This window comes from Stegastes partitus, unplaced genomic scaffold, assembly GCF_000690725.1.
Source record: "Stegastes partitus isolate 25-593 unplaced genomic scaffold, Stegastes_partitus-1.0.2 Scaffold38, whole genome shotgun sequence".
NCBI classification, from domain to species: domain Eukaryota; kingdom Metazoa; phylum Chordata; class Actinopteri; family Pomacentridae; genus Stegastes; species Stegastes partitus.
In genome coordinates, this window is record NW_007577769.1 from 741,382 (window position 1) to 885,560 (window position 144,179).

The window sequence follows — 144,179 nt, forward strand, 5'->3', positions numbered from 1 at the left end:
GTTATCAGTCAGACTTAAACTGCTTCTGTGGCTCATCTACGGTCATATGTCTAGTTGTACTATTACTTCAATCTGCTGTGCTCCTGCGACCGATAAATTATCACCACACCACAGGAGTTCAGGAATACGGTAGTTCCAGTATGAAGCTACAGCCACGACAACCACTGCTGCACATGTACAACTGCTGAATTTAGTCAGTGTTACACCCGTTTATGTCACAGTCATTATTGTAACAACTACAGCACAGCTGTAGCTTACATGGTATCACAACACAGCTTCGGCTTTCTCTATTAGAATGTCAAAGGAAATTTGAGTGTTACTTTGAATACTTTGAAGTATTTTCAGGAAACTCAAAACTTATTGGGAGTTAATGTAAAAAAAAAAAAAAAGGTAAGAAAAAACAGTTCATTTCATACTGTTCATAATCCTGTGTGGCACCCAAAAAGTTGCAGTGAGGACTTAATGTCTGGAATACTTTTGCGTTCGCCCACAATAACATTTCCAGCAGAGAAAGCTAAGGGTGCACTCTGATGGTGGCCACTACTATTGGTGATCTGTAACATTATCCATTATACTGGAGAGTTAAATTTATTTCTGTTACTCTGCAAAAGTCTAAAATATAAAAATTCCCACAACAGCCTGGAGTTTCTTTCAGTTCTGCTTCTCACCAAACAAACAGCTGCACTACAACTCAACCATATAAATTTAGTGTGTTGAAGCATAGTCTGAAGAAAACAACCAAAAAAAAAAAAACACATTACTATCAGGTAATAATACTTACCTTGTTAACACTATTTTAATATGAATAATGATAATGATACTTTCTAATATTGATGGGCTGGACAGTATATAGAATCTTGTGTGCATCTAAGTACATTTTTAGTGGTGGTCTTAGAAATTCAGCGACTGCCCACATAGTATCCATCAGTCAATCCAGGGAAGCCAGAGGTTTGGTCTGTGACATGGAAGAATCCTTGCCAGGTTGCAAGTCTCGTTGACAGATTTGAATGTATTTTCTAGAAGGGGCTATTCAGAGGACGAGGACAGGGTAGATGTTTAGGGGAATGGGTGGGGTCATATGTGATCCTATAGCCCCTCTATGACAGGCATCACACTCCTCTCTCTCTCTCTCTCTCTCTCTCTCTCTCTCTCTCTCTCTCTCTCCCTCTCTCTGATGATCTTTTCCATATGGACCCAGGAATGGTCAGTTGATGTTTACATGAGCCGATCCCCTAAACGTGTCCCGAGACTCGTTCTCTGGCACTGCAGCTCAGGAGGAGAGCAGACGGACGGCGCTTGAGAAACCAGGACACCCCCTACTGAAGATCCATTAAGGCGGGCTGCACAGTGACACCAAGCGGAGCAGCGGCCTTCCAAAAACACCCCCAGCTTCACATGCACTTTAATACGTACACCTAAACACACACAAAGCACTGTTAAAAAATTACACCCATCATATTTTCATAATTGTTGGAGGCTCCTAAAGTCAAGGCTAAGTCAACACATTTTGCCTGGCAAAGTATGAAGGAGGACCTTTGTGTGAAATGTATATCAGAAGTGTTTCATCTGTGTTTGCTTCAGAAAATTGAAGAAAATATCAAGGTGTCACATTCAGATGGCATCCTTAGAGAATCTGAGCTTCTTTGTCAACCTTGGACTGAAGAAGGTGTCAAATAGTTTTAACGAGGTGGAAGTATAAAGTCTTCTAAGTTTCACTGCCAAACTAAATGCTGGCTGGTACCAGTCAGTGGAGTACATACAACTTCCTGCTCTGAAAAAATATCTGAAATGTTGAACAGTTAGGACTTTTTAGGACTTTGAAAGATGCTTTAAATCCTCCAGGAATTTCATTGTCAATTCATGTCACAGTGACATAGAAATCTGGGTATAAATGAGACTGTGATCATGTCTGTGGTGTTGCTCCATGAGTTTGCATTCCATTAGCAGGGCTTCAACATAGAAAGAAACGACTGACATGCAGCTATCGCACTCTTCTCCCGTGTCTTCCTGATAGCCTCACCTCTATTCAAAACACCATTTCTACCTCAGAGTATAAACCTCTCTGTGGATGTTTGGAGAAAGGGGCTCTCCCCATAGTCTACTTAAATAACCACTTCCAATGGAATGAAAACAGATCCATTATAGGACATAGGTATCTCCTCTCCTACTGGGGCACCTCTTTCGGTCTCTCCTGACTGAGTTCAGGGTCTAAGCTTAACGATGGGATGTGATGGCAGAAAGCTGCCCCTTCTCTGTTGACTCAGAGCTGGAAGTGAGTAAGCTGAACTCAAGCTGTGTTTCACCAGGGACCAGCCGCACCCCGCTAACGACATCCAGCCCTTGACATTCTTAAAACGTCTCTGGTTATTAAGGAAAACAAACAAGGACATCAGACTCACTCTCGCTCTGTGCAAACAAACACCATCCCCAGGCAATCCAGTGGATTCCTGGTGCAACTTAATTGTCGCAAATTGAAAATCAGATGAGTTTATATTGATTTGTAATTTTCAAAGGTTTGATGACTTATGGTACATGCTGAAAGGGAAAGTAGCTTATGTCTTAAAGAGCTACTACACTGGGAGGAGCAAATGAAACAATCCATGCGCACACATGTATTTACAGTCAAGTGTGATGTGTCCAAACTGCAAGGGGCTGCATGGTGGGATGTGGTTCTGATTCCATTGGAGGGAGCTCTTTCACCCCTTCCACCTGCCCCCACATCCCAAGTTCCTATTCCACTTCCTTCCCTCCCTCCCTCCTCCATTTTGCCACACATCATTGCCCCACTAAACGCTGACAATTGGTGACAAATGGACTGCACTGCACACTGGGCGTCAGTTGCCCCAGGAGACAGTGGAAGATTCGGGGTAACGAAGGAGAGCAAAGGAGGAAGGGAGCGGGGAGTCCCTGCAGCAGCAAGGCGCCTGGCACAGGTGGCTGAAAATCAATACAGATCCGGCCTCTGATTGTGCCTGACAGCACAAGAGCAGTGGAGTGTGGGAATCCGCTGAGTGCCACACACAGCAGAGGTTTTGCCCGATGAAGGGTAAGAGAGAGGAGGAAGAGCAGAGGGGAGAGGGAGGGGAGAAGACATGTTGTTCCACATTATCACAATGACATTTTAACAGGATGACAAGGACACACTCAGAACGCATGCACGCATAATAGAGAAGGACACTTTAACAGATGGCCACTCACTGTTCATATTTTCGCATGCCTCTGTAGCTCATGTAAGTAAACTACAGTCCTCAGGGAATTGTTCAGCAGTGTTCAGGCTTAACAATGCAGCTGCTGACAGTGGTATGTGGAGCTATAAGCAGACTAAATGTTGCAATTCAGGGCAAACAATAAGGAGTCATGCGTTCATAACAGGTTTGCCTTCTGTCATGCACAAACACACACTTGCTGAGCTTGCAGTCACACTAATTTCACCCAAGGCTGACAGCATGCAAAAGTGTGGCACTGTGGCCACTTTGACGCTGCTTGGCCTGAACATGTGACGAGCCATTTCTGCAGGCCCGGAGACGTGCAGCTCAGTGAAAAAAGGGATACAAAACAGACGAGTCAGCGAACTAGAAAAATGAGTATCAAATACTATAACCACAAGAAACTATGTAACCAGAGAAATCAAAGCATTTACAAGATTGCCATCATGTCATGTCTTGAAAGAAATACACTGGCAAGTAAAATAATTGGCAAATGTATTTTTAACACCACAAAGCATTTTGTTAACTTTAATGCACCTCATCTCCAAAAAGAGAAGAAGCGAGAGAGAAGAAAAAAGATGATTTGATGATTTAAATACACTTGTGGGTGGAATAATTGTATTTATTTTTTCCGCTGTGATAGCTTTATGTATTACATAACTTAGTGTAGAGAATAGAAAATTTCTATAAAGAGTAAAACGTTACTGACACAAGAAAAGGGGTAAGATTTTATAAAGGAGGAAATGCCCTTTGGGATTTCTGACCGGTATTCAGAGCAGTGCATACTGTAATTCTTGATTGTGGATTACTAAATTTGTCGATTTAATGAAGCCTACACCAAAAGGTTATTTATCAGATGAGTTGGAATCCATTCATATAGACCCTAGTTTACTGTCAATCTATTTGACAGAGAGGAACCTTAAGTTGGGTGAAGTGACATTCCCACCCTGCAACCCCTAGTGAAAGACTCCTCCCACATATGACAGTACAAATTAATCAAGATCCCAGACAAACCCTCACCCACCATGCAACAAAAGGGTTTTCCCCCAGCCCTCTACGGCCTCACCAGGCAATTAAACTACATGTTGGAGTGTATGTACGTATGTAGCTGTATTAACAACTACATCCCCTGTCATAAATTCTTGTTCATGAATTAAACATGAGCAAATATCTGTGTCAGACCAGCAGTGTATATTTATATGTGTGTGAGCTTTAAAAGAGTGTGTGTGCGCGCGTGTGTGCGTGTGTGTTTGTACATGCACGTGGAGGAAAATGTGTTTTGTGTGAAAAGGGGAGGGGGGGCCGCAGCGGGGGGCTGTGATCAGCTGTGTGCAGGTTGCCATCTTTGAGCAAGGGCTGGGTGGGGGTGTGAGGACATGTCGGCCCTGTGTGTGGGAACCCTGCACTCCTCACTTCTCATACATTGTTCTCCCGCTCCTACAAACCGTTAATGCCACAAAAGATGCTCAGCCTATTGTGGGCCGGGACAGCTGAAGGGGGGAGACCACTGAGGCGGAGGCAGGCGAGGGAAGAGAGATCCAGCCCGACCTGAGCCTGGTATAGAAACCTTGGTTACCGGCCCTACTTTCCTCTCCTCTTCTCTCCTGTCCTCTTTCCTCTCTGCTCCCCTGTCCTCTCCTCTTCTCTTCTTCCCTCTCCTCTCTTCACTCAGCTCTGCCACTTAGCCCCTCTCAAGAGGATTTGGCTGGGCCGGATTTAGGGGGCCGATGCTTATCATACAAAAGAATTAAACCAACTCAAGGTCCAAGCTTTCTCTTCTAGTCTGCTATGGCTAATCTGAGAATCTGTGAAGGAGGGCTTAGGTAATGTTATATTTTCATTAGACTTCTGATGGCAAACGGGCCACTAATGGTAAGAGCTCTGGGTGCTATTGTGATGCAAATCCTGATTATTTCTTTAATTAAAGCATCGGAGGGGGGCAAGAGGGGAGAAGGGGTGGAGCTGACACTGACAGAACTGCATGTCCTTACCCCTGCTAGACAAGGATTCTCACGTCCGGCCCAGACTGGAGATCTGGGACGCTGGGGGATTTGGCAGGTTTGTTGAAGGGATGGTTTGGTTAGGGGGATTTGGGCTTGGAATCTGTGACACAGATCATTCATGCTGCCTGAGAGCATATCGTTTTATCCGAGCTTTAGAGAAGTTACAAAATCTTTGTCTCAGTCACTACAAAGAAAGCTGGTTGAATGTGTCTCCACCTGAAGGATACATCTATAATTCAGAGTCATGTTAATATCATGGCAGCATTAATGTCTGATAAATTCTAGATCAATTAATTGCTGGTGCTATTGCAAAGTGAAAATTAAGGCAGTCAATGCTGGTTCCTCTCCCTTGAGATAAGGCAGAAAAACATTCACTGCTGGATAGATGAACGATCCACCCTCAGGATCTGTACTGTTTGTCTTCGCCACGGTTCTGGTATTCATGGGAAGATTCTACGGCTGTAGACCAGATGTGGTCCTGAGCGGCTGCGGTGCAAGGCAGGAATCACTGTAGGCACTGAAGACAAAGGGGGGGAGGGAGGGACAGAGAGAGAGAGAGAGAGAGAGAGAGAGAGTAGTAGGTCAAATGTGTGCAAGACACCTCCCAAAACACCTTCGATCCTCCTCCTGTAGCTGGTGAGAACTTTGTGGATGTGTGCACACGTGTGTCATGGTTGGTGGTGAGTGAGCACCGCTTCTCTTGACTGTTGGAGGTGGAGGGATACTGGGGGGGAGAGAGGAGGGCTGAGAGGAAGGGGTGTGTGTGTGGAAAACCCTGAGAATTTTTTTTCGCCTCTCTTGGCATAGCTGTGCTGCTCTCCAGGACCACGGAGTGTTGCCCCCCTGCAGCTTAAGCCTCTGTCTCTTTTTGTCCTCAACACAACAGCCTGTGGCATTCCATGGCAGCAAATCTGGCTGTGCTGTCACATGGGGGAGATTAGCCAAACTAAGACCTCAATAGAATGCTCACTTTACTCACCCATTCCAGCAGTGGCCACCCCCTCCCCACGCCCAAACACCCTCACACACCCAATTTAACCGTTCCTCGTCTAGACAGAGTGCAAAGCGATTATTATTGGCATTATTAAGACTTATAAGCAATTCTCTTTTTTGTCATTGTCAAATTCCCAGCGGTACATATGAGCTGCCAGGCAATGAACCCCATTTCCCACTGTGAAGGACACTTCCTCCGTGGTTGGGCCTGTGCAGCGGGCCACCCGGCCAAGCTGCAGCTTCTGGGGCTTGATGCAAAATATCTTCCAATGGATTTACATCTATTTCCTCTCGACTTTCTTCTGTAAATGTGGCTTTTCATGCCTTCTGGCTTCTCCGGTCCACCTTCCCTTCATAATGTAGTTATTCTGGGCTTGGTCACAGATATTTCACAGTTATTCTAGCCACACCGCCACTACCCACACACACACACACACACACACACCATCCTTATCTGGCTGGGGACACAAGGAGGAGGATCTTCCAGGAAACATGGCTCAAGCAAGTTGGAGGGGTCTGTGGCTGCCTGGAGGGACCTGGGTTGAACAGAACCCTCTCCTAGGGGGTTCTGCAAGAACAAAGCCATCTGAGTACATTCACAGACAAAGAGGGAAACACATATGGTTCATGTTTGTCGCATGTCAGACTTACACCATTTGCCCCTTTTATGCAAACCCTCCAGGCTCATTTGCATATGCATTCAGACCCAAATGGGAATTATTAGATTAAGATTTACCAGATATATTCCATGATTATGTTTTTTGTTTTTTGTTTTTTTNTACTTTAATTGTTGTTCGCAGTAATTCTGCTGCACTTGTTTTACACAAGCTGATCACTGCTGACGAGCAAACTTACAGGACTGGACAAAAAGTTTTTTAAAAAAATAATAATAATTGACTTTCCTACAGTTCTAAATTATTATTATTTTATTTGTATTAATATTAATATTAGTATTAGTATTACATATGCCTCATACTGTAAACATAAAAGTATTTTTGTAAATTTCTTTATAGTTTTATACGTGGAAATTGTGGGCCGTGTTAATTTCCACATTCACAGGTTGTTATACCTGGATGATAACATTTGTTCAACAACCTATGCTCCTGTGTCTAATCAGCCAAACCTCTCCACAATAACCATGAGAACAGACTCTCCTGTAAGGTCCAAGAATGCACTGTTGCATATCAATGACCCACATCAACAGAGAAAGACAGAGAGAGAGAGAGAGAGAGAGACAACAAAAAGAGAGGATAAAAGGGCCCCTTCCCAACTAAGGCACACACACACACACACACACACAAACACACTACAAACACACACAGGCAGGCAAGTCTGTGAAATATGACAGCCCCACGGTGAAGAAGGTGGGGGTGAGGGAAGCCATATTGTAACAATCTGATTCTGTGGTCATTAATCGTATCCTGCTGTTCTAGCCTCCCCGACCGTGTGCGCTGAGCGTATGTCAAACACATTTCCCCTCTCTCGGTGGGCGCACTCCCAGCCAGCCCTAATGCTGCACAAAGACACAAACCCTGAGAGCTCCTGAAGGCAGACAGGCCAGATAATCTCCCCCTCGGACTCCAGCGCCAAGTCCAGAGCCAGCCATAAAGACGTGGAGAGACACAGGCACACAGGGACTGTCCTTTGCCCTGGCTGCTGCTGTTGCGGATGCTGCCACACTACACTCACACCACATTTTATAACAAATAATATATATTATGAATGAAAAGGAAACATTTCGGCATTCCTCTTCATCTCTGGTCTCATGAGTAGAAGTTGTGAAAGGCAACTGCTTAAATGTCTCTGCTGCTTCCCCACATTGATTTCCATAAGTGGGTTCCAAATAATCCTAAAGATGGCTTTGCTCAAACTTCTGTCCTAGGTAGGCTTATATGATCAGCTCAAATGGGCATGTTAAAGTGACACTGAGCTGGAATCAAACACGAATGCAATCATTTGAGGTACATGTCTGTTATAAAGCTGATTACAGTTTCAGTATTCCAGAGCAATCCTAAATCCGTTCATTGATAAGCATAGACAAACTCTGGGCAGCCATGAGTTTTTGGCAACTATAAAGAGGACCCTCTCTCTCTTTCTCTTGCTTTTTGTCCATCTCTCCCCTCCATACTGCTTGTCTTGCCCCCCCCTGCTGTGAGGTGCCTCATTAGGGAAGTGATGATGTAACCCCTCTGTTTCATCAAGCACTGCCATTTGTCATTATGACTGACAAGTGCCGAGCTGGGCCAACTGACAGGAAGAAAGGTCTCCCTTTGGCCTGTTGGCTCTGCAACTAGTTTTATCTATTATCATAACTTTCTGTCATTTATCTGTTCGACAATGCCTCACGGCAAAACAAAACAAGAAACAAACACACACATGTGCACACACACACACACGATTGTTATTTCATGCCATCACTACCAATGCTGCTGAATATAAAAACTTTTTTTTTTTTTTTAATCTGTTATCATCACTCAATCACTGCATTCCCATATTGGAAGTTTGTCTACATATGTCTCAGACTGCAACTGAGCACTATTGCCAGAAACTGGAGAAGTCTCCTGACAAGTGGAGTCTCCAAGGCAATGGAAAATCAGTCTGAAACCCCATCAATCACAGCACAGGAGATTGGTTGAAAGAAGTGGTTTTTCACTAACAGTCTGCTCTGAGATCTTGACAAGATAATAGATTCTGAAGCTGTCAGAATAACTTGATTGAGGTGACGCATTGAATGTAAATCAAAGACTTTCTCCAGCACAGCTACTGTAAATGATATATTGCTATCGCTATAGTTGCTATTAGGAGAAAATCTATTTTTTATGGCTTTCATTTGGGCAGTGAAAATTGATACATCCTGGGCTTTTCCTAGATTTTACAACTACGCCTCAGTGACTTCGTACCAAATTGGTCCACTTCAAAAACTCAAGGCAAAGGCATCTGTCAGTGAAGATAACAAAGGAGAACAAACAGCACAAGCATGGCAAGAAATGTTTTGATCGTGACAGCAACAAGCAAAAACAGAATGAACACTCCCAGCATAAAGACACACTTAAAGCGATCAAATTAATTTGCCTGTGGTCAAGGGATGAATATAAGGAGCTGGAGATGCCTTGAAAGAACCCTTGACCTGTAGGTCTTAGTTTGGGTGGGTGCCCGCCAGTGGGGACAGGAGGAGGGTGATTGATTGGGTCTCTGTTGGAGGGCTCAGCTGGACATCCTGAAGAGATCTCTCCATCCATCAGATCGTCTCGAGCCGAGAGGAGCTGCTTCCAGATGGGTAGCATTGTTCCCTGGCCACCCTGGCAGACATCTGAAGAACCGTGCGAGACCCAAAATGTTACTGACAGCAGCCGCAGACAGCCCCACAACCTCGACATCTGTGCCTGTCTGTCAGCATGCTTTGGGTTCTTGTAGCGCACACTCAACCTAATCGATACCACACACCAGAGAAGAGTTGCAGAAACAATAGCTGTCATTACAATTGCGAGCCATAACTCGGCAATCATCCACAGCGTGAAGATAAGAGGTAGCAGCGATGGTGTGCTGGCAGTGATCACTGTGTCTAGTGGCTAGTGAGGCGTAACATAGAGACTTAATTGTGGTGCAAGGCCTAATTGCATGGTCAGGACAGGGGGTAATGAGTTAATCCCAAGCCAGTCATCCATGATGAGAAGAAGCAGGCCCTCAGCACAGTAATTACACTGCTGCTCATTAACCTCTCAGCTTCAGGACATGGCAGAGCGGGAGGTTTTAGATCTGGATGATCTTTTCTACAGTACGGAATAAAAGTTTTTGGACAGGTACACATTTTTTGTTCTTCAGGCTCTGCCCTTCAAAGCAATGCACAGAACTAAAATAATGGCTAATATAGTCAAGTGCAAAGTCTCAGGCTGAATTTGAGTATGATTATGTCAATAATGGAAAGAGCTGTGTGTGACATGTACAAGGGTTCAAAAGTAATTGGACATCTGGTTACTACATTTTTCTTGGGTTGCCGTGTGCCATTTCGGTGTTGCACAAAAAAATTCTCACTTGGTAAATTGAAAGCTTAGAGTTTGATAAAGGTGAAGTTGTTTGTCAAGAGTAAAACTTCAGAGAGTAAAGAGGCGACCATGCAAGTGAAGAAGATGACAATGAGGCTCACAAAAAAGCAAAAATCGGTCAGAGAAATCAAGGGTACTTGGTTAGGATAAGTTGATATTTGGTGCTTTATTAAATGGGAGGTGTACACAGGAGAACTAGAGTGGCACACAACCCGGCAGACTAAGGAGTCTTGTGGATGATTGGGAAATCATAGCTAGACTAAGCATGCATTCCACTTCCTGAGGGCCAGCTTATGCAAAGAGACTTTCAGCTGTTAAGATGATGTTAAGCATTCATTGACTGAAATAATGTTTTCTGCAAAATATTCAATAAGGTGATTTGGACATTATGTCTGAATCTTCAACACTGTCTGTTTTTAAATCTCATCTTAAAACCTATTTCTTGTCCTTTGCTTTTGAAACCAGGTAGGATGTCATTTTATTATATTTTTATTACTTTACTTTTAATTCTTAATGCGTTTACCACTGGGCATTTGTTTATCTCTTGTTTTTAATGTTCCTAACTGTTGTTTTCATTCAATCTTATTGCTGTTCTTTCTACTTTTATCTTGTTTTATCTAATTTATTATGTTAGTTGTGTTTCGGCTTGTGTGTTATGTGATCTTTTTATATTTGCTTCTTTGTACAGCACTTTGGTCTGTCTTGGAGTTTTAAGGTGCTTTATAAGTAAAATTCAATTGGATTGGATTGGCTGGATTATGTGGTGTGTAATGTTTTCTACACAATTATTTTCACATTATTATAAACCTAAAAACTAAAGTGAAGACTTAAAGGTAAAGTGTACTTACAATGTATGTTATCCATTATGTTATTTTGAAATACCAGAGCCACAGAAAGGTCACAGTAGTAAACATTTTTCTGGGCTACGTTTGTGTAGCCTGGTGGTGACCGTTGCCTCTCTTCTGGTTCAGTCCAGTTATAATACACTGTCACTTTAAGAAAACACTCTGCAGATACTACAGCAAGGTGAGACAACACACATCTTTAATATTTATCTGCTTGCTTTTGGGACAAGTACACAAATTTCTTCCTTTATTTGTTTTGGTTGTTTGTTTTTTGTATTTTATAGTCTGATAATAGTATAATAGCACTGTAATGGTACCTTGTGCTAGGGCGTGTTCACGATAGTATAAAGACAAAATTATGCAACCAAATAAAAATCTACTCAACGATTGTCGGACAACCCTTTGAGAAACTCATATCACGGCTGCACAGCGACATTGTCTCTGATCCAAATCATGTCCCGACCAATACAAATTGTTAAAATCAAACTAGACATGCAGGGTACCCCCATTTAACAGGGTCAGACTAAAGCACTCTTTTGTGCACCAGTCAGTCCTAAAATAAATATGGACCTTGATCCCAGATAGAATGCACTTTGAAATAACTTCATTGTTATCTTTTGTAAATGTGATGTTGGGTTAAATATAAGTTTCTGAATGTCTTGTTTGTCTTCTCTGTGACAGCGCAATTGAAGGTGCTGTGATGCAAGAAAACATTCAGAATTGTTTGACATTAAAGTATCATCATCGAAATCATTTTCATTAATGCATAAGGTGTTCATTATTGAAAAGCTCATCTCTGACAGTATACAGCTGCTGGTTGTGAGCACAGCTGCAGCTGCTTGGCCTGGCTGTGAAGGGTGAAGCTGTGGCTGGTTATGGTTATCAGTCAGACTTAAACTGCTTCTGTGGCTCATCTACGGTCATATGTCTAGTTGTACTATTACTTCAATCTGCTGTGCTCCTGCGACCGATAAATTATCACCACACCACAGGAGTTCAGGAATACGGTAGTTCCAGTATGAAGCTACAGCCACGACAACCACTGCTGCACATGTACAACTGCTGAATTTAGTCAGTGTTACACCCGTTTATGTCACAGTCATTATTGTAACAACTACAGCACAGCTGTAGCTTACATGGTATCACAACACAGCTTCGGCTTTCTCTATTAGAATGTCAAAGGAAATTTGAGTGTTACTTTGAATACTTTGAAGTATTTTCAGGAAACTCAAAACTTATTGGGAGTTAATGTAAAAAAAAAAAAAAAGGTAAGAAAAAACAGTTCATTTCATACTGTTCATAATCCTGTGTGGCACCCAAAAAGTTGCAGTGAGGACTTAATGTCTGGAATACTTTTGCGTTCGCCCACAATAACATTTCCAGCAGAGAAAGCTAAGGGTGCACTCTGATGGTGGCCACTACTATTGGTGATCTGTAACATTATCCATTATACTGGAGAGTTAAATTTATTTCTGTTACTCTGCAAAAGTCTAAAATATAAAAATTCCCACAACAGCCTGGAGTTTCTTTCAGTTCTGCTTCTCACCAAACAAACAGCTGCACTACAACTCAACCATATAAATTTAGTGTGTTGAAGCATAGTCTGAAGAAAACAACCAAAAAAAAAAAAACACATTACTATCAGGTAATAATACTTACCTTGTTAACACTATTTTAATATGAATAATGATAATGATACTTTCTAATATTGATGGGCTGGACAGTATATAGAATCTTGTGTGCATCTAAGTACATTTTTAGTGGTGGTCTTAGAAATTCAGCGACTGCCCACATAGTATCCATCAGTCAATCCAGGGAAGCCAGAGGTTTGGTCTGTGACATGGAAGAATCCTTGCCAGGTTGCAAGTCTCGTTGACAGATTTGAATGTATTTTCTAGAAGGGGCTATTCAGAGGACGAGGACAGGGTAGATGTTTAGGGGAATGGGTGGGGTCATATGTGATCCTATAGCCCCTCTATGACAGGCATCACACTCCTCTCTCTCTCTCTCTCTCTCTCTCTCTCTCTCTCTCTCTCTCTCTCCCTCTCTCTGATGATCTTTTCCATATGGACCCAGGAATGGTCAGTTGATGTTTACATGAGCCGATCCCCTAAACGTGTCCCGAGACTCGTTCTCTGGCACTGCAGCTCAGGAGGAGAGCAGACGGACGGCGCTTGAGAAACCAGGACACCCCCTACTGAAGATCCATTAAGGCGGGCTGCACAGTGACACCAAGCGGAGCAGCGGCCTTCCAAAAACACCCCCAGCTTCACATGCACTTTAATACGTACACCTAAACACACACAAAGCACTGTTAAAAAATTACACCCATCATATTTTCATAATTGTTGGAGGCTCCTAAAGTCAAGGCTAAGTCAACACATTTTGCCTGGCAAAGTATGAAGGAGGACCTTTGTGTGAAATGTATATCAGAAGTGTTTCATCTGTGTTTGCTTCAGAAAATTGAAGAAAATATCAAGGTGTCACATTCAGATGGCATCCTTAGAGAATCTGAGCTTCTTTGTCAACCTTGGACTGAAGAAGGTGTCAAATAGTTTTAACGAGGTGGAAGTATAAAGTCTTCTAAGTTTCACTGCCAAACTAAATGCTGGCTGGTACCAGTCAGTGGAGTACATACAACTTCCTGCTCTGAAAAAATATCTGAAATGTTGAACAGTTAGGACTTTTTAGGACTTTGAAAGATGCTTTAAATCCTCCAGGAATTTCATTGTCAATTCATGTCACAGTGACATAGAAATCTGGGTATAAATGAGACTGTGATCATGTCTGTGGTGTTGCTCCATGAGTTTGCATTCCATTAGCAGGGCTTCAACATAGAAAGAAACGACTGACATGCAGCTATCGCACTCTTCTCCCGTGTCTTCCTGATAGCCTCACCTCTATTCAAAACACCATTTCTACCTCAGAGTATAAACCTCTCTGTGGATGTTTGGAGAAAGGGGCTCTCCCCATAGTCTACTTAAATAACCACTTCCAATGGAATGAAAACAGATCCATTATAGGACATAGGTATCTCCTCTCCTACTGGGGCACCTCTTTCGGTCTCTCCTGACTGAGTTCAGGGTCTAAGCTTAACGATGGGATGTGATGGCAGAAAGCTGCCCCTTCTCTGTTGACTCAGAGCTGGAAGTGAGTAAGCTGAACTCAAGCTGTGTTTCACCAGGGACCAGCCGCACCCCGCTAACGACATCCAGCCCTTGACATTCTTAAAACGTCTCTGGTTATTAAGGAAAACAAACAAGGACATCAGACTCACTCTCGCTCTGTGCAAACAAACACCATCCCCAGGCAATCCAGTGGATTCCTGGTGCAACTTAATTGTCGCAAATTGAAAATCAGATGAGTTTATATTGATTTGTAATTTTCAAAGGTTTGATGACTTATGGTACATGCTGAAAGGGAAAGTAGCTTATGTCTTAAAGAGCTACTACACTGGGAGGAGCAAATGAAACAATCCATGCGCACACATGTATTTACAGTCAAGTGTGATGTGTCCAAACTGCAAGGGGCTGCATGGTGGGATGTGGTTCTGATTCCATTGGAGGGAGCTCTTTCACCCCTTCCACCTGCCCCCACATCCCAAGTTCCTATTCCACTTCCTTCCCTCCCTCCCTCCTCCATTTTGCCACACATCATTGCCCCACTAAACGCTGACAATTGGTGACAAATGGACTGCACTGCACACTGGGCGTCAGTTGCCCCAGGAGACAGTGGAAGATTCGGGGTAACGAAGGAGAGCAAAGGAGGAAGGGAGCGGGGAGTCCCTGCAGCAGCAAGGCGCCTGGCACAGGTGGCTGAAAATCAATACAGATCCGGCCTCTGATTGTGCCTGACAGCACAAGAGCAGTGGAGTGTGGGAATCCGCTGAGTGCCACACACAGCAGAGGTTTTGCCCGATGAAGGGTAAGAGAGAGGAGGAAGAGCAGAGGGGAGAGGGAGGGGAGAAGACATGTTGTTCCACATTATCACAATGACATTTTAACAGGATGACAAGGACACACTCAGAACGCATGCACGCATAATAGAGAAGGACACTTTAACAGATGGCCACTCACTGTTCATATTTTCGCATGCCTCTGTAGCTCATGTAAGTAAACTACAGTCCTCAGGGAATTGTTCAGCAGTGTTCAGGCTTAACAATGCAGCTGCTGACAGTGGTATGTGGAGCTATAAGCAGACTAAATGTTGCAATTCAGGGCAAACAATAAGGAGTCATGCGTTCATAACAGGTTTGCCTTCTGTCATGCACAAACACACACTTGCTGAGCTTGCAGTCACACTAATTTCACCCAAGGCTGACAGCATGCAAAAGTGTGGCACTGTGGCCACTTTGACGCTGCTTGGCCTGAACATGTGACGAGCCATTTCTGCAGGCCCGGAGACGTGCAGCTCAGTGAAAAAAGGGATACAAAACAGACGAGTCAGCGAACTAGAAAAATGAGTATCAAATACTATAACCACAAGAAACTATGTAACCAGAGAAATCAAAGCATTTACAAGATTGCCATCATGTCATGTCTTGAAAGAAATACACTGGCAAGTAAAATAATTGGCAAATGTATTTTTAACACCACAAAGCATTTTGTTAACTTTAATGCACCTCATCTCCAAAAAGAGAAGAAGCGAGAGAGAAGAAAAAAGATGATTTGATGATTTAAATACACTTGTGGGTGGAATAATTGTATTTATTTTTTCCGCTGTGATAGCTTTATGTATTACATAACTTAGTGTAGAGAATAGAAAATTTCTATAAAGAGTAAAACGTTACTGACACAAGAAAAGGGGTAAGATTTTATAAAGGAGGAAATGCCCTTTGGGATTTCTGACCGGTATTCAGAGCAGTGCATACTGTAATTCTTGATTGTGGATTACTAAATTTGTCGATTTAATGAAGCCTACACCAAAAGGTTATTTATCAGATGAGTTGGAATCCATTCATATAGACCCTAGTTTACTGTCAATCTATTTGACAGAGAGGAACCTTAAGTTGGGTGAAGTGACATTCCCACCCTGCAACCCCTAGTGAAAGACTCCTCCCACATATGACAGTACAAATTAATCAAGATCCCAGACAAACCCTCACCCACCATGCAACAAAAGGGTTTTCCCCCAGCCCTCTACGGCCTCACCAGGCAATTAAACTACATGTTGGAGTGTATGTACGTATGTAGCTGTATTAACAACTACATCCCCTGTCATAAATTCTTGTTCATGAATTAAACATGAGCAAATATCTGTGTCAGACCAGCAGTGTATATTTATATGTGTGTGAGCTTTAAAAGAGTGTGTGTGCGCGCGTGTGTGCGTGTGTGTTTGTACATGCACGTGGAGGAAAATGTGTTTTGTGTGAAAAGGGGAGGGGGGGCCGCAGCGGGGGGCTGTGATCAGCTGTGTGCAGGTTGCCATCTTTGAGCAAGGGCTGGGTGGGGGTGTGAGGACATGTCGGCCCTGTGTGTGGGAACCCTGCACTCCTCACTTCTCATACATTGTTCTCCCGCTCCTACAAACCGTTAATGCCACAAAAGATGCTCAGCCTATTGTGGGCCGGGACAGCTGAAGGGGGGAGACCACTGAGGCGGAGGCAGGCGAGGGAAGAGAGATCCAGCCCGACCTGAGCCTGGTATAGAAACCTTGGTTACCGGCCCTACTTTCCTCTCCTCTTCTCTCCTGTCCTCTTTCCTCTCTGCTCCCCTGTCCTCTCCTCTTCTCTTCTTCCCTCTCCTCTCTTCACTCAGCTCTGCCACTTAGCCCCTCTCAAGAGGATTTGGCTGGGCCGGATTTAGGGGGCCGATGCTTATCATACAAAAGAATTAAACCAACTCAAGGTCCAAGCTTTCTCTTCTAGTCTGCTATGGCTAATCTGAGAATCTGTGAAGGAGGGCTTAGGTAATGTTATATTTTCATTAGACTTCTGATGGCAAACGGGCCACTAATGGTAAGAGCTCTGGGTGCTATTGTGATGCAAATCCTGATTATTTCTTTAATTAAAGCATCGGAGGGGGGCAAGAGGGGAGAAGGGGTGGAGCTGACACTGACAGAACTGCATGTCCTTACCCCTGCTAGACAAGGATTCTCACGTCCGGCCCAGACTGGAGATCTGGGACGCTGGGGGATTTGGCAGGTTTGTTGAAGGGATGGTTTGGTTAGGGGGATTTGGGCTTGGAATCTGTGACACAGATCATTCATGCTGCCTGAGAGCATATCGTTTTATCCGAGCTTTAGAGAAGTTACAAAATCTTTGCTTCAGTCACTACAAAGAAAGCTGGTTGAATGTGTCTCCACCTGAAGGATGCATCTATAATCATTATCATGGCGGCATTAATGTCTGATAAATTCTAGATCAATTAATTGCTGGTGCTATTGCAAAGTGAAAATTAAGGCAGTCAATGCTGGTTCCTCTCCCTTGAGATAAGGCAGAAAAACATTCACTGCTGGATAGATGAACGATCCACCCTCAGGATCTGTACTGTTTGTCTTCGCCACGGTTCTGGTATTCATGGGAAGATTCTACGGCTGTAGACCAGATGTGGTCCTGAGCGGCTGCGGTGCAAGGCAGGAATCACTGTAGGCACTGAAGACAAAGGGGGGGAGGGAGGGACAGAGAGAGAGAGAGAGAGAGAGAGAGAGAGTAGTAGGTCAAATGTGTGCAAGACACCTCCCAAAACACCTTCGATCCTCCTCCTGTAGCTGGTGAGAACTTTGTGGATGTGTGCACACGTGTGTCATGGTTGGTGGTGAGTGAGCACCGCTTCTCCTGACTGTTGGAGGTGGAGGGATACTGGGGGGGAGAGAGGAGGGCTGAGAGGAAGGGGTGTGTGTGTGGAAAACCCTGAGAATTTTTTTTCGCCTCTCTTGGCATAGCTGTGCTGCTCTCCAGGACCACGGAGTGTTGCCCCCCTGCAGCTTAAGCCTCTGTCTCTTTTTGTCCTCAACACAACAGCCTGTGGCATTCCATGGCAGCAAATCTGGCTGTGCTGTCACATGGGGGAGATTAGCCAAACTAAGACCTCAATAGAATGCTCACTTTACTCACCCATTCCAGCAGTGGCCACCCCCTCCCCACGCCCAAACACCCTCACACACCCAATTTAACCGTTCCTCGTCTAGACAGAGTGCAAAGCGATTATTATTGGCATTATTAAGACTTATAAGCAATTCTCTTTTTTGTCATTGTCAAATTCCCAGCGGTACATATGAGCTGCCAGGCAATGAACCCCATTTCCCACTGTGAAGGACACTTCCTCCGTGGTTGGGCCTGTGCAGCGGGCCACCCGGCCAAGCTGCAGCTTCTGGGGCTTGATGCAAAATATCTTCCAATGGATTTACATCTATTTCCTCTCGACTTTCTTCTGTAAATGTGGCTTTTCATGCCTTCTGGCTTCTCCGGTCCACCTTCCCTTCATAATGTAGTTATTCTGGGCTTGGTCACAGATATTTCACAGTTATTCTAGCCACACCGCCACTACCCACACACACACACACACACACACACCATCCTTATCTGGCTGGGGACACAAGGAGGAGGATCTTCCAGGAAACATGGCTCAAGCAAGTTGGAGGGGTCTGTGGCTGCCTGGAGGGACCTGGGTTGAACAGAACCCTCTCCTAGGGGGTTCTGCAAGAACAAAGCCATCTGAGTACATTCACAGACAAAGAGGGAAACACATATGGTTCATGTTTGTCGCATGTCAGACTTACACCATTTGCCCCTTTTATGCAAACCCTCCAGGCTCATTTGCATATGCATTCAGACCCAAATGGGAATTATTAGATTAAGATTTACCAGATATATTCCATGATTATGTTTTTTGTTTTTTGTTTTTTTTGGGGAAAAAAACACTTTACATAAGATACATGTGAAAGCACCGAAAGAGGACACTTCACACATTATTATAGCAGACAGAATCTGATGATACGATTTTAGAGTTAGGAGCTTTGTTTCAGTTATTAATTTAGTGAATTAGCCTGCTCTTTGGGTTGGTTCTACAGAGATGGGAAGGTTGAGCTTTATGAGATCTGTGGAGCTGAGACCAGAGCACGAGTCTGATTTTGCAGCTGGAGACCAGGGGCCACAGTTGCAGCGGCACAGAAAATAATTAGGTTTATTTTCACGTAATGGTCTACTGCCCAAAGCAGCGCCATTGCTAAGCACAGGCAAAAAGCTATTTTATCGCTGCCACATAAAAGGATCTCTCTCACCGCCTCCCAAAATGGATGTCATTAATTGACCAGGTCTGGTTGGAAAGGGGTGAGGGTAGGGACATCGCAGACAGGGAGAGGGCTAATAGATTAGGGAAAGATATATGGGCAAGAGCTGCCCGTTCCAAACTGGCTAACCACTTAGGTCGTGCCTCAGTGGCACTGCCTCCCTCACCTGTTTTGCATCACGGGCAGTGCAAAAGTAATAATAAACCTGGTATTAAGCAGATATAGTACATCTGCTCTGAAGTCACATACTTTCGATGACATAGATTTACAGTAAGTGAACAAAAACATTTTTTAAAAAATGAGCTGCATAGAGACAACAAGAGAGGAGACTCCAAACTTGCACTATTTCCAATCTGATAACAGTTTCTTGCCAACACCATTACACTAAACTGGAAGACACATGAGTAGCTTAGCATGAGCATGTATTTTGCTGAAATAATGCATCACAAATAATAATTTATTGTTTACTTTCACCAACACATGCACATAGAATTCTCACAACATGACTATGTACAAGATTCTGCTTCTAAACACATCAGGCTGATTTTGTTTATCCACATAACTCAGTATGTTTCTTGCTTTACACGTAGCTGTCTGGCAGCTCCAGCCAGCTGTAGCCACCCCTGCACACTGCAGCCCTGCCAAGCCTTGCAAGGCCTGTTGCAGCAATGGGCCTGTTGGCTTTCACTGGACAGATTAGGTCATGGTTTTGCACTTGGGAGACATTGTGAGACGCAACAAGCATTTAAGCTACCAATGATCTAACACAACCAATGGAGGGAAGCACCAGTGACGTCCATGTATCACATCATTCCCTCAGTATCTCCAACCAAAGGAAAACACTGCTCTCTGAAGGACCTAGTTCACCTTACATCCCGGAGCCAGGGTTGAATGTAAATAAAAGTCATGTTTATCCATTTTCTTTGCAATAAAATGTTGTCAAGAAGTGAAGGATAATGTAAAATTGATAGGTCCAAGATGAAAGTAATGGGTTTGGATTGCTGCAGAGCTGGAGATCATGGGTGTGTAACCACTAGAGTTTTGGGTGCTCTGCCCATGAAAGTTAATGGGTTTTTGGGTGGGTTCCTTCATCTTTCACCTCCATGAAAAATAGGGTGCCAGAGTTAAGTTTACCTCTCTTTGTCAAGCTTTGGGTTCCTGTCAAACAGACAAACCCTAATCACCTCCTCTTGGCAGTTGACCCAGTTCTTATAGGCTGGCTTTGCAACATGGAAGACTTCGGCATATCCAGCACATCCATTATGGATTAATCCCAACTCATTACATCCGCAGGGTCATAGGATTACAAAAAAATATATATATATTTATAGAGCTGATTATTTATGGGGAGACTGGGGAATGTTTTTGTCAGAGATGACCTCTTGCAGCTCTTGTGACGCACACACAAAGTCAGCAGCCGGAGTGGAGAAAGTGCTTGGCAAAAGCAGCTAGCATGGGTACCTGAGATGTCAGGCTCCTGGCTCTGCTGATTGGGACTGTTATTGCCCCTTTTTTTCCATCTTTCCCACTTTCCATTCACAGCGGCAGTACTTTGCCAGTGGGGTCATCATCTCACACAACAGTTTCACAATGCTGTATTGTCTGTAATATGTTAATATTGGTGCTAAGAGCAAATGATTTTACACAAAGATTGACCAAAAGGTTTGTGATGTTACTCTAGCAACAAATACCTCCTGTTCTTCCAGATTCTGCCATCAGGTTGTACAGCTATCTGATGTGGTTGCATTTTGACTGATAGACCCAAAATTAGTGTTCACAAAGCACCCTACACTTCTGCTTGCTTGCTCTCTGCAGGGTTCACACCAGAACTTTAGCTCCAGAATAGAGGTTTGAATACTTCTTGTTACATGACTGGTGGCATGGATGTTTGCCTGGTCATCTATGGTAGATACAAATGCATGAGGTTATATTTCTTCATTTTGATTTGACAAACTTACTGATATATGTTGTTTACAAAAAATAGGTAATCTAAGAAGTGAATCTGGAATTTCCATGACAACTGCTGACCTTTGGAAGTTTAATTAAGTTTGTGTAGTTTACAGGAAAGCTTCTGGAATTACCTTTCAGTTCTGTTCTACTGAACTTCATGACCTTTTTAATTTAGAGCCACAAACATTTACTGCAACCTTCAGCAGCAAATGGGATTTTTTTTTAAACCCTTGCTCTTTTGGAAAGCATGCAGTCACAGTGGCAGCCTGGACATGGACACAAGGGAATAAACATGCTGAGACAGAAGTTGTGAATCCCCACTCCCAGAAGGACCCGGGAATGTGTGAAATCTGTACTCCCCATGGCAAAGGGAATGCACCCCTGGAAGCCGCATGACGCTCCCAACCAGTTCTGAGGAAAAGAGAAGCACAAGCCACAGGGGTTATGATAGAAAACTACTTAGAAATAAATTGTCATTCATTACGTTACTGCACAGTGGAAATGAAAAGTGGAAGGTGTATTTGGAAACAGGGACAGGCCCAGAACTTCCCCTTTAGAGGCTGGTGAGACATGAAAACATATCTGAATGATATCACTTATGTCAGACAGACATGAGAAAATAGAGAGAAGTGAAAGTACATAATGTCTGTGCTCAGCCCACAGTGATGATGTCAAAGCGTCTCGTGAAGTTTAGACATCTGATCATGTTGAGAGTGTTCCTGCTCTGTGAAACATGGCTTGGAAATGTCAACTGAGTTTGAGTATGATACAGTCAAATCACATGAATATCATTAGTATTTGACTTAAAAGAGAAAACAGCTGCTCATTCTATGTAAAAAGCCTAATTTTATTGCTTTTTAAATTTGGAGCTAGATATTGAATCTAAATCTTAAATTACATTCTGCTGTCAAGTATTTGTAGTAATTGTGTTCTAATATGTAACCTGGTGCACTTTCAAACCAGCTGTTACTTTTCATCTCTCATAAACATATTTGGTATTATGTGTGTAATAATAATTCTTTTGAAATATTTATGAGAACTTGTATGTGTAGTCTTTTTTTTAAGGTTCTTATTCATTTAAAGGGCATAAAAGAAACGGACCGAGAGCACGTGGAAAAGTGTTTCCCTTCGACTGTCTTTACTGAACATTATACATCACTCTGAGCCTTTTTTGGCTACCAAGAGTATCTGTAACCCTGGCACTACCTATACATTCTGCTGTCCCTGACTTATCCCATACTTTACCATTGTCACCTACTCAACATAACAAATTGCACAGAAAGTGTGTCAAAAGTTCCCAAGCAACAGCTCACATGCGATGGGAGAAACACAGCAGTTAAAGCCACAGTAAAATAATTTTTTTCAGCACTCTTTCCTGAATGCAGTGGAACGAAAGTCTCATACTGGGTATCAGTTTCCACTTTCCAGCTCCCTATAACCGAACAAATTGCTTTGAATCAGATTTACTTGCATGGTCTGTTCTTTGTTACACTGGTTCAGAGCGATTACAGGATCATGACTAGGCTTTGCCTCAAATGATGACAAACTACATGGATTCTCCTAGAAATGTGTTCTCTTTTAGCCAGCCTTAAGTTCCTATATTGTTATCCCGTTCTTATATGACAAGCCCTGCTGACTATTTTGGATCATAAAGGAAAGATTAGAAAGTTTGGATGTTTGTAATAATTAAAAGCATTAGTCCACTTTGGCTCTGAGGAGCTGACTTGAACTGGAAACAAAATTATAGCATTTACACTCAATATAAGAATATTTGGAACTTATTTTTCAGCCAAGCTACTAAGTTATTGAATGGGCACTCGCTGCTAGTAACTAAATGGTCGTAGGTCTTCCCAAAGAAAATGTCTTCATCTGGATTGTTTGGCAAATACATATTACAATCATTTTCAACAGACCAGCACACAATATATAGCATTGATAGTTATTCACACATTCACATGGTGATACATGCAGATGCATAAACAGACACGTATGTACACATACATTCTATTGGAAGGTGAGTGCATTTATGGCAAAAAAAAAAATAAACGCAACATAAAATTTGCAGCTTTATGAATGCATGTCCTCTAAGGAACTTTGAGACATTGGATCATTAGCTGCACTGCTAAATGACAAATCTACGGGCATCAAAACATGACATGATACAGTGAGCGCAAGACCTGTGCAAGAAACAAACCTTAATCTTGATCAAGTTATCATGATCAATCCTTGAAAAACAAAATCTGACAGGTTTTCTCTCTTAACACTATGCACAACAACGCAGTACAATGCAATACTATAAGTCACCTGAATTTCAATTTGACAGACATTCCCATGGTATCATCTGTCTCAGGTGCCTGCCAGGATGTTGCTGTCCCACACAGTCATTTCCTCCCAGGGCCAGGTGATTGACAAAGACACAACAGGCCACAAAGCCAAAACGAGTCGCTGCTCCACTGCCAAGCACTCTGGGTTACAGGGCCATTCCCATACGGAACAAAGGCGTTGAGCAACTGGAGATAGAGGGCCATATCAATTTCAGTTTTAATGAGCACCTTCTATACTCAAGCTTAATAAGCAGAGTCACCAGCTATCATCCATGTGTGTGTGTGTGCATGTGTATTCTTACAGGAACATGAAAAGACACATTTTATGATAGTGGTTGTTACTCCAAGAGCAGCTTGCACTCAGCCGACGGCAGATTTACACTTTGATAATGACAGCATAGTTCATATGGAAGTGAGTAAATCATGCCTTTCAGGTATCATATTCATCTCATCATGGCACAAAACATTATTGTGAATGACATGCATCGGAAGTGAGGGAACTTCATGACAATAAAAAAAAAATATTTTCAAATGAGCAGACGCAACAGACGACCCAACCCTGAGATTCTGGGCCGCCTTTTGCTGTAAACAGCCACGTGTTATCCAGCTTACAGCAATGAGACGTGACCGAGCCTCCCTCCCTCGTGCACATCTCCCGGTACTACTTGAAGATTAGATATCATTAAATGGGGGATGATAGCATCACATGCAGGCCACCAAACATCCCTCCGTGAACAATATCTCTCTAATTTGCTCCTCTCTCTCACTTCCCCAGAGTTCCACTGAGTGTACGTAAGCTTTTGTTTTGTCAAGCCGAGACAGCGAGAAAGATTTCTTGTCAAAACTCCTTCAGGCCTCTTTTAAGAAGAGTTTGATTTTCATGTTGACGACACTGATGACTTCTCTCATACAGTATGTAAGGGTCTGTGTTTTGTGTGTCTGCATGCCAAACATAAACCTGTGCATTTCCTCGCAGTAGCTGTTGAGCTCATCAGGTCTGGAGGAGGCGACTTCTCTGACAGGTGTCGTTAATGTTTGAGTAAGTGTATCTGTGCGCAGGGCTCACAGGCTCACAGTTGCCTATTATTAAAGAAAACATTCTGCCGTCACCATAGCGATGGCAGTAGTCTGAGATGGCTGCTGGGAGTTCTGACAGGTCTGTGTCAGAGCAGAATTTCCACTCCACTATTTAGGATCATTCTGCATCTCCGCCCCTGCTCTCATTTCTTTTGTCAAACCACTGAAGCTTTTGCTAATGCTTTAATTTCCTTCTTTCTTCCCGTCATTTTCATTCTTCACTTTTCTCTCCTCTGTCCATGTTTGTGCTGTTGTTGGCAGTCTCCAACACTCATACAATCTCTGACACACACCTCTGTTAGTTGTCAGAATAAGAGGCAGCAGGTAGAGCAGCCTCAGTTTTACATCTCCACTGCAGAAAACTATCATGGCTTCTGAAGATCTTCATATTTACCACGATACAGTCATATTAGTTAAACAAAACTGTCTTTTCTATCAGACTCTAAAGATTCAAGGAGTGAACACAAGTGGTTCAGAGAGTTCCACAACCCTAAAGAGTGCATACGTTGCATTCCCGTAACACAGTTAAGCTGGTAGGTTCAGCCCACTATTAACATTGTCACTCACTGTAATGACAAGGCAAATAATGGTGGCTGAAGTTACTTGTGTGAGTGTGACATAAGGTAACACATACGGGTTTATGTGTTTCACCCACTTAGCACAGTTTACTGGGCACAAGCTGTCAGCTTATGTGTTCTGCATGACTCAGATTTTCTGATTAGCGGCCTGTTTGCATAGATACAACGCAACAAGAAACAAATGTGGCTGAATGCTGGAATGAAAAGAGTGATGAAAGCACAGTTGTTTGTAAAAAAAAATCTTTGACTTAAGACATCAAAACTGACTTGAATTCACACATATCACACGGCTATGTTTCTGCACGTGTGTTAGGGACTGAAGGAATATCACATCATCGTTCATTTACAGTTTTTTTTCTTTGGTACATTTCTCGAATCATCCTTGGCATTTGCAAAAAAAGTAAGTGCATTTCTCAAAACAATTCGTACGAATAGCAAAACACCATGGGTTAGCTGCAAAAGGCAGTTACTTCCTCAAAAGCCTTAGTTCATGTCTCGAAGCTAAAAATCTGTGTCAATGAACATGTCAGTGCCATCAGAATGACAAGTCCTTGTGTCAATGTGTACGGATAAGACAGTCAAATTGCTTTAGTCATGTTGTCAGTAGAACAGTGTACTCTGGAGGGATGTTCTGATCTAAACTATGGCCAAAGTTTTGACGACATTTATTGTAAATTGTGAGTTACACCGTAGTGTACATGGGAGATTGATTACAAGAGACTGGACAAGACACTTTTACTGTAATTTTTTGACAGACCATGTCATTGCGATACAGAAAGGAAAAGACAACACCTCATAGCACAAAGGAAAAAATAACAAAAAAAACCCCAAAAAGTAGACATGTGAACATAGGACAATCTTCTTAGGGAAAACTGTACATGCAGTGCTGTAGGAATTACAGGGCAGTCTTGCTATATACTTTATACTTGATGGTTCATAAGATGCACCTTTGAGCTATTTCAGAAAACTGGTTGATCATTAGTTGATCTATGTAATGCTACACACATTTCCCTTCATTAGAGAAAGTTAACATTCATCTGGAAGCAACTTACCAATTCAGGACAGATTTAGAAAAAAAAGGAAATGTATAGAAATATGCTCGACATATTCTGACTACTTGTTCAACCATTTTGCATGTAAAGACTTATGTGATGAACTAATGCCTAAATGTTGTGGAGGGGTGAGACTATTCATCAGAGACCCATTAAAGCAATTGATAATGTAGGAAACAGCAGAGAATTGTGCATAATCATCTGCATGGATGTCTCTCAATCTGTCAAATACCTAATTACAACAAGCATTCATTTTTTAGTCTAATCAATTCCCATTCCACTTAAGCCACTCCATTATAAATCTTTTTAATAAGACAATTTAAAATGATCTTTTAGCCTGTCATCAAGTTGCTAATGGAATTATTGTTAATTAGCAACTGCTGATTTGATCTGCCCCTGGCAACGTTGGGCATTTTAAATGGGGCAAGTGACGGCAGCTAAAACAAGAAGCTCCATAAACAGATTGTTTCTAAAGAAAAAGGGAGTGGAGCGGTAACAGATTTGTTCATGTTAATGACGCTCGCCAGCCAGGATATCAAAACATTCACCAATATGCCACAACATCAAAGCTGCTGACAGGTGAAGTGAACGACGATGATTTTCTTTTTACAGTGCAGTGTTCTGCTGGTAAAGCTTGGGTTCTGGGATTCATATGGACGTTACCACTCACCTAAACATTGTTATATATAAAAACACCCCACACCCACCTGATCCAGTGGTTTTAAAGTTGGGGCTGATTAATATAGTCAGTCACCTGTATGCCCAAATAATAGGTCACGTTTACATTGTTAGCTCTCACATGCAATCAGATGTACAGTGGTTGAGCAGCACCAGTGAGCTGAGATGGGCAACCCAAAGTAGAAAGGAATGGATTTTGACGAGCTTTGTTTTAGCCGATACAAATTCATTCAATGGCTGGATCAACCCTATGATGACCTTAGGACTGGCTCAGGACATTGTTTGCGAATACTTGTGTCCATGTGTTCTGAAATGTACTGGCAAAATATGCACAGTTCAATTTATTGAATATGCTTCTGCTGCATACTTGGAGCACCTGTAATTGTATTTTAATACAGTTAATTTAATTATATTGTCTTTAATAGCTAATAAGTGGTCTAATATAATGCAGAAATGAAGCGTGTATGCCTGTTTTTAGCACATTGTTTGTTTAAGCTGCAGTTTTGAGTTGTCTTTCTTTCTTACTGTTATTTAACAGATTTTTTCTCTTTTCTTAAATTACAAATTGTCATTTAATAACGAGTAAAATCACCCAAAAAAGTATTGTTTTACATGTAAATGATTTATTTATAAAGCAAAAAAGGAAAATGGGCCATAAAATTCTAAATACCCTCCACATTGAGAGTCTGTATTTTTACAAATGGTGTTACTTTTTTTTTATTTGACTGTAAAATTGCACTACTTTTACATTATTTGAATTAGTAGAAAACAACATTATGTTACAAATATTTGTCATTTTTTGAAAGAAAAATTATTGATCATAAAGACTAAAAATGGTGCAGAATTTTGTAATAGTTATTCTACAGATTTGCTTAACATGTAAACTCACAGAGAAAAAAATCTAATTTACATGCTGACTGCAAAAAACAAACAAACAAAACAAAACAAAACCACGCTAAAACTATACATAATGTCCCCATCAAAAAACGGTTCTTACAAATAAAAATTACCCTTTTTTTTTCCCCCTCCTAACATCCATGCATTATCTATACATCATTTTGTTCTCCGTTTTGTCCTCGAGGGGACTGGAGCCTATTCAGCTGACTTAGGGTGAAGACAGGGTTCACCCTGGACAGGTCACCAGTCTATCACAGGGCCACACTGAGACAGATAACCAAGAACACTCACATTCACACCTACGGACAATTTAGAATCACCAATTAACCTCAACATGTCTTTGGACTGTGGGAGGGAGCTGGAGAACCTGGAGAGAACCCACACTGCACAGGGAGAACATGCAAACTCCACGACGAAAGATCCCAGGCTGAGATTTGAACCCAGGTCCTTCGAGTTGTGAGGCAACCATAAATGTATACAGTTTTTCTATATTTAAATCTCTGAAAGAACAACATCATTTTACAGATGTTTTCCAGTATTTTCACCCTTTTTACAGTTCTTAACCCTTTATGGGGCATTCCTTGAAATACTTGGAATATGAAAATTTCAACCCAAGGGTGTTATTGAAGGATATTTCAAGATATTTTTACATTTGTGACTTTAAAAAAAAAGAAAGAAATGTTCCAAATCAAGATTAGTAAAGTGAACATATATGGTAACGTGACCGTCTATGGTTTAAAAAAGGGGGGAATTTATAATAAATAAAAGAATAAGTAACAAACTGCAATTGCAACATTTATTTAGAAATATTTTCATTTGATTTAATGGTACTTATACAACCAGTAACAAAGTATTTATAAAGTGGTTGGCAAGTTCATTTAGTAACCTTTTTCTTGGGGTCGTGGAATTGACACTAATCTCAAAAAATAAATCAACGTGAAGTTCAATCCAAACCAGTAACAAAGCGTTTATGAAGTGCCTGGAACATTTGTTTAGTGACATTTTTCGTAAAGTAGTGACACTGGCATGAATATAAAAACTAAATCAAAGTGCGCATGGTTCTTCAACCTCAAGGAGAGGCACAGGGTGGACACATAGAATGTCCAAGGAAGTTACCAAATATGGTCACTTGAGCCACAAAGGGTTGAACAAAAGTGTTTTTAGTTTTTTAAGAATTTTTATTCCTTAAGATTTTTGCTGGGTTTTCCTTCTTGTAAAATATATTTCAAATATTACAGAGATAAATATTGTGTATATTTTATTGTTACCACTTAAATAAATATCATTCTTATTATTTAATGTAAGTTGGATGCTAGCTAGAGTTTGTTTTTTTCACATCATCCAAAGTTTGTTGTTGTTACAACAATGTCGATAAAAATGCTGTTGAACACGTCCCCATCCTTTTTTCAGTGTGCAGTGCAGTCCTCATTTTAATGTAAGACACAGTGAAAGAAAAGCTTGAGTTCAGTATGGATTATGTTGTTTGACACATACAGACATTGCTCCTCTCCATCAGACAGCATGATATTTTAACTGGGCTAATGCACATGGTGCATGCAGTGTAAATCACAAAACCATGAACAATACACACAATGCATGTCGATGAGCTGCTTATCTATCTTTGATTCTGAGATATTCTCAACATAATATCTGTCTTGTTAATCACATCTCAGCATCCATCCATTAGTTCTATGCTCTTTGCTTTTCCTTTGAGGGTCCCTGGGAACAACAGCCTATCCTAGCTGATATCAACTGCAAGGCAGGGTACATTCTGGACAGAACAACAATGACGTTGTCAAATAGAGACAAGATGGCTCTAAATTTGCTGTAGATGCCCACATTTGCATCTACAGCAAATTTAGTTACCAATCAACCCAGTGCTAATCCAACCAGGTGCATGGAGGACATGCAGACTCCAGAAAAGTGCAACTGGCCAGCAGTCTGTTGTTATGTCCCCGTGAGCTAGGGGATGAGGGGAGTAACAAGACTGATTTGATTAGATTTGTTCAGAAACCAAGGTTTCAGACTTGTAATCAGTTGTACACATTTTCCTCATCTTCCTCTTGTATAATCTGTCACACTTTCTCTTTAAATGTGTTCTGACAACCCTTTCTATTAACTAGTCAAGGTCCTGTAAGAGGGAGCCCCTGAGAGATTTGTCATAGTGCAGCTATGTGATTTATGAATAATTTTCCATCAATGTGAAATCATCACTAGTGTGCTTTTACAAGCAGGATAATACCATAAAACTTTGAAACCCCCACCCAAGTTCTTTCATCTCATTCTCTCCTGCCCCCCTTAATTTTTCTCTTAATTTCTCAGGCGGTGGGATAATAAAGTAGCTGGTAAGAATTGGAACGGCTGCAATCTGCTGACAGATTCATGGTGAGTTTAGGAAGAGGCGTTTCAAGTGACGCACAATGAAATTGTTACATATCGAGGCATGAATGGGGTTTGAAAATCTTGCTGGATTCAGTCTGTTAACGAACCACAACTGTTCAAAGATTCTTGGATGAGGAGCAGTGCATGGTGCTGTGCCAACATGTGACTGTAGGATAATGCATACGAACGTGCATGCACTTCATTTCTCTTAATTACTCACCTTTGCTCATTCACACAGCTCTGACACATCCATGCCAATCCATGCAAGTGTGCAAACACACACACACACACACACACACACACACAATGTGTGTAGAGTCATCAGATACAGAGCTGTTGACAGTTCTTTTGGACTGATACTCTCCAGCTACAGTGACAGGCCAAACAAGTCTGAGCAGTGTATATTCATGTGCTTTTTCATTACCCTTGGCCTAAGGCCTTCGACACAGTAGGCAGTGAGAGCAGGGTGGGGCTCATGTACTTATTACTGTGGCACCAGACCTGGCAAGGCAGCTCAATACTCACACTACTGGGCTGCAAACAGTAGTCCTTTAGATTTATAAGTACTTTAAGTCCATCTTACCAAGCAATTATTTGCGTAATTTATCGGACGGTGTGTGTTTTGAGGAGACTAAAGTGTGCTTTATGCTCCACAATAAAAAAAATGCCTAAATCTCAAATCCTCGAAAACCTTTGTGAAACTCAAGACAGCGTTGCTTAAGTCACCAGAGAAACATTTTACAGCAGCAAACGGTGTCATTCCCTCTTACTGACTACTATCATACATGACATCCCATAATGTGAATCATATCTCATACTCAAGTGGTTGTGTATCACCAAGACAACATCTACATAAGCCTGTCCTCTCAGTGAACTGTGCTCTGTACCCTGGCGAAGTGAAGGGGAACAACAGCCCTTATGGTTATAGGACAGGTAAATTGCACTGCGAAGACAAGGGGCTGTTTGTGTGAGACAGAAACATGACACGTTCTAACGCAGGAAGTGAGTTGTTTTTTTTTTTTTCTCTCTCTCTCACTGTAAAATAAAGAATTAAACCCTGAGAAGAAGGAGCATTATAGAAACAATACTGGCACCTTTGTGTCTGTGAAGGTGTTAGAACAAGGTAATGTATGACTGACAAGCAATATGTTCCCAAGCTGTGCATGTCCCATCATGTGTAAAAGTTCAGCGCAGTTTGAACAACAGAGGGATATTACCATTCAGCACAGAATGGTACAAGAAAATTGCCCTTGGAGCTTGCCCAGGCAGTAACCAAGCTGTAGAAGTGTAACAGTCTTCTTTGTTCAAGTCACTGCAGCGCAGACATGGAAGGAAATCTAAAGATCCCCTTTCTCCTATTTACAACTGCTTGGCGTATGTTGTTGTACTGGGCAACATTGGGCACAGTAAATATTCAGAAATCTTGACCTAACGTGCATGATATCTACTTTTCAGGATTCAGCTATTATATTTCATCACTTTGCCTCTTATCAACTTCCTCTTGTCCCCTGAGAGAAGTCTTTGTGTAACTGGACATGTAAACCAACACTCTCACTGCCCTGTAAATCCTCTGTCTTTAATGTCTGTCTAAACTCGATGCTAAAAAATGCTTTATGTCCAGTTTAACAAGACAGTGCTGAAGAAACATTAGAAGTATGGTGCCTTCTTAGAGAGCGAGAGGTTTGGCTCAATAGTTGATACCCTTATGTGACGTACAGTAACGGTAAAAGCCAAGATGGAGAAAACTGATGATTTTTGCTGTGTGGGAAAGCTGGTGTGGCATGCATGGATGGGGTCTTGAGATGAGAAATATATAACTATGATATAGATAACATATGTTCCCCTGCCTCTTCTCGAGACCAAGAGGATGATGAGGTGTTAGGATGTCAGATCTCTGAAAAGAAAGCTGGGTGATAGAGGAGAGGAAGGGGAACGGATTAAGAAGAAGAGGGGATAGGAGGTACGGGTGCTGAGAGAGATTCAAAGACAGTTCCCATACAACATGCCAAGTATTATGCTGGGGCATACAGTCTATGACCTCACTGCTGTGTGGAGAGGTAAAGCTGCTTGACAGCCTCACTGCATCAGCCCCTCAACGTTTGTGGTTTTGTTTGGGACGGATCAAAAATGCCGAAAAGAAGCACAGAACATGGGGGTGGGCTGGCAGCCCAAAAATGAGCCGGAGCCGGCCAAGTACTTGTGGTCGTCTAGTCGGGTCAACACTGGTCAAGGCAGAACATCGCCCCATCCATCCAGCAAACAAGGCTTACACTGGCTTGTGGCATGACTGCGTCACAAGAGAGAAACCCCTCTTTCTGACCCCTTTGGACTGAGCTGCCATGCTGCGGTGTTGGTGCAGAAGCTGGAGCCGGAACAAGGATCACAGCCAACTGGCTATTGAGGTAAAACCACTGCTCTAACCCTGCAGTAATGTGAAAAGTAAGGCTGCATGTGAGAGCAAAGGGAAGGACCTTTTTGGGATTAAGGAACAGTACCGTTCAAGGATAAACTGAATTGGTGATAGAATACATCCTGCTGAGAGACAAATCAAAAAAAAGAAAAACGATTATGGAAAAATGTCTTTTAAATGGGTTGGATATACAGTATGCTTCAATCTTAAATCCTATACCCAAAGTGAGGGTGGTAAGGTCAAAGTGGACATAGTTTAAGCCCCAGTCTCTGAGCTGTAACTGTTAATTTCATAACTGGTGAGTTTGTTGCCAAGTTTACAAGCATAACAGTAACATTTGATTTGTACAAGCCTAAGACAGCTTTTTTTTTTTTTTTTATAGTTTTGGTCCTTGAAAATGTTGTATACCATATTTTTGTAGTTGTTTTTAAAATATTATTTTTGTCCCATCATTGTATGTGATGTATAGAAAGCGAGACTTTCTGCTGTGCATGTGTGAATTGATTTGTAGGTTTGAGAACATTCATGGGACATGTGGCAGCATTGCCGTCATACTTACATTAAAAAGCCCTTTCTCTCTTTGTAAATTTTACTCCTCTCCCACAGAGCTGAACTTTGTCCAGCAGCTCTAACTAGCTCTAGCCAGAATGCTAAACAGTCCCAGGTGCTGTCAGAGCTACGCTAACACAGTAGGCCCACCTAGACTGCGAGGCCTTCAGTTTCACCTCAAACTGCAGGAAACTCTCACTCAAAGGTCCAAAGTATACCACTGAAGTGTGTCTATGTGTCTAAATCGGGCTAACCCTTGCGCAATCACATCCCATCATGCATTGTATCCTATCTACATTTCATTTGTACACTATGAATCTCAGTCACATTTCTAAGTTATATGGAATGAGATTGTTTTGTCTGGTTAAGTCTTCTGTAAGCTTTGAACAAGGGATTGCTCAATGCTTGCTGCCAACCATTAAAGCAGTAGACACAAGATTAATTAGACAAAGGGATGCCAAACCTGAAACCAGTTTAGATAAAGGTGTTGTCTTTTGTAAATCCTGATCTTGCTGATCCAGTAGAGTTAAGATCTTTGTCTGAACTTCACAATGCTTCCTGATTCTGTTTGAGGAGTGCTGTGTGTCTACTTGATAAAAATGACAAATGAGAACTAACTTGACTTTCCTTTGGAGTTGCAGGTGTGACTGGTACACATATTTTTTAGATCTAAACAGTTTAAAATGCGATATGTTGCTGAAAAGTAAGGCCGTGTAGCTGCTGACTTTGAGTCTTCATCAGCATTGTGCCTTAACTGTCCGTCAGGTGTTGGTATTTGGCAATGCAGGCAAATTTAGCGTCCACACCGCCCCGAGGCCATGGCCATTTGCCAGCAGTGTGTGAGGGTTATGTGGTAATGTGGTTGCATGGGCAGGTGAAGGGAGGAGTGCAGTGGCTACGTGTCCTCATGCTGGGTTTACAGAGGCCAGGCTGAGAGGACAAGGAAAATAGGAGGAGGAGAAGTAGAACAGGATGGTCTATGATAAATCTCCTATGCATTACACTAGACTCTACCACCATGCTCTGCATTTACCATAGATATACCATACGCTTCTGCAAAGCTGCACACCAAGAACAAGTAAAATAGCACGTAATCTCCTCCATATCACAACCATCACAGTCCTTCCTGTGATGCATCACGATCATAAACTCCCCTCTACCTCACCTACAACCTTCCTGAGCACCGCCTAACCCTTATCTCTCCTTCCTCCTCCTTCCTGTCTTCTTGTCGATTTAAAGGGTCCACCTTCCATGAAACCACTGGATGTAGACAGCAGACAAAATGCCTTGGTGACATCATTGTTTCCACATGCTACTATTACCACATTACCCAAAATTCTTTTCGACAGTGTCATTATCTCACCTGGCATCAGGTCCGCGATTTGTTTCCCGTGCTCCTTGCCGCTCCATCCCCTGTTAAGATACACAAGCATGTACATGCATACACTCACTGCTACCTCTACCCTGGAGACTGAGCCAACGTCTGCAGCAGGCAGCGCTGTGGGAACATGTCACTGCACATCCACTTCCTTGGAGGCCATTTTAGCTTGTTTAGCTTGTCTAAACCTGAGCAGAGGAGTCGGTACGAAGCTACTCTGCATGTGTTTTTCAAATATGGCAGTAATGTTTTTGATATCAGTTTACATCACCATGTGAAGAAATGCACAGGGAATGGTACACATCTCCTTCACACATCCAGCTTGAACACAAAAAGTATGTCACTATGCCAAGTGGATCCCACCCCGCAGCTGCAACTCTACAGCTTTTGGCCTGCCTTGGAGATACAGACACAAATCACCAGCACAAGCTCTTAAAGACAGACAGAAAAAAATAACACAGCAAAAAACTTTAGAATTGAATCACTGTAGGAGCTACATCTCTATTCCAACACAATGGGGTAATTCTCTTAATCTTTTTGCATCTTTCTCTCCCAACCAGAACTACAGCTCTTCATTTTACGTGGATAAGTCCACAGTTGTTTTTTTTTCTCTCCAACCTTTTGTTGCTACATTGCAGGGTCAGCCACAGGCTAACTGATGTCATCCGATTGAGAAGGCTGATTTGTGTCTCTATCAGTAGTCACCTTATTCAGCTACTGTTTGTTTTTCAACCCTCACAGAGACGAGATGCTTGTCAGCACTCATACATGACATCATGAGTGAGTGAGAGGCAACTCATTAGAGCTTGAGTTTTTGGAGAAGTACAACAGAAAGAGAAGCACACAGACAGAGCGAAAAAATCAGGGGAGATACGAAGCGCACAGTAGGCCATGAGTTATGAGGAAATGAAACATAAGCTCCCTTTTAAAGAAGATTCCTGTGGAGAGAAGCCCTACAGAGAGCAAGGTAGAGGTCTTTGGTTCCCTCTGTCATCTCTTTCACAGCAAGGATCCATCCCGAACCCTTTAACAAACAAAAGGATCTGTCTAATCATGCAAGCCATATTAAAAAGCTGTGGTTCAAACCATTTGAGGCAACACTTAAAGAAGTGTTTGTATGTGCAAGTACATAAAAACCTGTTTTTTTTATCAGGAAATAATTTACATAAATTCAGAGTTTACCAAGGATTTAGTGTTTGGTTAAATTTATAGCAGTAGTACAGACAAGGCATCTAAAATTATGACATTTAGCACAGCCATAGTATAACTTCCTTATCTTGACACGTCAATCTTACGTTATTGCTTTTTTTTTTTTTCAAATGCTGTCTGACTTGATTACTGAGTGATGAGTGAGTTACCTAAGGAGGAATTAGACAGAACATGAAAAACAAGTATTGTTTCCTGTCTGCCACAGGAGGATTAACAAATAAAGAACAATAAAGCACAAGTGTTCATGCACTGTTGGCAAACATTTATTATTATTAATTTCTCGGAAAGTGCTTGGCTGCATGTGCATGTGGGTGTCCTGTCTGGTGTTATGCAGTTACAGGTTAGAGGGGAGGGGAGGCGAGGGGAGGGGAGGCGAGGCGAGGGGAAGGGAGGAGGTGAAGTACTGCATAATGTTGCATTGCGAGTAAGCAGTGGGTGGTAGAGGTGGAAGTGCAGTGGAGATAATCCCCGGCTTTTGCCCTAAGCCCTGTGCACGCTGGGCAGATCAGGGGCTGAGGGAGGAGTGGTGCTACCCTGTGGCAGTCACCCAGTCCCAAGCCTTGCACCTGACCAGCCTGGCAGCCCTGCAGCCTGCAGGCCGGGAAACTCGGTCTTCAACTTCAATCAGAAGCTGCTGAACAGTTATTGCTAAGACTAGCTGAACAGACTTTGGGCCTGCCGTTGGTGTGAGTGTGTCCTAACCTGCCCCTGTCCACTAAGTGTGTTGTGAATTTTCCCTCTCATGCAGAGGGTCTATTTCTTGCTCAACTTTTGTTTTATCACCACATTTAAAGTTTTATATTTGCAAATGAGTGTCTTGAGGCGTGTAATTATAGCTATTGTTACTACTGAGTGAAAAAAAAGTGTCCCATGTATCAATAAGAAGGACAGAAGGGGCCAGTGGGTTAATGTGTTCAGTATGGCTATGAGTTTGGCCCTGGGGAGAGATGAAGCAAAGAGGTTAACCTCGGGGTCAAAAAGTCCGGTAACCCCAGAGCACTACTCCAGGCCGAGCCCCGATTCAGCTGGAGACCCTGAGGAGAGACCACTTCAACCCACACATCACCCTGCATGCAGTGGGGAGCACCAGCTGTTCAGAGGAGCTAAAGAGGGAGGAACGGAGGGAGAGGTAGAGGGAGAGCTCAGCTGACAGGATGTGTTGCAGTCCCTGGACACTATTTCACTCTCATCCATCCCACACGCTGTTTGTTATCAATCATACAAAGCACTTTTTTTATGTTCATTTAGACCTATCCCCCCCATAAAAGGAAAGTTTTATCATTCTTATGTAGTGTTATAAAACAGCCATAAATAACGTCTTTAAATGGCTTTAAATGAGACCAATTTCTGAATTAGTTCTGAATGTGAAACCGAAAAAACATTAGAATTGAGTCTGGCTCTTCCTCAGCCTGTCATAACCCATTGGTAACCCCACCACTACCGCTGTTATTACGGCCATCGCGCTAATCATGTGATATGCGAACCTTGGCTCCAGCTGTGAAGCCACAGCTTCACGCCCATGTCCACTGCCTCACTGAGTGACTCCAACATGCCCCGGTTGTAAACACATAAACAAGAGTTAAACGCATTGCTGTAATGGAGGGATTATTGAGATAGCTAAGATAACTTTTCCCAGTCTACACCACAAAGATACAGTCACTTCCCCCTCTCTGTTATACTGAGTAAGTCCATCTCTTGCTTTCCCTCTCTCAGGGGAGTACCTAGGTGCCATAAATGAATTCAGCGGTTGAAATATAAGAAGACTGTACTAAAACAGGAAAGATAGCTTGATATAACTAAGGGGCATTTAATGGTGTTATTCTCTGTATATGTCAAAAGTTCCACAGTGGAATCAAGCTGAATTTGGTCTCTTAGATCTTGTCTTTAAAAGGTAAGTAAAAGTTGCATAACTGTGGGTGATAAAAGGCTTCTTAAGTAGTAGGTATGCTACTTTCTCACAGCACAAATAGTAGAATATGGACGAAGCTCAGTTAGAGTGCCTGTGTAGACTAAGTGTGAATTCTTATTTGTACTATATCCCACGAGAAACTGGACCTGATCCCAACGGGTGCCAAATTACACCAGCCTGCAAAGATGACAATGTCATTCAAGCTGGTTCAGGTGGAGATGGGACAGTTTGCTAATAGCCATTCCCAGGAGGATTTGATGGGAGAATGCTTTTTTAATCTACCAGTGAGCACAATGAAACTTCACAGAACTCATATCACACAAGAAATTATGTTAAAACACACCTGGCAGAAGCATGCAAACAAAGCAAACCGTGCACAGAGGCTTCTGCATTTTCTCAAGCTGAGCTATATACTAAATGAACAGTCACTGTCGGCAGCATTCTGGCACAAGAGTCTTGTAAAAGAGGTTTTCAGAAGAGGTTGTGAGACACACAGGCCCACAATATTGCTCTCCCACATAAACCCATCCCCAGAAAGTGGGCATATGGAGTTAACTGTTGGAAAAATTTGCACATATCGGGCACCCACTCTTAGATTTAGATTTAGACTTTAATGTCCCCGTGGGGAAGTTCTTTTCCACAGCACTACTGCACTTGATTTACATGAACAGGACATTAACAGGACGCACATTCTACAAAAACACACATTCTACAAAACACTACTCACATATAAGTGTGGTTTTTGCTCTGTCCAGATCACCTTGGCCTTTTGCCTATTGTGTTGCAATAATGGATGGAATTAAGCTTTTGTCTCGTCGTCTGCATCTCAGTGTTCTGTATCTATATCCTGAGGGGATGGGGGTGAGGTATGTGTTCAGTGGGTGTCTTATGTCCTGTTTTATTATGTTTGCAATTCGTGTAATGGCCCTGTTGTTTAGTTCTGTGAAGTTTGGTGTGGGAAGACCAATTATTTTGGAGGCTATGGTGTTATACATACGAGTTTGCTTTTGATTCTAAAGCTCTACTCAGTGTCAGAGATTGATGTGTGTTCTTGCAGGCCCCAGAAAATCAAAACGTGCCTCAGCATATGAGCGTGTCACACAAACATCCATATTCAGAGGGTCTGGCCTTTTGGGTTTAAATAGGGGGAGGGAGCCCTTAACTTCGCCTGATCAGGTTGTATTATGATTTTTCCATGTTGCCACTGACAGATGCCACTGCTGCATTTTACTGCAGAACCCTCGCTGACTGGAAGAAGGCCAGTGCAATACTTTTCTCCATTAAAATATATATGTATATTTTTAAATGGGTGAACTCATGTTTGTTTTTGAGCACAGCTGAAGTAAACTCTGGGGGAGTATCTCAGCTCAGTTACTGTGTTGATTTAGCAAATGGACTTGCTGAGATGCGTCCAGACATTTTAAAATGATTTGTAGAATTCCTGCCCAGATGCTTTAAACGTGTCAATGTGATGATTCGTGATTTGATAGCTTTCAAAATTAGCATTATCATTTGGACGACGTTAAAATGTCAACATTGAAGACAAAACCAATATTTTTTTTTTTACCACGTAGATGCATTTTTCATTTTAAACTGTATTTTAATTTATTAACAGTAGTTTTTTGGGAGTAAATGCTTTTGTTTCATTATTCCTCACTAAAGGTTTTTTAATAGTTTTTTTTTTTAAAGTGGTGCACCTCTTTTGATGACTGTACAATGAGCCCATTGTTTTTTCTTGGAAGAATAAATTATTTGCAAATGTGATCATTTTTAAACACGTTTCATCTTGCTCAATACACAATACCCACAAAATGCATCTAACATAGTAAATCACAAAGAATTCTGAATAGTTTTGACCCTAGAGCTTTCGAAGAAGTAGGAAGCGTTTAAAGTTTCTGGTAAGGAAAGGAACATTCTGGGGATTCTGATAAGATCACACAACATCAACTTTTCTGGGCTACATTTCAAGCAGGATGAACAGGAAGACAAAGCGGCCTTTGAAATACAAACACAAGAGAAGGAAAACCCTGAGTCTGCAGTATTTTGATCATCCTCTGTGTCAAGATAAAAGGAGGCCTAAATCTGTCTTTTTCTGCATGCAGGGTGCAAGTTGAATTTGACATTTAGTAACGTTGGTATAATTACCAGCCTTTATTCATATGAATATAAAGTCTTATTAAAGTTTTACCACATAGACTTGTTGGGCTTATTATCATTGCCGTATATGATTTAACCAATTTCTTGCTTTTCAGCATATTATATAAACACCGGTGTAAGGTGTGCACGATGCTCCCTCATAGAAAGTAGGAAAGGAATGAATGGTGTTGATTTTTCCCTATCAGTTATGGCCTTGTCTGTGTGCAAATATGGCTGTCCAACTGTTATCCTGGCGTAGATGCATGTGAAATGGGGTGAAGCAGCTGCATCGTGTGTGTGTTGGTGCTGAGGGCTTCACTGGCTGTGTAAACAGGGGCCCACTACCCTCAGAGCTGATGGCTATCGAACAGCCCAGACGCAGGAATGACAGGTCTTATCTGGCACAGTGGTTTGCTATGTGAGATACATGTCTGTGGGTGTGTACAATACCTACAGCGGGTTTTAAGCAGATCTGCGCTCAGACTTTAAGCAGAAAGACACAAAAGAAACCACAGTGTCACTACATTAGCAACACACCTCCGCCATGTTGTTTCTCCTATCATTGTGATTGATGGCAGTGAGAGTTCTTCTTGTTCGTCACCCCTCTGCCAAATTTACACATCAGGAAACGAAATTCAAGTGCTGCATGTAAAAAGGAACTTTGTGTGTGTGTGTGTGGGTGTGTGTGTGTGTGTGTGTGTGTGTGTCATGAGGTCACTCCTTTCCCTGACCCAACGATTCCTGCACTGTGGAAGGCAGAAAGTGATCACCAGTGCAAAAAAATGAGACCCTGATTAATGCTGTGATCACAACTTACAGCTAAAAGGTGAATACAGTTGCTGAATCTGAGTTTTTTGGGGGAAATCAATAAATATTATGGTAGTGAAGTGGTTGTGGAGTGTTGTATGTGATTTTTTTTTTTTGGAATATGCACAATGAGTTTGTGCTATGGATGGTTGCAAAAAACACACAAGGTACCCAACAATAGCCAACACTGATGGTTTTATTTTTTTTTAATCTGCAGAAGTAAGAAAGAAAGAAAGAAAGAAAGAAAGAAAGAAAGAAAGAAAGAAAGAAAGAAAGAAAGAAAGAAAGAAAGAACATTTTGTACATTTTGCAAAGATAATGTGGAAAAGTTCTTTCTGGCAGCTTCACATTAAGACATCATTTATCTCTTGACAGGTTGACACCATCTGTCTAAATTCACCAGAAGCATAATGAGACATCTCTATCTGACAGTGTTTCCCTGTGTAAACTCCAGAATATCCCCAGACCTTCTAACGAAGTGCTGACCTGACCTCTGACTTGACCTCTCTTTCACGGAGAAAGAAATGAGCAACGCTGTCGGAGAAGACGCACCTCTAAAAATTTTAGTGTCTTCTATTTAAATCTAATCGTTCCCCTTTGCCAAGCAGGAAAGGTCAGGCCACTAAAAGCTGCTGTGGCGAATCTCCCTCTGCTGGAAAACCTTCAGATTTTCCCATGAAAAAAAGGGGGAAGGAAATAAAAATAATTTGTCATAATTTTCCCCTGTTGGACAGATTTGGCTCTGCCAGTTGGCGAAAGTTCAAACGTGGCGTTCAGCGGACTGGGAGTGACGTTCTCACCAAGCGGGGACAACCCAGAGTGTTTGAGGTGGTCTCTCAGCCTGAATTCTGAATCCAGGAGTGAAATGGCCTGTCTGAGTGATGTATGATGTCGGGTGGACAGAGTGCTGGCATCCAGGACTTCAGAACGTCTCGCATGCCCCTTTGTTTCACACAGGCAGGGGATGCATGCTCAGGAATTCGTTTACTCTGTCACACATCCATACTGCACTTTCACAAATAATGTGGTGTCAGATGTGTCTTTAGGAGGAAAAATACTCAACAACAAAGCTGCAAATTATTCGGAAATCCTTCAGTATCAGATGTGAATCACTGCACACTGTAAGTCAGTAAAAGCTCTCACTTAGATGCGTGACCTCCGACATACTAACAAAGTGACATAAATGTTCAAGATCACTGGTTTCACATTTGATCATGCACTGTGTAGTTCATCTGTCTATAAATATATATCTTTTCCTGTAATCACTTCTCTCGAGACCAGACATGGAGTAAAGGGAAATGCTGCTCTCAATCAAAATGTGCTTGCTCATAAGGTCAAGCTTCCGTCACCTTCACCAAAATTGAAAGTAAACCCACATTACTTTCTACATCACCGACTGTCTTCCTCTTGCTCTCAGTGCAGCCTCCTCTGATACACCATCATTTCTATCTTGGACATACCCTCCCCCCACGCCCCTTCTCTCCGCCCAACCCCATACCCAAAACTCTCCCACACCCACTTGCCCCCACCCCTCGCCTTGCCACTGCCTCTCTGCATTGATGCTGATAATTACCGCTGAATGGATCTGCAGATTCCCATGGATGTCAGTGGAGCCTTTGGCCTGTTCTGTTGCTTCCCTCCTCCTTCTCCTCCTCATCCTCTCCTGCTTCCCGAGTCTCCCCTTCTCCTTCTCAATGAGGATTAGGATAGGGCGAGAGAGGCGAGGGATGAAGAGGGTGAGACCTCAGACTGAGGTATGGTTTGCCATGCAACTGCCTCATCTATGTCATCTTGCCAATCAAGGCTGTCACCATGAATAAACCAGCAACTCTGCAGTGGGTTTTATGATTTTTAGGAAGTACGTAACTTTCTTGTCACCATCAATTTGCAGTTGATGTACTGATAAAGTTCTTACTTGGGAAAATACAGTCATAATAAAGTCAAGGTAAATCCCATGACACATTAGAAAGTGAAAACCTGTTGGAAAATAGGTTGCCTCCATAAAGAACAATTGTGGAAAATACAGAGAGAAGGCAAAGTAGCGGATTCCCACCAATTCTTCTGTGCAAGCAAAGCTGAGTGGATCGACGTCATGGTCACTGGGAGCCCACGCATCCTCAGCATGCCAGAGGTAACCGATACCCAGTCATCGTTCATCCAAGCTCAAAAACCCACTGAAGCTATGCTTTCTTCCAAGGAAGTCCAAGGAGGGGCCTACCCAGTACACCACAGTTAATCACATCACACCACAGGGAACAGCAAGAAAGAGAAAGCATGAAAACTGAAGAGAGGGGCACTTTAAAGTGGGCAGGAGACTTGGCATGATGGACAAGATAAAGACCGAAAGCTGAATGAGAAGAGCATAAGGAGAAAGTTATCTTGTGTTGACCGTTTAAACCATTATGTACCAGCACAAGCAGAAGCGTGCGTCACACATGACTTTAATGCAATATGTAACGTTCAACAAGAAGCATGGCCCTCCTCCAAGACCAAGTGGTAATTGTGTCATTTTTTCTTTGGATACAGCTCCAATTTGAGGAAATGGTTTGGAGCATGCTCAAAGGCATGCATGCTGCAGGAGTGTTTGGAACCAACAAGGTTTGGCTCTGAGCTGGATGTCAACCTCACTTCAAATTATCCTCATTAATGACAATTCCAAGGGGAAATGGTCATTTGTATGTGTGTGATACTCACTGCACAAGGCTTGTAATAGACCTGGATGCCCACCAGTGTGAAAAGTGGCATTTATTAGTCAGGGTCACAGGTTGTACTGAGCTGAGTTAGGCAGCCAGAGACTGATCTTCTGGCTCTGTTACTGTGGGAGAACTCAGGATGTTATAGTCCAATGAAATGTGGACCACCCCAATTACTGCCCAATTTTTAAACTGCAACAGAAAAGAGTGAAAAAGAAGTAAATCTGCAAAAACATATCACGTGTAGTTTGCCTTCTATTTCAGACTTCAAAACTTTCAAAATATACGAGTACATATGTTAATATACTGGGGGAAAAAAGCTATATCTATAAGTGTGAAAATAAGCCTGACTCAATGCAGATTAAACAGGCATGAATCCTCTGCACTGCATCAACATCTTCTTTAATTCAAGAAATTTAGTCATGACTTACGGGCTGCACATAAGCACACATCCCCCCTAAAAGGCTCCATATCCATCCCACAAACATACAGATGCTCTCTCCTTGAATTTTATCAAAACTTCTACCAAAACATGGCTGAGCTTCAAGTAATAGCCCATCAGCTGACACAGAGTCCATACTTGACATCAAAGGTTTGTGACTTGACTTCTTGCTGGAATGCTTTTCCTACTGCAGAGACTTACATTAATACTCCATGCAGACAAGAGGTGGAATGAAAAGGGAACCCATCATTATATCCAAGACAGTGTTCCACATCCCTCCTCTTCTTCCTGTCTCCCTGTATCACTTCCCAAGACTGTTTACCACAAATACAAGAGAAATGCTGCCTGAGCTCATTATGGACAGCCAAGCTGCAATATACTGCCAAGTCCAGCCCAACAGCATGGGCCTAGCTCTGTCGTCTTGGCAACCCAGCATCCAGGAACAAGGGGGGGAGGGGCTCGTCGTGTGATGGTGCTGGTGGTAACGTGTTGCATGGGGGGGGTTGCATGATGTCATCTTGTGGCATGGAGGGGGCCAATCAAACCCTGAGAAAATTATGTCACCTTTTGTTGAGCCGGTCCATTCAGGGCTATAGAAGTGCAGTGAATTGAGAGCTGCAGAGAGGTCATTTTCCCCCCCTGAGTTGTGTGTATGTGTGTATGTGTGTGAGAAAAAGGAGGGGAGAAAAAACGGGGGGGGGGGGCAGACAAGCAGAGAAGTGCATTGTGGACATGCTAATGTTGTTGACCATAAGCAGGGCCATAAAGATGTCATGAAGCTCAACTTCCAAAAACATCAGCGCCAGGGTCTTTACTCCCCCTCTTCTTTTTTTCAGATGGCAATGACCTCGTCCCCCTCAAATCTGATTCTTAATATAATCCCTATGATGCTTTCAACAACTTGTCAGAACATTGTCAAGCACCAGAAGAAAAGCCTGAACAAACTGCAATGGAACCTAGCCCGGTCGGCTTTGTTTTATCGCAGAGAGAAAGACAACAATAAGCAACCCCTTAAGGAATAATTACACCCTTAGCAACTCCCCTATTCTGCACTCTTGCACCCCACGTCCCATCCCCAGACAAGGCCCACAGCTCCCACCCATCCTGAGTCAAACTTCATTCAATCACAGATGAAACTGACGGTGAGAGACAGTTGAATGAGAAGTCACTGCTGAATTGTTGAAGAAGAGTTGAGAAGCATATATGCATTTCTAGTGTACAGAATGTCTTTCTGCAGAAGAGCAGTGGGGATTTTTATCCACAAAAAAGTTGAAAACTCCCTGCAGTGTGACCCCTGTTGACCTGGACTGTGACATTAAACACTTCTCTGTCATTATCATACACACATAGTTCACAGAAACTACACTCAGCAGGGTAATGCAATTTTCCATGATGTCATGTGCTAAATTTACAAAAGTGCTTGTGATTATAGCAAATTAAGTTTTTGCACAAAACATTTTTTAATCGCTTGAAAATTGTCCTATTATTCACGTTGGTATTAGTCAAGTAAAACCTTGTGGTTTCCTGTAACATTTCAACTTATCAACATTTAAATGTCACAGTTTTCCATTTTCACTTCACTTTTATTCACCGACAGAAAAAGAAAGGAGTGATACAACTCCAGCTACTCCCCTAATACCAGACTGGCACATAGTAACTAACTTGTCATGAAACCAGAATGACTAACAGTAAAAGTCGACGCAGATAAAAACATCATGAAACCATCTTATCAGTTAATAATCTAACAGATCTGCACCTGCAATGACAAAAAAAACAGACAGCAGCTTGGATACACTTCTTTATTTCCACGAACAGGGTTTCACAGACACAACACCAGCATTGAAGCAATCAATCATAATGAGAGTTGACAGCTTGACAGGATTATGAACCAAAATTTAGACACGCTGCCAATGTGTCAAAATGAAATGTGATGTCATTAAGAGAGTTTTTGTTTTACATTCATCAACACCTTGATGACAATGGCTCTTTGAAAAGCTTCAGTGCCATTGACGGAGGAATCTTGATCACACATGTAGCCGACGTGTATCCTCACTTGCTCAACTTTAAATCTTCAGCAGTGGTGTTACATTCAAAAAAGTAAAAAAAAATGAAATTCCAAAAACTGGTCATACTGTATTTAAAATAACACAGTAAATGTCACAGCTTCAGTGTATGAGCAACAGTGTGAATAAACACTGAAAAGCAAGAGCAGATGTTTGAACGGGAAAATCTTAATGCGGGTTCAACAATATGTATATCGTCGTGGTAGCTACAGTAAATGCACATTCATCAAGTTGACTCCTCTGTTGAGCACCTCTCCAGCAGAAGTTGACTGATCTGTTCCATGATGTCTGAGCAGCGGAATACTCTCTGCTGTCCCGCTGAGTTTATGTCACGGCTCCTCCAAGTTCATGCTGCTGGCTGGATCCTGAGAGCTAGCCTGTCAGTGATGGAGCTCATGCTGTCAGCAGCCATGCCAGGAGCAAACATCTGCTGCGGGGGATGCTGGTCCACCGTCCAAACTGGGATTTGGTGTGATCCTGGAAACATAATACACAAACTAATGACTGACTGGGGCCAAAAAACGCTTACTTGAACATTAACACGTTTCTCATACCTATAATAAAGAAAAATAATCTTTTTCTGGGAACAGCTTTCTTTGAAATGTTGAGTGAATGTTTAATAAAGATATTTAAAATAATCACAGATTTATAAAACACCAAAGCTCATCAACACAAACTTGTGTGCTTGTGATTTATTTCGCAGGACAGATTTGGCTGCTTTTACAAACATTCCACACAAAAAGGGCTTGAGGATTCAAAATGGCATTAAGAAGTTGCAGATGAACTACACGGAGCCTCATCCACGGCTGAAATGATCAAATTATAAGTGGTGGCAAAAACCAGACTGTGTTTTGCTTCCAGCTTTGTGAATACAAAGTTCCAGACTGGCAGCTATTTTTCAGTTCAGTACCAGACATGCGATGTCGTTCTTTAATCGCTCCAGAGCAACAAAGGTCTGATTAGTCTGATAAGTCTCGTTCCAAAATGAAAAATACAAAATATCAATTTTATCTGTAATATAGCATAAAAACAGCAGTAGAGGTAGAGGAGAAAATGAACGAATTCTCAGAAAAACAACTGGATGAATAAGTTGTTGTCTTCTGAGATTGGTGTTAATCAGTCTACAACATCTGCTTTTCACTGTCAGAATATTCCAAGGTGAGGTAATGCAGGTAGGTGGCCTCTTGACAACCTGGACTTTGCTTTACCTGCGCTTGCTCATGCAACCACCCACAAAATGACATTACATTGTCCACACCCACACAACATCCACTCAACCCTGCAGTTGTCATGGCAGTGAAGTGGCGGGACCGGCCTGTCCTGCCTGTTCTTTCCCCGGGGGAGGAACGTGTCAGAGGATAAGTAGTCATCCATCAATGTTTCTCATCTTCTTTCTGCCTGTCTGCACCTCTGAGTCGGTTTACCTGTGAGGAGTCACGTTCCACCAGCGTACAGGATGTGGCCTCACTCTCTCACTGTTTCGTCGTATCCCTCTTCCTGCACTTCCCTCTTGTCTTCTCTGGGCTTCACACTTCTTCATCTCTTAAAACCACTGTCTTGTTTCTTTTGTTAACACTCTATACTATCATTCTGCCTCATTTTTGGTCGTATGTTTTCTGTATCTTTACTTTTGACCTCCATTCTGGTTTTTCCCTTCCCACGTTTCTCTCCAATGCCTCACCCTGGAACAGAGCCAGCATTGCAGCATCAGCATACAGAACCAGGTCCCAACCTGCCTGAGAGTCTCAGCCTGCCTGTGTATGTCTTTCTTTGCCTGGGGCTGCAACTGAGGCCGGCCTCTATCACACTCCCTCATCACCACATCTACTGTACCTGTCTGCTGGCACCCTGCCATCCACACACACAGCTCCCCGTCATATAGCAAAAAAAAAAAAAAAAAACAGGTAGAAGGGAAGAAAACAAGATTTAACGCAAGCCTAAAATCTATAGAAAATGACTACTCATGTTGGGGTCAAGCGTGTTTGACCTCCACTGGGAACACCCACGACTACCCTGAGAGATACACTTATACAGTACCGCTCATTCAGGCTGCTGGCGGCCCCGCACAATCCCGTCAACAGGTTTCTTTGAAGGCCCCTGACTCTGTGGTGGGCCATCAAAGCATATCTTCATTCAGTGCCAATGAAAGGATCTGAGGCTCCCGAGAGAAGCTGTGTTTGAAGTGATATCTCTGTGCCACTGCATTCTTTACTGTACTGTCATGACTTGGGTTACATAATTTAAAAAAAAAGGCAAGAACATGGGCAAAAATCCAGTGCCACCACCCTGATCATGTCTCTTATATATGTGAACTACCACTGCTTCCTCTGTTTGATCAGTGAATGTAGCACACTCCACTTGTTTATAGCAACTGTCATAAGGCTGCACTGCGTCTGATCACATATTCCACTGAATGAAGATCAAACAAAAACCAAAGTCATCCCTACCTGTTGAATCTCTTGAGATCATGTTTCCATTAGTCAGGCTCTTCTTGGTGCTCACCTGGGATAATCTGAAAAAGACAAAGGATGGGGAAATAAAATGATTTAGAGGGAGGCTCACTGTGGACAAAAAAGAAGAACCAGAAGCATTAAATTTTATCTGGTCCAGCTTGGCCCACACTTGCATGAACAGACTTTCTGCATTGTACATGAAGAGAGCCAATGTTTCTGTTTCCAGAGATATGACAATGTTACCATGTAGCTTTTTCCAATTATAAAATCACTTTCCTCCCCTCTAATTTGTGATGTTTTTCTACTTTCACCTCATTGTTCCTCTAAACCTCACTGACCGAAATGTATTACTTAACTTGTAATCATGAGCCTTGCATACAAAACAAACATGGCCAAATGATAAAAAAAATGCATCACTCCATCATAAAAATCTAGAGTGCTGTTCAGACACTGAATTGCTCTCTTTTTCTGTTAAAGTGATTCATTCAGAGACAATAAATGAATTTTACATTAATGTTCCCTATATTTACATGATATTGTGGGACAGATGCATTTTCTTATGCAATATTGCTACTTTTCTCTCATAAACTGCAGCCCTGATGGATTTTAAAATTCATTTTACATTGAAGCATTAATAAATGATCATTGTATGCATGAGGGATGCCCACAACGCTTCTCATACTGAATACATTTTTGCACTAATTTAATAATTGAACTTTGTTGGGTAGCTGCCTCATATCTCACTTTAAGGTAATTAAGTTGCAACTGTGATTTATTGGTTCTCATGCTGCATGCAAAGCATTCTGATGGATATTCATTTTGCTGTTCACTTACACAGTTGACATGAAAAAAACTCCAAATGTATGCATAGAAATTAGGTCTGATTATAACTCTGATTGTAAAATTGCTTTAACCTTGTTTGCTCTGATTGTACTGCAAGTGAAAAGTAATGGTTTTGATTGATATAACAAATTTATTACAGTCGAAGACAGAAATAGACACAAAGTTGTCTTTCTTTGCATTTTTATTTATTTTTTGTGCATGTGTATTGAAGCAATTCAGACTTGTGCCACATCATGTCTTTGCAAATAATCACATAGAACTCATCTTTCAACTATAATCTTAGTTCACAATAAACACTTCTGTTATTTGTATCCAGTCTAAGGTCATTGTGTGACAAGTGTTTTCAGCTCCAGGCAAATCAAATTAAGGAACTTGATGTTTCAGGCTGACTTTAGGGCTTTGGTAAATGATTTGCTAATTGTATTTTATAATGTAATTGTCTTCATACATATATATATCTGTGTGTGTGTGTGTGTGTGTGTGTGTGTGTGTGTGTGTGTGTGTGTGTATATATATGTATGTATAAAGTTTACATACACTGAATAAAAAGACATAAAACATTTCTTTTCTCACTGTATAACATTAAATAAGACTAAACGTTTACTGTTTAAGGTCAGTTAGGATTACCAAAATTATTTCTATTTGCTAAATGCCAGAATAATGAGAGAGAGAATTTTTTAGAGACTTTTCCACTACTTTCTTCAGAGTCAGAACTTTACGTATACTAATATTACCATGCCTTCAAACTATTTGGGAAAGCCAAGATGATGATAGCGTGGCTTCGGAAGCTTTTGATAGGTTTAATAACAACATTTCAGTTAATTGGAGTAATACCGGTGGATGTATTTTAAGGCACACCTCAAACACACTGCTTCCTTTTGTGACAACAAGGGAAAATCTAAAGAAATCAGCCAGGATATCAGGAAGAGAGTTGTGGACTTCCACAAGTCTGGTTCATCCTTAGGTACAATTTCCACATGACTGAAGGTTCCACGTTCATGTGGTCAAACAATTATACACAAGTATAAACACCATGGGAATGTTCAGGCATCACACCGCTCAGGAAGGAGAAGATTCTGTGTCCCAGAGATGAAGTGTTTTGGTGCGAAATGTGTGTATCAACCCCAGAACAAAAGCAAAAGACCTTGTGAGGATGCTGCTGAAGCTGGTAAGAGAGTGTCATTATCCACAGTGAAACCAGTCCTATACTGACATGGACTGAAAGGCTACTCAGAGAGGAAGAAGACATCACTCCAAAAGCAACATAAAAAAGCCAGAATACAGTTTGCAAATGCACACAGGGACAAAGACCTTCATTTCTGTGGTCTGATGAAAGTAAAATTAAACTGTCTGGCCATAATAACCATCGTTGCATTTGGAGGAAAAAGGGGGAAGTTCACAAGCCTGAGAACACCATCCCAACTGTGAAGTATGGGGGTGGCAGCATCATGTTGTGGGGGTATTTTGCTGCAGGAGGGACTAGTGCACTTCACAAAATAGATGGCATCATGAGGAAAGAAGATTATGTGGAAATATTGAGGAAACATCTCAAGACATCAGCCAGGAAGTTAAAGCTTGGGCGCAAATGGGTCTTCCAAATGAACAATGACCCGAAGCATACCGCTAGATTAGTTACAAAGAGGCTTCAGGACAACAAAGTCCATGTTTTGGAGTGGCCATCACGAAGCCCTGATCTCAATCTTGTATAAAATTTGTGGGCAGAGCTGAAAAGGCGTGTGGAGCAAGGTGGCTTATGAACCTGACTCAGTTACACCAGTTCTGTCAGGAGGAATGGGCCAGAAGTCATCAGACTATTGTGAGAAGCTTGAGGAAGGAAACCCAGAACGTTTGACTCAAGTCTTACAGCTTAAAGACGATGCTACCAAATACTAAGGAAATGTATGTAAACTTATGACTTTGAATAAAATAAGCAAAAAATCTCTAAAAGAAATTCTGTCTCTCATTATTCTGACATTTAGCAAATAGAAATAATTTTGGTAATCCTAGCTGAACTAAAACAGAAAAAGTTTAGTCACATTTAATGTCAGTGAGAAAAAAGGTGTTTGGTTTATACAGTGTATGTAAACTTCTGACTTCAACTGTGTGTGTATATATATATATATATATATATACACACACACAGTGTGTATATATATATATATATACATATAAAAGCTTCCTAGTTTTGCTTGCTGATTGTTTTTGAATGTTAATACTTGTCACTTAAAATATAATATGGTTTTGTTTGTGTGCCTGATTTCATCTTGTCTTGGCTCAACTGCCCTGACAGCCTTTTTGTCACATTATTTTCAAAAATATTGAGCAACCACAGGTGGTTTTTGTAATAACTGCACAACTGAGACCTTCTAAAGTATCTTCACAGAACATTAAAAAAGTCAAACCTGTACTGGCAACTTAGTTAACCAACTCTGTTTTATGTAAATCTAGGGTTTCAAAGGAACTCTGCAAAACCTGGCAGTTTAGGAGAATGGAGGTAATCGAAGTGGCTTTTCCATTGTACCATTTAAAATTTATTTGGTGTGCTGGTTTTATTGTGTGAGGTCAGTGGGTTTAGGAAGATATTGGACCAGGACACTTTCATGTTTCTAGATGCAGACATGTTTAGGACTGAAGCTGCGCTCTCTGGACCAATGACAGCTCGGGTCCCTCTTCATCCGTTCACAGACAAAGGTGCTCTCTGCTTCTGAGTTTCACTGTCCCAGACCTGTTACCTTGGCAACAAATGCACTGTTTCCGAGTGACACAAAGCCTGAACTAAAAAACCTCCTTTCAGGATGAAGGCTCCAAGAGTTGGGGGGAAAACAGCAATAACAGGACGGTGGGGAGAGAAACTGAATACCAGCAAATTGGTTCCCAGAGTTTCTGGAGGACATGGTAAAATGATTCTTTCTTTCCTCTCCCTTTTAAAATACCTTTCTCTGGCACCAGGCACCATAGGTAGTTGTGCACTGGTCCAATTTCTTTTATATCCTTTCTTATATTTCGGGGTTTTTTTTCGAGCTATCATACTGCGCTAAGTGAGTTATCATGTACACCAGCAGGCTGGAGTTGCATGTGGCTAGGCTAAGCCTTGAGATGAGGTAATGTTTAGAGAGTTGGTGAGCCAAGAGAAGGGTTGGTCAGGTCTTGATTAACTCAGGGGTAGGGGCTCTCTCTAATATTGGACACCCCTTTGTGTGGTGAGATTACTACCTTATGAAAAACTGCCCCTGCTGACATGCCTGATGGGATCAGAGCTTCCTGCTGCATCGTCCTGCTTATGAGCCCTCCATACAGGAGAGAAAACACACAAACACCAAGCACACACTCTTGAACCTCTCAGAGCAGATAAGCATGATCATAGCTCGTTCACAACATCAGTACATGCTAACATGTAAACAAGCATGCACACGGCAAGACCCACAAGCGCACACAGGTGCGAACATCCCCTTTTTTTAGGCCTCCTCTCTTCCACTTGTGTGTGTCACAACCACAATTGATGACCCCCAGATGGAAAACAAGGTGCATTTATTAACCAGGCCAGTTGAGATACAAACACACACTCATGCATGCTCACTTGCTTTGACTGTTGTCTTCTCCTCCAGTCACTCTCCAATGAAAATCACATGATGGACCACAAAAAAACAAAAACAGAACCAAAAATCGCCACCGCAACAAATATCAACAAACAACGTTAAATAATTTAAAAATTACATTTTTTTTTTTTTAAAAAGCAATGGTAAAAAACAGGGAGGATTTGGAGGCAAAGCTTAAGGGGATTTAATCCTAGCAGTCCTCTTAAGACTGCTGACGCTACAGGATGATTTCAATTATTTGATATTATTTCTGATGGTCCATTAGTTCAAAATACAGCTCTGATTGAAAGAGATGTGTAAACAGAAAGTTGCAAACAAAACTTGCATTAGTCCAAACCAGAGCTGTACTTTGTTCCAGATGTGTAATTGACTGTTAATTAGAAGTGGCCTTACTCCATGTAAACTTTATGAAATAAATCTTATATAAAAACCAAGAACAACGGAATAAATGTGGCAGCCCGGTTTGTTCATCCGCACTGTAAACTTCAACACCTCTTTACTTCTACCGTGTAGAAGCCTACACTAACAAATGATCATATTTCTGCAGTGCACAATGTGTAAACAAGTAAATACTTTTAAGTGTAAATATACAAGCATGCAAGCACACATGTATATATCCACTCACACAGACACATACACACATGCCCAAACCAGTCAGGGACACTGGCACAACCTTGCGCCAGCGGTCCTTTAAACCAGTCATGTGAAACGACCCGTTCCTTTCTGCAAATCAGATTACATCTCCGAGCTGAGCTGAGGTCTGCAAGTCCACACACACATTTAACGCTCAGGGCTCACATCCACGCAACACACACGAGTGCGAACACACACACACACAAAACATGCAGTTTAATGAGATTTTGCCCCACAAACCCTCCTGTCTGTGAACGTAGTCACACACCAGGACTACACATAAACTTACAGGGTTTAGTACATATATGGGATGTATGAAGAACATATTGCACACTCAAAGGAGTGTAGCTAAGGCTTCCCTGGAAATACAACACAACAAAACAATTTCTTTGTCAAAGAAAATCATAGAGGGCTGTGATAAGGCTCCTTTCAGCAGCGTTCAACTGCTGTTTGGCAGCTCTGCTATGGAATGAGCACATGTGGAAACATGTTTATAGTGTGTTTGGTAGGTATGCAAATGACAGATGATTCACCAATGGTTCAAATCCTGTTCATGTTACCATGCGCTAATGTATTAAAAACCCGAAAATCACTGTTCTTTCTTGTGCTTAAATTACTGTCAAATTTGTGTGGGTCAGTGATTTTACTTTAGTCAAGCTTAATTATCCCTCTGAGTGATTGAGTTAGCAAATAAGTACACGGATAGTTATAAGGACACACAGTGGCAAAGCAATTACACACAGTGAGTATGCATATACTTGCACGCTGTTGTGCTCCTTTCTAGGGTGCTGAACTCTTTTAATGTTTCTGTACATTGTAGCTTCAGTGATTATTTACAATACAGTTTTTTGCTCTCAGTCTTTCAATTGACACTGTGAAAAAAAGCTGGTTGGCTGGCTCCTGGTGGATTGATTGACTTAATCAAACCCAGACTGCTGAGGAACAGACAATCTGTCCCTTCAGGATTCGCGTTAAGTCTCCACACTGGTAATTACAAAACCCTTCAACTACATCAGCATGTCCCACGGGCCTGAGCGAAAACCTTTTTTTTTTTTTTAAAGAAACCTGAATTTCTTCACTATTGAGCCTGCAAAAAACTACCACTGCTGTGTCAGTGTTCACTATAATAAACAAAATCCTTAATAGAGCTGCTGTGTAGCTCATTGTCTGCTTGTCTCTGCTCCTGTTGCCCTTGGTACCATAGAGGTCAGAGGGTGGGAAGCTGTGGGTGGCAGGAAGCTGAGATGGTTGTGCCTACATTGTCGTGTCAGGACTCTGTCAGTCAGCCCAACTCAAGTTCAGCTCAAGCGGGTCATTCTCTCTTCACAATGTCATGTAAGAAGACCAGCAATGGTGAAGCAGAGGTACCGCGCCCTGGGTTAGATTGCACTGGATGCTAAGATAAGACGACAGGAAAGGGCAGATTGGGGCAGGGCAACATGGGAAGCTGGCTGGGGCTACTGTTACCCCAGGAAGAGCTCACTCATCCCTCAGATCACCTGCCACACCTGTGGGGCCCAAGATCTGATTCAGTCCCAAACTGCCACCAGCCAGGAGTTAGGAATTGGTCACCAGAGCCTTAGATTGGACTCAACAAAAACTGATTTAGCGCACTTTGAACAATAAGTTATTGTACTGGTAGTTTTACATGCTTTGGACAAAGAAATACAATTCTGTGAATCCCAAACTTAGTGGCAACTATTTTCCAAATCATAACTAGTTTGGAGATTTGCAACACTCCAGGCAACCATTGCTTTGTTTCCATTCCTTTCAGCATAAAAGCTTTCAGAGAGACTTGAAACGTGCTTAACATAGATGTTTATTAGGCCATTCTGGTGCCTTCAAGGACACCCTGGCATCTGAAGCAAAAAACTGTTATAGAGCAAGAAATGACTAAATATTCTGTTTTTCTATGTACATGTTGTGTATCAGTTTGTAACAGCAGAACAAATCACGCCACTGCTAGGACCTGTTATGTAAAAACCTGTTTTTGTAAAGAGCCAAGCAACGAACATCGTACAACATGACTTAAAAAAAAAAAGAAAGAAAGAAGAATGCCAAGCAGAGGTGACCCAGTGGTTGAGTCATTAGCGCACAAACCACGTGATTAAAAATACTTTCAGGAGCTCAGTCCCCAGTTTAAGTCATGGACCTTTGCTGCATTGTCTTTCCTTGTGCTCTCTTTTTCCAATTTACTGAGTCAAATCAAGGCAAAATGCAGAAAAGTCTTTTTATAAAACTAGCAAGCAGTTCTCCAATCTGTGCACGCTGATATCAATACGAAGTTGAACCAGTGTCAGTCATAGAATTTGCTGTTTATGGCCTCTTATGTCCAAGGATTTGCAGTTCTCTATTTTATTGGATGGACAATTAAATGCAATATAGATGTCAAAAGGAGCAATATGGACTGGTAACTTGCTGTGGTATCTGTCATCCTTTTCTGAATGTAACCAAAATAGCTGATCAAGATACAAATCAACAGATCAATCAAAAAATCTGTATTCTTTATGAGTTACTGGAAATGAAAGTGCTGTGACGAAAGATATGGTTAGTCCTATGGTATACATTCCTCACAACACATATATATACACACACACAAACACACACACCAGTAAAATGAACCACAATGTAGTATCTTCATCTGGAGTGCATTTCCTCTCCTCCAGCTTTGCAAATGGCTGCTTGTTCCTGTTTTTCACCACTGTATCTCTTTGTTGTAGTTCCTTTTATGCACAGAAGTAACTGTCTCACCACTGAAACTGGAACAAAACTTTATTGACCAACACCATAACTTTAGATTTCTATACTAGGTGATGAAAATTTAAAATGATATACTCCTTGGAAAAATCCAACATGGTGGATTATATTCAAAGCAAAGATCTGCAATCGGTGTAATAGGCTGACCCACCTTTGGAATGGAAACTTAAAGGGATAATAAAGTTACATCAAGCAGCCCTTTAATAAGACAAAAGAGACAGCCCTTCCCTTTTCCTTTGGTGAACATACTATGGAAAAAAATAATTTTAGTGTCAATTTTTACAAGGTGCGAAGTAAGGAGACCGTTTTATTCAGAAGCAATAGTGGTAGTGAATCATCTAGTCTTAAATAAAGATGTCACCAAATGATCTTCTATCACCTTTTTAACCCAGCACAACTGGTGACCAGGAGTGGTCACAGGAGCTATGAAATGTCAGTTTTAGAGCTAAGGTAAACAACCTCTCTCATGGTGGGCCTGTACCCTACACAGAGTAAGCACATGTTTCCCATTGTGGTTAAAAGGAAAGGGTATTAAAGTGTAGTGCAGCCGGAGCCACGGCTATACACCCCATGGTGGGATCACAGTACTCTCAGGTCTTTGAGTACTGCTGATGCAGCCCAGTTGGAAGTGGCTGGTGTGAGGAGAGAGCGCATGGCCAGTTCTGTTAGCTGGGCTACTCAGGGTCCTCTAGAGCCCAAATTTGAGGCCTTTCTTTGGGGCTGAGGAGGCAGCCATGTTACCATGTTGACAGAACTGCCTGACTGAGGCTGATGGACGCTCACACAAACACAGATTATGGAAAGGTGTTGAAATTGAGCGTATTTTGCTTTTAGAGGCCCAAAACTACTCCAATGAAAGAAATATCACCTTCCAAACTCATATTAAACACAGAAAAAGAAGTAGAGTCAAAAAAAAAAAGATGGAGTTTAGATTTAACAGCCATTAGCTGAAACTCCAGAATGCAAGGTTTTTAACCCCGGGGCTCAGGGTCAAAAAGGCTACATTCAGGTACCACAGGAGACAGTTGAAGCAGAAAACTGTGAGTGTGCAGCCAATTAATGGACACTTGAATAAAGCAAACAGTGCAAGGGACACTGAGGAAGATGTGCATAGTGAAGCATATCTGCACTTACCAAACACTGCCAATTAACCAACACCCCATGAAGCTCAGCAGCAGCTGCTCCAGCTGAAGAGCTTACACGTGAAGCAAGTAAAAAGACTTTCTCTGCAGGTTAAAAAAGGATTTAGAAGAAGGGTTGAACATTCATCTCATCAGTCACAGACTGGCTGGTTTAAATAAACTTCACTTTTTAGTAGGTCTCTGTCATATGGAGAGGAGTCAGTCTGGCTATGTAGAGCTATCACTACACATTAAATCCAGTTCCATTTACTTGCATCTTGACTTGTATATTGTATATGATGACTTGTAACTTGATGCAGATGTGCTCGAAACAACATGAAACTTGAGTTGGCTTTGCCACAAATCCGGTCTCGTAGACTTTGCCCTACCCAGTGAGATGGGATTCTCACCCAGATAAGTTTAAATTGAGTATTCCAGGAAATTATGAACCCTCATTCTTAACCTTTTGGCCTCCCAACCCACACACATAAACATAGATAATTGCATGCTACATGTCTGTCAGTCTTGCAGCATTGGTGTATCTGCTTCTGTGTATGTTTGTGAGAGGAACTGGGGAGAGGGAATTGTATGTAGGGTGTTTGCTCAGATTTGCAGGACTTTCTCACCCACAAAAACACTGTGTGGGTGAAAGAGTACGGCATGTTAATGAGCATGTGTGCGTGGTTGTGTTTTGAAACTGGAAACAGATTTATGTAGTGTTCGGGATCAGCTCTGTAAAGGTCACGCCGAATAAGTAAGCTCTGGTCAGTAAACTGTGTTCCTTCCCTGATTCAGGTGACTCTCAGCCAATAGTTTCACGACCCACAGAACAGACACACAAGCACCGCTTTCTGAACACTTTCTCCTCCTTCATAACAACAGTCAGTTCTGACTCCAGTGATGCCACACTGACATTCAGCTTATTTGATGAATTGGTTACTAGAGGGCTCTTGGAGTGTTTCCGTTAGAAAAAATAAATGACAAAAAACACATTCTGCAGCCCTGAATTGCTAGATCCAAACACTCCCCCCCGGCCACAAGCACAACCAAAAAGCAAGATGCCCTGGCATGGAATAAAATAACAGCCACAGCAACCGAGTTTTCCTACTGACCTTGAACAGAGCATTAAATAGGATGGAGTTAGAGGGGATATCTGTCAAACTCCCTTGATTACAAACATCCTTCAGAAACACATGTGGAATGGCACACACTTAAACACGTATTCATGCATTGAGGCCAAAAAGTACGCCACTGCATGCACATGTGTGTACTTGTGCATGCACACTTTTACAAAGCACGCAAAACTCCTCATGCAAATATCAGGGGATTGCAACAGTGGAAAAAGGTAGGATGAGGAACACATCTAATCTGGCTAATCCAGTCAAGGATTAGGAACAGGCAAATGTCGCCAATAATAAACAAATGACTAACATTCCCGGTCTGTGTGGTTACAAGCCCCAGGGCTCCAGCTCGAACTCAGCAGGGTCTGGATCCAATCCCTGCTGTTTATCAGCGCGAGTAGAAGTGGCCACTTGTGAAACCTCCATGATAAACACTTGGGGGACAAACCCAGAATGGCTAACAGAGCAGCCTAACCAAATCACTCCTCCCAATTTGATATACAACTCAGACCTCAAAAACCATAGCCTGATGTTCTGACCATGATGTTACCACTCCATCATTCACTCTGACAGTGCCTTCTTGTTAGCCATATTCTGTGGTGTGATGATTGGATTTTGCCTTAAACATCTCCAGTGACTGACACATATCCAGGCACTAAAACAATATTTTTCAGGTGACACTGAGGTTGAATTTATCAACACAATATTAAACATTGCAAAAAAAAAAATCAGAAAGTAACCAGACAGAGGCAATGTTCTGGTTAAAAAAGAGGGGTAACTTCATTGTGTGCTATTAGATGTTAAAATGGTATCATGTTATGATCACACCAGTTTTAACTTTAGTATTAGTGCCTGTAATCAGTGGGCTGATGGACAACAAATTATTAGACAACATCTTCAGCAAGATATATGCTTAAATATAAACGTGGTTGTTTTATCATTTTAAATTACATATCTCAAGTTGACCTTAACATGAAAACAGCTGAGCAGCGCACCTGTTTAGCAGTGTTGACAAAATATTGATCACTTGTCTAGGCGTCACCATGGAGGCTACTGCGAAGGAATGTTGGACAGATAATATAATGGACCATAAATTCCCCTAAGTAGTAACAGGGCTGACTAATTACCACCATGTGATGAAATTTCTGATCAAAGGTAAAAGCAGTGAAAGTCTAAGAGTTGGTCAACGCATTTTTCTTCATTGAAAAAAAAAAAAAAAGAGCTTTCAGTGAAAATGCAGACACAGCATGTTTCCACTCATCGCCTCGCTTTTGTCCTATGTGACATCAGATGAAACGCTTTGCTCATTCTTGACTTGGGTGGATGTTCAGAGGCCTTAATCTCACTCTGTATATGGGTGTGTGTGTGTTTGTGGGTGTGCTGAGAATCAAAGTCTTCCCTTTGGTCTAATCCACCTATTTTGTTCCAGGCCACTGTTCAAATTCAAGGTAGAAAAGTGCAGAGAAGGCAACGTTTTGCCTTCTTGGTGTTTTACCTGCTGAGTCCAGAGACTTACCAGGCCTGAAGGACTCTGTTTCTTTAACCCTGTCCCCAAGCATGTCTCTGGCCAGCACAAAAGCCATCTGGGGTGCGGCTGAGAGCTTAAGCAACAAAATAACTCTTTCAAGCTGCACTCTGCATGGTTCTGACTGCAGGGCGCTGAGGTCGCCAATACCAAGACTCTGACTGGACCTCCTCCTCCTCCACCCTTCTAATCCTGGCCTACATGACTGACTCCAACTGAAAGCCCCACACGCCAGAGGTGGGAGCCAAAAGCACTGTCAGCTACAAAAAAAAAGTCCACCTGCTCATCAAACTAAATTGCACTCACAGAAGGAAATGGAGAATAAAGAGAATGAAAAGGAGGGGAGCAAAAGAAAAAAAATGAAAGGCAAAGCAAGTCACCATACGTCCTCTGTGATCTTAGCAGACAAAAGAACAAATTGCATTTCTGCGTCATGGCACTGAGGGTCACAATTGGCATAGGGTTCCACTCAGCACTGTTTGTATGTGAACATGCTGATATAGGTTCCATCAGTTCCCACAAAAGAGCCAGAAAGGTGTACAAACCCACCTTTCAGCCTTTCATCTTGGTTTCTTTTGTATTCTGTTACATTTGTGTCTGTTGTCTCTCTCCTCTATTGGGTAGAATTGACTGTTATTATTCCAAACAGCATTATCTTTATTAATGCCACAGGTCTCCGGACTGTGCACTCCCAGGGAGTCGGGTCTGGACAGAGCTGCAACCAATCTCCCTAGATAAAAGCTCAGTGGAGAGCTGTATGCAAGCCAGACAGTTCGAACAAGCCTTTATCCTCCCTCCTCATTCTCAGAGAGAGGGATAGGCCCTACAAAGACTAAGATATGACTTTAATCTTAGCACTTTCAGTCAGACAGGAACATTTGAACTGAGAGCAGGTCTCTAGAAGGCTATCAGAGTCACTTTGGGTTAGCCACTAGTCAAAACAAACAAATTGCAAATGCATTTCTGCAATTATTTACAGAAAGAACGATTTCTATAATGATGAAAAGTTTTAAAAATTGGAAAATAGAGAGAGAAAAGATTTGAAATCACAAAACTATACTATCTGATGATATGGTTTATGACGGTGCCCTTCATTTCTACTGTGGCTAATAATGTTGCTGTGCACCAGGCGCTGAGGCCATTTCCCAAAGGCAGTCATGCATGATGAGTTATTTTAAAGGTGGTGTGGAGAGCTGACGTGTGGCCAGGCCAGGGCAGGGCAGCCGCTGGGGTCTCGGCTTAGTGCCTCAAGCCCCTCGCTTCAGTGAGGCACACAGCATCAGCTCCCGGCCAGGGCCCGGACACTGATTTATGGGACAGGGGGATTACCATCAAACCAGCCATGAGGACCACCCAGATGGTGACCGAGGATGACAGCCGCACAAACACACACAGGCATACATACATGCAAATTCCAATATACTTATACAGTCACTAATATGTGCATTGTAACACATATGTACCAATAAACCCCAGATAATGACACAGTACATACATAATGACCCTATATCCAAACAAAAATGTTCTTTTAGGTGCAGTAAATATTGCAAATTTAAACTCTCTGGGAAAACACAAGCATGGAAAGCTGCACGTTGTGTGATATGGCTCTCTTCCTCACTCAAGTGCAACGGAGGAATTAGTTCACTGAGGCTTCCTCATGACCACAAAGCAAGTGAGGAAGTTCATCTATGTCTACAGGATGTGACTGGTTAGAAAACTAATTTGGTTCAAGCACGTCATACATTTTCTTTTTTCTTTGCATTACGAATAATTGAAGACTGATGATTGGTGTTATTTTCTATCTTAACTGACCGTGGTCTGAAACAAGAACTTTTTGTGTAGCTACAGATGGTGAGCAGAAAGGAAAGGCAGCCCTTTCTCTCAAATTGGTGATATTCAACTTGATCATGTTTAATAATTAATTTACTCAATGCAGATTTGCAATCGTCTCACTTCACAGATACCGTCCTTAATACTTTCCCACTGAGTCATTATTTCATTCGAAAAAGTGCAAAAAGAAAAGAAAAAGAAGAAGAAAAACACATATTTTTCACTTGCCAGGGCACAACACAGCTCAACCCCAAGGCACCAGTTGGATGAGTTGAACAATAAGAGTCAATGACAAATCGGATGTGGTGCATTCCTTGGGCAAACACGGTTCTCATAAAGGGAGACAGGTAGGCAAACACTCACCTGCCCTGAGCTAATAACACATGTGGGGGCGCGCACACACAAACACACTCACATACATACACTTGAGCTTGTCAGTATGTTGGGACAACGGTGGGAACAAGACGACACAAAACTGTGGTTGCATAAAAACAGCTTTACTTAAATAATAATAAAAAGACGATCTCAGAGGGAGCCACATGTAACATTTTAATTTCAAGAATCACCATATCGAGAGGAATGATGAGATGTTTGTTTTTTATTTTTGCATTACTGTGCTATGTAAAGCAATGCGTTATATTGGTACGCAGCTTAGTGTGTATGTTGCCTCTTCTGTTTAGGGTTCCCTTAATCACAGCATAAACAAAAATGTTGTTAACCAAGGCTATCACAATCGCTGCAGGAGGAGGATTTAAGCAGCTTACCCAAAATACATTTTACAATAAGTTGCACATGTAGATCTGGACCTAGAAACAACGTAGCCCTCTCAAAACTACTTTGTCCATACCCATTTCGGATGGTATGCAAAAACGTTGAAAAGTGGCTTTTGTGTCAGGAAATCATTGATGACTGTCCTTACTTTTCTACCAAACAAATGGCACACACTTTTCCCTTGAAGCCCTCTATCCGAGCAGAGCATAGCAAAACTCGAGAGACAGAATCACTCTACACAGTGGGATGCACCCCTCAACACTTCCTGACCATGTGACTCCCTCCAGCTGCCTTTTGATTGGATGCTCGGCGACGGAGGGGATGAAGAGAAGAGGAAACGGTAGCGGCGGAGGGTGGCGAGTAGCTGGCTGGCAGCGGACACATGAGAAAAAAAACAACAAATTCCTTGCCCCATTGCCATGGAGATGAGTCAACAGCAGGTCGAGGAAGAGCAGAGAGGGCTGGGGGGTGCGGGGCACTGGCTGACCTGCTGTAGTTAACAATTCATCCCTGTATCCGGCTCCCAAATGATTGGGCAAACATGGGGTGCTGCGGAGGCAAAAGGGCCCCAAGGGGCTGAGAGAGGGGCATCACCCTGGGGTGACACACTGACAGGCAAACACTGGTGGGTAGAGAGTGGACCAGCTGAAAGAGAGAGTAAGGGATAGGGGCTACCAGTGAAGGAAGGAGGGGGCCTGATGGGATTGTGAGAGAGTGGCTAAGCACACAGAGTACTGCAGGCTACAGTGCAGTCACAAAACAGTATTGATGGCTGTACCCTTGCAAAGCAGTGCAATTAAATGATCTGTGTTAAGATGCCATTTTGAGGATGAGAACAATCATTTAAGTACACCACAACAAACATCACCCAGTAAATTCTGTTTCAGTTGTTCATGTTAAGTTAAATAGTTAACAACACTTGGCTACCAGTTGCGCCAACAGTAAAAGTAGGAGTTGCGTCAGTTTTATAAGCCTTAAACCACAGTAACACTGTAAGTCTCTGGCATATATCCACTTTGTTCCAGAACGTATTGCACATCTGGGTGAGCCACAAAAGCTGCAAAGCACTGCAAAAACACTACTGAACACAAAAGCTTGGAGGGGACATAGCATCACTCTATGGCAACTAATGTAGCCCAATAAGGACACATGATTAAGCAGAGGTTTCTACACAGCAAAGGTTTACAGGAAACAACTTTGACGCCCAAACACCACAAGCAAAACGAGACATTTTGCAGTATCTTTAAAAACTCACCAGAAGATCGTTGGGAAGCAATTAAAGGTCGACATCTCATTCGAAGAGCCTGGATTCCTTCACTGCATAAAAAAATGAGAAGAGGACAAACGTCACTGCTGTACATGCTAACTAGTTATTCTCCATTTGTTCAGCTGGGTTAAATTTGGTGAAACAGTGTAACAGGATGTAATATGAGGTATGAATGAAAAATGGTTCCACAGGACAGAGTTCCATAACACTGACCACTTCACAGTGGAGCAGGGTGCCGTCCATAATGGACCAGAGACAGAAATAACAGATGAGCGATGGGTGGATCTCATCAATGTCACATCATACAGAAGAAGAACCGCAAAGGCTTCAACACTGTACTTATAATGAGCCAGACTTTACGTAGTGTTAGGTTTTGTCTAAGTCAGCAGAAGTTCTCATAACTTTATGCACTGTCACAACTTGGTTTGCTCCCCAGAATGGCAAACCAAATCCCATTATCCAATTGGCCGTCTAACTTTGAAGAGGTTGAAATGTCACCATTACAACAGACCCTTAACTGGGCAGCAGTGTACGGAGGGTGTGTTAGCAGAGAGGACCTTTTACTGGTTCTCCAGTCTTACTCACGTCAGAGCACAGTGTTTTCAAAAACACTGCTCAAGCATGCCCTTCCTTTAGTGGGAATTAGGATCCTCTTAATAATAATCCACCCAACAAATCTTATAAATGAAAAACAGAACAACTTTTACAGCGTGCAAGTGAGAAAAAAAGAGAGAAAAGAACAAAAACAAGGGGAAAAAGTATGATTATGATAAAAATAGCAGATGTTAAGAGTCACTTCTCGAAAGGTGTGTCATTCAGGGAGTTTGGGCCAAAGTTTTGGCTGCAGCCGAGCTCTAAATTTAGCATATTCACTAAAATAAAAAGTGAGTTCAGCTGCTGGCACTGGAACTTTCTCCTCCCCATTCATGACCTCAGTGGTTCTGCCGGCGTCACTCGTGACGAAACACTAACCATATAAAACAACAAAAAGAGACCTCCTCAAATACTCAGTACATAAGGAAACAGCCACAATTTAATGTTTCCTGTAAATGATCTTATTATGGCAATCCAGGTCCAAAACAACTGTAAAATATAGTTTTCTGCTTTCTAAATTTAGAACGGAGTTTGGACATAAATTATCTTTTACATAAGAAGTTTACAGAGAACACAGTGTCCAGTTTGATATTTACTAATTGCCACTGACAAGAAGCTAAAACCTTTTTCCTCACTTTCTGTGCATGTATGCTTTACTGTGTGCACATAAAGTGAAGAAAATATCACAGTGTGTGTTTACTGTATCCATGCATACTGCAGATGAGCCTGTGTGTGGCAGGCTGGGGGAGGATGCCCCTGGGCCAAGCTGAAGAGTAAGTGAAGCAGAAGTCCCACCTAAGCTCAAAAGCATGCACGTATCAGGCCTGTAACTAAAACACACGCATAAACACGGGCGATGTTAGGGATTACACCCTGCAATACTGCCGCAGGAAATCACAGACAGCACAGGTGTAACCATCACCACGGATGCATTCTTCCCCGTCTCCATTCTGCCCGTGGAGGTCTGACTGACAGCTCGTCATCTTCTGTTGTTGGCTGCGTGAAACTTGTGTAAACATCTGTGGGCGTTCATGTGTTTATATGTGTGTGTGTGTGCATGAGTGTGATCCACAAGTAGGGAAAACACACACACAAACACACACATCGAGGGATTACAATGGCCTAATGTCATGTCAAAGAAGCCTCGCAGCACAATACCACACATTCTTTTAAAGACCGTAAAATGTTTCCTTTAAGATAAATGTCTCCTGTTATATTTTTCACTGTTCCTTGATTTCCTTAGTCGAGACTGATTTGACATCGACATTTTCACCAATCTACTCATAGCAATATCTGCACAGAATTATGTTTTTCATTTTTAATTTAAGATGTCATGTTTGTTGATGGGATATGTTTAAAATTGTATATTCAGAAATCCTAAAGAATAACACTTTGAGAGGGCTGCGGGGAGGAAAAGAGGAAGAAAGCACATTTCCTCAGTAAACAGCACCCTCTAGAGCAACGCCCCACATTCAGTCCTGCAGCTCGCTCTTGGTTTTGAGTCTGTGCAATTAGAATTATGCACATTCGTCGGCAACAACTACTTCATATAAAATGCCAACAATTCTGATAGTTTCTCAGATTTTTAAAATGGAAAAATCTGACAAATTCACATGCTAACACTTACCTTTTTTTTTTTTTTTTCTGGAAAACACCAAATAAGCAGGTTGTCTTGTTCTCTGGCTTATTTGTGAGCCACATTACAGAGGTGAGGTTGAACCACTCATTTTCCCAATGTGAGTTGATAATGAGGGAGGCTGTTATTAAGATGTTTGCTTTAATCGTGTGCAGGGTTATTAGGTGCGGTTTACAGTACACAAGAGAGATTAAGGTAGGCCACGCATGACGGAAAGAGCTGAGGAGGCCAACGATAAGCCAGCATACCCACAACTGTGAAGCCGGTTGAGAAATATGAGCGCACAGTAGGACGTGAAACCCAGCAAGACAAACCATTTTCCTCTCTCTCTCTTTTTTTTTTTCTATCTCCCTCTGTCTCATTTACTCTCTTTGTTCGCCTCCAATCATGTTACACAACCACAAAGGAATGCCTTGTATATCAGAGACAGATTTAAAACAAGCGGAAAAGAAAAGAACAGCAAAGAGCGGATTGCGCAGGGATCTATAGAAGCAGTAGGTGTTTTTTTTTTCTTCTTCTTCTTTTTTTGGATTCCTTTATTTTTGTGTAGAAGAAAAACATGGCAGGGAGCTTGGCAGAATTGTAAAGGCCCACTGCAGTGACACACAAGTCCAGACACATACGCACCTAACTACTTCACACATGCTTATATAAACTAAATCGGGCTGAGACACAAGGCACTGTGCACTACCCGGGGAGCACTACATGTTTTCTCGATATTTTTCCGTGCCATTAATAAAAATAGACATTGCACTGTTTCATTACATTTTGTTGGAATTAAGGGAGTACTTGAAAATCCATCATTTTATGAGCTTTCAAAGTTTCCCACAGAATTCCCACCATTTTTCCATGCATTTGACCCATGCACATTAAAGTAGCACTCAATTAGGTCAAGCACATGCAGTCGTAACGGGGCACTCACATGCTGCTTTAACATGACATACAGAAACCACCACCTATGTTCGTGAGGCCTGTGGGGTATTAAAAAACAATGCTGTTGCCTTACATGAACACAATGGAAAATCATTTTTTTAACTGCAGTCAAAAGGTCGTAATTTTGAATGTGGTTTAAATGCAGGACAGAACTGAGCTGAACTGCGCAGTGAGATCTGGAGGATCGACATGCTCACACTATTTATCCTGAAAGACTAAATACTTTGATATGAAACAGAAGTCGGATTTGGTTTGCGTCAACATATCTGCGTCTTTGTTGCTTTATTTTATCTAATAATCCCAGGATTTAAAAAACCATTTCACACATCCTCTTGCACTGTGCTGGTAAAAGGTGTGTGTGTGTGTGTGTGTGTGTGTGTTTGTCTATGTGTGTATCAAGTTAGCAGAAGGTCAGAGTGGTGAAGTATTAGAACACTGTTTGCTCTCTTCCATGTACTCTTGGGGACCAGCCTGTTTGAGAGTTTGAACAGTGACGTGTGAAACCCGTAAAAACAGGACATAGCGCCACTCTGTTTGCTTAAGAACACCCAAAGAATGGCCTGCCATTACAAAACAAATCTCTCAGCCTGCATTCCTCCTGTCCATCAAACCCTACCTGTTGAACAAGATATGACATAGAGTGGAAAAAGGTAGTTGCAAGAACATCTACTTTATGGTGGGATGACTTGCAATTTGTTAAAAGGTTGTCAGCTCTCCTGACCTTCATTTCTGACCCGCAGAAAGAGGCATGTATCCACAGGTCTGTCTTTCTCTATGCGCAAGTGTACACAGTCACACACTCCAGGAGGTAAACAGGAGCACAGTGTCCCCTCTGGACATCATTTGTTATATTCAAATGGAATGAAACTTGATGCAAATCTACTGTGGTATTTATAAAGATTTAAAAAATTAAGCTGGAAAAAACTATAAAGTACTTTGCACGCACTGTGTTTTCAAAATTCATTCATTGTTCACATCATTTTTTGATAAGAAAAAAAAGCAAAACAACTAAAGTTCAGTGGCTAGAATTGTGGAGAGTTCATGTTTTCTCACTTTAATATTATTGAAAATAAATATTTGGGGGATTTCTGGTCTTCCAGTTTCAGGAAATTGTGATAGACATTTTAAAGACTAAACTGCAAATCACAAAAAAAAACAAAATTGTTCATGAAAATGATTATTAGTTGAAGTTGTAATATGGTAGTCTCTTTCCTTCTGTGAGTTTTGATAGGTGATCTTTTGATAAACTGTATCTTACAAAACACCGGTTTATTGTGCCCTTTTTGCTGTCCAGCATCTGTTATTTAAAACCTTTAAATGTTTTTTTTTTTCAGCAGAGACACTTGAACTTCTCTTATGTAACATGATTCAAATTGTGAAAACAAATTGATGGATGAGATAGTAAAGTTGGGGTGACACTTGGTGGAAATACACCAACTGGAACAGAAAAAGGAGAGAGAGGCACTACGAGATTCCAGCCCCACTCCCCTCCCTGCCATCATCCTCGTATCAGAGGAGCCACTGGGAGAACTGGATGTGATTTGTATGTGTGTTTTTGAAGAGGGGTGCTCATAAACAGCCATGAAAGGGGCCCCTCTATTCAACCCGCCAGCCGAGATGCGCTTCACTGAGCCAGCCTTTTGTTTTCCCCTGTTCACAAAAACTTAGGCATAGAGAAAAAAGGCGTTGATTCTCTCGATGTGTGCAAGCCCAAATGATGCCATTAGATTGGATGCCTGCATTGGGTGAAAAAGGCTTCAGTAGCGCTTGAAGTGATTTAAAAGATGCAGGAGAGAGCTGCCCGCAAATCCTGTTTGAGAATAACACTGGAGGAGAATGGGGAGGCAAAATGCCAAGCTAGTGATCATTCTATAGTGTGCAAAATTGCTCTCAACTCCATGAGTGCCGTGGATGTTAAAACAAAAGGCAAGGAGCATTCCTTTATCACGTGATGAGGGTCAATGTGCTGTGGTGGTGTGTGGGGTCAGGAAGTTCACCAAACTTCCCACGCTGCCTTGCACCATAGGACCATGGTTAAAGCCTGCAACACTTCATTACTGGCAGGGGAATTTTGTTTCCACACAGGGATGAGCCATCAGAAAAAAAAAGAAAAATATACAAAACTTCCTCATCAACGTGACAAGGCTAACACATCAATTACACACCCAGGATGAAAGAATGACTGAGAAAAAACATTCTCACAAAAAAAACAACACTTTTCATGCGGATCCCAGAGAAAACACGTCAGGTATGTTAGTGATGTCACACTGATAAAGTAACTAAACAGCACAGGTGGACTATGCTATAGTGGAAAAGATAAAAATAAACTTTTTACTTGAGAAGTCTGGAATCATGCCAGGTACGCAAAACAGGTGATAATTTGACCGTGACACAGTGCCAGCCAATGGCATCACGGGACATGTCATCGTGATGCTTGCTCGTCGACAATAATAGGTATGAGAACCTGACAGTGCCAACAAAGGGACAGTGCCAAACCAAACCACTTGTTGTGAGTGAGAGGGCTCCTGAGCAGGCTGGGTCCGGTTCCACTCCACTCCACTCAACCCTCATTTCCAGTCACACAGCAGTATGTCTCTCTTTGACATCTCAGCTATCAGGAAGATCATTTCATGTTTGTTTTTCTTTTACAAATTATGAGCTAAATCTGGCGGCTGCCCACGCCTACTCTCAGATGACCTTATCAAGGTGTCAGAGCATTTCTCCACTTCCACGTATTACTTTGTTGAAAAAATAACGATTGGGAAGAAAGAAATTAGGAATAAATGACTTTTGTTGGAGATTATTGACGTGTAATTACTGGTTGAGTTACTTGAGGTTTTGAACACCTGTGCACATTTTTCTGTTTAAAAAAAATCAACAGTGGAAATCATTATTTTACAATGAATACCAGGTGAGCTAACAGTGAGTTGGCTGGAAACATTCAGTGACTCAGATGGACTTAAAAGAGTTTTTCTCTCCACTTGGCATATTTGTCAGCTGTCTGGTCTCTAACTAGACAGCAACTGGGTAGTCAAACGCCCTAAATACCTCACTTATCAGTGCAGAGTTTGACAAGTTGGAGATAAAGTTTCTGCTGTAGACTAAAGTCACCTCTACGATGTATAGACAGTAACTTTATGTGGATACATTGTTTTCTTCTGGACAGGCGGTGATATCTATTGGCTTACTCTCAAGGTTCGTACTCCACTCAGAAAAAGACACTTAGTAATTTGTAGTAATTAAATGCCAAGACCTTAATTTGTGGACGTTTAACCATGACTCCACTACAGCTGTTCCTGTAGAGCTTGAAAGAAATCCTCAAAATCCATGTTCCATTGTAAATAAAAGGTTATAAAATAAAAGCAAAATGAACAACTTATCGAAATCTACATTTATGAGAATTATATGAAGATATTACTTCTTTTTTTTTTTGATTGCAACCGCAATCGACTAATTGCAGTACTTTGAACTGTTGCTACCCAGAATATTCCTGGGAAAATGCCAAGACTGAACTATTACTGGGAAGGATCTTTTTAAATTAAAACAAGCAGAGTTTATGTCAAAATCATTGAAATCTGTGTCTATGTTGTGAATGTTACTGTATCAACAATGTGACTGAACTGACTGTGATTCCAGAAGTATTTATGACATCCAGTACTTACCTAGAGTGTGTTCAAATTGTCACTGATGCGAGACAAAACATGTTTTCATATTCTTAACGCTTGTCTGTAAAAGCGAGTAGCAGAGTCCCGAGAATCAAATACAGTCATAGTAGGCATTGATGTCAATGGAAGTCTTTACTAGGATGCTTGATATGGGTCCTGGGGGCTTGTACTGATAAGATTGAGAAGAAAGTCATTAGGAGACCCTCAGCAAGCTGCTTGTTCGCAACAATGCTGCCTCAGTCCCAGCTATCAGGCTATCTCACCACAGACCACATGTGGGCCGGCAGGGCACAGGTAATCAGGGCTGTCAGAATGGGTAGAGCTCCTCTTGCAGAAACTATAAACCAGCATCTACACCCAGCAAAACTATTTCTTCTGCAAACACAGGATAGGAATTTGTGACAAAACAAAAAATATTTTATGGTTTTAACTTAAGAATAAGTCCAGCTGGCTTCATTTTAGCACTTAGATATACCATGACGTGGATTCCTAACAGACATCTAAGAGTAAAGAGAGCTCAACTCTTTTACCTGCCAGAAACCTTTACATTGACTAACTTTGTGCCACATTCAGTAATGTCAAACAAACATTTCCCTCTTCACCTCTCTTGAGTGACCCTCCTTTCACAAGCGCAGCCAAAGACTCTCTGTCGAACCGGTTGGTGGCGAAATCACTGTTCATTGTGATGCCTGTTGTCATGGATACACCCAGGTGTTGCTCACGAGCTCGAGCTGAAGTATCAGAAAGCCAAGGCACTCGCTAATCCTTCTCCATACCACAGTGTGTCAATAATCAGGAATGCACTGCCTAAACTAAAGCATTGTTCCTCTGCCAACAAAATCACAAATATAAGCACTAATACCGCCTCTGGGCACTGCTGTCTCTGGAATGGAAAAAGGAATGAAGTGAAGAGAAACAACAAAAGTCAAGGATGGAGGAAGGACGCTTTGATATCTCTCCAGACAGCTTAATACTGTCTAAAGCATAAAGCTTTCTACTGCAGTGCACGGGGGGATGTATACTGTGATACTGTTGGGGATTGACTAAAGCAGTAGCTTCTTTATACAGTAGGACAAAGTTGGAGCTCCTGAGAAGACCAGCTGCTGTCAACAGTTGGATTTCTTTGAACTAGCACTAAGCCCTCAGACAGCAGGAAATATCCTCTTGACGTCTTTGAACTCAGCCCATTAGAGTCTAATTCAGAATAGAAAATCTAATAGAAAAATAATCTCACAAGGACTTATACACATGCACCTTACAATAGTGTCTAATCTTTGTGGACAAAAGCTCCCAAACCAAAGTAGTGGTTTCCCACTGTTCATCTGTCATTGAGTATTATTTTATTACTTCTCCCCTGAGCATGGTATGTGGCAAGTTGCCATTTTCAAGATAACTGAGGACTTTCTGAAAATCATTTGTCACCTGTGTCATTATATGCACGCATCTTACTATTTGGAGGATAAATGGTAGCTGACATGTTAAAGAGTCGTCATGACATAAAGCAACAGCAGCTCAACTGTCGGAAACCACAACTCGAAGTTTAGGATCAGACATGCAGACATGAGTATTTGTGAGCCAATTCTATGTAAGACAAGACAATAGCTCGCCTGTTGTCTCTCCTCCTCCTCTCTCTCTTCTTCCTGTGTGTGTGTTTGTGTGTGTGTTTGTTCACATATTGCGGTACGGCACAACAGAGGAGCACAGAATGGGGCAAACGGATGCGGCCAGATTGGTAAGACCATTGCGGAATGCCCCGGTACTGAAAAGTCCGCCTGAGAGCTTTATTGTGTGGGTCGGCCAGCCGCAGCCAGTTCTGTTTCCCCGAGATACAAGGCCTCGCTGCAAGCCACAACAATAAGCATCTCTGTCAAACAGGACTATTATCTTTACACATTACAGTAAATGACAGGAGAGTGCAGTGCTGTGAATATCCTGTTTAATGAGCTCCAGGTATGTTCTTGTCATTAAACATCTGCAGATCTGAGCTTGCAGATCTTCATTGTTTGTGAGCATGTAGCTGCTACTCCAGGAAATTACCTTTTTAATGGAAGCTGTAGAGAAAATAAGGTCCACATAATCTGTTTAGTTGCCTTAAACGGAACAGTGAAAACATAATCTTGGGCAACCTCGTAGGTGAGTTTTTTGGAGGCACACCTTTCCCGATTCCTTGAATTTTCTTACTGTGTCTACTGTTTAATGCACAGTCACCCTATTTTTCTAAGCCATAGTTTTTCGGCAGCCTATTTTTATTGTGTTTGCTTAGGTTCTTACGAACAACAACAAGCAAAACTGGGCTTACTTTTAGTTACTTTTGGACAGAAATTTGCTAAGCTTGTCTTCAGTTTAATGTTTTTGAATTGTTTTCTGTATTATGTATAACAAATCAAACTGTACACAATGGAAATTGCAAAGAAGGCGGAAGTCCACTCTTTCTCATTTGCGCAAATTAAACCAACAAGTAAATATTTCTGGGACTGATTAAATTGTCTTTATTTGATATAAATGCACCCTGAAGAGCTAAACACACTTGTTGCCTTGTAAAGTGAACACATCAGACAGGAGGCACTTGACCCTTGCTGCCAAATTACAGCTCAACCTGAACTTGACCCTTTCTGTCACCTTATTTGAGCGCCTGCATTTCAGATGGAGCTGGTGGGTTGAGGATTATCTGACCCCCCGACTTGTGGAGCTCGGCCCTCCTCACTTGGCAAGTGCTCACTCATCCTGATGTCATGCGTCTAATTGCTCGCACTGCGTGGGATGTGAAGTCTGATATAAGGTGCATTGTTGACTGTGCTAGTGTGTGTGTGAATGTGTGTGTGTGTGTGTGTCAGTCATCAGGAGCCAAGCTAACACTTGCCTGAAGCAACACACACACACACACACACATACACTCATGTCTTCACCCGCCACAACCTATCATTACCACTGTCACGTAGCCACCTCCGCAGCGGGCCTCACAAGCCCTGACAACCACCGGCACACACACCTGGAGGGCCAAACACTTAGTTCCCAGCCCTGTGCTTCGTAAACACAGCCTTTTAACGCACACACATACATAAACAGACACACACACCTATTCATATCCTGCAGCCTCAGCTTCTTACCTTGCACCGCCCATTCTCTGTAAAATATGTCTCACTCTTCTATCTCCCAAACCGCAAATGCTTTAGTACTATTTAATTTATCTCTTTTGTTATCATTTCCACATTAGCTGAGTGAAACAGCCCACAACCTGCAGAGCCAGGCTGGCAGCCGCTTCTAGGCTGCTCCTGTGACTACACAAACAACAGGGCCCGTATGTACTCGAGAGCAAATATAGTGCAGAGAAATGGAATCTGATAAGCTGAATGGTGCAAAAAAAACAATACAACTTTCTAATACAGTTCCAGGTAAGCAGGCTGTGATTCTGGGAGCCTGACGTTTAACTATGATGTCTTCTTCCTGTAGGTTTCTTCATTCATGTTTGCTTGAGCCAGGACTACTTGAGAAGAGTACACGGTTGAAAGAACACATAAAAGCACTAAGCAAATATGGCCGACAATGCACACTTGAGTCAAGCTCACCTGCCACACATGTACAGCTTTCAGAAAAGGTGTCACTGTGACAAATCAGACACGAGGAAAACTTCTGAAGATCCCAGACTGCTGGTTAAAGTGTGCTCAGTGCAAACACATCCTTCAGTCAGGGTTAATCAAAGGAACAATAGGAGACCTCTGGAACGTGCTACCCCAGCAGAAGCTTTTGAAAAAGACAAGTGTTTGTCCTGCTTCTTCATGTTACAAGAGTTGACTTGGGCCTCTGCTTACTTTGCACCATGAACTATTCAGAGATGGCTTCTTGTGTAGCAGGTTGCTCTAATAGGTGTGTGGAACCTGAAACTCACAAGCTTTTGAGGCAATCCAGAAACGCAGTATGTCACACCTTACTAGTTTCAAATCTCAGACGCCAAAAGCAGATTACCTGGAACAACAAAACATTCTTTGTCAATGACCTTGAAACTGACTTGACAGATCTTTCTTGAACAAACTGTAGCAGGCAGTTACATTATATAGAAGTGTATAAAATACAGAGTGGCTGATGTAAGAAATCTGATGAGCATATCGCCAGCATCTCAGCACAGTAAACACATGCTTGTAACAAAGTTTTTTAAAACGCCACTGAGCTTTCACTCTTAAAGGATACTTTTACAATTCTTAAACCCTGTCTTAAAGAGGAACCAATTTTACACATCAAAATGTGCCTACAGATCTTAAGAAGTGGACAAAATTAAACAAATCATTTTTAATCCTAAGTCTTTTGTGGCTCCAAGGGGAGCTGTGCAAAGCCTGGTGTAGTTGTCTCAAGGGATGTCACACAAAGCCATTTCAGTTGGGCCTGAACACTACAATTAAAAAAGTACATGCAGTATATTTGCACCTGACTATCACAACGGCAGTCGTGATTTCAAAAATGGGAACATGACACTCAAACTAAGCCTGTTCTGTGCACCTTCCTCTCCAATACAGTGATTGAAAAGCTTTCTACAATGTACAGATAATAAGCGGTTAATCACTACTTTGGCCAGCAGATGTAAAGTCGGCATATATGCAGTTTTAGCCTAAAACCTGGTCTTTAGGAATGCCATTCTGAATTATGTCTGTATGCAGTATTGCCACACTGTCTCTTTGCTTCATTTACATACAACAATATACAGGCCCACTCTCAAAGACACTTCCCAGTATGGTAAACTCAGTCAGAGTCTACCTGTGTATGAATATATGTGTGTTCATGTGTGTGATTGTCTCTAAGTGGGCTAAAGGTGTGAGATGGTACAAAGTCTTTCTTCTAAATTAGCAAGGCTTTGCTATTTTATTTCTTTGTTTTCTGGCCACACTGTTAATGCACTATGCTGATGCACAGTATGTGGTTGCTGTGAGAAATATGCAGAGCTGTCTCCAGTCAGAGAGCTGGGAAAAGATCCAGCCTCGGGGTATATGTGTGTGTGTGTTGTGTGTACATGCAGAGGGCTCAGGCATGATCAAACGAAGCACACCCAGGTACAGTATGCCATCTGTACTCCCCCCTTGCTCCCCCAAAATTTTCTCTCCCCCGCCCTCTCCATCTCCGGGTAGAGACTTTGCACTGTATGGAGTATCAGAATGAAAGAGGCCTTGTCTAAGAGCCTAATCCTTGGGTGATTAGTCAACGCGTCTCGATTAAAAGCTAGCAATGCTACCACGCCCCCTCCAATGGAAATGGCAGCCCACAGGTGTCCCTACAATGCATGTCTCATTAGAAAAAAATGGGTGGTGGAAGGCTGGTTGGGGCTGACTTTCACATGAGACAGAGGAAAGGAACGACGCAAACGTAAGGCTAGAACATTCTCACAAAAGACTTGACAGGAGCAGCAGTAATGCTACTACAGAAGCTCTGCTAGAATATGCACTTCTAAACATTTTTAAATTCTATTTTGCATGTGTAGTCAGCTCCATGCGTTGGGTAAATTGGCTTTTTCAGTCTGAAAAATGTAACAACTCCAGAAGTCAGTAAGAAAGAAAGAGTGAGACAGAGTAAGAAGTGGCACATAACTGTATATTTCTGACAGATTATCCCTTCATCAGTCGGTGTTTTCTGTAAACAGACGTTCTGATTTGGAAGGATTGAGAGAAGAGACAGGTATTTTACCCTAATCAGCTTCATACACCCTCACTTTCCATCAACATAAATACCTCATCTCAGGGGTATTCCCATGCCTGAGCATGTCACTGCTGACTGAAATATTGAGACTGATAACTCTGAAAAAGCTTCAATGCAACACAGTCACCAGGATAAAAAAAAGTTTGTTTGTGCTGAAATCCAAGTTTATGAGACTTATGATGAGATAAGACAAAGATTATGTTAATATCAAAAGTCAAAAGTTTTTATTAGTTAAAAAGGGTGTCAGAAGACGTTTGAAGGAACTTGGATGAGAAATGTATCAGTATCATAACACGTTTCTTTCTTAAAGAAAATAAATAAATTTTTCTTATGATGTTTTTTTCCCGCTTACTTAATAGTGATCAGTTTATGTGATTAGAGTGAAACTACACCTAATTATCAGCAGGTTAGTTCCTCTATTGTCATTGTGAGTTTAAGCCATTTTTCTTAATCTGCTCCTAGTTAACCTGTGGCAGCAGGAAATGACCTTTGGGCCTGGGGACAGACTACTGTACTTCCCCAATCACATCCATCGTGTGTCTAACCTTGAATGAAAGCTTGAAACGGGAGGGGGGTATCTTTGGAGTCCGGACACAGAGAGGAATCACTTACCACTTTCCCCAGGAGACCCTGGTGGATTTACTCAGAGCAGGGATTCAAATAACAATGGTAAGAGGGAGGAGCTGAATGCTTCCTGAGATCACATGTTGTTAGGAAGACCACATCACTTGCCAACCAGGCAGCCAGGCTAGCTGTATGCGGAGGTCCACAGGGTGAGAACACACATGGTTTCAGTTTGGCTCCATGTAGGACTGGGAGGAAAGAAGGGGCCTGGTAGCAGGAACCCTCCAATTCTCAGTTCCTGCTTCTGCTGGAAATGTGATCTGAGTGCCTGCCGTCCCCATCAACACAGAGCACAGTGTTCGCCCAGCAGCCGAAAGGATGGCATGTCCATGCACAGGGCAGCCCATCACACCGAAACAGCCTGTCAACACCCTGAAATCCAGGCTGGTGTTTCCCTAATGAGATGGAGGGGATACAGCAAAGACAATCCCATTCAATCATGCTGTCAATCCTCCTGCGCTCCAGCGGCAGGTTAGGTGACATTTCTTCCTTTCGCCAGGAAGCGTTTTTTCAAACACAGGCACTGCTAATTAAATGACATCAGGCTAAACGGAATGGGCGAGACATGACGAGTGTTTTGTTCTCGTTTTGATTATTTTGTCGCATACAGCGCACAGAAATGTACACTTAACGTGAAAGGCAGTATATACATGAGTGAGGCATGGAGCGAGGCTTTAATTATAGGCTTGTGCAACCATCCTAATTACCTTTACTATCTAAAAGCCAGATCAATGTCACTGAATGAAAGAACTACAGCTGACCTCACTGTCCCTCCTTAACAGCCAGGATGACTCACCTTAGAAACCACAGGTTACATTTGAACAAGTAAACAGACCACACTAGTAAAACCACTGGAAAGGGCCCACATGCATGCACCATTGACCCCAGTTTGAATTAATTATACAAAAAAAGAATAATAAAAAGGACCCAAAAAACACAGTTTGGGAGAAATGAACAACTTTTGGGTAATGACAAAAGAAGTGTGGGGCAGTGTGTGTGCTGTTGTGTGTCTGTGTTCGCCTTGTGTGTTGCCAAGACCGTAGCTCCATTGTTTATGCTCTGCTGTGTCTGGGTCAGCAGGGCCCTTGACTGAATTCTTGCCCCAGCATGCAGAAAGTTTTAACAGTGTTGTTGCAGGAGGAGGAATGGTTACATTATGAAAATATGCCACACCATATGTCCCAAACCACAAGCCTTTAACCTTGCTTCTGCAAGCCACAATCTGACACAGCCTCACCGTGGCTTTGGGCGATTCACTCACCTGAAGTTATTCTCAGAAAAAGAACAGGATTAAGTGACTTCCACTGCTTATGCACAAAGTCCCGAGCTGAAAGTATTACAAGAGAAAATTTCCAACCAAGCTGACCAACCAACCTCCACTTCAAACATTCATTTTCTTGAAGATGGTGCTAGACTGTGCAACTAGCTTGGTGTCGATGGGGTGAAAACATGCCCCTGTGTCTTTATAATACTGCTCAACTACAGAGTGAGGCACTGTGGGAAAGGCATTGGCAGAGAAGAGTAAATGCAAATCACAGTTTGGCAGCAGAAGTCATCATTGCTACTTCACAAGCACAAACGAAGCACAACCCAACTCAGAGATGGCTGCACAAATATAAATGCATCTAAAGCTGCTCCTTCTGTGTGAACCTTCCCACTAAAGTTCCCCCAGGTTAGGAGCCAGTCGATTACCTCAATCAGAACCTCACCCTCTTTCTTCCAACATCTCCATTTCACTCTCTCTGTGCTCTCCTTGTGTCTCGTAACAAGACGGAGCATGCTCACTGTAAACCTCTTGTGGGGTGAAAGGGATTGGGAGATTAAATTTATTTTGAATTCCTTCCCCTTAATGTGGCAATTACCCCCCAGCACCCACCTTCCCCCCGAGCAGCACAGCACGTAGTCTGTTCCAAAGCACATCTCGTTTATGTTTTGTACACAGAGAGCATTTCTTTCACCTCCAGCTGAATCTTAAAATTCACAGCAGAAATGGCCTGCCACTCATTCGACTTAAGGTGGATTAGATGTGCCTGTACTGCTGAGAAGTGTGTGAGAGAAGGACAAGAAAAAAATCAGCGCTAGTCGTAACTGACTGTATGAATGTCAGGCATAGCAGTGTATACCAGTGATTCTGGCAAATTAACTTTTAAAATGTCAAGAAAATATACACATAAAAAGCCAGTCGAAATGTATTGCAATGAAATCCCACCTTTTATTTGGTTACTCATTATTGCCATTTTTATTTCTTAACCTCAGTATTAGTAGTTTACAGTTGAGTGAAAACTCAAGGCTCCACTCGTCAAACCAGGCTTGTGAAATATATTTTTTCTGAATGAAACTAAAGTAGATAGCTTGAAGCTTTGAAACCATAATTCTATGGATATGAAACCACACCATTTTGCAACGTCATAATCCCGGTCATTTGTGTCTAATCTTAGTAAGCAGATCAGAAACTGTACACTGTTCAAGATGTTGCTATTTTTTTTCTTCATCCAAGACAAAGGTCAGGAATGCTAAGGTCAATGCAATGCTACAGTTACAAAAGTGTCTGATTGTGACGTCCAAAATCCCTGATCTAAGCCACTTGAGTAACAAAAGGAGCCGGGGATGTGAGATTTCTCGACTCAATTTTAGTTCCACTATTCAAAGGTCTGTTTCTAACCTCTCAGATGCGACAAAGACGATCCTTTAGTAAATGAATCCCACCAAAAAGCTCAATTTCCCTCTTTTCTTTGGTTGGAGGGCCAGTCACAACCCCCCTTTTCACTGAATTTTCACACATTCCATGCATCCAAAACGGTCTCGTTTTCTATCAGCTAAGCCTCTTAATTGACCGTTCTGTGCACGGAGGGATTAGTTGATAAGAGGGGGTAAAGAAAGAAAGGGAAAGCAAAACAAAAAGAGGAAGTAAACGGTCAGTTGGGGGTGGCAAGACACCAAAGGATTACCCCTGTCATCTGTTCGGTGACAAAAATACATCTTCAGATGTGCGCAGAGACGGAGGAAAGACTTTGTGAGGCATCCAAGAAAAACGTGCGCTATCAGGCACTTCGGAGGCACTCTCTCTCTCCTGGAGAAAACAGAGGAAGGCCCCTGCAGTGAGGATTCAGTATTTCCTCTACCAGTAGCTACAGTTAAGACACTCAAAGGACCCTAAACTCTTTCTTCCATGTTCTCCCACAAATCTCTCCTGCCCTCTGTTTCTTTGTGTGACTTTACACAGTTGCCCAGGGCCTATTTGTGTGCTAAATATTTTGTCGTCACATTATGCTGTAATGCTCTAATCTGTTCTTTCCATTGTTTACCGAGTTGCCAGTATGGTCTATGATTTTCAGCACAAACAAGGAAAGTTGGGTTGTAAAAGGTTTCACGCTGTAGTGAAATCTCCAAACTCCAACAGGGACTGATATAGTCTATAACCTGAGAGCACACACACACAAAGTTACAGAGTGCCAGCCGCGCCACTGACATAGGTGGAGTCCGAGTATCAAGCCAACACAGGCCTTTATAATCGTGCTAGATTTATAGGTGTGGTGCCGTGTGTTCTATATTTAATTACAGATTTCTACAATGATAGCATGTTAAGTGAAATGTAATACAAGAGTGGTAGAACTATTGCTTTGACCTAGACATAGCAGCCCACGAAGCTCTACCTTTTGATTTCACTATATAAGGTTTCAGCAAACAAAAAAAAAAGAAGAAGAAGAAAGGTTGATATGCTTCCTCCTCAGGGGTTCACTGATAATGTCACTCACAGAAAAGCAGACAGGAAAGATTTTTTCTTTCTTTCTCTATGCCTCTCAGTGTAAGACTTATCGGTTCACTTCGTTTCACTCTGGCCTCTCATTTTATATTTGCCCTCTTTCTGAAAGCTGCAAATTTCTTTCATCTGACAAACAAAGGAGCCATGAAGTGGCATGCCTTGTCATATGATTTAATTAGGTTAAAACAAGTAGAAATAGCCAACTCTCTCTCTCTCCAGGGGATTTCCACCTGGGGATGACAGGGGCAGCAGAGCGGTGGGAGGGGCTGGGTGAGGGCAACGCAGGGAAGGAGGAGGAGGAGGGATGAAAGTCGAGCTCTTTCTCTTTTTGACAGATTGGTACAGACACAGGAAACCTTACACGCTGTTTATTTGACCACGCTTTCCGTATGCACATATCATATTAAGAACCATCTCCTTGTGGTTCTCAAAAGAAAAAGGGCTCTTTCCTTCCTCTCAGCATGATCAGAACTGTTCGGACACAAAGGTCGCAGCAAGGAGAGAGAAATACACACTTTAATGTGTTGCTAACTAAGTCTCTCTTTCTGCTGCTGCTGCTGCTGATCTGTAGTGACACAATGCTGTTTGTGTCTACAGCAGCTTCAGCATATGGACATATGCGCACACACACACACACACACACACACACACACACACACACACACACACGTGCGCAAACACACATTACACATTTTATGTATCCACACTGGTGCATCTGTCACTTGTGGTTATAATCTTCAATCTGACACCTGGCGATCAGCAAACAATTATAAACCCATCAAGCAAGCAAATCCTGGTGTGTTGAAACCATGAGAGAAAAGTGGCAGATTTCTTTCTTTAAACTTGAAAGAGCGTCTGAAATACAAACATATTATATAAATTACCACAATGTTTATTTTATTTTATTTTATTTTTTTAGAGGTACGCGCTATATGTTCCTCTTGGACAGCACACTTGCAGCTTTAATTGTAATGGTGTAACACACTATTGAAAGCATTTTTGCGACAAAATCCTCTGAGATAATACTTTTCAGAAATATTACACATCACATTACATCACACTGTGTTTTAGTAAAGGAATCCGGAGGTCGATGTGCCCTCACATTTGTAAAGCATCGGTCTTGATTACCAAGAAAATCTGTCGTTCCCATCAACAAGACATTATAAAGTGAATAAAACTACAATGTGCTATGGATTAAACAGTTGTTTGGTTTTCTTTTTTAACTATGACAACACATGGGTTGCACGCTAATAATTGAACCCACAGGACATCAGACATGCGCTACAAAAAAAATTCTGGGTTCAGTCCAAGATGATTAGTGAAGAAAAGTGAAGCCCACCCGTGTCTGCTCATATAAAAACTCTGGCTGTCCAATCACATATCATAGATCAGACTATTTATGGGACTACCTGTTAAGGCCAGAGGCAAAGGCTCAGCCACATGTTTTACTGCTCTGTTTGAATAATCAGGTACAAGTAAAACAAACAGCCACAGAAGGGATGTTTAGCAAGGAGCTCAGGATCCAACTCAGGGTAATAAGTGTTCATTAGTTTTAATAGCCTGGCTCCCAGACCAAATGAAATGAAGACCAGGAGACCACATCCAGCTAATGTAAATAAACCAGAAATCTCCTCTACTGTCTGTCTTGAAAAATCTCTCTCACTTTCTTAAACAGCTTGCATAAGAGTAATGCAGGAACTGGAAGATTAAGCTGCACTGACCGAAAAGAACAGTTTGTGTTCTGGTGTAATTATGAAGGAAAATATTTTTTAAGCACCATATGCACCTTGAAAAGAAGGCCGGGATGTGTAACAATGGTAGAGCATTTGACAAAATGAACCAATGCACTATACGAGAGAGATACAACACGTCAGACACTGAAAGCACAACTGCATCTGGGCCTTTTTTCCCTCCTGTTTTGCTAAGATTGCAATGCGTTAAAACCAAAACATTGGCGGACTTGAGTCAAAGATTGTTTAATCTTCAATAAAACTTTGAAAAATATATCACCACAAGCTGGTTTGCTGTGTCTAAAGCCTGTGTTGGTCCATTAAGCAGATGCTGGTACCACATCTTGATTCCACCTGAGCTCAGAGAGGTTGTGAGGCAGGCCCAGTGGTCCAGATGGCCCCCCAACACAGGCCTGAACATAAACATGGCTTGGGTCTGGTTGAGGAAAGAGAGACACCCCGTTTATTTATGAACATGTCTGTGTCTGGGACACAATTATAGAAAGATAGATAGAGGAGATGAGGGACAAAGGAAAAAGGCAGAGGAGCAGTGCGTCCAAACTTGCGGCCAGCTTCCAGTATGGTCAGACAGTGCAATCTGGCCCACCTACACAGGAGCTGGGTATTAGTGTGTGTCTGTGTGCAAGGTTAAAAGTGCATATTCACACATACCATTCTGCCTTATCTACGAATGTAGTCCAATGTACAAACTATAAAGTAAAATATCGTTTTAACCTAGAGGTGGAAAAACAACAGCTCGCTCATTTGAACAGCTAATTGAAGTCTCCGTGACGTCAAACATGCTACAAACAAGCCAATGCAGCCAGAAGTATTGGCTGCCAGGCGGCGAAAGTAGAGTGAGGGTGTGAGGCCGGGGAATTCAAAGAATTTTCCCGTGTACTTACCGGTAGAAACCAAGCCCACTGTAGGTTTATGAAACTATGGCTGAGTGAGGCGCTTTTCATCTTTGCTGCTCTCGCCTCGACTCTATCGGTTCAATCTAGATTTTTACAATAGGGCTTTACAGCTTAATAGCCTGGCTGCAGAAACCCAGACATCGGAAGGTGTTTTTATGGCTCTTGTAGCTCCTTTATGACCTGGCCAAATGTCATTGCTTTACTGTAAGGGCTAGGTAGTTCGACAGAAAAATGAGCGAGACAGTTATGTTGGTTTCATAATCACAGTAGGATGCTTGACGAAGATTTGATGTAGGTCATTAGTCCTGGCACAAAGGCAGTTGACGCTCAAAGACTGCAACTTAAGCTACACAACAACACAGTGCCTCACAAATGCTGCTTGTTCATGAGTTTCATGTTGCAAAACAATTATTCAAAAAGACATTTGTGAAAAAAGACAAATCAATGGCACCTACTTTTAGACGTGTAAGTATGATGTTGACCAAAGAACAGAGCATGTATGCAAAGGTGCTATGGCAACTGTTTACACATTTTAGTTGGTGGCATTAGTAGTTATTACTGATTACTGTCACCTTGACAGACACCCACCGTTCTTCAGTGTGAGTGTTCTCTGCTCATCTCACCTCAGCATCGTTACAACATTGCACAGGGCAATAAAACTAAGGTTAGGTGATTAGCACTGTGGCCTGACACAGCATGCACTCACTCACTCACTCCTGCACTCAGTCACTCGCTCCCTCTGAAATATAAACATTACACAATCGCACCAAACATACGAGCAGCTTCAGCTAATTAAGACCACGCTGCTTTTTAATGCCTGTTTATATCTGACTCCTAAATGAATGCTGCCCCTGGAGCTCCCTCCAAAACGGCTCCGTCAAGGAGCCGAGGACATGGGAGGAGAGATGGTGATAGGAAAAGTAAGCTGGAAATTACAGTAGGAAGGGGACTGGTAAATGATTTTGCCCTGCAGTGCCCTGCACCAGAGGTTTTACCAGTAAAAACATGGAAAGACACAAGTTCAAGTTCAAAATTTTAAAAACTGTTGATTGGAAAAGAAGTTTAGCTCCAGGCTAATATTCATATTACTTCCATAAACCTTTTCTTTAGATAATTACACAAATCTACACAATAGCAAATAAGTAAACACGATATTTTAGGCATAAAGATTATCAAACGGGCTGTGCTGTTCCAGTCTCTTTGATGTTCATGATTCAATCATTGAGCGAACATGAGTGCGTGAAGGGGAACTTTAATACTTCTCAATCAGTACCATGTGGGGCTTTATTGGTGTGCTGCTGCCATTCTTGTTGCCTTGGCGGGCATGAAGGACATGGAGACCCAGGGGGCGCAGGGACTGGCCATCCCTCACACACATCGTTAAAGTTGATAAGCTGGCAGCTGGCAGGAGGAAAGCTTGCCATCTGTAACCACCAGGTCCCTGACCACCTCACTCACATTTTCCAAAATGTTTCGCAATCTGCTCTTTGCCTCTCCTCCCTAGTTGACCAGACTCGGCCTCTCCAGAGTTCAGGCCAGTTGGTCTGTTTTGCATGGCGCCACAGTTCTGGGATGGCTGGAAAAGTCCAAGAACACCTGAATGACCTCTGCCTTGTCTTCACGGCCACCAGGCCCTCTGTCAAGCCTCAAAGCAGCAGTAAATATTAAGACCATCTACTTTGACATCATTACTTCCACATACCTCCCTAACTTTACTGGACACAAGGAGCAAATTTCACACAATTAATAGAGTATAGACTAGAGTTGCAACTTTATTTGGAGGTGTATTACCTGTTTTCATATGCACACATTGTGGGACATGGAGTTTGGATTTCAAGTTGCTGCTTGTATGGACTAGGGGATTAACTGAGAAGGTGTGTAGACGTGTGCATGTGCGTATTTGTGTGTGACAGAGCGAGGGAGAGACAGATGTCTGGAAGAGGGAAGGCTGGCAGAGTATACAGTGAAGGCGTGCTGGCTTTGTAAACGAATGAAGGAACACACAAAAACATGTGCACCCACCTCACACAAACTCCTCTCCTTACACCACACTGAAAACCAAGCTCTCAGCAGCCATGCACCACTGCTAACGTGCTCCTGGAGTGTTTAGGTTGGCGTCTGTGTGTGCATGCACATGTGTCTAACTATGCTCCAAGTCGAGCACCGCACTCTACAGCTGTTCACATCCCAACACACGTGCACTACGTTTAAGCGGCTGCTGACTGCAGCACCCATTAGGGGCAGCAGCAGAGAGGCAATAACTAGTTTTTCACTGCACTACTGTTTTAATTGTGGTATTGCCAATGTTTGCCACGGAGGCCCTGTGTTGCTGATGAGGTGACCCTGTGAAAACATGAAAAAGTGTGCAATGTTCACTGAGAAAGACCTGTGATGAAGCTGCTGCTGCTAACAAAATCCTGTTAACTAGAGAGCAAAGAAACACAACAATAACGAATAGTTCCATAGAAAGACTCAACATGCAATGCTTTATTGCACAGCTGCAAAATGTGGTGAATGCAAGAGCCAGTATTCAGCGGTTTAAGTTGTGAAAAATGCAGCAAATGAACGATGAACATGTTTCCTTAAAGCCTTGCCTGCCTGCAAAATACGGAAAGACAGTAAAATCCAGCATTAATGATTAACTTGAACAGAAGACGGAGGTTTGCCTTGACGAGACAGATACACACTTAAAAATAAACTCGACTTCCTCCTCCATATCGCTACCCCAAACGCCACCTTAACTTGTTCACTCAAGCAGCTCTGCCAGGCCTCAACGAACTGTCTGCAACACACAGAAAACATGGATCTCTTCCATAAAGGCAAAGTGAGCTACAGTACCTGTCTGCCTGCTTTGAACACGCCTGGTCAGGTTTTCAGCTCAGCTAACCTGTGGTAGCTGTTATCAAAAGCTGCTGAAGGATTTCAATGATTGATTATTATGAAGAGATGAGTAATCTTGGAGAGCTTAGAGGAGATGGCAAAGATAAGCAGCTGGGAGCAGTGTTGCAACCCTTCACGTCTGTTGTAGATGAGCAACGGTCCATTTGAAAGTGAATACGTTTTGACGCAGGTACTGATGTCAACAAGCTCTCCAAAAACGATCTGAAAGTAAACTGTGGACAGAACATGCATGCATTTTCACTAAGAATGAATAGGACAAGAAACAGCAGGCAATAGTGGCGAGTAGCTCTGAGAAGCCCACAGGTTGGAACTATATGCTGTTTTTTGTAAGAACTAGTAAGATGGATGTGCATAGAAGTATTCCTAAGATTCTGTAGAAGGCTGTGCATGCCATTCCATGTGCACACCTTCATAGCACAGCTCTTCAAGCTGGCTAAAGTCCCCTGGGACACAAACACAAAGGGAGAAATCTGATTAGCGGTAGATTATGGACAACTTGACGTACACTTGTGACTGTGCGAGAGGTGTGGTTATGTGTGTAAAGTACACAAACACTGTACTTAGATCAATAAATGCCTTAATGCACATGGTCACGAATTAAATACAGCATGGATGTATGGACTGACAGCACACTGAAACATTTTATAAGATGCACTGCATGTGCACAAGGTTGCACTGCAATTCACTTATGATTATAAATTCTTCCCATAATGCTCAACGGGCAGAAACCTGAATAACGACATATCTCAGATCTGATTTACTGCAAGCAAACTGGTCAACATTCAACAAAGTAGTGTGCACACTGAGAGGAAATGGAAGAGTGCGCCTTCCAAAACCAACACAGCTCTTACAAGAAAATGCAAACGTGCACAATCAAGAGCAAATGAAATAAAATAGTGATTTTTAAGATGACTTTGCAATGGTCCAATACAAGTCTGAAACAGAGAAAACGCCTCTTTTTGTAAGGTTTTTACAAGTTCCGCCACACCCATGAAACAATAAACAATATTAATTATGAACTATCACTTAGACTTAGGGCATAATTGCCAAACATGTACCTGAAACAGCACTGACACATACACACAGGAAACCTGTGGGAACTGGAATGTAATAACTGAACTGGCATTGTACTCGTGCTATTGCTGTCACCCAATCATAAGCTGCCACACCCGCTCCTTTACCATGTCACCTGTATCGCTCTCTCATTCATTCTGTGTTCTGCAATGTCTGAAGTTCACAGACATGGAGTAAAGCCAACAAAGAGCTGAAGAACTGATTTCTTCATAGTTGTTTTATCTGTATCATGATTCTATCGGCTCACAACTAGACTGGTTGTTGGTGGTAGTTTGCTCTATTTGCATTGCTACTCAGCTCTTGTATTCTTTTTTTTTGTTTCTTTTGCTGAACCAAACAATGAGACATTTAATATTATATCCCAAACTTTGCTGACATTTTTAAGACTATTTTGAAATATTTTGAGCCATCATCATAAAGTGCTGCACTGTTCTGGTTCAGCAGCATTCAGCTTGTAAGGCTGGAAAAAGGGTCAGGAGAGGCAGATGTACAAAGAGAACAGTTAGCTTTATTGAAGTTCACTTTGTTTTTATCAGCGTCGGTACACACAGAGGCACACGGCCACTTTGATCTTCAAAGGGAGATGAGCTAGAATAAGGGGCAATAAGAAGATAATAATGCCAATCTACATCCATTACTCCATAGATCACAGGGTTACCGCAACATGCAAAGTAGCCGTTCCTGTTCAGAGGGGCAGCCGTGTTTCATGTCACCACATTGCCATCTAGTGGTCTGTTAAGTTCACCTTTCATTCACTGGATGTGTTGCACGCACTGTCCGTAACTTATTCCGTCTGAAACACAACTTCAAAAATCCGACATATGGACAAACCAGGTTCTAAATCAAACTGTGAAGGAAAGCAGAAGAGATGTACTGAGAGTATTTCCAAGTTAGATTTAACAGATATCTTTGAGTTTCACACAATGACAAGTTAAAGATGTGAACAACTGCTAATCCAAGCATTTTCAAACATCATCAGGGTGAATATAAAGAAAAGGAAAAGTATAAAACTCAAGCTCTAAATGTAAAAGACACTCTGAGAAAAGGATAAAGCTCTGCTGTAATAAGCAGGCAGTCAAAATCAACATTGTACATGAAAACGGTTTGATTTCTTTTCACAGAATGCCATGATTCAGACTTTACCTACAAAATAATAAATCAGTCCTGTCTATGCTGCTGTGTATCGCCATAATTAGTGCCTGAGGACTTTGAGTGTGTCTCTGAAAAAGTATCCAACAATGACCTCTAGTGGAGACATAAAAAAGTGACATGAAACAGGATATTTTATAAACTGATCTCAACACCAACAGATTATGAAGTTCCAACTCCAAAAGTCTTCACCCATGTAGGCACTTTATAATCAACACTCCAAAATACGGTAGATGACTATTTTTGCAGTTTTGGACTTGTTTTAACCATCCTCTTGGTTTGTATCAAGTTGTTTAGGTTCCACCGTCAACATAATTGGAAATGCTTTAAATAGATCTGCCAATCTGACACAGTCCTTTCTTTCTACATTTTTAATAAAGACGCTCAGAAGCAAAGAAAAAAACTAATGTATTCAACCTGTTAAATATGATTTATAATAGATACATTTACATAAGGGCTGCAGGGTGGCGCAGTGGTTAGTACCATTGCCTCGCAGCAAGAAGGTTGCCGGTTCGTGTCCCAGTGGGGGCACCGGAATCTTTCTGAGTGGAGTTTGCATGTTCTCCCCGTGGTTCTTTCCGGGTTCTCCGGCTTCCTCCCACACAGTCCAAAAACATGTTGAGGTGATTCTAAATTAACCATAGGTGTGGTCTAAGTGTAGCCCTGTGATAGACTGGTGACCTGTCCAGGGTGTCCCCTGCCTTCACCCTAAGTCAGTTGGGATAGGCTCCAGCCCCCCTGCGACCCTAGTGAGGATTAAGCGGTGTATAGATAATGGATGGATGGACATTTAAATAAGCACATATATTTCAAGGCTGGATTAAAGAACTTTACTGTGAGCTAAATGTTAAGCACATAACTGAGTGTATAATGTTCAAGCAGATTCTAAAGATGTGAGAAGAAGTACATGTTGCACATATTTTACAATACTATTCTAAGTTATTCTTGTAACTGTTTGTGTTTGGTTGTGGTTTATAAGAGGGTGAGGAAAAAAACATACATTTTGTTAATTAATTTACTTATTTTAAATACATTTATACATATGAGGCTGATGTGTGGTTCCTACAAACAAATAATAATTAGCTTCATTTCTATTAAAAAATAAATAAATTGTTTGTCATTATTTATTCAATAACTTTTTGATCATTATGTCCAGGATCACCTGGACAGCCTAATGCAAGTTCAAATTAAAAGTTCAAAATCAATAATTAAATTAAATTAACTTAAATTAACAAAATATAATGAAACTGTTTCTTTTCCATACTTTTATTTATTGCATAAAACAGATGCTATTCATTGTTTTATTACTGATAATGGTGATAATAATGCTGATGCTGTTAACATAAATAGCTCACTAAAAAAAAAACAACAAAAAAACAATCCTCCATGTCCTAACTAAAGTTGTAAATTAGCACCACAAATGTTATGTGGCCAAAGGAGGAAATGCAGACCAGAAAATAATTATTACTGACTATTCAGTTGTAGCACATATTGTCCAGTAGGGTGCAGCAGAGTATAAGAAATGTGTACAGAGAACGTCAAAAATCCCCACACCACAGTACACCACAGCCAGGATGTCTCACTGCCATAATTTCATGCAGACACATACAGTAATTCTAATCAAATTGTTCAAAATCACACCTAATGCAGTGCAGGCATAATTTTAACCTTCTAAAAGATTGCCAAATATCCAATTATCAGCAGCTCTGTTTCCTTTCCACAGCTTGTTGGATGAGCGATGGCCTGTGATGACAACCTGAGATCTAGACAGATTCCACTCATTTATAATCTTTATGACAGCACAACGGAGCTGTGTCTTATCTATGAATCAGGCACACTGACTTCCTCTTCCACAGCAGGCCTGTCAGACCCTCACTGTTCGACAACATCGCACACAGGTCAGTTGGAGAGCCATTAAATATACATCCAGCCGTCAGCACCGTGACACAATGATATGCGTGCACTTTCTAAATGTCAGGACACTCAAAGGTATTCAGCGATCAACCTTAATTGCACTTTTTATGTGGAAAGGCTTGTGACTGGGCCTCATTCAGTCTCCTTTAAACAAACCAAATAAAAACAGACATGCACTAAAAGCTGTCAGAATCACACGGATCTGCTACACAAGCGCAGGATTTAACGCACACATAAACAGTCGTCTGAGGAGCCTGGTGGTCTACTGTGTCCCAGGGAGGTCACAATGAAAATTTCACGCTACTCTTCACACTGAAAATGTCTCCTTTATCCTCCCCACTGAGAGCCAAATAAAAGAGAAGAGGAATGAAAGAGTGAACTGAATGAAAAAGAAAGAGAGAGAAAAAAAAAGAATCCAATTCCTGAATGAGGATGGCTTACTTATGTAGGTGTGACTTGCTGAAACGCCGGGAGGCTGCTATGGCGACCCACACCCAGCAAAGTGAAGGCCCAACATGGTCACAGGTTCTGGGGAATGTGACATTCGTGAGAATGGAAGACAAAGGGAGGAATTTTCCCTCCAAAACAGGAGCAAGAAAAGAACAAGTGAGATCAGTTTGAAAGAAAACTGGAGAAATGTCTGGAATTTAAAGTACTGCAAAACTCAGAGCATTCTGATTTTTCTGTTTTTTTTTGCTTACATGCAAGGCAGGTCAAGAATGCACCTAAAAGTCCACTCCAGGCACCTGTCTGCTTCAAATGCACCAGACAATGCGCTACAGAATAAACTTCCACACTGTAAATCCCCACAATGGCTTCCTCTACTGCATGTATTCATGTCTTACTCTTAGAGTTCTTAGCATCTCTTCACTCCTGTTCTGCAGATCCATAGTGTCCTTGTAGTGAGATGGGTGGTGCATGAAGCCTTGAGTCTGAAAAGAGTGCTGTCTGTCTGTATCTGGACTGACAGAGATGCCCCTGTACTGCAATGTGTGTTTTTACTGTTTGCTCTCCGGTTTGTACACTTGCACTAGGAGGGGGTCAAGGCGGGGGAAGAAAAAAACCTGTCCTCCACCCATCCTTTCCTTTCACCTTTCTATGATCTTCTGTATTCCTCCAGCATGGCTATGTTCACACAGGAGGTAAAGGACAGAAGGGATAGTGAGATCCAAATGAAAGCTGAACAAAGTACAAACGATTCTATTATCTAATAGGGAGCAGCAGCATCGGGCATGATGCAAGGTGAAAAGATCCAAAAACCGAGTGCAGAGGGGAGCTTTATCAAAGAGGACAGGTTTTAAGTGTCAGACCCAGAGGCATTACTCCAAAGAATCCCCACTCATGTTCTCCACTTCTTGTAAAGCACCCTGCTGCACTCTCACTGAAGCACAGTCTGTCTGTCTCCCTCAGCCTCCCACTTCCTGATAACTCCCAAACCGGGAGAACACCCCCCTTGACGCAAACATATATACACATGCCACCCTCTAAGTTGTGGTTTCCCTGTAGGAAATCAGCAATTGGCTGCCATTAACCACCAGTATTTACTGCTCCTCCCTCCTCCCTGCAGTTTCTTTACCGCACTGGTTAAACAAAGCATCTCTCCCTCATCAGCATTATTAGAGGACAGTTGTTTGTAGGCCTGTAGGAAGACAGCACCACACAGACTGTGGCAAGCGGCCAGAGGAACACACAAAGTGGCTAATTAGTCTATAGAGGTGGTCTGGTGTCATAGCGTCACAGAGGAGGCTTCTGCTTTGTGAGAATTTGTGTGGCATCCTATGGACAATCATTGGTTTTAGTAATAAAAGCACATGGACACATTTTGATGAGACATTTGGACACCCCAATCAAAGGGTGTTTTGTGAGCAGAAAGTCTAAAATTGTGTGAAAGCTGCCTTTTAGAAAACGTATATTTTATCTACAAAATGTCTAAATCCAAGCAGCCACAAGAGGAAATGACCACTCACAAAAAATATATATAATCACATCGTCTTTTGTGTCTGGTAAATACATATAACAACAGCTGAATAATGTCAGAATCTAACAAAAAAAAAAAAGCTAGGCTAAGAGAAATCATAAATAGAGGGAAAAATCACCAAAGCACTGAGGCAAAAAAAGAAAAAAAAAAAACAGTTTACAGAGCGCTTCCAGCTTTTCAAAACCTCTCTCCTTCTCCCTTTCACACACACATAAACACATAGGCACAAACACATCCACCTCGAAACAAAGGTGCCATTTTACTCAGGAAGGGTCAGCAGTTCTCTTCATCAGACAGGGGTTTGTTCTTGGTCAGAGGCTGCTGCCCAATCTCAGGCCACCCTCCCCTGGCTCCACAGGCCCCCTCTGGCCCCCCTCTGGCCCCCACCACCCTGGAGACAAGCTCCCCATTGTTCCAGCACTACTAATAAATGACAGTGCTCCTGTTCGGACAAACTTTAGAGCCCATTCTAAACACACACATACCTACACATACGGTGTAAATTGTGCTCTATATGAAAAGATGCATATGATTTTTTTTTTTTACAACCCGTTTTTGTCATGGCGCTCACTAAACCGTTATCCAACACTAATGATGGATGGTTATTTTCTTGCAACTTCACTTTTGTACCTGCAGATAGAATGAGGTAATGCTGAGGACATGCTTGATGCAAAAGTAGGGTGTAATTAATGCATAACAAATACTGCCTTCCATTTTCCATCTGTGGTCAGAAACGGTCATGAGGCATAGTTCACCAGGAGGTCATGCCGCTCAAGTTGGTGTTGTCACCCTATGAGCTCGATCGTGGCCAAGCCGAAAGTTTAGACATGATAAATCACCACTCACCTTAAGCTCATAAACACACCATTAACACGGTCGACCACAGCAACTCTATCTGTTTACTTTAGCCAGCATGGTGGGGACTATCGCGCTCTCTGTAGGCCTGTATTGGCTTGCCTGGGGGCCTGATGCACATGTCTATCACTGGGGCCAGTCAGTCAGCTCCAACTCTGGGCCACTTAATTGTCTCAGTAGTACTGCTGAAGTGTTTCCTCTAGGCTTTTCCACTATTTGTGCCTGTTTCCACAAATTCTTCATTTTAAGGACCAGACAGTGGAGCTGTATAAACCACTGCATAACACAGCTAGTGTGGAAAGTCTGACATGTTTGTGTGTGTTACCTGATTTGCTTAGATGACCTTTTACGGTAATGTAAACTGGCGTTAATCATCTAACAAGCATCATCTGCAACTTGTGAGGAACTGACAGCACTGAATATGCAAGATTTGGCCATTACATTCTTCACAAGTGTAATACATGTGCCAATACAAATCAGCCTGAAATTGAAACCCGTAAAAGAATTGCCAGTGATGAGAAAGTTCCTCAAAAATGTTGAGTGAAATAAACACGGTTGTTAAGTGTGTATATGGTTCTCTGCTGCGGTTCACCACAAGAGTATCATATGACAGCACAGCCAGCACTTTCAGTCCTGTGAGAAAGCAAATTCCTGCTTCACTATTCTTAGCTATGGATCCAGACATAAACAAAAGTATGCAGAAAAGTACACATATTGAAATGTTATGGCTGCTTTGATGTCCATCAGACAGTTGTGGGCGTATGTGCATGGGTTTTCAGAGGGTGCATCTGCGTTTTTATGACGCTTACACACCAGGAGTGACGTTGGTCGTGTGCAGGACAGATGCCGTGCGAGAGGGGTCACGTCAACAGACATGCTCCCGCTCCACCGTTTAAATGACAAAAGGAGGAGGAGGAAGAAGAGGCAGAAGCTGTGAGAAGAGAACTAAAAAAAAAAAAAAAAAAAAAAGCCCCAGTGTTTAGTCAAGGCCTGCTCACTGACACAAAGTCTGTCTTTGTCTGCCTCCCAGGGTGCCAGATAAAGGAATTCTTGTGTGTCGGGGGCTCTGACCGAGTTTATTTGACACTTCAGCTCCTTTTGTGAAGCAAGTGTCCCACCGTCAATGCTGGCCATGAGAGTCACTTGGCATTAGACAGAGGGTCCCTCTTCAGCGGAGAAAGGGAGTCTTGTTTGGAGAAGATTTTTAATAGAAGGGGTGGGGGGTGGTGGGGTGCTGAATTGGGGTGGCGGGGTGGGGTGCTCGGACTGTGCTCTGCGCTGTATACAGACATATAGTGAGGCTCTGTGCCCTGCCCCAACAGTGGACAGAATTCTCTATTGCAGAGCAAATGTATGGGATTGTAGGAGTGAGAGCTGAAAGATGAAGGAAGAGGAGCTTCATCACATTCAATTTACCTCTAATGCAATGCCATTATGTCACAGAACAGGTACAAACACTTGTCTCACACTAACATATCCCACATGCACCTGTAGGTTCCACTCAAACGAAGCATCTAAGACACTCCACAGCACAGATTTCACATCTCAAACACTCCATGTGTCAGGTAGAAGTAGCCAGCATGAATGACAGGCACTTCACAGGGCCAGGCCTCCCTGTGGTCAAAGTCACTGAGCTCAAACCGATTTGCTCACACCTAAATGGAGTTACTGTAGGTGAGGAGGGAGGACAGCATGTTGCTTTGTATGGACACTGTATCCACTCTGTGCGGCGTTTATTTTGGTGCACCTGGTCAGTCACAACTTAAGACAGACTGTTGCTCTATGAAGGGGCTGTGGGCACCTGGTACTGCAGGTGCACAGTGAGGTGGCCATAGATGTAAAGATGTGATATCGAATGGCCAGGCATTGACCAAGCTTAATCAATACATCTGGAGTATTTAAATCGATCTGAGTACATTTTGAGAGATGCACACCTCTGAGCCTACAGAATAACAGAGCAGCGTCCTCACTCTCTGAACAGGTGAACCTAAATATGGAGCTCACCACAAGACTTCATGCGTCAAACACGTAACCCTCCACTGACACTAAGAAGAAATAAACCTCGTTAAATATAATCCCAGAAAATCCCAAGCGATGATAATTTTGATTGTAAAGTTCAATTTGGTAGTGAAGATATGGGCCAAATGGGTGTGTAGGGAGATAAGGACAGAACCTTTGGCCAAAACAGACACTGGTGGACTTGGTTTTTTTTTCGTTTGTGAAATGACAGCAGGTGACATTATGTTAGCCCATATTGGGAACCATTTGAGGAACCGAACCAGATTGCACAAACTTTAAACCGGTAAGAAGAAGTGACAACATCAATTTCTGAAATAAACTGAGCATACATACAACCTATAAGGGCAGCAGTTGTCAGGAATGCCCGATTCTCACATACCTGCTGGGTCAGGAGATGCGTATCCACATTATCCAAATCACTGGACATCTACTGAGCGCAGCCTCCAAACTGTATTCCAGGGTATCCCTTTTCCTTGTGCCGAAATCCACCACAAGACATTTCCAAAAAGCAAATGACACTGACCATGTCTGACACTGTTGACAACGCGTGTATCCCCAGAGACTCGACTGTCCGTCAGCCGACTTGTCCAGCAGGAGGACCATGGCAGGAACAGGCGCCACTCATCCCGGACAGAAACATTTTTCCCGTTACCTACAGGATGATCCATAGCTTGAGTTTTGAATCCCTCAGCTGTTGCCATCGTAATCAGGTTGAAGCAAAAAATAATAGTAACTTATCCACGTGTGTCAGTGCTGTAACTTTACAGTGTAATCCTCTTAATAAGTTCAAAGAATCCGTGCGTAAAGCTGAATGACGCTTTGGCAAATCAAGCAAATCCATCAAAGTGATTATTTCCAGTAAGGAATGTAAAGATGCTGGTTCCTCCTTCTGGTCCAATGCGGTGAATGTCTCTGCTGTAGCTCCAACGAGCGCCTCTGCTGACACGATACGCTCCTGTGAAGAGCCGCAGCCTCACTGAGCCATAGTTAGAGCGCAGCAGCGTAGCACATGCTGCCTTCAGCAAACGTATGCGCAAGGCATGATGGTATGTGTAGTTGACGCTTGCTGGCGCAAAGTATCTGGGAATAAGAGAATGATAGCAAATGAAAACCTACAAAAATAACAAAAAAAAGGATCAAAAAACGCAGAATGTAATCTGGAATGATATTATAATGCAGGAATGAGGCAGTGAAGTAAAACTGAAAACATGCAGATTTCAGTTAGCTAGAAATTAAAGACAAGTTTGTTTTTAACATAAGTTTACTAGTATTATAAACAATCTGAGTTTAGATAGCCAGGCAGACTGTATTATCAATGATACAGTACAAATAGTATTGTTGTTGTTATCAACATTGTTATTGTTGTTATTATTTGTTACAGTAATGGAGTCATTGTGTCACGAATACGAGCTGTTATAATTTGGTTGCCATCATCCATCATCTGTCAGTGTGATTCCAGGTTGCGTGTGAGCAGTGTGAGTGAGTAATAATGATCATCTGTTGCTCTGCAGAGATACAGAGATGTCGGTGCCTTGAATCACCTTCCCATGAATGAATCTCTTGTCTTTCTTACCTCACTTTCATGTCCTAACCACCTCCAGGCTTGCATGTATTTCTGGAATCATAGCTCTCCATAAACCTCAAAACAGGGAGTGGATTCCAAGGAATGGAGCACAGATTTAAAGATTAAAATCAGAACATAACTCAGTTTACAGTGTAGAGGCTAAACAAATGTCATGTTGAATTTATTATTAAATGTACATGACAATAAAATCTTCTATTAATACATGTTTACATGTTTATTTTAATATAAATATGAGAAAGTATATTGATTACATATACCCTTTTAAAAAAATATTGCAATAAATCCATTGTAGGTGTAGTTAAGATGATCACAAAAACAGGGAGGAGATACGTTGTGGGTAAATTCTAATCTAAGAAACTATTCTCATTAAGCAGAATAAAGAGTTTGTTATCAGAAAACCTAGTTTCCTCTGGCATTTACAACACAGCGATTTTGTATTTCACCAGCTGCTACATTGCAGCTACATGGGAGCAGGCGAAGCTCCACTCCACCTTTTCCTGTGCTCCTCTGGCTGATCTCCAGCATAGACCAGGAGTACCTGAATTGCACGCGATTCTGTCAATTGCAGGTACTTGATGGCTTTCTTGTGTGCCGAGGTTGAAAAGTTGCTGGAGGTTTGCGCACACAGCATTGCGTGACTAGAGCTGGGGATGAAAACACAGAGACATTGTTTTCAGTGATCAAACCCCCTTTATAGTAACTCAACAGCATTCCTGTCTCGCATTCCTAAGCCACCGCTGCTGTGTGAAGGGTTTTCTTTTCCTTTAGAAAAAAAAAAAGAAAGAAAAGGAGGGTTACACATTTTTATCTGGTTCACTGTGTTGACCTCGCTTCTTCCACAAAGGTTCTCTCTTAGCTCATTAATCATTCATCAAGACTGTGTTAAAGTAGTAGTTGAGGTAATTATCTTACAGAGGTAATTAAGAGGTAGTTGTCGCTTATCCAAAACTATACAAACAACAGAGCCAACAGTTTCTTCTGCTTTCCTGCTCAGCAATCAACAAGTCTCACAATACAGCCAAATGGCGTGAAAATGCATCATTTCTGAATGTAAGAGCAGAATGCATGTGTGTGTACGCTTTCCAACGTGCATGCATGCATTTAAGTGTCTGCAAATGTGTGTGTGCATCCTTCTCCACCATGTTCCCACTCATACCAGTATGTGTATGTAGGTATGTGCTAATGTGCACACAAATGTTTTCCAGATTGGTGTGACAGGGATAATCATATCCAGGGAGCATGAAACCATTCTGAATGCTGCTCACACAGATGGGAGGAAAAGAAGGAATGCAATAGAGAATCCAGGGGAAACAAGGATGACTGAGTGCAGAGAAGCTGCAGATAAATTTAAGCAGCATAAACAGTGATTTTCAAGTACACCCCACAGTCACACAACTAAAAATGTGTGGCAATCCTCTCTGTCAAAAGGGCATTAAGCAGAGTCGGCCTCACCTGGTGGTGGCGAAACCAATCTGATATTTACTGGAAGCGACGACCTCAGTGACTTCTGTTTTCAACATACAAAACATAGAGAAGAGCACAATTGAGTCAGTCATATCTCCAGTGTGTGCTCTGAGAGTGATTAAGACTAGAGCACATTCATTACTGGCTCGGCTCAGACAGAGAGGGGCTTCAGAGCAGAGCTCTTGTGTTGGACTGTTTGGATGTCCTATCCCCTTGTATCTCTTTGACTACCACCAACACAAGGCCCTATTCAACCAGAATGGGAACAAATGTTTCCTTATGTGGCTCTGAGTGCCCAAGCTTCAGCAACAGGATAGAGAACAAGAGCCTATGAGACCAAAAAACACAAAAGGTTATATTAATGCAGGCCACCACTGAGACCATCTTATAGTATGATATGAGCTGCGTTATGTGTAGGGGGGAGTGACATGGTTGTTGAGGACAGAAACCACTGGGTAGAGACAATGAAAAGTATTTCCGAATAACTTCATGCTGTTTCACTGGAATGGGCCCCACCACAGGCTTGCTAGCCTGCCACACTTGGTTTCCTTGTTTTATTTTCTGACTTTCCCACTTTTCATGGGTGTTATTACTTTTACATCCGCCTGGGAATTAATTTGGTAACTATCAGCCAGGAAACCTGACGTTAGATTCCACGTTGGCAGCTTATGTAATGTCTTGCACAGCCAACATGCAGACTTTCATCTGTTTCTTTGGTCTCACGGTAGAAGGTGCAAAGTGAAGCTGAACAGGGGTCAAGGCAAGGTTTTAGAGTGACACGGGTGAAGATTCCTCATGTGCGAACACAAGACATAATGTGGCGTGTACCTCTTTTCTATAGAATCAGCGAGGATAAAAGACTAATCCTCTTGTGCTATGAGACTGATAGGGCTGGATTGCTTCCAGCACCTCAGGGAGTCAGATCTCTGGAAGGAAGGACCTTTCAAAGGAAACCATGTATTCAATAACACAACCCCCCTTCCAAACCCACATTTGATTGGTGCAAACCAATCAAATGTGGAATGAAATTTCTTTATTCCTAACGGTCACTTCTTCTTTTATCTCTTTCAGGCCTTTCCCATCTCATCCTCCATTAAGTTGTCAAACTGTAACTTGGGTTCCAATGTTTACTCAAACATGTTTTCCCACTTAAAGAGAAATTAAATGAACTTTTGGCCTGGACGGGCTGTACAGTACCACTGACGTGTATGACTCATTCCTTCTCGCTTACACTGGGAAAAAGGGGAATTTATTTGGACAAACACACCCTTCCTGGAGACCTACCATAGTATGACCATGACATTTTTTTTTTTTTACTTGCAGGTGCTTTCGTTTATTAAGTTTCTGTGTCAAAGAGCAAATCTTATAATCATTAAATTTTAAAGCCCTAATTATCAACAGTCTGAGTATGGCACAGTGAGTGTGCAGCCATATACCAAAAAAAGGTAAATTTTGTATATACACAAGTGACAGAGCATTTGGCCCATATAAAGGTGTATTTAAGTTGAAATTTTAATCAGGAAAAGGTGATGGCAAGGCTAAAACGGTTCAAACAAGGGATCTCCTGTGAGGAATAAAATGAGTATCTGTAGTCAGCAATTAAGCATATGCTAGCTTTTGTCTGTGGATGCTTTTCTAGGTGTGTGTGATCTTGGTGGCAAGCTGTGTGTAGGCAGCTGGGAGTGTGGCAGGGCTATGCGTGACTAGGAGAAATACACCTGTCTCTGCGCTCAGGTATGGAGGGGGAGCCGGCACGCAGGGGCCTGCCAGCTGAACAATGCTCCCTATTGTACCTGCGCTCTGACTGCAGACACTCACAAGAGAGGAAGCCCTGATCCCAGTGTGTGTGTAGCTCGCTCTCTCTCTCTTTTCTCTCTCTCTCTCTCTCTCCCTGTTCACACAATCACACGATATACACAGTCAAATTATTTATAGTACACATATTGTGCTGACCGCAGGCGCCCTGGGCTAAATCCCAATAACTCTGCCTTTTACACGCAAGCTGCCAGTCAGAGCTGAGACTGACACATTTTCCTTCCAATCAAAGAGAAGAGCCTTGCACAAGCAGAAATGCTGTGCTTGCTTAAATGCATAATTGTTATGAGAATATTCTTCATGCACCTTATTATATTGCGAATGAAAAAACTAGTGGATCTTAGTTTTAATAAGCACAGTGTGATTATTATCCTGCAGTTGTGCACACCTACAGATATGGATGATTCCGGGGGGTGTTGCTGTAAATACTCATTAAAGAGAGCACAATAGTCTTAATATAAATCCATCACATGACTGTTGTTAGCAATCTATTATCAGTCCAACACCAGCCCAGGTTTTTCCACGCTTTTTGTTCTCAGTACAGATAAGACAACCTTGAGATGGAAGACCCTGATAATGTAGATGAGAAATATACAGTCACAGAGACACCCAGACTCAAAGGAAAAGACAGTCGGTAGACTGCTGGAGCTCTCTCTGTGGTTTCAATAACAAAAGCTGACTCTCATTTTGTCTTGATTTGTTGGCCAATTATGATGAAAAATGAACGGGGCGACCACAGGGAGGATTTGGGATGAGAGGGAATGCTTAAGATCTGCTTTCACAAATTGCGGTTCTGGGTTGAGCTTGGATGGACACAAGTGCCCCGTCAGTCAAACAGAACCTCCGGCTGATAGGGTCAGTTATTTGGTCCTGTTTGGTGAATAATGTGTAGTCTTAGAAGAGTCTAAGTGTCTTTGAGCCCATTGTCTAAAAGTCACAAAGTATTTCTTTGCCTTCTTTAACATGGTTTTTCAAAGAAATCTTTAGTGTAAGTGCCATCATTTAGTCATTTATACCTGGTAAATTCCTTTGACGTGTGTATGTGTGTGTAAAACCAGCGCTATCTTACTTGAATATGTGTGTGTGTGTGCTCACTGACTAATGCAATACAGTCTTCATAAAGGTAGTATTGTTAAGTTGCGTGCGAAGCTCATGCTTTAGGCTTTGGGTCCCGCCCACCCCTTTAAACCACGGCCTTTTTTTCCTCTCCTTTTTTGCCTTCTACACCTTCCCCTTTCTTTTTGTTACAGGTAAACATTTGATGTCCGCACGCAATCTCCAGAGAGTCTCCTCCCCTTGTTCTCTCCTCAGCTCCCTGGCTTCTACTCAGGATTACTCACACTCTCGCTCACACACTCACCACACACACACACACCTCGTTCTCTCTCTCGCCCATGCACACACAGACATGCTTTGCTTCCCTCCCCATTCTTCTGACATTCCTCTCCTCACTGACTCAGCACCTGTTTCCTGCAAAGGTTATGAAGCTTCTCTCTCACCTTAAACACTGAGTATTTTTCTGGGTCCTATTTGTTGGAACCATTTATAATATTATTTGTAACCATTTGTAATGTGACGTCTTCTGGAAGACACTGGTATGCTGAGGAATTACATGCAAATCTTCCCAATTATTTTGTCATGATATTTACAACACTAAAGAGTTTTCTTTAAGTTAATTAATCTTTTTAAATAAACCTAAAATGTTTTTATTTCAATCTATAATGACCATTACTGATAATTTTTAATGGTCTATATTAAAGAAAGATCAGTTTAAAAAAAAGTTTTTTGAATTTCACCACCTTAGAATATTTACCAATTTACACAGGTAATAATTTTAGTGTTATTGCAACACTGAAAAACACACACAAATATAAGATTGTAGATATATAGGTACAAACTATAGCAATAAAGGAACCTAACCAAAATCTATGGTTGGGGCCGCCCAAAGTTTCTGACTGGGTCATGCAAGGCAAGCTATTTGAAGTGACTATAAATGTGTTCTCTGAAGATTTTTCTTCCCCTCAAATTTCTGGCACAAATAATTTGACAGATAGTTACAATAATAATGATTGAACAGCACTCATGATAAAGCTCCAGGTTGCAGGAACTGATTGTCAGCAGACTGGTTCTCTCCAGCTTCAGCCTCCACCAGTGGAGCTAAGATGCTTCTGGTGGGGTCTTAACCCTAGAACATGTGACATGTACTTTATTCTGATTCCATATTCAGACACAAGACCTCAACAGGGAATGCGTCCATCTATTAAACCCAGTAGTTATGATATTACTGTCCACAGAACCATCCGTTATGTCAACAGAGCTCTTGAGAGGCTCAAATGATGCACTAATAAAATCATAAAGACAGCAGGAAAATGTCGACTGCTGAATAAGCATATAAATAAAAGTGGAATTATATATCATTTAGGGTTTAGGGTTAGTGGTTAGCACTGTTGCCTCGCAGCAAGAAGGTCGCCGGTTCGCGTCTGGTGGGGGCACTTTCTGCGTGGAGTTTGCATGTTCTCCCCGTGCAGCGTGGGTTCTCTCCAGGTTCTCTGGCTTCCTCCCACCAGGTCCAAAAACTTGTTGAGGTTAATTGGTGATTCTAAATTGTCCGTAGGTGTGAATGTGAGTGTGCTTGGTTGTCTGTCTCTAAGTGTAGCCCTGTGATAGACTGGTGACCTGTCCAGGGTGTCCCCTGCCTTCACCCTAAGTCAGCTGAGATAGACTCCAGTCCCCCGCGACCCTAGTGAGGATTAAGCGGTGTATAGATAATGGATGGATGTTTAATTTATTTATCTAAGCTAATCTGGTTCAAAAAAAAAAAAAAGTAGTGATATATCATTCATCTATAACATTAAAACAGGTGACGTAGCAAACATGGATCATTTCGTTCCAATACAACGTTCTGCTTGGAAACGTACAATCCAGAGATTCATGTGGATGTTATTTTGGCGCATACCACCCACCCTATTATTGCTACAACACTGTACAACTCCAGCAGCCTTCACTGGCAGGAAAATGTCCCCCACCACACCACAAAAACTGCAACCCAAAAGAGGATGTGAAGCCAGACACCACACGACATCCCCACAGGTTGACGCACTGATGCTTCGATGCTTTTGGCGACACAAGGGAGACCTAGACATTATTAAGCAGGTGGATCAGTGAATGCACCAAAAATATCGATGTTATTTTTTAATAAAAACACTGCAAAACAAAGTCTTTGCTACATTTATAGGAGGCTTTAAAGGCTGCTGGTGAAGATTCTCTACTACTGCCAAAAGTAAAGGAATTGTGTAAGAAAAAAATGTGAGGGGTAACATCTCTGGAAGGTGTTTAAGACGTCTAAAAGCTCTAAAAACGAAAGAGTTTCAGAAACAGTGTGTGACACAATAAAATGCCAAAGTTTCAGCTCTAACTATACTTTCAACTCAAAGGCCAACTTAGTACAGCTTTTACCCCCACATGTGTCTTCACCAGCTTCAAAGACTGAGTGTGTAAGTGGAACCAGCATAACCAAAGTGATTTAATCAAACCTCTCTGTAACAGAAAAAGAAAAGTTTGTTTTTAAATGAAATTGGAATTTGTTGTAATGTTACAAAAAAAAAAAAGGAAGACGTGATCCAAAAATGTATAATCTTCCTGTTGTCCTTAATTTACAGTCATAGGGATGTGTTTGCTTCTTTCATCTTTTTCATTGATTCATATGATCCAACAATAAGATCAGGTATCAGGTTAACTCCAGCTTTTTGTTTCCTGTTTTGTGATGTTGCTACATGGTTTAGAATATAACTTACACAATGATACAAAAACATGTGTGAATAACATCCAAAGTATTTATTGGTGCGTGTGAATGATTGTGATCTAACAGATGTTGAACTCAGAGGGAAGGTAATAAAACAAGCCCAAATCTGGTCTGTGGACTCCAGCTTCGCTACTACTGCCAACCTCAGTCACGCTCTTCCTTCAAGCTGCACGAGCTCTGAGCATGAGGAAAGGACGGACAGGTTCTGGCACATCACGGGTGACCATCATCAAGAAGAGAAAAGCACTTTGCCAATGTTCACGAGCAGCACAAATGGCTTGAACCACTGATAATGAACATATGGGTAGAGGAGAATCTCTTCAGCTTGTTAGCAATATCAAACACACGCAACACGACACCCACCCACACTGGCATGTCTGTACACATACTCACGTGCTTTTTATTAGCAAACTCAAACATGAGGCTTACTGTTAAACTTAATGCACGGGGATACATTCACAGCATGCTTACCAAACCTATTGCAGTGTTTCTGAAACTTTAAGCATAAATTTACTCCAATTCAAGATTGCTTTCTAAGCTTTCAGTTCAGCTGAGTTCAACCCACTCTTTTTATTTGGAAAAGTCAGACTGTTGGAGAAAAAATGAACAGTCCCATGCAGCCATTAAGGGAATTATTTCAATCCCTACATTGTTGTCTCCTATGATAATTGTGCCTGCTGCTCTCTTTCATCAGGGGCTTTTGGCTCCCTCCAACCAGCCCAATTAGTAGCCCTGCTGAGGTGAAGTGTATTATGCAAATACAAACACTTACTGTACCAGCATGAGCAGCCCCCACGGGTAGCCTACAACAAGGCTATGTTAAATGAATATTAGATTTGTTGTGCCTACAACAAGTTACCTATTGTTGTGCTGGCCTTTCTGCTGCTCTGGAAAAGCCATTCAAACTAGATAATCTGTCTGCGTCTCGTCAATGCAGCGCACTGTTTCGCCGTGCTTGGACGAAACGCTAAGACAAAGGGGCTGTTTGATTGAGAATATGAAGCAATTGGTGTGGTAGAATAAAGGGATACTTCTTACAGTCGCTACTGTTTGTCGTTAGATGACTGGATGCAGGAAAAACACAGCAACTTCCAGCTTTCTTGTAACTTAAACTTCTGGCTGTTGGTGTCTATTGTTTCATGTTTATCTCTCATTGGGAACAATTGCATTTGTCCCTGAAGCCAGTGGATGTGACAGTTGGGTCAGGGCTATGAAAGAGCTGTATTGTCCTTCCTCACACCCAAAGGTGTGCTTGGAGACAGACCAACAGCGTAGCAACGTAACGGTGCAACAAGTTCTGTCTGTATATTTGTACCACATGACTGCTGAAGGATCCATTGTTCTTTTCATGACCCACATCAAGTGGGTACATTTCAGTATATATCCATAAACACAAACAGCAATACAAATGATGCCTTTTGGAAGCGGGAGGGTTGCTTGATGTTTTTCTGCTTTACTATAATGCCACGTCAGTCACCATTACCGATGCTATTTGTTATATTTTTATTAAATCAAACAGTGCAAATCTCCCACACACTGAATTTGTTTTGATATTTTATTTGTGATATTTTAGGAAATGAAAAATGTCATTGAGTCACGCAGGCAGAGGTAGACAGACCATGGTGTGTTGTGAAGCATACCGTCACTTTCTCCCTGGTCATTTCAGGCAGCTGTTGGTAAACAGCACTCCCCACAGCCCGCCAGTTAATAACAGGGTTGAGCTGAAACACAATGGGCTTCTTCCTGGCACGCTCTAGCAGAGAAAAGAACAGCAGCTTTGAAAGCAGTATGAGCGGTTCCCCAACAACAAACAGGGCAAAAAATACAACCGGTTTTTGTTTGTTTATTTTTTTTATAATGACATATTTCATTTATTTGCATGTTGATGCAAAAGTGAGGACGTGTTGCAGTTCAGGTGTGTGGGAGAACTGTGTAGATCAGTGTGGTATTCATTTACAACAACAACAACAAAATCATTCGGACGAATCCAGTATCAATAATTACACAAAAGCTCCCTTCGATGCATGTCTTGTTTAACATGTTCAGAATAAAATCCAAGAACCAAGTAAAGGAACAATTGTGTTATGACCATTATCACCCAGAAATTCTTCAACCTCACACCAAAGAGCAAGTAGGAACAGAATTTAGCCACAGAAGATGTTATTTAACATCTGAGCTCGTCTGCCTCCATCAGAAATCCAAGAGCTGTACTGCCTACTAGGTCTAAGCATTTGTTTGTATGCAACATATATGATACAGTATCAGAATCAGTTTTGTTGCCATGGAGGGTTCCACACATAAGGAATTCCACTTGTTTTGGTGCACTGACAAGTAGAACATTTTAAAGATGAATAAAAGACATAAAAATGTTGCAAGTCAATAAATGTAAGTGTTACACGACAAATAAGACGCAAATGTAGTAGGTCAAAGAAATGTAAAAGTCATGAAGAGCAATAGAAATATTTACCGTGTGCAGGAAGGTGCAAGTTATTCATCTGAGAATGTACAAGATGATATAGCATGCAATCTAAAAAACTTGAAATGGATAATAAAAGGATAATAAGACACTGTTTAAAAAGCTGTGCATAAATGGGACACATTAAATCAGTGACGATAGTGGGGGGTTGGGGGAGAGAGACAGTATCAATGGGAGTCTCTGGCCTCTTTGAAGAGGCCAAGAGGTTCCAGTCCTGCGAGAGCAGCTCGAACAGTATGTGTCCAAGGCAACACCTACTGTATACATTCAATGTCAATGCCATTTATTATGACTCCTAAATCTGAAAGGAATCATCATTTGTGTGGACTTCTGTGCTATGAATGAACGCTCCCTGGTAACACATCCAACAACCATTTCAAAGAAAGACAGCTCCTATATTGACATTACTTTACCTTTTGGGTAACTGGCAACAGAATGACATCACACTTGACAACATTTTGTTTGGAATAAGCTCCTTGACCAGTTCTTTGAAATCAGTGTGAGCCATGCCATGGAGGCTCAGCGTATGGAGTCACTTTAGTCTGTGCCTTTGATGTGTGAGAATGGTATGCTGAGGTCCAACTTCTCTTGCTGACGCTGACTCACTCAACTGTGAGCTAGCGTGACAGCCAAGGCAGGTTAATGTGTTCTCCCTCCAGACAAACACAAGAAATACGACTGACTGACTGACTGCTGCCTCCAGGCAGCAGAGATGAAGCACAGAGGAAAGAAAGTTCTGTTTGAACATTTTTAAGGTTTTCATTTACATTTTTAAGTCCCTTTTTACCAAAAAAATAAATAAATAAAGTATATGGAACTTATCCTATCTCCATGTTTAAGACATCTACTCATAATTAGTGTGATAGAGCACACTTACTGATGCACCTCAGTGCACACATTAGCAAAGGATCATCATAATCCACCCGTAATGTAAATTCATCCTGCCCCTGGGCAGACACAGCAAAACTCTGAGCTCTGTTTAAAACCCTTATGAGTGTCTCACATTTATGCCACTACTACATGACATGAGTAATCAGTTCCTAGACTGACAAAATCAATACTTTTTAGTGAGTCTGTAGCAACCTTTGACATGCGTGATGTTGATTATGTGCTGCAGAGGTATTCTTGAAAACATCCTTTGAGCAGACTCAAACTCTGAAAACAGGCTTTTGATAATAAAGCTTAGGTGTGAAAGCAAATCTATTGTTGTATATCTACTGGAAAAACAATAACAGGACAGTGTGTGGCATGCTTGACTTGATAAATAGCAGTTACCTCCCATAGCACAGTTGTGGATCTGTTCACACATATGCACACAGAATCCAAACAAGTTTGTCTACATTAGCTACAAAAACAATTGCTTTAATTCCTTCTATCAGATGGCAATGAAAGCTATGGAAAGAAATGCATTTTAAAGCCACTTAAAGCCCAAAATGTTGCACTTCTAGCCACTTGATCTGTCATTGTATTATTTTAAGACAGCACAAATACATCCATACTTGCAAGACAATGTGGGTTTGAACAAAAGCAAACCTAAAAAGAGTGGAATGCTTTCCAGAGCTAAATCAACGTTATCATCACGTTATGTTTATTTAGTTATAAGTACAAACTGTGCACAGTTCCTGTTTTTAGATCACTGGAGGCGGGCGGGCAGGGGATTATTGAGGGAAGCATGCTGGTCTGGTTAGATTGAAGTGAAGGAGCTATAAAGGATCTGAGGGCAGAGGGAAGTGGGAAAGTTAAGTAGAATGTGGTGGTGGTTTGTAGAGGTTGGATGATGTGCTCCAAGGGGGTAAAGTATGTGTGTGTGTTTTTAGTGTGGTTGATGAGGGCTGAATGGGGCACTTGTTGTTAAGAGGAGATACACCCACTGCTGGTGGCCCCTTATTCCTTTTTACTGTGGAGATCACAATATCTCTTCCCATAAGAAAAGGAGAAACCGGGGTCTGTAAGGTTAGAGTTCCTGAGACATATATGAACACACACATAAAGACAACATGCTCACAGAGGAGCACAAACAAAAGACACACAGCTAGATATCCACCTTCCTGCTCTCTTCCTCCCATCTCTTTTCACTGACTGACATTTATAGTTCCAACAATGGACTGTAAACCTCACAGTAGCTCTTTATGATGGCAAAGGATCTGCACTTTTATTAGGGGCAAATGTTGAAATTACTTCTCGCTCTTCTCCCCGGTGCTGTGATGTGTAATTCCTGCCTGCGACACAAAGTCCAGAGTCTGCTGCCAACACACTGAGGATGACGCAGAGGATTGGTTCACCTACTGAACCCAGTCAGTCAGGTGAACTCTGGCTCACCTGACTGACTGGTCATTCAGGCAGCTGACAAATACAGAATAACACATTGATTTTGATCTTAAATACAAATGCAAATAATTATACACACAGATATTAAACATTTAAAACAAAAAGGAGATTATAGGATGGTACAAGAAGAAAAACACTTGAGGTGTTGTACAGAGAAAGTGTAAACATTGACGTGCAACTATATGTTTCCTGAGAAAGAACTTCAGGTATTTTTGCTTTAGGTGTTCGTTCTTGTGAACAATTTTATTAAGCTACATAGGTGTGTGTAGTTTGGTAATAAAAGACACTTAAATGTCAACAGTGGTTGACTGACTCATGCACTTGTAACTATGTTACTTTTTTTTTTTTTTTTAACTTTCCTGGAAACTTAAGCAGGTGCTCTTACAGCTGCAGGTACTGACGAGTGAAATCAAACAAGACACTGTGTCACAAGGTTTTGCTGAAATATAGACACATAACTTTATAAGAGGAAAGATTCTTTCAGTGTGCCATGGCAAAAAAAGAGATGGGTTTCTTACATGCTAGCCTGCATGCCGTGTGTATCTAAATGTATGGATGTTACGCTAGGTGTGATGTGCGAGGCTGCATACAGAGTCATTCCTTTGTTGTGTGCAGCAGTGTTGCCCTGAGGGCTGCAGCAGCGTGAGTGTAAGCTACGTGGTGCTCTGGAAACAAGAAAAGCAGCTCTGTTTTTGGATGGCTGTCTTGGCTTTGTATGAGTGCTTGCTGGCACGCAGTCAAGGTTCTGCCCCTAGAGAGGGAAGATTAATGACAGCTAGTCACGGAAAGGCTTTACAGCAGCGGAGAGCAAAGGAGAGGAATAGAGTGGGAGAGAAAAGATGGAGAGAAGGGAGGGAGGAGGAAAACAAAAGTAAGGAACCGCTGTGTTCAAGTGATTGCAGTAGGTATGAGCAAAAAGTGTGTGAGCGTCTGGGTGTGCATCAACACGAGTACAATGCAAAAAAAAGATTGAGCAGATTAATGCAATCTTCATAAACATTCATAATAGCTGTAAAAACATAGTGAATATAATGACTGGACAAAAGCCCATGCACTCCTCTTCAAGTTTCATCACACTTAATCCAGCTAATGTCCACATGTCAGCTTTGATTTCTGCTTTACTCACAAAACCTCACCCTACTTCTAAAACTGCGATCAAGCTCTATATGCTCAACACTGTTGCCAAATCTTAGGGAGGGTGACAAATAGCTAATTACACAGATTTTGTTTAGTTAAGGTCTAGACATTACATCTAGTCCCAGTTCTGTAATGACACTTAAACAGACAGTGCAGTGAATCCTTATCTGGCACATTGTTTTCCCTCTGTCAGTACTGTACTCAGCTTGCACACACTAAGAAAAGGGGCACTTTCATAAAATATCAAACCTAATTCAAGCTTTGCAAGTGTTCTATCTTGTAAAGGGATCCTTCTTTAGAGACTGGAAGATGAGGCAAATTGGAAAAAGTAACATGGATTAGTGTACAATAAAGAGCCAAGAGCTGAGGAGAGGGTGATGCTGCCAGGCTGACCTCTCTCTCCCTTTCTTTCAGCCCAAAACCCCAAACCAAAGACCTGGGCTCCAGGGCAGGCCCAGGTCACGATGAACTCACTCTCCCCATTTCCTGCTTCATTCCCTGACCACAACGCTGATGACCTCACTTGTTCTAGAGTTCCTCACAAATTTCAGTTTTTGTATCCAATTAAAAATGATCCTGGGCAGAGTTTGCCTGACAGGACCAAAAATTCCTCAAGCTGAGAGGGGGAGAACGAAAACATGTGTGTTGGTTTTTCGAAGCTGTTTACTTCTGGAGACATACGGGATTCCTCTGTTAGAATGCATGGTAAAATGCTCCATTTCACAATGCCAGGCAATTCTGACCGCAAGAATGAAGGGAAAGTTATTCTGTATAACTATTTTCATCCAGAGAACATCCCTCTGGCACGTCAAATCACCATGTGTTTAAATATCAAGTTAAGGGCTCACACTTTGTGGAAACAACATTCCCAATTCTGCAGTACATAATTTTCTTCTGTGAAAACAGACTCGTTGGTGATGCAGGGAACATCCATCCATCCATTATCTATACACCACTTAATCCTCACTAGGGTCGCGGGGGGGCTGGAGCCTATCCCAGCCCACTTAGGGCGAAGGCAGGGGACACCCTGGACAGGTCACCAGTCTATCACAGGGCTACACTTAGAGACAGACAACCAAGCACACTCACATTCACACCTACGGACAATTTAGAATCACCAATTAACCTCAACATGTTTTTGGACCTTGTGGGAGGAAGCCGGAGAACCCGGAGAGAACCCACGCTGCACGGGGAGAACGTGCAAACTCCACGCAGAAAGATTCCGGTGCCCCCACCGGGACGCAAACCGGCAACCTTCTTGCTGCGAGGCAATCGTGCTACCAACTGCGCCACCCTGCAGCTAGTGGAGACATGCAAAATCTAATTATAAATAAAAAAATCAATGGCACAGTGACAGTTGTAGTGTGAAGTCGCTATGCCTACTGTCACAGAGGAGAGGGAGTTTCTGGGTCCTGTCCTGATTGACGTGCCAAAACAACAACAGGGCATTATGGGATTTGTAGTTTTAGCGGTGAATGCGCTGTACAGTATAATACCGGGGGCAGCTCTAGTAGTCATTTGGTATTGTCTCGCGGGCCAAATATAATTGCAAAGTGGGCCAAATTTGGTCCGCGGGCCAGAGTTTGACACCCCTGGTGTAAGGCATCAACTTTGATGCTGACTGTATCGTGTCTTAGAGCAGCGATGATTGACACAGATTCAAATCACTAGTCATCTCAGGGTTTGGCCAAGAGAGTTTGTTTAATGAGCAAGTTGCTCTGAAACTCTTTGCAAAGCGAATTTAAACTATTGCTGCCATCGGTACAATAAGAGAAAATTGAAACATCACTCACTAAATTCTACTGGCGCACCTGGAGGAAATTAATGTGGCTAAGCAAAACAGTCAAACCCAATGGTATCTTTCATCAGTGTTTTATCTGACAGAATATCCTATACAGCTGTGATGCCTCCAATTCAGTGTTTGGAAATGTCTAACTACAGGTTACCTACAGAAGACAATGGTGTATCTGTATACAGAGACGCTCCCACTCAGGGATCCAGTACTTGCTCTCTTTTGAGCCAAGTCCTATACATATTTCCTATCCCTTTGACATGGCATTTTACCCAAACACCTGCCTCCCATTCTGCTGACATTACATGAGAGAGAGCCGAGTGGGTGAGGGGGAGGGAGGGAAGAAGGGAGGGGTGCTATTGTTGGCACACTCCTACAGTTCTGTAGGCTGGGGAATGCGTAGAGGTGAAGAGGGGGATTAAACAGAGTAAATATTATTCTTTCATAGAACTGCTTTTAATCAGAAATAGACACCAAATTTAAAACTGTAAGGACTGGATGAGATCATTCAAGGGAAAATGTTGCTATAGTGACCCTTACAAAAAGGGGGTAAATGTTCAGTGGTAACTTTGCAAAAAGAGCAACAGAAATGGAGTCAAAGAGAAGGTGAACAGGAAACAGAGCATAATTTTACTTCAATGAAAGTAGATAATGGTGGGTGACTGGAAGGGCAACATAATACTGAGACACCTCGTCCTTTTGTGGCAGGATCACTGGCAGCCTTTGAAGGCAGCGCCACTGAGACGTGGACAGGTTAAGGTTTCTGTCATCAGTTTGCTTGATTTTACTACAATAGGGATGAGCAACTGTTTAAATGGTATATAGAAGATGCATGGATAGTCATGGGTTATGTTTTATTTATTTATTTATTTATTTTTATGAATCAAACATGGAAAAAAGTGATTGTGATGACATAACCTGATTTTAAATTTAGCGTAGATTTGTTAAGTTTCCCAATGATACCCAACAAATGAAAAGTAGAAATTAAAAATTTAGCATTTATTTGTGATAAATTGTGTCCTTTTGGTGCCTTTTAAACCTGCTCATAGTTTGGGGGTTCAGAGGGTAAACCCACCAGTGGGTTTCAACTGTAGAAATAAGCTAGAGCATTTGGAGAAAACATAAAGGACCTCAGCTGGCCAGCAGATTATTGCTGCCCCATTAGTATGATGTGGCTATTTTTTTTTTACCTTATATGCCTAAAAGCTCTAAATCAGTATGACACAGTATTCAAAATGTATTTCTGCAAGACATGAAAGTGCCCTGTATCACGGCGCAAAGACACCTGCAGTTTGATCACTAACCTTCTGTAGGGTTGCGGGAAGCTTGAGCTGTCCCTGCTGACTTTGCAGGGTACATCCTGAACAGTCTACCCCAAGGCTACACTTAGAGACAAACAAGTACACTCACATTCACACCTAAGGACAATTTAGAATCACCAATTCACCTCAACATGTTTGTGGACTCTGGGAGGAAGCCGGACAACCAGAACCCAAGGTGCACAGGGAGAAAATGCAAACTCCCCATAGAAAGACCCCAGAGCAGATGGAAGGCAAGTGTTGACAAAACAATTTAAAAAATAAGCAGGAAAATATTGATAGTATGTACAGTTAAAACTTTTTTTCAGTATGGTAACATCTGAGTATACTTGGAAAAATGCTGAATTCTGAATTCTTTTTTTTTTTTTTTTTTAAGCTTTTGTAAAGTGAATAATCCAAAAAAAAAAATCTACTTTTCTTTTTTTTTCTTTTTATGATTTATGACATTATAACTTTGGTATGCTGTGCAGAAGACATTTTTGAGCCCTCTCTATTTCTAACCATGGTTGTGATGTTTCCACAGACGTGCAGGACTTTACATTGCAGTGAGAAATGAGCCCACAGTGACACCCAGAAACTGCTGAGTTTCACAGGATTAATGCTGATTCTAAACTGGCCATAGTGTGCAGTCTGCAACAGACCAGTGACTGTCTAGGGTGTACCCTGCCTGTCACCCACGGTCAGCTTGAACAGGTTCCAGCCTGCCGCGAGCCTATAGGATAAAGCAGGTATAGCTTGATTGATGGATGGATCATATGATTAACATCAGTACAATCAAAGAAGCATTCTGTTAACTGGCAATTCTGCTCAAGATCGTTTCTGTATGGTAACCGGTATTGGGACTTCTTGTTGTGTCTTACATTACATTTATGTTCAAGTCTGTATTTGTGAAAAGCACAAAAACTTTAGGCATGACAGTCATTGCTGGCAAAGAAATAAAGCAGGTGTTCAAGATTATGTTTTAGTTATATCTCCTCTGATTATTGGTTGAGTGCTCTTCTGCTGTTCTAGTGGATAGCAGATAAATCTTGAATGCCATCTGTGTAATCAAATTAAGAAAACTGTCTCACCACATGGTCTGACCTGATCGTCATTAGCAAATGCAGATAAGTGTAAATTGCAAAATGTTTCCCTGAGTACCTTATGAGTTTAATGTTGTCTTAAACATCAAGGTTCAAATCTTATTGTTGACCTTGGAGACAGCAGTTGAGCGAACTTGGACAATATCATGTGATATGATCAAAGGTTTCAGAGTAATGACAAAATGTACCTGTTTTTAGAAGGTCACGTGTTCCAAAACCACATCTACAGTTTGAGGTTGCATGACTAAAAATACAGCAGCAACAAAAAACTATCTGTAGGAATGCTGGTTATCCAAAGTGTCATTTAGCTCAGAGACTTGGAAGTCATCAAAGTATTCATAGACAGTTGAGGTGAGGCAGGAAGTCACTAGCATCTGTAGATCAGAAAAGGAAGCAAAACAATATTATATATTATTTTATATTCATATGTTACATATTGTTGTAACATTGGGGCATAAGAGGTGTTTGGACAATAATTTTATGTCTATACAGGTTTGATAATTGGACCCTGGCCAGACACACGGTGTCCAAATCTGTGGTTAGATTTCACTCACTGGCTGTGAGCTTGGAAGATATTATTATTATTCTTATGTGACAAAGTCCACGTGCAGTCCTACAGTGAAGACTGCATTTTTAGTCACATGTAACAACTGCACATACATAAAGGTTATCAATGAGTCAATTTGATCAATTTTATTCATCTTCTGTAATGACAGAAGATATTTTGGCGAAGGTTTTCTATCAGACCTTGTGCTCCACTAACTGTAGGACGCAAACAGAAAGAAAAAAAAAAGAACATCAGAAGTAAAACTTGTAATCTCCTTCTACTCAGAGGTGCTTAACTTCATTTCATCGTAACTGGTCGGCCCTGGTTAAGCCCAAAGCTTCCTCTAGCGCTCAGGTTGTTATTGTAACATGGCTCTTAGTGAAACAAAAATCTCCAGATTGGTCACTTTCAGTCAGATTGTTCGCTGACCTGTTGAGTTATTAGGGCTCAAATTTCAAAACCATTTTGAAAACCAGTAATGACTTATTCACTTTACTTGTCTTTCTTACAACTGGATTTGTCATTTGAACTCCAATAGAGACAAATTAGATTAGTCCTGTATGAAAACGGGATATTGGCTAACTAAAAAGTGATCTGTGGTTTACAGTAATTCTTTTTCTCTACTTCTCACCTAAGAACCTAAGACTGGGGCTGAAATCATCATGGTGAAATTTCTTAGTATGGAATTTGCATACATTTTCATCCTCAACCATTTTGCAGGTATGTTGTCTTGTATATTGCTTTGAATTTCTTTATCTATCAGATCTTATGCTCAGCAAAGGCTGAGTGTGACAACTTTTACGGCTTTGCAAATTACTTCTCAAACCTGCAAGCTAGAATGATAATATATTTTTTTAGTTTTCACAGGTTCCACATTTACACATGACAAGTCAGCATGTTGTATGTTCTCCCTGTGCAGCGTGGGTTCTCTCTGGGTTCTCCCGCTTCCTCCCACACAGTCCAAAAACATGTTGAGGTTAATTGGTGATTCTAAATTGTCCGTAGGTGTGAATGTGAGTGTGCTTGGTTGTCTGTCTCTAAGTGTGGCCCTGTGCTGGACTGGCAGCCTGTCCAGGGTGTCCCCTGCCTTCGCCCTGGGTCGGCTGAGATAGGCTCCAGCACCCCCGCGACCCTAGTGAGGATTAAACGGTGTACAGATAATGGATGGATGGTTAAAACTTTGCTCATCAGTCTGCCTCGAGGGGGTGCCAAAAACTTAGTGTTTATCTTTTATACCTCAATAAATTCATGATTTTTCTTTATCCTGAAACTAAGACGACACGATTGATGGTCATGTCTCAAAAAAGTGGGATGGGTTTATAGCAATACAGCAATGCATCACCTAGCAACCAGTCATCAAAAATTGAGAGAACTCATCAGATGCTTATTAAGACCTCATTTTTGCAAAAATGCACCGTCCTGGTAAATGTGAACAAGAAAATGCTTCACTGGAAACCAACTTTGGAAATCCCTAAACAGTTTGTTGGTATGCTTCAAAAATTGACTCAAAATGTGATGCTGTGAATTGTATGCTGCGGAAAGTTTTAATATACATTCTGAATGTGCAAACTAAATATATGATCAAACTTAATAAAAATATTATGCTGATGACAGTCATCTGATTTCTCTTTTAGGATTTCACCTGTTAATGTATAGCTTTTGTCACTATTAATAAATCATGTTGCATTAAATTCCTGTGTATCTCCATGCATTTGTAATTTAGGCAAACGAGTTCTGGAACCAAAAATCCACTTTGATTAAATGATGGAAAGAAAAACAGAGACAGAGAAAGAATAAAAGGAACAATTCCTGAACCAAAGCGGTAGGGGTTTTGTTATGGCTTGGGAAAGCATGGTTGGCAGTAAAACTGGCATTTTCACTCTTTAGACTTTACTGCTGATGAAAGTGGTAGATGCAAGTAACCCGTGTATCTATTTTTCCAAATGCAGGATGAATTTATGCATCAGCCAGTGTTTCCTCAGTCAGCAGGGCAATTTTCCTGAATGTACTTTCAAAGAAACCAAAGAGGTTTTAAGGGAGAGGTGGCAGTGGCAGGTTTGTATTTAATGTTTGCACCAAGTACCTTGTTTGGTACATGTATTCACTGAAACCTTTGGCAACTACTCAAAAGCTGGTGAGCTACTGGTAAAATGTCTTTATTGGAATTTGAATCCATACTACTTCATGCAATAGTGTTTGGAAGGTGTAAAAGATGTCTTGATTTTATTGAGTCTCTCAGGCTCGTGTTTTCATTCTTCCCAAGACTACTTGTATCACTCTTTGCATGTGTGTACAAGCTACATGTAAACATAGTACATTCCCATGTATAGGAGGCCACTTGGTGCACAAAAAGTATACATAAGTACATGTTTCAGGTAGCATAAAAATTATACATTAGTAATAGCACATTAGCTGTTGCGGCTAACCACGCGTGAGTCAAGTAGAGGTGAATCACCTTTTCAGGTGAAGTTCTGTTGATAACTGTCTACAGCAGAGTACAGTGATTATGATAAATGAAAAGGAAGGTGATCATAATGTGGAAGATCAGTCATGGATTTCCTTTTTTATTGGTGGTAGGATACAGTAGAGGAATAGAAAATATGTAGTATATTATTGTAGTATGTAGTATGTAGTCATGTCGTAGGCAGATTAACCACCACTTACTGCCCTTTTATAGTCCATAAAAACATACAGCACCATAACGTCACACTACTGATACAGCACGTAGTTTCCGTTTTACAATAGTGATGAAATATGAGAAACTTTTCTTGTGTAAATCTAGTCCTCCACCAACCAGCTCCACTCTGGGCTCATGTTTGCAACTATACTTACAGTAACTCAGAATGCACAATAAGTTCCCCACTACAACCCAGACTTTTTGAGATTTGGTTGAAGTGGTCATGGGAGTGACACAGAAAGAGAGGCGATAGTTGGTCGTGGCTGCAGGGCACAGAGAGGGCAGTGTGTAGAGGAGAGAGAATCTCAGATGGACGGGCACAAAGGGACCATTGGTTAGGTTGAGACGCAGCAGGAATCCAGTTGGAGTTCCGTGGGAAGATTTGAACTCAATGAGACAGATCTCTCTCTCCCTTCTCTCAATGAGTTTGTGACAGAGAAGAGGAGATGGAGACATCAACAAAGCCCTCACAAGCTAGCCCTGAATGACTCAGTGTAGGCATTATTTCAGACTAACATGAGACATGCACCATTACAACACTTCTGATGGGAAAGTAAATCAAATAATATACAAAGTAAATGGGCCATTTTAAAAGAAGAACTGGACTGAAGCCCTCTGGAGCGCAAAATCTGTAATTATCAACATGCACGTTTAATGGAGTTTCTGCTCATTCCCTATAAGGTTGGACGGACAACAGAAACGTTTGCAACACTTCTGGAAAACAATGAGGGTTGTGTTATTGAACCTCTGTACATCGATACCTGGAAAAATCTTTTTGCCAAATCCTGATTAAAAATATTTCTTTTACTCCTTATGGCCAAGTTCTCCAGAGCACACACCAATTCCCGTGAAATGAAATCAGATCCAAAACTCCTACAGAAATCCCATTGTTCTCCATCATGCAACACTGGCCCTTCACAATCATGCTCTTTTGGGAAACTCTGCACTGCTGTTAAACAGAGTATCAAAATACACACATGCACACACTTCTGGATGTCCTGAGGAGCCTTAGGGAGGTGGAAGGCATTGGACAGCACAGGAGATTTTTGAAGAGCAGCATGTGAAGCTAAAGGCTTGTCAGTGTTGGCTGTTGACTTTTACTTCAACAGGACTTCAATCTAATTTATTCATAGGGATATATACCTAAATCAGTTTTCATGTCTCTATCTGCTTTTAAACATTCTTACTATTCTCACACAGCTTCTTTATTGGCCTAATTTGTCACTTCCTCTGTCAGGAAATGTGGGGATGGCCCTTACACAGTGTTTTGATTTTATCACATGCTATGAATGGTTTTCTCTTTGGGGCAGCATGTCACTGCTTTCTACTTTACCTGTTGTACCACCATCTGTGGCACCTGGTCTAAAGAGTTACACAGACCACATGGTCCAGAGGGAGCTGCTCTAGTTTAACGCCGAGCTTAATATCCTCAAACCCCTGCCACAGGGCATAAAGCTGTTGTCCTCTGGAATGTCAAAAAGTCGTTATCACCCCAGTTTGGTAGTGGTTGTTATGGGCCAAATGTGCACTAATGGTGACCCCAGCCTCAAGTCACTTCTGCATCCCAGCCACAACTCAAAAGGTGACTTCTGCCCCCTGCAGTGTCTTCGACCCCCTCTGCTGTTCTAAGACCCCGTGATCCTCCAGACCCTCTCCTGCTCCCTACACTCCTGTGCCCTCCCTGGCACCTTTGCCCCGCGGCCTGGCCTCATTCATCTAGCCACCCCTCTCCGGCCAGGGGAGCTGAAGGCCCTCTTTGTATGTGCTCCCTGGGAGATATTAACCCCCGTCTCCATGCTCCCACCAAACAAAGGAAGCACTTACTAACCGCTAAAGCCTTAACAAACAGTGCCTTTCAAATGAACCCTGCTCCATGCGGTGCAGAGGGAGGGGAGTGCCCAGGAGAGAAAAGCCCGAAACATTTGCTTGTTTTCGCAGATTACAGAAAACCTGGTGGTGCTGTACTTGGATCTTGTTGAGTTGACTCGCTACATCGTGAGGTTCCTGCTTGGACTCACATGGTTGCCACTGAAGTAAGAATGAAAGTAGAGAGAAGTCCAACCCTTACCTACCAGTCATGAATTGGATCTCCATTAGATGCTATATGGGTGCATTACTTTCTCCTGAAGTACACTTAAGAATTGGAGACAATTAACAACTTGTTTGGCACCTTTGAAAACTCAGGGATGTCAGGGGAGCTTGTAATTGGACAGAAGTATAAAGGAGACTACATAGGATGAGGATAATTTCATTGTCAGACCAAGTTTATTCAGATTTTTAAGACGACCAGAAAAATACAGTGATCATTATGATGCAACAATCTGTGATCTGGTTTCTGATTTGCAATACAGTGTTACCTACACTGGCAAAAATGGTGACTGTGCATGCAACACATATTTTACTACTTACATTTTTATTTGTTTCAATGAAGTGTCTTCTCTGCTCTGTGTAAACAAACTTTAATTTAGCCAAAAGCTCGCAAAATTTTTGTGTGACTGTTGATTCCAGCTGAGTTACTATTGGTTTTGCAGCTGTGCTAAGAAATGCATAAATTTGACTTTTTTACAGAATCAGGTTAGATAACTTAGTGAACTTTTATTTTTGCCATTTTCTTTCAAAAGACACATACAGAATTCTGCTATTTTGACGAAATATCATGATTTCAGGTTTAGATTTGGTTCGGTTTTCCAATGAAAAACGCACATCACAGATCATTAGTTCATAGACTGTTGAAAAGTTGAAAATCCTATGACTCTTTAATAAATGATGAATGATTCTGGCTGATAAAATGTGCAATTTTTCCAATTTAATGAAAAGATAGTATGTCTTTAAAACCCGCTGACATTTTTTTGGTTTCAGACGGTTAAAGATATTGCAATGAGGCTTACTGACATGATAAAACAGTCGTGTCTGATTGATCACTTTTGTTGGTTTTGTTGATCACGACCTAGAAATGACCAGTAAAAACAGGCAGCCACATGTTACACAAACAGGCACACATACAAAAATCCACAGATCCGAGTCCTGCAAGTAAATTTCTGGGCAAGTGTGCGATGTGGTTGAGGTTTGCAGCACAATCCAAAATCACCCAAGCAGCCTTCCAGGTCTGAAGTAAATTTGCCAATGACCTTTTATCCCCTCAGAAATGTGCATTTAATATGATGGAGGAAATGACTTTATGATAATTTTACCCTCAAACGTATTGGCAAGTGGATTGCTTTTGAGTTCAGGAAAAGACAGAAAGGGGAAAGATAGAGCCCAGATGCAGTGGTAATTGTGGAGATTATATTATTTTGGAGTGCTGCGTGACTGATGACACAGCACACCTGTGAGACGCAACGACACAGAACAATCAACACATTATTATCTCTGACACATTACGTCAGCATGTAGCTGAACGACAGGTCAATGACCTCTCAACTTGATGAATATGTTGCCAGTCTTAGCAAAATGGAATCCAACAGTACAATATCTTAAGACATGTAATGTAAAATACATAGCATAAAAATAACATTTTTGAAAAAGTTGTGCTAGATTTCATAAGCATTTTGTGTTTGACCAACATTTCGTATGTAGCTACTGTATCAAGAGCCAAATGGGACACTATAAACCAAAGGCAGCTGCAGTAAAGAGCTTTACAGCCATTGTTCAATCTACTGAGGTGATAACCATTGTTTAAAAGGTAGAATATGATCTTTATTGGACTTGTACTGTGACATGGAGTTGGTTTGCTTTACTTGACTTGTGGACTTCGTGTGGGACATTATTTTCCTTATTCTACATGTGGGAGGCAAAGACTGTACATTTGTGTCTAAATGCCTGCTATTGAAAGACAGTGTTTGATTCTTTTTTCAGTGTTTGGATTATTAGTCATGTATAATGAAGTTTCATCTAAGCATTGACATTTTTCTCTTTTAATCCCTGAACAGTGAGTCACACACGGAGCCGTTAAGTTAATCTGTCATCAGCAGGTTACCTGTCCTCTCAAGGAGTGCCATCACCTTTACGTCTGACAAGGATATGTCTGCAGGCCACTGTCTTCTGAGTAAAACATAACCAATTGCTGGCCAAACACAACATTAGCAAACAAGAAGATGAATAAAAAGGTTACTGGGATTCTGTAAGTGATCCAAAACACACACATCAGTTTGACATGGTAATAGAAAAGAATGATTGTAAGTACATCAGCAGGTAGTGTAGACAACTAATTGTGCCGTGTAAGATACATTGTTTATATCGAAATGTCTGTTTTGTGTTTTCTCACCAGAAGAATGTGCCTCTTTTTGAATGGAATGAATTTAATTTGATATACCCTCACACCAGTCAGATGGAAACACAAAGTCCACTGTCTATGTCCATCTTCCCACCATCTGATTCAACATCCTTTCATCCATCCAAACACATTTGGTAAAACCCCCCCCCCCCCCAACACTACAACATGAGACCCAGAAGGAGTGGACCGGCTCACGTCCAAGTTACAGAAATCGTCTTCCCACATCTGAGCTTTCTGCCAATGAATGAGGCTTTGTCTGCAGAGGAATGAGATCCATATCTCCCATTTGGCATTGCTCATGTCGTCACTAATCAAAAGCAGATGAGCAGACAAGTTGCGCTTTGAGAGTGGCTGTGTGCATGCATGAGTGTGTGCATGAGTGTGTAGAGCTTAGATGGATTTGTCTGAGCTATAGAACAAGACTGAGGTTAAAAACATGGTTTATGTAGAGATCAGAACACGCTGATGTAAACCATGCACTCTGGTCTATATCATGTTTTACGATCACAGTCAGCAAATTATTCATAAATTCAAACTGAAGTGATTTCTGCATGTCTTGTTTATTGTTGGTCAGAATGACAACAGCCAAAATATGTCTGTCATGTCTTAAGAAATACAGTGTTCCATTTTTTAAGGATTTTCATGAGTGCTTTAAGTGAGTGTGTGTGAATAAAGCGAGCAAGTGAGCTCTTGCAGATGTGTGCCCAGTATCAGTGTGTCCTTCCAACTGATAAATACAGAGGTCAGGTTTGGCAGGTCAGGCCTCAAGCACTTGGAAACTAGTGATGGTTTCTGGTGTCATCCAATTCAAATAGCAAGCTGAGCTCTAACACTGACAGACTGGAAGAAATATAGCCATCTGCCACCCATAGGTCACATGAGGAACAACCATAAACCATTTTTTTCCCCCTCATGGGACAATAATTGGGACGTTTTGCAAGCACGTACTGCACACTACACCAGCTTCCGATGTACTGTACAAACAGTATAAAACTGCCAGTGCAACACTTTTTACCTTTTATATATTCTTATTACTAGCAACCCCCACAATGTGAATGGCTTTACTAAACTTTAAAAAGCCAAGTCAGTCAGGAGTTAAGGAGCTTAATGTGTGAATAATACCTACACAAAGTTAATAGACACTCTAAACACACAAGTGGTTTTTATTTCTGCAAGTCCAATACTAATAAAAAATAAATAAAAATCAAAGAAAGTCGGAAAAAGTGAAGAAAAAAGTTACAAAGTGTAATGAAATAAGTTTAGTGCAACAGTTCTATTGATAGGTCAAATAAAAAAATACAAAAATAACTAAAAAAAAAAATGTCTAACACAATTTAGATGCTGATCAACAAGCAACCTGATTTGTTCCATTTAAACTATAAATCAATCAGCAACTTGATGGTGTGTAATTAACTGGCCAGTATTCGCTGTGTTGCTCAAGGGCGCTTTAGGTTTGAAGCACATGTTATTTAATCATTACCACTGCCAAACACCTTGCTGAGTCTTCACGAACATATTTTGGATCAGAAAGGTGATGCCAGCTTACATACATCACCCAAAGTACACTTTTTGGTTCCCACACTAACACTGCTTGTGGTACAGAGTGACAGGCCCTGTCAAAGGCAATGCCTTGGACATGTGGCCAACCTCAAGCTCCAAAGTTGGAAGTTTGGTTTCCTACCAGTGGAGCTTTCAAAAAGCAACTTTGTGATGTTTCTCAAACCATGCTGTTCCGAAACTTCTCATGGCCACATTCATTCTGTACAAAGGATCTCTGTTCGCTCTGGCCTCTTTCAGTATCCCTTTGTGAAGACTTAGTCGGCAAGTCCTCTGCACTGGAATGCCTGTTCTCAGGGTTAGGAGGTAAAACGCACACAGAGGGACATGCATACACTTTCCCACATATGTTTCAAAGGCACCCACATTTAGACATGGCTGAGAGCCAAAGACAGGTACTTCCAAAAATGGACACTATGGATCATCTTATTGAGACATGTAGCCCTTGTTGTCAGTCTCATTAACCAGACCTTAAAGTGTTGAACCATTACGTGCATCTCGTGAACCTGAATGGGACGTCGTTTACCTCAAGAAAAACAGAGATGGAGATGGAAAGAGTTTGACAAGGGAGGGAATATCTGAGAGAGTGACAGGAGATATAGAAGGAGGGAGAGGAGGCAGAAAAGAGTGAGAGCTTGGGAGCTTCAGACAGCCTCTTCACCAGTAGAGGCTGTATGAGGGGGATGAATGTAGTCCTTTGTGCTGGGCAGACTGTGGGCTCCAATGTATGTGTGTGCGAAAAAGAAAGAGAGACCTAGGCGGCCCAGGCTCAGGGCCTACAGATGTCTGGAGCTGCGCCGCTCACCCCCAGCCTCTACAGGCAGCAAGCAGCTGTTGTCAGAGAGAGACAGGCCGCCCCGGAGAGACTGGGAGGGGGCCAATGGGCAGAAAACAAGAAAGAGCCTCTTTCACAGCCTGGTATGTCCTTCTGGATCCCCACACAATGTATCCTTTGAGGACCCAGAAGAATAACATTTAGATTTAAAGTTTTCTCATCCTGGGAAGTTTGGGTCAGCTCGTTCACTTCTCTTGCTCTCTAAACTGTTGAAGGGTTTCATGCTGAGGTTAGGGTTGGGGCTGTGGCTGCAGTCAGTTCGGGAACTCTAGCAGATTAAGTGGACCTGCACTCGGAAGCATTTCTTGACCAACACACACAAGGAAATGTCAAATGTGTTCTAAAAGAAATCTGTAATTTTAATAGCTCTGAACGAATCCAGAACAGATGCACTGGTCAAAACAAATTTTCCCAAATATAATGTTACAGTTATAAAGTTACTTGCAGTGACTCAACTGGCAAACCAACAGCAATCTATCATTAACCGTAACCCTGACAAACATGTTCCAGAGTCAATCAGGCACAAAGTTCCACACACTCTGAACTCCCAGCAGGTGTTTATGAAATGTGCTCACAGCACCTGCAGAGTCGAGGGAACTGAGCCACTCTGTATTTCCATGACTCTGAAGTCAAACAGGCACAACTTATTGCTCACTGTAGTGCAGAATGTATCTTGGCAGTTTGGGAGGTTTTCGAAAAAGTTTTATTCAAATGATTAAGAAAGTCATATTCCAGGAGTATCCAGGGAGAAATGGTTTTCTCTGTAGTTTCTGTGAACATGCTTCCTCAGCAGGGGGGAAAAGGAAGTGAGGAAAAAAGTCAGACATATCACAACACTCAAACAGCTTTAAAACTGACAGATTATATTCACCTGTGACAAAAATGAAGAATTACTTCTAATATAAACTAAGCAAGTAACTGAATATACATTGCATACATTAGAACAGAAATCTCAACTGATGAGGGAGCTGCAGCCAGTCCGTAGCAGATATAGACTTTTGACAGGGATGTCGTTGCTCTTATTGTTTTCTTCAAGTTGTTTATACTCAAAATTCAATCATCCTTAAGCTTTTTATGTCAATTCATTAATCATCCATTTTCTTGTTCTTGTTCTTGTTCTTGTTCTTGTTCTTATTCTTATTCTTGTTCTTGTTCTTGTTCTTGTTCTTGTTCTTGTTCTTCTTCTTCTCTTTCTTTGGCTAAGTGGGGCATTTCAGGCATCCCTCTCTCAAGGAACATTTTGAAGTTCCTCCTGGGGGATCCTGACATGTTCCCAGGCCAGACAAGGCATGTGAACACTTAAACAAGTTCTGGGTCTAATGCAGGGTCGCATCCTAGTTTGACATCACTGGAACAACTCCAAAGGAAGGTTTCCTGGAAGTATCCTATTCCAAAACAGCTCAGTGGGCTCCTGTCGGCACGAAGGAGAAGAGACCCTTGCCCAAACTCTTCATACTATCTTTAAGGCTGAGCCCTGACACATTACGGAAGAAAATCTGTCCAGCCATTTGTGTCTTTGTTTTTATGTCCATCACTTCTGAATATCCCAATATTTAGTTCTCAATCAAAAGCCACAAAGTCTGCCACCACTTCTGACTTTCAATGCAACCCACGCCCACCATTCAAGCTGATAAAAGCCCGAAAGAGAGAAATGATATTATAATATTATATATATAATGTATGCAATCAAACCACTTGTTGTAATGTTGTAATAACAGAATAAAGTAAGCATGCTTTCTCTGTTTTTGTGAGTTCATCTATGGAAACACAAGCAACACTCAAACAGCGCTACATTCTGCATCTCTAAAGACATCTGCCACAATATTATTTTTGTTTTGTATTTATGTGAGTGGGATATCACTGGGTATGGCTGACAAGGTGGAGTAGGAAAGAGAAGGGTGCCAAAATTGAGAGGAATACTCTGCCAAGAGAAACACAGGGAGAGTCGGGAAGTCGCGAGGCTGCCTACCATATATGTCCAGGCCTGGCAAAATGACTGGCATGCTGGGGCAGGAGTTAAGCCCCATAGATTAGGCTAAATCCTCTGATTTGGTTTGGCTGTAAAGGAGACAAAACTAATAAAGACTATAAGACGAAATTCCAGAAAGTGGAATATGAATCATGAAGTCACAGGGTTAACTGACACAAATCTTTAGACCAAATCTGGACATTACAACCAACAACTACAGCAAATCTACAGGGTGAAAACCGAAACAAGTTTTTCAGGCTGTGCTGTGTGATGTCTATGCTTTGTAAACAAACTGTGTCCCTTCTACCATCCCAACTTGTCTGTGAACAAATGGGAATCAGCAATACCTCAGTCTTTTGATGGATCTAATTGGAGTTAAAGTCTGACATTAGTAGACAAAGTTGGTATTAAATATACTGAATAACTATCAATTACAACCGATAATTGAGGTGAAGGAAAAATTGCAAGGGTAAAAAAAATATGTGAAGAACAGGTATATGATCAATATACTGAGTAAAAATGATTAATGATCACCTTTGGTTTTGATGAAATTATCAAATACTTCAAGCTGCAGCCATCTACCTCTGTCTGAAAACGCATACTGTTTATTTTCCTGCATAAAACTGAAACATCCACCCCATCGTACAATGACTTTATTGTATCATATCTGACCACATGACTCAACAAATACTGCAATAACAAACCATTTGTGAACACCCAGTTTTTCATAGACAAAGGATTCAAACAAAGACACTCTAAAGTCAGAATCATTTAAGACGCTGCTTCTCTGATGTATCATCAGTGGGCACAGTTAAGACATTTCTTAAAAGTTAGGCTCATTGAAATATATAAAGTGTTTGAAAGTATTCCTGTTTGTGGAGATAATTTATTTCTATCATTTTTTAAACACTGTTTCTCAGCAAGTTTTTGTTCCATTGCAAATTCAAAGAGAGACAAGCATGGATCTTTAATGTTTATATTTTAAAGCACATTGATTCATATATGTATGTATATATATATATAACATATTCAATTATACAATTAGTCTGTTAGGCTGCATGCATTCCAGTTTGAGGGAAATTAGAAGTCTTTGACTAAACAGATGCTGAAGAACATTCATATCATTGAGACTGAGGAGTTGTGAAGAGACATGCAGAAGGTAGGGAAGAAAAGGAAAGAAGCAGAAGGAAGAAAATCTGGAAAATTGTTGAGAGAGACAACAGGAGAAAGTGAAACATGGGAAACTGGAATAACGCAACCACAAATAGGCTCTTTCACTGAAAGAATGTATAAACATATGGTTGAGCTTCTTGGTAAGTCTGGCTATCCCATGAATGGATTGTTTGTTTGTCGGCCATTGAAACAAGCAACACACAAGACCGTAAGAGAGACAGTGAAAACTAAGAACTTAGTGTGGATGACAAAACTGATTATAGCATCAGGCCATCAATTTATTTGCTGTCCCTGAGCTTATGTCAAACTATAAATTCTGACATGACTATAATAATCACATCAGTACTGAGTGAGTCACCAAATGGATGGGAACAAAGAGAGGTAGCTTAGAAGACAAACGAAGTAGAGAAACAACACAGAATTATGGCCAATCTGAAAAAATGAAAGGGAAGATCTTTGTCACCTCCGACTTGCAACTTCCCACTGCCCAGTGCTGGCAGCAGAGCACGGGGCTCACTGAGGTAATCAGGATTGCTCAGGAAAGCAGCTGCCCTGATGGACTGTGTGTGCACCCTAATATTGCAGTCATTAGGATCAATAGAGTTTTAGATTTGGAGAGCGTCATTTGTGGAAAGTGAGGATATTTTGGCTGGTCCTTAAAGAATTGCACAATGCAGTTCTGACTTGTTCGTTCTAACTGTTAAAACTTCCAGTTTTATTTCCATAATAAATTTCCATCTTGGGCTGCAAGGTGGTTTGGTGGTTAGCACCGTTGCCTCGCAGCAAGAAGGTCACCGGTTCGCATCCCGGTGAGGGCACCCGGTATCTTTCTGCGTGGAGTTTGCATGTTCTCCCCGTGCAGAGTGGGTTCTCTCCGGGTTCTCCGGCTTCCTCCCACAGTCCAACATGTTGAGGTTAATTGGTGATTCTATGTTGTCTGTAGGTGTGAATGTGAGTGTGCTTGGTTGTCTGTCTCTAAGTGTAGCCCTGCAATAGACTGGGGACCTGTCCAGGTGAACCTGCCTTCGCCTTAAGTCAGCTGGGATAGACTCCAGCCCCCCACGACCTTCGAAAGAATTAAGTGGTGTATAGACATTGGATGGATGGAATTTCCATCTTGACCATTAACAACTAAACAGCTTAAATATATACTTTTCTTTACTTTATTTTCTTGAAGGTGGCCTTAAAACAAATGATGCTTCTTCTTTTTTTTTTTTCTTTTTCTTGTCTGTGGTTAAAAATGTATCGTGTATCAACGAGCAGCTACGGTAAGGATAAGTCTCCCAAATGTAAGTGAACGTAATCTCCTCTGAAATAATGGAAACTTATGTGTGTGTGTGTGTGTGTGAGAGAGAAAGAGAGAGAGAGAGAGAGAGAGAGAGAGGCACTAATGTTCCCATTAGGCCCAAATAAAGATGGAATGGGGAATCCAGGCGAGAGAAGGTGGAGGGAGGGAAGCACAGACGAGGGAAAGGACCCCTATGGGCATACCAAACAGCCCAGGAATGCAGTGGTAAAAATTAGTTGGGCTCTCTGGCACAAGATAGCCCGTGTGACTGGGTTTAGATGATGGCTGTGACAAAGACTCCTTTCTTACTGACTTTAATAACTACAATGTACCGCAGAGCCATACACAAGCAAGTGCTTGTTATAGAATATACAGATACAAAGTAACACACCAATAGCTCAATGGAAATGTACTTTCATCTGTTCTATGTAGATGGCTGCCTTCAGAGTGCATTGTTTGTGGCCCCTAGGAGGCATTCCCTCTTAAAAGTACTGACAGACTGTCACATGTACAGTTAAAATAGACCGCTATGTGAAAAAAGGAGCAAACACAAACAAGTCATCAAAGTCCTCACAAAATAAAACAAGCATATTGATGCGTTCTTCCCCTAAAGACCAGAGTTGTAAGAATGCCAATTAGTCAAACAGTGTCCTGGGTCCACCACCTCTCAACAATTTCCTCCAAGGTTCATTTCAACAGAAAACTAGGTGCCTTCTATTTGGATGGACAAAAATGTGGCCTCTAGAGGCACAAATAGTAGATCAAGGATGGACAACAAGCATGAAATAATACCCTGCAAGTGTTCTGGTAAAGAATATGTATAATACACAATGAAAAGAATAAGGAATTATCATTTTTTAAAAATATAAATCCATAGGCAATGTCTTTTAGAAAGTATAAAAGCCTTTCTCCTGTACTTGTATGATCGCTCTTATATCATCTTTCTTTGTGCTGTTCTCACCAACTCACTGTCAGACCAAATTAATTAAGTATACTGTAACCATCTGATTCTATCTGATGTGTATGTGTGTGTGTATATTACAGCTAAATTAAAATCACTGACTTAAAAAGGTTGAAATGTTAGACGTGAGACTTTGGAAGATGTGTGCTGTTGCATTTTTATCCACTGAAAGATGGTGGTGAGTGGACTTCATTGTCTTGACCTTGAACAGCTTTCCAGCCTGACGTTATACATTTGTCCCATCCACTACACTACCACACATCACCATACTTATCCCCTTTCCAGGCTTCCCTTTCCACATCTGGACAGCGGTTTCTAGCACATTCCACAAGGTCCCATGCCTCTCAGTTGTTCTATTCACATTCTCTCACCACCCTGCATTACATGCACCTTACATATGTGTGAAAAAAAAAATCCCAGCCCACCAAATGTTGTTTCACGTTTTTCCTTGTTTTTAAAAAGAAAGATCTAAAATTCCCAGCTGCTGGCCACATCATACAGAGGGTACTGACGGCGAAAATGGTACAGTACACTTGAAGAGACCTACTCCCTAATGTTTCCAATCTGGACTGAGAATAAAGTATTCACTGTTCATAAAGTTAGTATGTGGATCTGTTACAGCTGATTCTAGCAAAACAGCTGTGAGAGCCTCAGGGCTTTCAGAAGTTTTAAAGTCTCTTATTTAAAAAATATGACCATGCAGTGATCTTTACAATAGCGCTCTGTTCAGAGAAACTCACACATGTTAACATGTTAAAAATGTAGGTTCGCCATTAAAGCTTTGTTCTGACAGTTAGGGAAGGCACATGATTTCTAAAAGGAGTGGTCTGTGAGTCTTCATAAATCATCACTAGATAAAGGTTCAAACTTTAAAAGAATCTGCGTAAAAGGGAAAGAAAATAAAATGAAATGGTGAGGGAGGACTAAAACAGATTTCTTTGTAAGTTAAGGAAATAAAATGTATTCTTGACTTCATCAGTCCTAGTATGGATATTATATATTTTTTTTTTTTAAAAGTTAAAACTTTGACTTTGGTGCTAAAAAAAAACCCCCAAAAAACAGCACATATCACAATGGAAAAACCTGTGTGATCCAGTTTTTAGCGTTCATGAGCCTAAAAATCACCATGATCTACTTTAACTATGCATCATCAGCTCTGGACATTTCTCTTTTACTGTCCATTTGAGATAGTGACATCAGATGCTTATGGATTTTTGCCAGGACTGTTCCTTGGCCAGAGATGAGCCTTTTTCTATCTCCTCCTGATCAGTTTTCACCTCTACTACCAGTTCAGGTGTTACCCTCAACAATAGTCATCTTGTCCAAGCCGTCACCCTTCACATTCCTAAACCCATGTAATCCCAGCTCCACTACATCATAGTGTTACCACAGGTGACGAATATCTCCAGCAGACACAGTGCACCCTTTGTTCGCCTCATGTTTGGGTTTCCTCCCTAAAAACACAGGATAGCCAAGAATGGACACAGATGCTGGTGAACTTCATGGGATGGGATTCATTAGGAATCTGAGTCAAAGGCAGGTGTCGAGCTTTGACACTGACACTCAGCACCTCTCAAGCACCTCAGACTAACAGTTTATGAGTTTGAGCCAGAACATCTCATGCGAATTCATAAAATCCAGTTTGTGAATTTAATATTATCGTAATATCAAGTCAATAATTCATATATATGACTTAATCACATTCTCCTGGGGGTGCAGGTTGTTGTGTTTTTATCAGTATGTCAAAAGTCCACAGAGGCAGCCACAGAGGGGGAAGTGCCTTCAATCATACGAAGGAGATTGCCCATGTCGAGCAAATACACCGTCAGTTCCTAGAACTTGAACAGTCATAAAGTGCATAAGACAGGAACTTTGTTTTAAAGTTTAAAGTCTTGTTGACAACAGACATGCACCTTGGTATTTTCCACTCAGAAAATAGTGTACAACCCCAGTTAATCCAGTAGGTGGCGTCACTACACAGCAGAGAGGAACTAACACTTGTTTACAAACAACACACACAAGGATTTTCACAAAGAGCAGTTACACTAAAATAATGAGTTTTGTTAATGAATGAAGTATTTTCTGTGTTTTTCATAAACCTGTACAGCATATAAGCAGCAGAGCAGTGAGAGATATATGGGAATATAATTATAAAAACACAGTCGTGTTGTTTAGGTTGTAGCGAGCAGACTGACTTTCCTGTCAAACATTTCAGCTGCCAGATATGCCTACCTCTAATAGGCATATCAATGTGTGACTGACACTCACACTATTCTTCTTCCACCTCCCATTTGTCTCCCTTCATTCTCTTGGATGGTGCTCTGATCATCTCTTCAGTTCTGTGTCATCAGACTCACTGCGTCATTGTACTCTGATAAATCACCCCTGAATGTGAGAGCTCTGGATTTTTCTGTCAGCATCCCATGGTAACACTTTACAATACGGTGCACAAAAATGTGAGGAGTTGCTACGGAAGTGACAAGAAATCATGGATGACCTGATGATTAATGAATCATTAACAAGTGGCTCCTGAAGAATTGCGAAGTGTATAACAGACTGGGGAATACTGTATTAATTAATTATTGATTAGGTCATAAAATGTAATCATAATTGCTTTAATACTAATCTCTAAGGTGAAACATGTCAAACCTAACCAGCCATGGTCAATTTCAAAATCATGGTCAAAATCAACAATTTCACTGAGGTTCATACCAAAGGGATCAATAAAGTTACATCTAATCTATCTAATTACTTGGTCCCTCTCTAACCTCACCATCCTCTGCAGTAATACTCTCCACCTTTGCACTGTCTCCAAAGTCGCCTGGTAAAGCAGCACCATCACCGCCGAGGCCATCTGTGCCTTTTTGCAGCATACTTTGCCTGCCAAGTCCTAAATCACCAAATTGCTCTGTAAGTTTTTCACTGCATATTTGTCCAGTCCCTGATCAGGGACAGAATGTAACTTCAGGATAAGTGTGGGATAAATATCTAAATAATTCTACCTCAAATCCCTCTTAGGTTGCATTTTAAAAAGTGTTTAAAGTAAAATCTTCTGCAGACTGCAGGGTAACGTAGATGTACTAGAGATCATCCCACGTTCAGAGGGTTTCACCAGATCAGCAGGAGATGCTACTCCTCTCTGACTCAGATCTTAAAAAACAGACAGGGGGATCAGTTTGCTCATAATCTCATATATCTTTCAGAATAGGCTTTGAGCTCTATGACCCCAGATGGACCAAATCTTCGAGCTAGATATATAAGGCTCTCAGAGCTGTCTGAAGAGCGTAAACATTTTATTTCTAGCATCAATACTGCTACATCTAGGGGATATTGCAGTGCTTTTGTGAGTTGCTCCAGCTGATTGTGGCAGTAACTAGGGAGCATTTGTTGTGTCTATCTCTTTAATTGCTGGCTTATCAACAGCCGCCACTTGAGGACCGGATGGCAGATGAGAAAGCAAATGCATATAGTGGCATTTCGATGCAAGTGTTGTTGTGTAGGTGCTAATCACACATCTCTGCATTTCTGACATCACCAAAGCACACTCTACAACACAAGTGCAACATCTCTGGAAAGGAAATTGAAGAAAACCTCTTAGGAGGGCTGTGAAGAGTCATTATCTGTTGACTTCTGAATGATGCACTGGACTTAGCAAATTGTGATCTTCACAAGACCACAATTGCACATAAATACATTGTGCTTCTGATTGCAAATGGTAATCTGTGTGAGAGAAGGTGACAGTTTTTAAGCAAGACTTTTCATAGGAATTTATGAACTACACTGAATTCACAAAATTGAAAGCAAGGAAAGAACGCCAAGGGGAGCTTAGGTGAACACGCTGCAACTGATACAGACTTGAATCATTACGGCCTTTGTAATCCTCTGAAGGATTCATCCAAGTAACTATCCTTTGACTATAACCGTTATCTGCCTTTTAGCTGTCCAATTCCTTTTTTTCTATTTGCTTCATTGATTAAACAATGAAAGCCTGGGCTACTGAATGAGCTATGCTGATTTTCTGGCCATCAATTTGTTAAAATTGCTCGCAGTTCTTTTTCAAATCCTCAGTTGGTTCAATGAAAAACACAAAAGCTACGAACTGTAGTTAGCAAGAAGGGACTACAAAAGATGGGAATGCCCACACACAACGTATGAGTAATTTTACAGCAGGGACGTGGTGGGTCTCTGTGTAGAGCCCATATGTTTTAAGTAGGTTTGGGAGAGGTTTTGTGGTAATGTTGTTCATGTAAGTGTGATAATGGTTGTCTGTCTGCAAATGTTAGTTGAGCAAAACCTTGGCTATCTGCTCAGGGTTTCACTCAGTCTCTCACCAACTGCATGCTGAAATAGGCTCCAGCTCTTCACAAGCCTGTGAAAGGAAAGCAAGCACAGTTTTAGTTGTTGACAGCTATAGCAGCATGGCTATATGTGCAATAGAACAGCAGCCCAGGGTTAGTAACTCAAAATGAAATCAGATTACTAGTCCCAAACATGTGCCAGACTGGCCCAGAGTGGATGGCACACCATGACATCATCTACAAACATTCATCTGCAGAAGACACGCCTTCCTGATATTCATATTGCACTGACTTTTAATCTAAGGCCACCAAAATGTTGGCGTTTGGCTTTAGTGAAGCATTGGAGAGACAACTTTGTGCAGGCATAAAGATCTCTCTGGATCAAACACAAACTTTATCCTCAAGTGTCATTTTTAGGTCTTTTTAACTTTGTGTTGGTTTATGACTAAATAGTTGCAACGTTCACATTAGCCACAACTGTACTTTGCCTGTAGTGCAAATCATCAAATGTTTCTAAACTATGGTAGTAACCATGCTGAACATCATCATGTAACCACTGGCATTATGAGCATGTTAGCATCCTGGCAAAGCATTTAGCTCAAAGCACTGCTCTGTCTAGGCAAATCCTCACAGAGCGTTTAGTTCTGCTGCTTTTTATTCATCCACAGGAGGAAAAAAGATCAACAGGTCAGACCTGTGGTATTCAACAGAAGCTAATGAGGAGTGTTTCATTTTAATGACCTGTCTTTGTATAGCCTCTGTTCTTGCCTGGCATTTGAGTTTATATAGCCAGGTAATTGCAAACTGTCACATACCCACAGACACAGCATATGCTGTCAGAGCAGGACTAAGCTGGAAGCTATACTCTTTCCTTTTGTCTTCTATAATTGAATGCTCAAACTGTATTAAAAATCAAAGGGTAAATCCCACAGGACGGGATCTGAAGGGAATTAGTTTGTTTATATCAAGACTGAGAGAAAACTTAATATGATAAAGATGTTCCTGAAAAGAAAAAGTTGACTTAATTTAGACTGACGGCAGGAAACATGACCTACAGTTTTTGTCCTCCCTCCTGTTAAATTGTGTTCATGACTAGTCTAAAGCACCGCTGGGACACATGGGAGTAAACATAAATGAAATCTTCATTCATGGGTTTTAGGTTTGGCAGAAAAAACACCGTCTGTAGCAGTTTTTTTTATTATATGTAATGACCTTGGAAAAAGAAATGACCTATTGAATCATAAATGGTGCATGCAATTGCAATCCAAACACCAGCATAACTTGTAAGCATGGATAGAACATGTAATAAAGTGTAACATTTTAGTCACTTAGTTATTTCACATGTAAATGGTAAATGATCTGCACTTGCATGGTGCCGATCTACCTTAGTGGAACTCAAAGCCCTTTACAGTGTTTTTCATTCACCCATTCATGCTAATATTCACAAACCAGTGGCTACAGAGCTGCCATACAAGGTGATGGAGCTGGGGATCGAACCACCGACTTCGCAATCAGTGGCCACCTGAGCCACCCCATGTCGTTGCAAATGTAAAAAGTAAGAAATCAGAACTGCATTACTATATCAAATAAAAAAACACAACAAAAAATCAAATGGGAATTAATGTTAGCAATGTATTTTTTACTCATATTGTGAGCTTTGAAATATTTAACCAATCACAGTATATATATATGATGTTAACAGAGCAATAGTATTTACTGGTTTGTTAACAGTAGCAACACTGGCAGGTAATGAGGAAAATACATTTTTAAAAAGAATTTTTTTTTTGTACATTGCTTTTGCTGGTAACTGGTTATTTCTGGAGACACCAAAAAAACTGCATATTTGCAAAAAACAAACAAAAAAACAATCACATCAACAAAAAAAAGCACATCCGAGAAAATAAACTCAGCTCCATTTCACATCTCCTGCCCACATGCTTCATCACCAAGCTATTATCAGGAAAGGTGGCAAACAAATCAACATGATATCATCAGTTGGTGAAGATATCATAGCCTCACTGTTTTGGAGAGCCACAGGTCAAACAAAGGGGTGATATGAGGTTTACTAAAGGAAAAATCTGGCTTTTGAAGGGTGAATTCCCAGTTCAGCTTTGACCTGTTGCATTCATGATTCATGTCTCAGGTCAAACTGTTACACTTTATTCTCCTTCTTATGATGTATCTAGAAAGCAAATGTAATGTCAGTGAGCTGGCAAAATCTGCTACTGCTTTGTTATATTATTTCACAGTGATAATGAGAGTCAGGCCAGACAAGACTCCGATTATTAAAAACTGCAATGAATCTGCCTTTGAGTTGGAATAAATGAGATGAGCTGCTCTGACTCTAATGATGATAAAGCAAGGCAATAAGTCAGGATCTTGTCTATTAACATTTACCTGCTGACACCATGCAGACTGATGTGAGAAACAGGCCGTGAGGCTTTTCAAAGTCAGTTTCATCTATCTACAATATGAATCAAATGGTTTCAAACGTAGTAAATTAGAGACAAACAACATTTGTAATATCCACAGCTGTGCCTCGAGTAGCTCTTGGTTCATTGTGGTTGTCAAATATGATGAATTCATCTGGTGGATTAGATTTTCCTCCAGTATTGCTTTAGCTGCTGTTTGCCAATACAGTGTCACCTCTCTGCTGATCATTTGGCTCTACGTCTGGCAATAAAAGTCAACCAAGATTCATTTGATTGTGGAACTAGAAGATATGAAAGAAGAAGATATGGCATCTCTGTTTGAAAACAGAGGTTAACAAGCAGAGTGGCAAGCTGGCCGTGTTTGGAGGCTCTTCTGTTGGTTGTAATAATCTCATACTTGAGCCGGTCATCCACCAGCAGCTCATTTCACACCAGGCCACCTTCTCTTGTAAAATGGCAAAAAAATAAAAACTGATGCAGTAAAACCTGAGCCCGTGAAAATAGCAGGTTTGTGCATCATAATATCAATGAGCTTCTGTCATGGCAGCTACAGTGGTTCAAGTGGAAACAAGACTCATCTAAAAAGTCTAGCGCAATGCTACCAGCTCTGTAAGACTATACTTAGGGACAGTGCTTTGAGCTCCATAGCAATCCATCCATCCATCCATTATCTATACACCGCTTAATCCTCACGAGGGTTGCGGGGGGACTGGAGCCTATCCCATCTGACTTAGGGTGAAGGCAGGGGACACCCTGGACAGGTCGCCAGTCTATCACAGGGCCACACTGAGAGACAGACAACCAAGCACACTCACATTCACACCTACGGACAATTTAGAATCACCAATTAACCTCAACATGTTTTTGGACTGCGTGGGAGGAAGCCAGAGAACCCGAAGAGAACCCACGCTGCACGGGGAGAACATGCAAACTCCACGCAGAAAGATCCCGGTGTCCCCACCGAGACGCGAACCGGCGACCTTCTTGCTGCGAGGCAACAGTGCTACCAACTGCGCCACCCTGCAGCCCCATAGCAATCCATCCAATACCTATTGAGATATTTCAGTCTGGACCAAAGTGGCTGAACAACCAACCAACCCATACTGCCATCAATAGGCCTATACCTCTAGCATGGCTAAAAAAAAACACAGGTCACAAAGGAGAGCTGTGAGTTGAACCAACAAAATCATCCCTGTTCATTCATACTACCTGTTGATGAGCTAAAAGCTAATTATCAAAACATAGCGATATATCAAGAGATGTCAGAGTTGAGATATATGTTTAATTTTTGGGAGCTTTATCGCCATTTAATTGTCAGGAAAGTGAAGACAGACAGAGAAACGTGGGGAGAAGAGTGGGGGAAAGACATGCAGCAAATGAGCTGCTGGCTGGACTCAAACTGCGGCCGCTACAATGGCACTGTACATGGGTCGCCGTCTTATCTAGTTGAGATACCGGGCCGCCCATCAGGGGCGATATTTACAGGTTTAAACATATGCAATAGATTATTATCAATAGATCATTAGATCATCATGTTACATTGCTTCCATCAATTCAATTCAATTTTATTTGTATAGCACCAATTCATATCATGTCATCTCATAGCACTTCATATAGAAAGCTGAGGTAAGAAGCGAGTGCTGCATTAGAGAAGGTTGCGGTGTCTGACATAAACAGGGCAGAGTACAGTATGTCTTTCCTTAGAGCCAGCTGGCTTGACAGGCAGAGAGGGAGGTGAGAAGTTCCTGTCACACACCAACGGTCTGATGTCCTCCTAAAACACTCTGTTGAGGGCTGAGTTCCTGAATGTCATTCAGGACATGCAGTAACCATGGTGATGACCCATAGATGCCATAGGGCTTTTGAGAAGATTTTGATGCAAGATCAGTGTGTGGAGGCTAACAGTGAAGGAATGCAATTGTGCATCCTGGTGGCTCAAGTGGTTAAGACACACAATGTTTCATTGTATTGCTTGTTTTCTCTGCTGTCTGCCTGGTTCTTTACAAAAACTTAAAAAAAAAAACTCAAACATGAAACTCTATGACTATATATATAATTTTACATTGATCTTGTGGAACATTGTGGAGTTTCTTTTTTTTCTGAGAATCAGGCAAAACAAATTACAGGAAAGCAGATTTTTTTTCCATTATGAAATTTAACCAGTTGCTATGAAGAAATGTCACTCGCTGGTTGAAAATATTCTTCTCTACTCCGTGATGGGATGGCTCACTTTCTGTCAAGCTGTGTGTCAGTCAGGGTGACCGCTGAGAACTGCAGTATGAGAAGTGTGGCTGCAGATTTATTGGCCATAAAGAGACACTGACAGATGGGTCACTTAGACTGGTTATGAAATCTTGATTGTGTTGCACCACAAGTAACTCTGTGTGAGACACCACACCTACGATAAATGATTGCCAACAGTTATGGATCCTTTCAGCATAGAAAGAAGTTAACAAATATATAAACAGAGGTGCAGCAAGGATGTTAGGCCTGCTGTATGCACAGTACTGCCATCTATAATAACAGTGGTAATATTACAATTATACACATAATTTATGCAGTCATAATGTCACATAGAGACACATTTATACATACATATATATAGTGAAAGTAGTAGCAGTTTGCATGGTATTAGTCAATAATTTAATACCAATCTGTCAGGGGACAAATCAGAAATCACAGAATATTACCAGGAAATCGCACACCAATATCAAACCTGTTTTTAATATTTTACATAGCACATACTTCTTTTTTTTTTTTTAATCTTTCACCATCTGACACCTTTCACCCTATTCTGACATCTGATTTAAAACACAACTGAGGTCGATTGTCTGTGGGATGTTTGTATTTTTACGGTGAACAGATATTAGAATTAAAGTTCTGAAATGGATTTATAAAAATCATTTTAAGGTGACAGCTGTAATCCAACAAGCAAGACGTATTTTTTATTGAAGCGAAGATCCTCCCAGTGATGATTCAGCAGTCAGTGCTGAAGTTGTAACATCTGCTGGGACTATAGAAAAAGACACAGCAACAACAATATAAAACTGACAAAGCATATCTNACAATAACCTGCACTCACACCTCATTCTATTTCACTTCTGCTGTTAAGTATCGTGACCAAGGGTGCACACTTGCAACGATACTTTCTCTCTCTCATCCATACACGCACACATACACTCACACACACTCACCGTCCATTGCAGTGGTGGGCAGCTGGCTGGAATGCTTGGCGGGCAAACCCGGGCCATACCATCAGACGGCTTAAGATGGTATGGGCCCGCGCAGTTGCCGGTCACATGACGCGCAACATTTTATTATTTTGACCTGTGAACTGCTGTAACACAAAGTCAAGAGGCCCGATGACAGACACGGGATCCACACCTCGAGATCATTACCGTTTTTTTTAAAAAAGGTAAATCCAATCTCAAAATCAAGCCTTGCCTGTTTTACCTGAATACCAATTATTATGTGAATTGCCGATGGGTTATGGTGAGAAACCCTACCCCTGTCCCCTGAATGAGAATTCTGTGTTTCCCATCGCAGGGGTGAATTGGGGGAAAAACTGTTTGGAAACATGCTTGTATAATTTTTGTATTTTTACCTGTAAAGGCTCCGCCCAGTGGGAGGGGCTTGGGTTTTAAAACCAAGGGGTCTGGGCCTGGCTTTTTGTGGGAGTAGTTGGAGTCTAGAGTTGGAGACGGAGACAGTGAGTGTGACAGAGTTGGTCTGAGTTTTTGAAGGTGGAGTTAAAGGAGAGCTGGTGTGTAAATAGATCTGTATATAGAGTTTTTCTTTTCTTTTCCTTTGCTTATTTTTACGATTGGGGTTTTGCACTTTTTTTTGTTTTTGTTGCACTTTGTAAATATTCTAGTCACTGTCGCACTTTGGAGAGGCCTGAAATAAATTTAAAAACCACAACTGACGTCTACGCCATCGTTTTCTCCCAGTTTGGGAAAATTGCTGGTTGAACCCCGCGACATCCTCCCTGTGATGATTCAGCAGTCAGTGCTGAAGGTGTAACATCTGCTGGGACGATAGAAAAAGATACAGCAACAACAATATAAAACTGACAAAGCATATCTATGGGTTCTCATTATGAATAATTAGTTTGTTTTTCCTTTTTTTTTTTTTTTGCACAAATCAGGCTGTGGTTTTTAAGGTGACACCTTTTGGCACCAAATCTGTCAATAATTAGTTGTAACAATAATAAGTTTTTCTCTTACTGAAAGGGAGAAATCTAGAATTTAAGAGGAAGATATCTTAGTAAGTTCATAATAAAGCTCTAATACATTTGGCCTTCCCATCCATCATTTTCTGATTTAAAAAAAAAACAGAAAAAAACTGTGATCCTTCCTCTGAATGTCAAGATTTTTATCAAGATTTTTATCAAGATTTTTATAGGGAGAATCTGAATTTTTTTTGGACACTTTCAAGGTTTTTCTGCAATCGGCTCCGTCATACTGTAACCTCCTCTGTCTCTGTTGCTATGGTTGCTCCCCTCCTCGGCTGTGGCAAACCAATCACTGCTGGTTGACGCAAAACAAATCTTTAACTTTGCACCGGCTCAGAAAGACGATTTTAAACTTCAGGTACACTGTGAAATACAAAGAGATGTATTTGGGCTTATTAAGCACTGTGTGAACTTGGTTGGTGAGGGCTTGAATGTAACAAATGATCATTTATTTGTAAAAGTCTTGCGCTCTGCCAACAGACGTACTGACATTATTTTTGCAAAGTAAGTATAGCTCTTTCGCTGCTTCATTTATGACTCTTTTTAACCATGCCACTTGGCTCTTAGCTGTTGATATATTCCTTTGCTTACCTCATCATTCCACATCTTTCCATTGCACTTCATCAAATGATGTATTTCTCGCATTTTTCAGATTCAACTAAGCTTAGCAAAATCGTTAATCATTTCATGCATAACATTGCATTAAATCAGTCGTCTCCTCATTAAAATTCCACAGCTCAATATTGCTATATTTAACACAAGTATGAGAGAGTAATGCCAAAGCATGTAACACTGTCAGATCTGTGCACATTTTACCATTGGAGGCTTGAGTTACCCATCAGCTGGCACCTCCACAACAGTTTGTAATTAATGTGATCTCGACCTGTTTCATCGGATATTACTGGGCAGCAAACCATCATTAAAGTCGAGAGAGCTGAGATGGGTACTGAAGGGCTTATCATCTTTTTCTGCAAAGTGGCTATCACCAGGTTTTTAATATGAAAGACCAGGACACTCTCTGCCACCAAAGCAAATAGGCTGCCTGAGAGAGTAGAACCTGGATGGGGAGATAACACACACGTCTGAAAATCTTTCTCATATCCACAACAGCAGAACCCAGAATCAAGTGGCTGATGATGTAAATGATGTGATAACAATACAATGATGATGAAAATGTCATGCCCTCCACCTCCACCTCTGCTTAGTTGACAGCTCTCCTTCTTCCTCTTTTTTCCTTTCCCTTCATGTGGGCGTGAGTGAGATGTGTGTGTGGGTATGTGTGTGGCTTTCCTATTGGATAATGAATGAGGGCACCTGTGGCGCGAAGTGGCTCACAGACACCGGACCACTGAACAACCTCCAGTTAGGCAACTTAGGCCGTTATTCTCTGCTCCAGTTTTGCCTCGCTCTTGTTAAACTGCTTGTTTTCTGTTTAGTTATCCATGTCACTCCCTGCCTGAACCTCCTGCCTCCCACTGAAGCCACTGCTCACATCCCACCTGTGTGAATGTGGTTCTCCATGGATCCATACCTGGAACCGTCGGTTCCCCTTTCACTTTGCCCTTAGTGTACTCCCCTTAATTCATTATTTCCTTCTGTACTTGGATTATTTTGTGTAAATAAAACATTTTGTGTAAATAAAACATCTTGGTGTGTTGCTATTTCTGTCTGCACTTGGGTCTTTGACTCTGCGTGACAGAAAAGTAAGTACATTTGAAATGCAGTGTGTGAGGTAGCAGATCTATTGCACCTGAATAGTTGTAATTAGTAATTGTTATTTGTATTTATATTAAATCGTTGCACGTGCATGCATCTTTTGTCTGACAGGCAGTCGTGACTAGTACTGTGTCAAGTGCAAGTTCGATAGTGGTTAAAAATGTGTTTATAAATATGTCAAAACTTAAAAAAAAAAAAAAAAAAAACAAGCATTTGAATGTGGGAAGGAAAAGTACTACTTCTATTGTATCAGTTGAAATGGAAACTGAATGGATGGCTAAATTAATTGAAATAAAAATGAAAATAATTACATAGAAAAAAATCTAAATGGTACAACGGTGTCATTGACGCGCTCAAAGCCCCTTATCTTCAGCATCCTGTAAATCAGTCTACTGCTGCACCGCTGACCAGGGACATGTGGTGTACTTCTGAGATTGGCTTCTCATATATTGATTTTGGAGGACACAGCTGACTGAAAGCTCTAATGAAACTAATTCTCATCAAGCCTTCCATCTGCTCACATGAGTGTCAGGAAATGCACTGTTACCCTTTTTGAGAGAGAAGAAGGAAAACCATTCCTTTTGCAAGCTAAACCTGTCCTGGTCCATCCATGGCCCATTTCCCATCAAGTTTGACCAAGCTAATGGTAGCTACAGTGCAAACATTGAAGTAGTGTAGTATAAAAATATATATATATATATACAAGTACTAGTTCTAAAAACAACATTGCACATATCAGTGGTACTGCACAGATTTTTTGATGACTAGAAATACTGAGACTATTAATATTACACAGATTGTACGTAAGTAGAAAATTAACAAAATAGCACATATTCTAGTATATGTTTTTAAAAAATAGATATTGCACATGGTTTTGAAAGTACAAAATACTTAAAATTCACAGAATGTGTTACTGTACCAAGGACATGTATGACAGCTTTTTGGTGTTCGGTCCACTGGGAACAATGTTGGTTTTAAAGTCTGACAGCAGCAGAAAGGACGGACCTGCAGTATCTCTCAGTCACACATCAGTAAAGCAGCCTTTCACTGAAGGAGCTGCCCAATAATGTCAAAGTGTCCTGTACAGGGCGAGATATGTTCTCCAACAGGGATAATGGCTAAGCAATCATCCTACCGTCTTCCACTACCTCCACCGGATCAAAGGGGCATCCAGCTGAGCTGGCCTTCTTTACCAGTTGGTTGCGTTTTCCTGTCTGCTGTGGAAATGCTACTGCGCCAGCATACAACTACATAGAAGATGGCTGATTCCATCACAGAGTCAAACAAGGACCTCAAGAGCACTTCCTGCACCCCAAAAGACCTGAGTCTCCTCAGTAGATAGAGTCTGCTCTGTCCTGTCTTATAGAAAGCGTTGGTTTCGTCCGAACAGTCCAGTTTTTTGTCCAAGTGAACACTCAGGTCCTTATAGGATGTCACCATTTCAACGTCCATTCCCTGGATGTTCACTGGAGCTGGCTGAGTGGGTTTGGACCTGCGAAAGTCCACCACCAGTTCTTTGGTTTTCCCAGTATTGATCTGGAAGTGGTTCACACAGCTCTGGGTCAGTTCTCTGTCCTCTTTCATCCCCATCTGTGATGAGGCCGACAAGTGCACAGTCGTCAGAGAACTTCTGCAGGGACTGTTGGCTGAGCTGTACATGAAGTCTGCCGTGTACAGGGTGAGGAGGAAGGGAGCCAGGATGGTTCCTTGCAGTGTCCCTTTACTGCAGATGAGCATGTCAGCTTGACAGTTCTGTAACCCCACATACGGTGGACAGTTGGTGAGGTAGTCTATAATCCAAGGTGCTTTTTTCTGGAGAGAGAAGGATCTGTTAAGGAGGTAGATGATGGCGTCATCCACTCTGGTGCCAGGTTGATAGTCATACTATTGATAGATATATAGATGTTGAGATGGACAAGGACCTGCCTCTCCGAGGTCTTCATCAGGCGTGATGTCAGAGCTACTGGCCTGTAGCTGTTGAACTCTTTGGGAGGAGGAGTCTTTTCACAGCGATGTTTTCCACAGCTGTGGTACGCTCCCCAGTCTCAGTCTCATGTTGAACACATGCAAAAATGTGTTCAATTTGAGCCTGCAAAAACAAATCAGTGTCAGAGAAGTTTATACCACTGGTTTATCAGTGGTATAAACCAGTTATAGAGATGTTTCGCAATCAGTGTTGTCTATCTATACCACTAACATAATATGCTGTAATATTAGT

The 144,179-nt window shown here is 41.6% G+C and overlaps 1 long non-coding RNA gene across 1 annotated transcript; it reads right to left on the reverse strand.

Annotated features, from left to right (window-relative positions):
• Nucleotides 1-45,575: 45,575 nt before the first annotated feature.
• LOC103373475 (uncharacterized) lies at nt 45,576-96,171 on the reverse strand. Its single transcript, XR_521063.1, has 4 exons — nt 95,581-96,171; nt 63,759-63,820; nt 48,301-48,365; nt 45,576-46,330 (listed from the first exon to the last, which is right to left on the reverse strand). It is a non-coding gene; the product is annotated as an uncharacterized LOC103373475 (long non-coding RNA).
• Nucleotides 96,172-144,179: the final 48,008 nt, after the last annotated feature.